Source organism: Amphiprion ocellaris, chromosome 12, assembly GCF_022539595.1.
Source record: "Amphiprion ocellaris isolate individual 3 ecotype Okinawa chromosome 12, ASM2253959v1, whole genome shotgun sequence".
In the NCBI taxonomy this organism is placed as follows: Eukaryota; Metazoa; Chordata; class Actinopteri; family Pomacentridae; genus Amphiprion; species Amphiprion ocellaris.
Genome location: NC_072777.1, coordinates 11,071,742 through 11,215,920, shown reverse-complemented (window position 1 = coordinate 11,215,920; position 144,179 = coordinate 11,071,742). Strand labels below are relative to the sequence as shown.

The 144,179-nt window shown below is 40.1% G+C and overlaps 4 protein-coding genes across 4 annotated transcripts; 1 reads left to right on the top strand and 3 right to left on the bottom strand.

Annotated features, from left to right (window-relative positions):
• Window positions 1-44,295: 44,295 nt before the first annotated feature.
• Window positions 44,296-47,092, bottom strand: insm1a (insulinoma-associated 1a). Its single transcript, XM_023291557.3, has one exon. It carries the CDS (start codon window positions 46,935-46,937, stop codon window positions 45,600-45,602), a length of 1,338 nt encoding a protein of 445 aa, XP_023147325.2. The 5' UTR covers window positions 46,938-47,092; the 3' UTR covers window positions 44,296-45,599.
• Window positions 47,093-49,718: 2,626 nt separating this feature from the next.
• cfap61 (cilia and flagella associated protein 61) lies at window positions 49,719-98,816 on the bottom strand. The gene is made up of 25 exons (XM_023291556.3): window positions 98,673-98,816; window positions 98,381-98,534; window positions 95,757-95,907; window positions 95,474-95,550; window positions 95,113-95,180; window positions 94,900-95,020; window positions 94,165-94,309; window positions 92,718-92,909; window positions 91,538-91,626; window positions 89,895-89,934; window positions 88,896-89,032; window positions 88,137-88,263; window positions 86,360-86,437; window positions 84,427-84,633; window positions 82,640-82,768; window positions 76,106-76,233; window positions 70,624-70,716; window positions 68,626-68,794; window positions 68,036-68,213; window positions 63,975-64,267; window positions 62,869-63,196; window positions 60,265-60,347; window positions 58,094-58,305; window positions 53,158-53,251; window positions 49,719-52,322 (listed from the first exon to the last, which is right to left on the bottom strand). Exons 2-25 carry the CDS (start codon window positions 98,521-98,523, stop codon window positions 52,155-52,157), a joined length of 3,450 nt encoding a protein of 1,149 aa, XP_023147324.2. The 5' UTR covers window positions 98,524-98,534; window positions 98,673-98,816; the 3' UTR covers window positions 49,719-52,154.
• A 49-nt stretch (window positions 98,817-98,865) lies between these two features.
• crnkl1 (crooked neck pre-mRNA splicing factor 1) lies at window positions 98,866-110,488 on the top strand. Its single transcript, XM_023291552.3, has 14 exons — window positions 98,866-99,042; window positions 101,002-101,154; window positions 101,462-101,553; window positions 101,877-102,035; window positions 102,726-102,892; window positions 103,541-103,719; window positions 103,869-104,039; window positions 104,859-105,050; window positions 105,210-105,269; window positions 105,401-105,481; window positions 105,813-106,052; window positions 108,642-108,743; window positions 109,003-109,251; window positions 109,916-110,488. The coding sequence occupies exons 1-14, from the start codon at window positions 98,995-98,997 to the stop codon at window positions 110,279-110,281; spliced, it is 2,259 nt and encodes a 752-aa protein (XP_023147320.2). The 5' UTR covers window positions 98,866-98,994; the 3' UTR covers window positions 110,282-110,488.
• Window positions 110,357-115,081, bottom strand: naa20 (N-alpha-acetyltransferase 20, NatB catalytic subunit). The gene is made up of 6 exons (XM_023291553.3): window positions 114,964-115,081; window positions 114,257-114,281; window positions 113,865-113,955; window positions 113,279-113,414; window positions 112,713-112,858; window positions 110,357-110,742 (listed from the first exon to the last, which is right to left on the bottom strand). Exons 1-6 carry the CDS (start codon window positions 115,014-115,016, stop codon window positions 110,657-110,659), a joined length of 537 nt encoding a protein of 178 aa, XP_023147321.1. The 5' UTR covers window positions 115,017-115,081; the 3' UTR covers window positions 110,357-110,656.
• Between the last annotated feature and the right edge of the window lie 29,098 nt (window positions 115,082-144,179).

Genomic DNA, 144,179 nt, shown 5'->3' with positions numbered 1-144,179 from the left:
GCTGCTCTCTAAATTACAGTCTTACAAAGCAACAGTTTACTGAGATTTCAAGCATGGGGCCATGATGAGTGGCACAGTTTGATTGGAGCACATTGCCAGAGTGTCGGGCCAATCAGAAGGCGGGATAGAGGAAAGCAGGTGGAGCAAAGCCAGGAATCCTGTAAGGGAGATTACACATGCTAATGCCCATACAGAACAAGGACAATGTTAATCACACACACACAAAAGGAACACAATGGCCCAGTGTCAAAACAGTGAGGAAAAATGCTCTTTAAACCTTATTTTGGGGTAAAGTAACCAAACCATTTAAGCAGAATTTTAGTTATGTGACGATCGGCGTTAGTTTGTCTGTTTGTCTGTCTGTTGTTCACAACATAACTCAAAAACGGACTGATGGATTTGGATGAAATTTTTGGGGAAGGTCAGAAATGGCACAAACAACTGATTAAATTTTGGCAGTGATGTGGCTTATAGTCCACGGATTTCTAAAAGATTTCTGTATCATTGCGGGACAGCAGCATGGCGTCACTGTACCTATGACTGCAAGTGAACACTACATCAGCTGCCTGCTGACGATCACATGATTGTGATCCTACTACAAATCAGCCATTGCATTCTTATCGGGACTTATCCATCGTAAATGATACAAGGAAAAATTGATTAAATTGTGGAGGCGTTTCCGAGTCCCATCAATTCCCTCCGCCCGCTACATATTTAGGTGATGCGATTCATTATCCATACATAACGTACACATGCATAACCCACATCTGTGCTCAGCACAAGGTCAGTTTGTTTCTGGGTACGTCTATATTAAATGGCCACATTCTATAGTGTTGTGATTGCTGTCACGAATTTTTTTAAGATTTCAGCCGTCGAAAATGATACAACCACTGAGCAGCCTTGGTGGAGCACTGCGCTCTCTGAGTGCTTTTCTTGTTTCAGATTTAATTGGTAATTTGCAGTTTTTATGTCATGGTGAGCATTGATACTACAGCCACGGCTCTGTCCTCACTGCTTTATAATAACAACCTGGTCTTGCTAACCTGAAATAGATACCTACAGGGGTAAGATTGATAGGCTGGCTAGTATAAGAACTTTGGAAAAAGTAGTCAATAAAGACAGTAGAGAGCTAGACAGCTAGCAGTTGCTAGTTATTTTCACCTAGAAAATGAAAAACATACAGCAAACCTCCACAACAGCCCTGGACAGACTAATTCACAGGGTGTGAGCTTACATTTTAATTGGAGTCGAGGCTTCGATACCATGAACACAGAAAACCATTAGAATGTTACACAATATCATCAACAATAAACTCAACAAAGTGTAAAATCAGAGAAAAAAATCTAAAAAACCGGACAAGTGCTGAACAACACAGCCTTAAGAAAATTCATATGAAAGAAACAATGTATCAAAAATGGTAGACCTTGCTACATTTAAAAGTCATTTTTTAGGGGACAGTGTGCATCCCCATGGCGCTTTGTGGAAAGGAATACAGTAACATATTAATTATAAGGGGGAAAAAATCTCACTGCAGCTCCCTGTGAGAAGTCTTTTGATTTCTTGGAATAAAATCCTGCTCCTGACACTTTTTCAGAGGTTTATTTTTTGTAGTGTGCTCTGGCTCCGAGGCCCAACAGCCTGCCAGCCTATCAGCCTCTCCTGCCCGCTAGCTAGCTTGCTAGCCCGGGCGGCATGTGGCGTGGATCCCCATGGAAAGGAGGCGTTGGAGTTCCACAACGCAACACAATAATGCAGAGTCACTCAGAGCGTCGCTAATCCAGCTTCCCAAACAATGTGAGGGGCCCTGCAGGGTGTGACGGCAGGTAGCGGGAGATTAGTGAAACCTGGAGACAGTTTCTTTGTGTTCGGTGTGGCTAATGAGCAGAAAAGAGTCAATTTTAACAAGTCATTTCATCTGAAGTGGCAGTTTGATGAGATGACGTGATTGGGAGTTTCAGATTTTTTGTTTTATTTCAAAAATCTTATATTTATAGACAGTTGAAAAATGTAGGATATTAACTTCTCTTCACACAGTTTCACAATTTTATAATTTCATATAATACACGGATCTTAATTTATGTGATAAAGCAGATGAGCACATATCTGTTCTCCCAACTTGCTCTTTTGCTGCTCTATTCTCTGTCTGGTAGGTGAATTTACCCGCATTGTCTGAACCTCCCGCTGCTTTCAGGTTTGGTAATCCTCTCAGGAAGATGCTTGAGATCCTGAAATCCGAACATCCTCTCCCAAAGCTGGGTACCGTCCTTTCCAAATAACACACACTGTAAGCAAAAAGCACTTTCTTTGGCAAGCAAGCACTTAGTATTTATTTTTTTTTATCCACATTAAATCTGATTATTTTTTAGCAGCAGTTTGGTTTTTAATAATACCCCGCTGTTACTGGGCACCATAGAGTTTAATAGCAACGTTTTCTTATAAAGTTAGATTTTCAGCTTTGCGCTGCAGAGGATAATCCACTTAGTTCCCCCAGATCACATTTGCTGTTCTAATTTTTTATTTTTTCCTGACTACAGAATAGGCAACAGTATAAATACCTAACTAATCAAACAACAGCAAGCAGTTCTCACACACTGAGGTCATCTTTCAGTATACATGTTTGTTAGTAAAATGATGATAAATAACACCAGTTATTAGGGATTTTTCTTCATGTTATACAGAATTTACCATTAAAATCACATATTTCTACCATCATCTGGTCCGCAAAACAACCCATGACTGTTCGTTGTGACCGATCGTATTCTAAACTTCTGGTAGCTTTGTTTTGAAGCAGCCATACTTTGAAGAAATGAGATTCGTGATCATTCCTTCTATTGCTTGTGTCAATGTGATGAATTCAATTGGACATTCTCTCTGCTTTTTGCTCTGTTTTTGGTCTCCACCACATCCTGAAGGAAATGTCTGGCATTTAAGCTGAAAAATTCTTCCTTGTGCTCGCCAGCTGGTCATAGTTTTATGCACATTTTAAAGTACTGTATTAGAAAGATGATGGAAAAAGTAAAAATTTGAAGAAAAAAATGGCCGAATTTGAAATCTGTCCAATGCCAGCTGACACGAGAGAATAATCACAACTTTCTCAATTGAAAACAAGACTTTCAACATTTTCGTCTTGTATATAGACAAAGTTTTGTTTTGTAGTAGTTAGGAAGTTGTGTTTCTGGCTTCTTCTACTCTGTTTATTACCGCAGTTTTTCCTTTACCGCCACCTTCTGATGACACTGTAAAGCCTTGTTTATTCGCTCCAAAGCAGCTAATGGAAGGTTTGACCTCTTAGTAATAAATAAAACATCCCTAATGCATTTGTAAAACTAACATTATTGCAGTTGTTTTCCTTTATTTTTAATGTTACTTCCTTCTTTTAAAAGCTACAAAAATGCAAGTTATTGTACAGTGCCTTCTAAAAACTGACAAGAGAAACTGTGTCTTTGCAACTTTTGTCTTCTAAATTTGAATTCCAAATGTAGATGGAATTATTAATAGCATAAAATATAATCCAAGGCCAATCACTCCTTTTGTCTTCATGTCATGTTTTGATCTCAAATTTAGTTTCACACCAAACATATGGAGAGCAGTGTACAGCATCTATATGTATATGAAGAGTTCATAAGAGTGCAAAAACAGATAAAGACATGATTAAAATTAATAAACCAACACCAGTTTGATATTTCTTTGACTGCACAAAATAAAACACAAAACTAAGCTTTTGCGAGTGCACATTAAACCTATAGACCTGCAGTAAATATGACTTAAAATACATCCCCAGACTTTATTTAAGCTCTTTTTGAAAGTGGATATTTTTAGTTTTTTCTTTTTCATTCTGAAACTTTCTGCACCAGCGTTTTTAAAAAAAATTGAATACAATCTGTGTTGGCTTTCTTGTGCAGCAGTGATGTCAGCCCTCCTCTGGGTTCAGCTCTAAACCAACACTGATTAATAATTTATGGATCATCCCATTATGCCACTTTACACAGTTCAAAGGCGGCGCATTTGCATCTCAATTTGTTCACTCTGGTATAAAGACACGCTCAGCCTTTTTGCATCAGTATTTCTCTTATAAATGGAATTTGGGATGGTCTGTCCTCACATCAGCGGCTAAAGAAGATTAAAGTGTGGGCATCCTGCGTTTCCCTCCCTCCTCCTCCTCCTCACCCCTCCTCCTCACCCCTCCTCCCTCCTTCCATCTCGGCCTCAGGGCTTTGATGTGTCTCGTGATGCTTCTGAGGAAGGCAGACATGAAACACAGTGGAGTTACATTCAGAAAAGGACTCAGACATGTAGCATCAGGGTTTCTAAAGAGGGTTTTATTCTGTTGATGAAACAGAAGCAAACAAAAGACTCAAACTACAGCAGATATTAACCAACGTTTTTACTAATCATATAATTGTAATGCTGCTATTTTTAGCCTCCATGAATCAAATGGACTTTATTGCTTCTTAGTGCTGTCCAGTTATTTATTTCATAACAGATAAGAAAGGAATAACTGTTTTTTTCAACATATTGGTATGTTTGCTGTTTCATGTTACATTCCAAACACACTGAAGTCTCACTGATTGTCACTTTATTCATTACGACCTGATGCTACTTAGGAAAGCTTTTTTCAAATCTGCAAAACTTTACTTTAAATTCTAGTGGAGACACCAAAGTCTCCATAAAAGCCAGAATTTTGGAGAAACTTGGGTTAAAAAAATGTTATGGACATGTTGAATATTTTCATCTGCTGCACTGGCGTCTTGGGTTTCACATCATGTAACGTTGATATGAAGCCAAATGAGGCAAGATAAGATGATTTTTTCCAATTGTAAAGCTGCTGGGGGGGGCAGTTAAAAATTCCAGGTCTTCTTTTGGTACCCCACTATCATTTTTAATTTTAAACAAATCGACTTGCATAATTGTGAAATAAAGCTAATGGATCAGCTGTAACATCAGTTCTTTGACTAATATAAAAATGTAGCCTGAATCATCACAAATCTTTTCTGGGGTAAAGAAACAAAGACATCCTCTTCAAGAGGGTGAAAAGAATAAAAGTGAAAAGGATAAAACTTTTTCCAAAAATAAGAAAATCGACCACAACAACAAAGCAACAGGGGGTAAGTTAAGAAACGTACCATTAACATCCTGCTGAAAAGGAGGCCGAGCTGCATTAAATGTCACTGCATACATCTGCTTTCTGCGCTTACAAATGACTATTGATTGTGAGCCTGACACACTGGGCCCGAACTCCCTTTATTTACAGGTTTTGGTTTTCAGGCTGTTTTTAGTGTGATAACGCTTCGAGGGACAAACAAAAGCCGCCGCTCGCTGCTGCTGGCTCGTCGCTTGTTTTGTTGAATCCCTCCACATTGCCAGTATCTGGGCAGATATGTACAGTCTCCCTGCCTGTCTCATTTCAATTGGCCTCCATCTGTTTTGTCTATCCATGAAAAGGTCTATTATGATCCTCTGCTCTTTGTACAAATGGACTACTAAGCGGATAGGGACCCCCGCCCCCCTCCGCACCAGCACCTCCTTCCTGAAACGTTGGATTCCAAGGAGCTCGTCCTGCCCCTGCTTTAATTATCCAGCGCCGGTGGAGGGATCTTAATTTTAACGAGTTTTAAAATGCTCCGTCTCTGGATTCACTGTAGAAAAGAAGCGGAGAGGGTGGAGGGAGGGCTAGCGGGCTCTTTATTAACCCTACAGTGACTAGCTAATGTGATTGAAGTGGAACCACCTGGCAGGGGGAACTGTATAGTCAGCTGCCACTGAAGGCCAGCGAATGGGGAGGACCAGGTGCTGCGCTCCAGCCTCTTAATTGTTGCCATGTAATAGCTTGCTTCAGTGCACAGTACGGCTTGGGGCTAGGATTAAAAAAAGCTGTTGCTGCTAGCAAGCGCACAGAAGTCCATTTTCTTTTGCGACCCCCCCCTCCTTTCACCTCCCTCATGCAAGTCACACAGACAGACAGACAGACACTCCTTCAGTTGTAATGAAAGAAAAAGGGAAGGGACTCGGGGAGGAGGGGATGAAAGGAGGCCAGGAGTGCTGTTTTTATTTGGAGATGTGGCTCGAGGAGGCTATCGGAGGCGAACAGCCACAGTGTCTGGGGGTTTGGAGGCATCTCTATCTGCTGCTGGATGACAACAAGGCTTAAAAGCTGCTGGATGGAGCAGAATATCAGCTGAGAGCAAGTCTGACTCCTGAGCCCTGGGAGGCAGCAGTGGTCTGAACCACCAGTCTACGGCCTGGAAAGTAGACCAGTTATTCGATGCGCTTCATCAGATAGACAGAGAGTGGAAACTTTTGGTAACTTTGAACAATCCTCTAAATAGTTTGTAAAAACATTCCCATGACTACACAGAACATTAATCACTTGCTCTTTAAAACATATGACCAAACTATAATGAAGTCACTTTTAAAAAAGATGTTAAATCTCATTTCCATCGAAAGTCCCTGGAACCAAAGTCTGGGAACTTTCCAGGAAAGTTCTCTTAGCTATTTGTTATCTGTGCTTCCACTGTCATCTAAAGCCCAACAAAGATTTGGCAAATCAATCAGCTAACATATCAAAAAGTGCCTTTTTGTACACATTACAGATGTAACAGAATTCTAAAGTATACCTTCTCAATGGGGATTTAAAATTACTACTGGATCTCTTCCTTTGCGTTAAAGAATACCCACCTCCTCTTTTATACTAAAATAGACTAAAAGCTTGGAGGCATTTTGTTTTTTCAACTCTAACAGTGAAATTGCGATTACAAAGTAAGGAACTGCAGTTGCTGTATTGTTGGTGTTGGAAAATGATTTATGCCATTTGATTTTTGAGGCTTTGTGTTTTCAAACCCTGTACAAGTTGCTGATACCATTCAAAGTGAAGCAGCAGAATTTTCATTTTAAGGGCCTGGATTAGTCCGTCGCTCTATCTAGCCCAGGTTTCTTCTGTAGCTCCAGGTCGTCATGTCAAAGTGCAACAAACAGAAGTTTTAAAAAATCCATGCAGTTGCTTTTTTTTTTAATGGCAGCTTTAAAATGTTAGGAAAACATTCAACAACTTGAAGCCTCATCTCAGAAGTTCCTGAGCCTTCAGGAAGCAATACCCACTGACCAGAGACTTTCTGACAAGGCTAAAATAATCTTCATGGAACTTCATGCAGAACTTGGTTCCCCTGGAGGTAGAGGAGAGTTATTGCAAATCAAGGAACTGAGATCCTAAAAAGACTTGAAGCCTGCGGTGGAAACACCGCTGGAACAAACAAACATGACCAGTGTTTCAGAGTTTTGTGGCCTCACAACCAGAAGATCCTGGTCCAGCAGCAGAGGACCACACCGGGTGCCACTCCTGTCAGCTAAGAACAGGAAACTGAGGGTACAATTTGCACAGGTTCACCAAAATTGGTCTACAGGAGATTGGAGAAACGTTGCCTGGCCTGATGAGTCTCAATTTCAGCTGGTAGGGTCAGAATTTGGCGTAGACAACATGAAAGCATGGATCCATCCTGCCTTGTATCAATGATTCAGGCTGGAGGTGGAGTAATGGTGTGGGGGAGATTTTCTTGGCATACTTTGGGCCCCTTAGTACCAAATGAGTATTGTTGAAACGCCACAGCCTTCCTGAGTATTGTTGCTTCCCTGTCCATCCCTTTATGACCACAGTGTACCCATCTTCTAATGGCTACTTCCAGCAGGATAATGCACCATGTCACAAAGCTCAGATCATCTCAAACTGGTTTCTTGAACATGATAATGGACTCCAATGGCCTTCACAGTCACCAGATCTCAATCCAATAGATCTTTGGGTGACTGTATATCAGATCTCTGACATTGTATCATTGTGTATGTACACTTTGCCATCAGGTGTCCATCAGTATCTACACAGGGTGTGTTCAAGCACAGTTCTGAATTCTGGCAGCCTACATTCACTGTAGCTGTGTAGTTCAGACGATGTTTCAACAAATGGAAACACATTTGAAGCAGAACAATCTAAAGTCCCTCGGTAGTTGATACACCAGCTGCTTTTGGATTTTGACTGATTTCCAAGTGCTTTCAGTTCCTCTTACATGTGTCTCTGTTATTTTGTCCACTCCTGCACATCACACTTCCACCCACACTCCTGACACGCTCCTCTTCTGAGTGAAAATAAAAGGATGTACTGTGTTTGTCACTGCTTCTTTCTACAGTACATGTGTCAGTGTGTCTGTGGATGAAACCTAATCTCCCTGAGTGTGACTGTGGCCACAGATGGAGCTGATGCAGCGCAGAGGATCAGTGGGTGGAGGCTGAGTGCTGCTGTGTTCAGGGACCTTCAGCCTCCCCGCTGTGCTGGCTGCCAGGTAACCTGACCGCCTGATCTCCTCGGGGCCCCGGGGCCGGGAGGAGGCAGCAGGAGCCCGGCTGGGACTTGGGCAGCAGCAGGATTATTCTACTTAGAGACAACAGAACAACGGTTCTGGAGGGATGCTAACGTTTTGTTGGTATAAGTGAAAGAGCAAATGGATGTTTGTGCTTCATGTAATCTGTGCTCAATGTTACAAGGAAATAAAACAACATTTACCAGCACAGTTGGCACCGAAAGTGGAAGCAACCATTTAAAATTTCTTCCATTTAAGATTTGATAGATTTTTCTTTTTTTTTGAAGCTTGAACATTTATAATCTTCTCTAATTATTAATTTCTTATTCTCAGCAAAGTCCATGCAATATTCTCAGATCACGTAGATCACATAAATCCAAAAACCCAAAGATATTGAGTTACAAATAATAATAAAAAAAGTATTTGCTAATTAGCAGGAAATATGAAACTAAACATTTCAGTGGAGTTGCAGCAAACTATTGAGGTGGAAAATTGTCAGGTTCATATTAAAGTTATGACAGTTTAAAAAATTATGGAAATATATTTAACTGTTTCTGAGAAATTATACTCATAGTTCACATGGGGCGGCTTTCCTCTGGGACAAAACTTTCTGTTTCTGTTGTGGTGTATGATCCCCTCAGAGTGCACCACAACAATAACAGATAGTATTTACTGGAACTACTTTCAGTTCTATGAGCATGTAGCAAATAGAACAATGTAGATTTGTTATGTTCGCCTATAGGGTGAAAGCTCAGTTGCAGATTTTAAAGAGGAGTAGACTGCTACTGAGCGAGGACATCGAGAGGGCAGGAAAATGTTGTTTGTTGTCCTCTCTGAGTTTGACCAACCAGTATTTGTTGCCTCCGTCTTGAAACAAGTTGGGGATCGCAGAGCAGTGTTTTTCATTGCCAAGACTTTTTTTCCTCTGAAAAACAGCCTTGAAAAAGTTCTTGCTGTTGGACATTTACTAAAGCTCAGGCAGCCTTAAAATGGTCCGTAACTTCCTGCAGTGGAAGATGACCTACAATGGTGTTAGAGGAAAAGTAAGTAATAAGGTCACCACAATAACAGGGGTTCATCCTATGGGGAGCATGAATATGTGTGTCACATTTCATTTCATATACAGTGAACACAGTGATGGAAGGACTGACAGATGTGCAGGTATCCAGCTGTTGTCTGACTGATATGATAACTGATTCTGATCAAAAGGGGTTCTATTTACCATTTTACCAGCAACCATGTGTGTTTCTCCTTGTATAATAGGAACTGGTTGCATGTTAACATAAGATCTTAATGGGTTTCCAAAAGAGACATGAATGTTTCTTTACTTTGATATTTTTTAATATGCATATTTTCTTTCAGAATTGAGGAATACTTCAAGACCCCTTCCAGCGAAAACCAAGTGTTCACTTGTCAGTGTCCATATGATGTTTTTATGTGCTAGCATGTACACTGATCAGCCACAACATTATGACCACCGACAGGTGAAGTGAATAACATCGATCATCTTGTTATAATAAAACGTTCTGATGGGAAACCTTGAATCCTGACATTCATGTGGATGTTTGACATGTATCACCCACCTAAACATTGCAGGTCAAGCAACCCCCCATCTCCCATGACAACAGCAGTCCTGGATGCCAGTTTCCACCCTCAGAAGGACAATGTGCCCCAACACACAGCAAAAACTGCTCAGGAGTGGCCCGGAGAACACAACAGAGCTCTGTAGGATGTCCCATAATATGTCTGATCTAGGTAGGTCCCAGGTGAGCTGGTGTGCTCAAGCTACAGAATGAAAGGACTCAACAGTCAGGAGATAGAGGCAGGGACTTCACAGATTAAAGCATGAAAACATCAGGCAGGCTTGTGCACACTTTCACATATTGTCTCTGAAACTGTGTTTGCGATTTAATGCAGTCATTTTCAGAACAGCTCTCTTTCTAAGAAACATTTGTAGGGCCATAACTCCAATCTGCTGAAATTTTTAGTGCTCTCCAAAGCACTTGTGTCAGGTTGTGCAGAGTATAATAGGGAATTAATTTGCTCGCCTGCTGTATCCTTGTACGACACACATGAAAGCATTTAATCAGAGTGTAGGAGCAAGAAATAAAGAAATAACAACAAGGGGACAATAACAAAAATGAAATTGAACTTCAAATCCCCTCATACAACCTCTGAGCTGTCTGTCAGTCATAGCGTCCATGTTTACAAACGGATGAATGGAATATTTGCAGCTTTAATACTCTCTGAGCCCGCTTCATCCTGCCGGTGCTCAGCTGCCTTTGAGGGGAATGTATCTATAAAATGTCTCAGGGAGCCGTCTCTCCATTTGACAGCCCTTCGGGAGAACAAAGGCTCAGCACTAATGCAGCCCAGATCAACCGCCTGCTTTTCTATTGAGCAAGGTGCCAAGATGCACAGGCTTTTAATGCCGGACCGCACGACGCCGGCCGCAAGGGACCGTCTTCAAAGCCTAATGCAAAGTGAGTCATTCACCACCCGTCTCATAATAAGTCTTCCTTTAATTCAGCTCCCTTTGGTTAATTGTTTGCTATTGTGTTTTACCCATCTGAGCCTGTGTCAACAATCAAAAAATTAGTTGGAAAAAGGCTGGTTTGGTGATCGGGGACGACCTAAAAGCACAGCAGCCTGGAAAAATGTGGGACGGTGTGGGGGTTGTGGAGCCATCTGTGACCCCTGCACCTCGCCAAACACTGACAACTAGCAGGTCCCATATGGCCGAGCGGGTTCCGCCGGGTGTCACCCTCTTGTTGCTATTTTGTTGTTGTTATTTATTTACAGAAGCAGTCAGATGAGATGAGTGAGGGCGAGGGCTTTGCTGCTGGTGCCAGGAGCAGCCAGGGAGTTGTTGGAGGAGAGTGTTTTTTGAGATGATTTGGCAGCGACGAGGCGTCCAGCAGAGCGGCGGTCCAGCCAGCGGACAGAGGGAGAGCGAGGCCGGGCCATCTGTGGGACAGACATGGTAGACGTCCCCCAGCTTGTCGCTTTCTGTCTCAAATGATGCCAGAAAGCCACGGCACTGTGGCTGCCTTTCATCTCAACCGGTTCCATGTTTAGTCACACGTTTGTTCACACCTACTCATCGCGAAAAGTCCATCTTTATATGTCTCAGCACACTTTACACACATAAAAGTTGGATCCACAGATAAGTGTCTGTTAGCTATTAAACCAAAAAAAAGTAAAATTTGGAACTCAAAGCAACACTATGAAACTATTCTACCTGAAACCAACAGCTTCAAAGTCATTTTCATGGTACACTGACTTGTACTAATGAGAATGGCTTTTATTTCTACTTTTCCGGCGGTGCACTGGACTTCTAGAAAACTGAGGATTCTCAAGCAAGAATGAATTTAGGAAATGATGGAAACAAGCTTTTTTTTGCTTTTGTTTCTGCTTTTACAGAAAGATTCTGCAATGTTTCTGCAAAATTATCACACATTTGGAGCATGTTTGTTCCGCATGATGATTTTCCAATACTCGCATTCTCTTTTAGCTCTGGTTATGGTCTCCACCAACTCCTGACTCTAGCTGCTAAATTCCCCACTATATTCAGCAGTACAGTGGGCTTTTAGAGCTTGTTCGAAAAAGAAAAATACTAAATAAAAATTATAAAAACATGTTGATTATAACTTCAAGTTGGAATGAAATAAAATCACTTGTTAAGAGTGTGGCTTTTTGCAGTGAACCAACAGTCACTATCTAGTGACTCACTGATGCGTTTCTTGGTTCCAGAGATGGGAGTCCCTGGTATGTGGAATTCTACAAAAAGTACATCATATGTACATTTTAGCTAGAGTATAGTAATTTCCTGGCAAATCCCATAAATCTTACCTCATACACTTCACATTTACCTTAGGAAAACATCAAATACATAGTCTCTTTGTGTTTTTGTTTATGTACAGGTTAACTTGCATAATTTTACATTATGTTTTAGACTTTCATAGCCGCCTTGTCTCTTCTGGACTTGCCACTCAGGACTGCGATCATAGCTGAGCACATGTGAGATCAATGTGTGGTGTAAACTTTGCATATCACACCCAGGCCCGGGTCCACGGGTCCAGATCAGATGTGCTCAAATGTCTAGCTAATGACAATATGCTCTCAACATTACTAGACTATCACTTTCTGAAACATGACCATCACTGAAAGATCAGTCTTGGTTTGATGAAAGTGAGTTTTTTTAGCATCCAAACTCAGTTAGAAATAATTCATAAAATTTCAAAGCGTGTCTAGTGTCCTCCTTGTTCGTGCATCCAAAACAAAAGCAGCAGCAACACTGAGTAACGCTCCACTGTACAGTTAGCATCTGGTGCGTGTTTTTACTGTGTGTACAAGTATAGCATAGGTGATGATGTAGGTAAGTGTCCGAGATATCAATATTCATCCATTATCTCCACATCACTTAATCCTCATTAGCGTCACGGAGGGCTGGAGTCTATCCCAGCTGACTCAGAGTGAAGGCAGGGGACACCTGGACAGGTCAACAGTCTATCACAGCGCTACATATAGAGACAAACAATCACACTCACATTCACACCTAGAGACAATTTAGAGCCACCAATTAACCTCAGCATGTTTTTGAACTGTGGGAGGAAGCCGAGGCTCCACAGTGGCTTGGTGGTTAGCACTTTTGTTTGTAACTAGAAGGTCCCTGGTTCGCGTTCCAGCCTTCCCAGGATCTTTCTGTATGGAGTCTGCATGTTCTTCCTGTGCATGTGTGGGTTTTCTCCAGGTTCTCCAGCTTCCTCCCACAGTCCAAAAACATGCTGAGGTTAAATGGTAATTCTAAATTGCCCATAGATGTGAATGCGAGTGTGATTGTTTGTATATGTGGCCCCAGTGACCTGTCCAGGGTGTCCCCTGCCTTCGCCCTAAGTCAGCTGTGATAGGCTCCAGCTGCCCACCAATGAGGAGTAAGTGGTGTATAGATAATGGATGGATGGATGGATGGATGGATGGATGGATGGATGGATGGATGAAGCTGGTAAACCTGGTGAATACCCACATGTGCACAACATGCATTTACAACATGCAAATATGCTGTAAATGAGTTGTATTTTAAACTTAACCAAGTGGCTTTGGTGTCTAAATCCAACCAAATGACTGAAAAAAAAAATTAAACTCCAAAATAACGGTCGTACATGGGGCACAAACCTCAGTCTCTTGGGTGAAGGTCCTGTTCCTGACTTGTGTTGCCACCACCCATCAAACCTTCTAACATTGACCTTGAGGCTGTTTGAAAGCGGAATCGTACAATTATCTTTCCAGGAGAAAGTGTTTCTTACAAAACGCAACTGAAAATGAAAGTTAAGTTGTACAGGCATATAACTTTTCAGAGACAGGGATGTCTGGATGCAAGCTAGTTTACCAATGACACTGTTGAGTGTTCATGGTTTTTTTAAGTGCACGATGTGCTACATTAATCATGTATCACATCAGTGAGCATACAAGGTGTGAAATTTTGACTCCTGTGACTGAAGTTCATATCTTGGTTCCCTTTGAAACAAAAGCACAATGACCGTGATTACATTTGCATGATCTCCAAATTGAAGACTTTTTTCTGTACTAAATCAAAACCAAAACCTCAATACTGTAGCCATAGAAAATGTGTATTCTTTTTCAAGCTGTATATAACGAAGACAGTGTTACTGCTTCTGCCTGGGTTTCGTTGGCACAGAAATGTCAACAAAGTGAACTGTCCGCCATTTGTGTCACTGTCACCATTGAGCTCATGACCACAGGCCTGCATGCACTTCACATTCACCCAACAAAATCAGGATGATCCCCTCCCCAAAAAACAGCACAATGCCACATTAAACAGTCCCCGAGCAGCCGCAGCATGTAGCCGAGTGTAACTTCAGGAGAGCAGAATGCTGATGTAGAGTGAGAGAATGTCCCAGAGGTTCAATTACGGAGCCGCCACAGGTCCTCTCAGCCTTCATTAGCTGCCTGCTGGAGCAGACACTCCTTCCACACACTCGGTGTGGTTGTTGTATTGTGGCGAACCTCAGGGAGATGCCTTTCTCTCTTCTCCGCTCTCTAATGATCACACCAAAAGCTTTCTCAGAACTCAGAGGTGCCGCTGTGTGTTGTTATGTGGTTTGTTAATCCAGCGGGGAGGGTCTCGTCAGCCACCTCTGTGTCCTCCTGCCGCCTCGGCACGCACTGTTCCTGCCATTCCCACCTGAGCGGCTAACGAGGTGCTCGGGTGTTGGCATGCCCAGACAGGGTGGAGGCTGATCGGCCCTCAGCACGAGTGAGAGGGGCACATGGAATTTAGCTTCAGGCTTTAGCTTTAGCTTTTGGAAAGAAAGTACAGTGTCACATACACAGCTGAAATCCAGTCTGTCTGACTGGAGGTAATTTTGGAACACCCCCTCATGGCCAGTGGTTCCATTGGCACAAGAGTGATGTACTTTTCTGTTGATTTTTGCATAATCACTGGTCCATCCTCTTCTTGTTACAAGTGTTTGTCCTGAATTCAGTCTTAGCAAAGATAAATGTTGCCATACGAGAAATTATTTTTTGTGAAGTGCATTACATAGTAGATTTTGAAATGCACAGTGTGCAGCTGAAAATTAGCAATGATGTAGCATCATGTCATAATGATGAGGTCTTCTCAGAGGATCACAGAGGACTTTGGTACCTTTCTGCTTGATTTCATGTGTTATTGACTGTCACCTTATCAGGTTAAACCAACACACATTTTGGACTCTTTAAACCTTCTTATGTCTCCAAATTTCCAGATTACACCGACGTCAACATTTGTAAAATTTCAGTTTTTTTAATATCTGTGCAAGGCAACTACAGAATGGTTCAAGTCAAGCAAGTGATTCACTTACTATGAATGCTACTCACGTACATTTGTGCTATTTGCCTTTTTAGTCTTTCTGTTTTATGCTACATTTAGATTTCAGTTGAAATTGTTGCTCTATTTATGTTCCCAGGTTCATTTGACAGCTGCACTTTTTGCAATACTTCAGACAAGGTTTATCTGGATCCTTGAAAAGTCCTATTCACATGGCCTTAGTGGTCATCGTCGTCTGTGATCTTAAACACTTGCAACTTTGCCATGTCTGTAATTTGTAATTTGTTTTTCTGTAACGTTTATGACCTCTTCTGCTTCTTTAGTGCTTGACAATTACAGAGGCTGCTTTGGCAATTATAAAGGAAAGTTGGAGAATTATGGTTGTAAATTCAGGAGGTTCATGTTGCTACACATCATGGAGGTCCAAGCTCAACTCCACCAGAGGAGCGAAATCTCAAAGGATAATTAATAATGAAATAATGAAATGCATGGCTGCATGCAGTAAGGGACATTTTGTTCTTTTTCCAAATGATCAATAATAATTACGAGGCAGACTGTTAATATCATAGTCCGCAATGATGTCAGTAAATTCAAGTAAAACACAGATGACGTGTGGATGAGCAGAATTATTGAAAAATGTCTATTCAACCAAAATCTCACAGCATGGGTGAAACCGGTAATAGGCTCTCTATACACAATCCAGTCTCCCAAAAACTACATTCCTGTACAACTAAACTGCAGTGTGAGTTACATTTTGTGGTGAATGTATTTTATGCTGGAAGAAGAAGCTTGAAACATGTTGTGAAAGACTTGAAAAAAAATCCAAATCATCATATTTACCTAAACTTACCCAAGTTAGTTTAACTTGCATCAGGTTGTAGGAACTCAACTTTACATACAACACAAATAAAATGCAGCAGCTAAAAAACACCTCAGCCAACTACAAGATGCTGCTTTCATATATCAAGAATAAGTCTTAAAGCATTCCTTTATAAATATCTTTGCTCTTTGTAGAACAAACAGCTGACTGACAAAACTGACTGTTTAAAAACTCCTGAAACCCAAAAATCCTATTTTATTTCCTCATTTACAACTCCTAAAAATACTTTCATTTCGCTTTTCACTCATCCATTTTCCTCCAGAACGTAATATGAAGCACTTTGTGGGTGACAAAAAATAAATCCTCATTTTCACCATCACTGAATGTCATCCACGAGAAACGTGGCACTGACAATCACATTTAGCTGCAATCAAGCCTCATCTCTGTTACAGCACCGTCTTAATTTCCTAAACCCTAGATGCAGATGAAAATTTAATCTGCTCGCTTATTTGGGTAATGGAGATGGAAATTAGATTATGCCGTATCTCAGCGCCGAGCCATCTGGGACAAGACTGATGCTCATGACTTTCGGCACCTTGGTTTGCGCACCAAAGACCCAGGAGATGATGAAAGCAAGAGAATTTCTGAGCACGTACAACAGTCATTTTTTGTGTCTTTATGTGAAGCTCGTGTTGGGAAGTCTGTTAAAGACCCAAACTGTTGCCCATATGTCGCAAATTTCATCAATTTAGCCTTGAATTTCTCCAAATCACTGCTTGTTACACAGCGTCTCATGGCTTTGTTAATTCATTATAACGTATATATTCCTCGCTGACAGTGATCATTAGCATCCAGGTGACGACTCAGGCAGGAAGGGAGTGTGACTGTGAGCCTGTACAGCTGCACCACACTGAGCCCCCTGCGACTGACTTCATATTTACAGGCCAATTATCTCTCTGAGGGAGGGTCAGCGTGACCGCAGGCCTCTCGAGCGTGTTACAGGAAGGTCAGCGCCGCTGATGGGGGCTAATTAAGCAACCGTCGCGTAAGAGCCAGTCGAGTGTGAGTCACCCACCACTTTACCCATCAGAGGAATGTCTGGTTTCTTGAATTTGAGGACGTATCTGCTCCTCAAAGCGACATTTTCCTCGAGCGTGCTTGACCTGCTTGGTAACTACTTCAAAATGGCCCTGATGGAATCTTCCTCCTTTTTGACATTACTTCTTTTTACCCCTGTTTACAGCCGTAAGTGTGCTGAAAAAAAGTTGCAGGGCGACTCAAGGTGGAGGAAAGAAGAAGCAAAAGCCCCCTCCATCAAATGATCGTCTCAAACACTAGTTAAAGATAATGACCTGTCAAGAGCTGGGACATCTTGTGTCCCTGCATCATCTTTGAGGTGTGGGACTTCTCGTCATGGTCTGCCATTGCAGTAATCCTCTCGCCTGCAGCTCCATTAGGCAATGAAACAAGTTGTCCAACTGTGGGGTTGGAGGGGGTTAATCCGGCAGCAGCTCCTCTGTAAAAGGCCTCAGCTGCCTCCGTCCAAACCTTTTGAAACCTCTGTCAGTTTATGGGGACTTCAGACGGCCTTTTCTCCCTGACCCTTATTGATTCAGGTCTGCACTGCGCCCTCTTCAACTCCCCAACCACCCACACCCTCACACACATGCTGCCTCCAAAGAGAGCAGGCCCTCCAGCTACAGCACTGGGGTGCCGTAATGTTTCAATTACTGATGCCTGTCATTGTTCAGGGCTGACAGCAGAGCTCCTTTTGAACAGTGTGGCTCCTTTTTGGAAAAGAAATACCATCCATGAAGCCGTAGATTTAAGATATGATTTAAGCTAGACTCATCAATAATTTTGCTGTCAATATTCTATCACAAAGTCGATTGAGAAACTCGGTTACTCCTATCTATTTTTTTGCACATTAAAGCAACAAAAATGCTAGTAAAATAGTGCAAAATATCTACTGTCTGAGGTGTAAATGTCTGTATATTGATTGAAATATGACCAAGAAAAACAGACTTAGTGAATCAACAATGAATAGACAAGATGTGAGATTGGTGTGGCGCGATATGGGAACTGTAACCTTCCTCAAAAATACAAGGTTTTTTTTGTATCGTTTACACACATTTTCTGACTATTTCCTGAACATAAACACAAACTCAAAACTCTACAAATCTCTTGCAAAAGTGAGCACTGCATTCAAAACTGTTTTACCTCTTTCCACAATGTTTTTTTTTTGTATCCAAATGACACTTATGTCACTAGAGATCTTTCTAACCAGCAAAACGGATGTATTCAACACCAAAACTAAAGTCACGTAGCATGAGTAAATGCTGGTGTGGTTCAAATGAGAGAGCGCCATCGTCTACGGTCAGCGGCAGCTCTAGCAGCCTCCACTATTCCAGTTCCTGTGATCTCTTTGATGTCGTCAAGCCAACTCGCTGCAGGTCTACCTCTCTTTCTCATTCCGTTAACCATCCCTTGAAGGATTGTTTTCTCAAGGCAGTGATGTCTGACAACATGACCAAAGTAGCTGAGTTTCCTTGTGATGATGTTAGCCCGCAGTGTTTTTTGACTCCTAGCTCCTTGAGCACAGACGCATTTGTTCTCTTGTCTGTCCATGGTGTCCTCAGGATCCTGCGGCAGCACCACATTTCAAAATAATCCAGTCTCATTTCATCTGCTGACTTCATCGTTCAGGATTCGGAGCCATATGATGCCACTGCAAAGGCTGTTGATCTCAGTACTCTGACCTTGAGGGATGAAGGAAGTTTAGTTTTCCATAGCTTGGTCATGTTTTGTCACTGAGTTTATTTCATCTATGACTTGGTAAACTAAGATAAAGTCATTTATTTTTAATCTGAAATGACATTACTAGTACACTGGCCAATGATGACTGAGCAATGGGCCTATAGTGCAGTAGAATAGTGTAGATAGGAGGTAACTTAATGGTTCTCATTTCTGGATGTACAGATTATGTGTAGATCCGGTTGGGCTGAACTCTCTGATCATCCTCCCTCATCCTCTACCCATAATGTAGCACACAATCAACCATTGTGGTCCTGATCTCATCAGAGGAAACTGTCCTTTCTCCACCTCCTCTTCCTCCCACTCCTTGACCTCCAGCTCTTGCTTTGCTATTGGCCTACATCAATCTATTGAACAGAACAGCTCACCTGCGTCCTCTTTAGGCCAAGCCCACGCTACAGGAGTTTTAAAATCACACGAGGAACCTCACACATTCTTGTCTTTAATCTGTACAAACAACAAGACTGGGATATAATGACACCCTGTGGGATATTATTAAGACTTTCACGGCAGAGGAAGCAGTCAGGGAGCAGAGCGCCACCACATTTCATTTCATGGGGAAGCAGATGGAAACAAAATGGAGACAGCAGTGCAATAACCTGATGTAACCTCAATTGAGTCTGGACGAGAAAATGGAGGGGAAATGAGGACAACATGGGTTGTTCATTCTTCAGTCAGATCTAAGTATCGGCTTTATTGTCTGTGGTTAATGTTAGCCTCGAGGGCTAGGGGGTTTAGCCTTGCTTGGCACCAGTATCCGCTGCTCCGGGGCTGAGTGAGATACCCATCTCTGAGTTAACTGGTAAATGTGAAGCATGTTTGATGTTATCTTGGCAGCTCTAATGAGTCTTTGAGCAGTTCCTGGAGGCTTCACAATGGATCTGCAAACTTCTCACATTACAAGATAATCTGGGCTGAACTTTAATTCAGACCAACATCCCAGATTAGATTTCTCCTCCGATGGTTCTGAGGAGTGAAACAGGAGCAGATCAGTTAAACACTCCTGTAGTGTGAGTCTGGCTTTACTGAACTGAATTCTGATTTCTCAGTGAACAGTTAAGCAGGTAGTGTTTACGCCTGTGAGGATCTGTCGCCAGGAATTGTGATCGAGGACTATTGAGGAGAGGGGATGAATGTTGTCCCTAATGTAGAAAACTGTGTGGACTTTTGCAAAGAGTTTAATATAAGTCTAAGTGTAAAGTGGAAATATTTTTTCCTTTGCTGACTTGTCTTAGGATTTTGGGATAATTTCTGGAAAATGTTTAACTGGAAAACTGGCTACAGAAAATTACCCCTGAAGCTGTATTTGCGCTTTTTGATTTCCTCCATGTATTATTTTTATGGCATATTTTGCTGAAACAGTTTTCAGCAAACAAGCAATAGTGAGCCAACTGTACGTCTTTCCTCTCTGTACCAATCTACACAGAATCAAACAGCAGACACAGTCACAGACAAGCTGGTGAGGAAATTGAACATCGAACATCTAAAACCAGATGAGAAGCACAGTCACATACACTTTATAATATCCTTGTTTTATTCATATTCAGGAAATGAAGTTTTCAACGTTCAGATAAAAGCATCAATGTTTCCATTTTAGCATTTAAACCATTAATAAATGTTTTGTTCTAGTAACTAACCAGCAAGTGAGCATAGAAAGACATTTATAAAACCACATTAGTGGTCGCTGAAAAGAAAAGATCCATATCTAAACGGGCTCAAGTGTTGGAAATTTGGTCATTCAGCCAAATTCACGAGGGTCTGCGAGGTTTGCGTGGACCATCTGTCAGTGTGCAGCCCAAAATATGTGACTGTGTGGACTTTCAGCACTACAAGTGCACCGACTGTGCACATTCAGGTGTTCAGGTAAGACTGTCTGAGGACTCATCCACACCTTTATAATTAATTTAAAGAGTTGTAATTGAAGTAGTCGCTGCTGGACTTTGGATGAGCTTTGATTTGGACATGCTTACAACAGAGCCCAAACACAGCAGAAAGTTCTACCTTCTCCAGAGATCCTTTGCTACGTACACCCACTGTATTTATTGCACCTCAGGATTGAATTGCATTAACACAATGCTACAGTGTAATCTGTAGCTAGCTGCTCTACCTTTGCTTGTTTTTCTGTATTCGACATGAGGAAAAATGTGATCTTCAGTGTAGCAAACTGATGTTTACCTATTGTAGTAGGAACAAAGCTGCATGTCCTAAGTTACCTGTGGTTTTCAGCTGCAGTGCACTTAGATAAAAAATACGTTGAATATTTCACAAAGTCAAGTCATGATGAACTTACATATACAGTAGATATGACATGATGAATATGTACTGATATGGCAAAGTCAAAGACTGCTTGGAGGATATGGGCATCGATCCCATTACCTCTCACATGCTAAGCGAGCGCTCTACCATTTGAGCTAATCCCCCTGTAAGGATGTTTGTATTAGTCAGCAAACTAACCCTGGCCTTTCAGATGAGAATTACACTATAAAAAAGGAATGTATAAAAGCTATTTCACCCTATCAAATCTATTGATGCCATTTATTAACCCTTTTTCGCTCACCTTATACATAATGTACATTTTTCTTTTGTCTTCCAAACTCAACATACTAATTGTAACAGCCAGTGTTTTTTTTTTCCATTTCTGTTTGCAGTTTTAACTGGAAGACACAGAAACTGTGAAATTCAGTCTCTTAAAATGTTGTTTTAATGCGGTTACAAGAAATTCCACATGTTTATATGTGAAAATCCATGTTTTTAGAAATGATGCAAGTCCCCTATGTGACTGTCACTGTAATGAAAGTCATAAATGAGCTTTTCTGCCCACCTATCTGGGACAAACGTCTCTGCAGAGAAGGTCAGAGGTCACGGACAGCCGTCTGAGCAGGTGGAGGTTCAGCGTCTTCTCAAGGTAGCTTCAGGTTTCATGTGTTGGTGCCGACGGTGGGGGGTTTAGATAAAATATAAGCAAACCCTCACAAGGTCATCACTTAAACTGCTCCTCCAGCTGCTCTCTGAACACAGCGAGTTGCCAACAGATGTACGTAACTTGAATGCCTCGGACTCGGATCAATACTCGCCCGAGGGAGTACGGCGGGACTCCACACTCCTCCTGGGTCCACGTTACTGACCGGCTGCTTGTTTGTCAGCGACTCATTTCTGTGAAACCAAATCTGAAAAGCTCCATTCCTATGGAGATCAATGACCCGGGTTCACATTAAAGTGACTTACCGCAATTACATGCAGGCATTTGGGAAAATTGTTCTGCTAATTGAAGTTTATCTGTCGTTATTTTTAAAACCCAGATGTTCAGTTCTGAAAATTGAGCTCTCAGAATGACTCATTACATAAAAAGCAATCCCATAATGTGTTTCAGTTTAATGCCAGCAATCATTTTGTTTGGAGTGGGTGTCAATTTTCTGAAAATGGCAATTTGTAAAGTTGTCATTTAGGCTTTTAATATAATTGCCATAAAATGTTGTGATATTGTATATTGTAAAAAATGTGTAATTTTGTGATGAACTTTTGGTTACTATAGAAGCTGAATTGGTCACATTCTGTTATAATCCCTGAATTCATCCAGAGCGATGAAACGTAAAGTCAGCAAAAAGCATCACATTCACCATAAAAAACAGAAAAATCGAAGACCTTATCTCACTATTATGAGACATTGGGTCATAATTACAATATAAGGTTTCCAATTTTATTCAATACGTGATTTTTATTTTAATGGATTGTTATTGTATTTTCAGTTTGATTTTCACTGTACGCCTCTGCTGTGTATATTAGAACTAGAATTTCGTAAACAATTAAAGTTTATCTGTACAAGCTCCGAAGGAAAGATTCTGGGAAAAGCGTCACTTTTCTGTTTTGTTCCCCACAACTTTGGTTTTACTTTTGTGTTCACTGGGTGGTTCGGCTATAATCCGTTTATACCTGGTGTTAATGTGTGGTCTGGTTAAGGGAAAATGCTTGTTATTGCAGTTTGACTCCATTCAAGCACAAACAATATTATTCAAACCTTTGTATAATATCTACTATAGTGATGATACATTGCATTTTATTGTCTGTTTGACCAATCATTAAATTTCCCACTATGTTTTAAGATATTGTATTCTCTGTACACCTGTGAAGCGCTTCCTGACTTCTGTTGTGTCATTTTTGGAGCATTTTTCTGCATAAACCTGCATATTAAGAAGGGGACACTGTTTTCCGTAGCATTTTGTAACTCATTAACACTTCAAGCTAAGAAGTTTACACTGACAGACCAACATGCTAATTCAAACAAAGAGCACTATATAAACTTAGAATGCAGGCACCCCGTGTGTTGCAGATGATTAGATTTTCGTGTCCCTTGCTGCGTAAATCTGCATATTAATGAGGTAAAACTGATTTTTTTTCTCCTCCTCACCTCTGTTAGCATTCTTGATGACAAACCCCATTGTCGGTGTCTGTGCCATCAGACCGGTTGGACCCCTTCCCTCCACCCCTGACCCCTCCCTCAGCTCGGTGGCTCAGGTGTTCCTCTGCGCGGCCTTGTGGAGGTTTCTTTCAGCGATTCGTCATGCCTCGGCCGGGCTGCTGCGCCGGCGCATGCCAGCTCGTCGAGGAGGGCCAGGCCTGCTCGCCAGACGGCCGCTCGGCCTGACAGGCTGCCGCTGTCAGCCAGGGGCCCTGGAGTCGCCGTCGGCCCTGGCAACCGGTCCTCGGCCCCGCCACGCCCAGAGACAAGAATAGGCAGCAAACCCCCCATTTGCTGCCCGCCTCTTTCCTCTCTGCAGGCTTTTCATTAGCTGCAGTCATCAGCAGGTTCAGACTGACAGCGGAGGGATTTGAACTCACAGACTTAGAGTTTCACTGCACTGACCAGTGATTAAAGTCACTAAATGAGCACATCAGAAAAATCCTTCTGTTGTTTCACACACGAGCTGCTGCATTTAACATCATTCTTTATCAGCTTTATTATCCTTTTAATTAATTGATCCACATCTGATGCAGTTAGATATGACTCTGCTGCTGAACCTTTATTAAATGAAATTAATGCAAATTAAACTAAAGAATTAAGTTCAACCGGGCATATCTTACAATAATGTGGAGTACGGTCAGCCTTAAACACATCTCAGACATCAGTTTTTATGGAAAGCTGCAGGGAGCTGTGGTTTTTGTTCTGTTATACACTGTTCAGTTTGACTCGTTTCTCTGAAAGTGACTACGATCCATTGTGACACAATGGACACATCAATGGGAAATACACCAAACTGCAACTGTCCTTCCAAATCCAGCCTGTGGACTAAATATATTAGAAGATATAATAGAATGTCATCATTTATGAGCTGTTTCTTAGATCTTTTTCAACACGCTGAATACACGCTCCATCAAAGTTTGACATCAGTTACTGACTTTTGCTATTTGTGGCCTTTTTCCTATGCGTCTGCTATTATGTTGAGATGTACATATAGTATCCTGTGAAACTTCCGAGCAACATGTCCTTCCAAATGAACAACAGAACAGAGCGATTGCTCTGATGAGTGTTGGCCAAAAGAGGTAGACATAAAAACAATGACAAAGTCCACATTCAGAAGAGGTGGGTACAAGTCAAACACAGGGCTTTCACCAAGGTGAGTGGGCTTCACGGCCTGTGTTGAATAGTTTTGTTTGTTTTTTTTTTACATGTAGTTGATTTTCTTCTCATTTCTTTCCATAATTATTTTCCTTTCAGTGGCCGTCTGGCTTGGTTTAGCCGCCCAAATTAGGCTCAAGATAAGATCATGAATTGGGTTAAAATTTATCGGTTTACATCTGCAACAAGCTTCTACTCCATTTTCTTGGTTACTAGGGTGATGAGCTCCACCCTATCTAAAAAAAAAAGCAACAGGGATGACACCAAGTCTTTCTGGAAAATTCATAGATTTTACTTGCTCCTATTCACACAACTGCAAGAGATCACCAACCTTATCATCAGTCATTTTAACCCCCTTCAACAATCAGCCAGTATTGTTGTCTGTAGATTCTCAGACATCCAGGTCATGGTAATCCAGGGAGCTTCAGTGAAAAGCAACTGGACTTGTCTTTTAGGTTTTTGAAGATGTTTCGCATCTCATCCAAGAGGCTTCTCTAGTTCTGTCTGCTGTTGCTGTGGTGAGGTCAGACTGACCTGATAAAAAGTACCAGTGACTGGCAATGATGAGGAAATGATGTCATGGTGATAAAGTTCTGGTTTTACTGTAGGAATGTTCATTCTTGTTAGTACAATTTCAATTTGACTTGCCATTTAATGTCTCTTAACACTGAATATTAACCGTAATTATGATAAGTGTTATGTGTTTTTACAGATTTACTGTTTTGTAACTCTTCAGAGGAATGCTGTAATCGGCTTCAGTGTCATTATATTATTTTAGTTACCATTTATCATTGGTAAAATACGAGTAGACAGGTGTGTGTGTGTGTGTGTGTGTGTGTGTGTGTGTGTGTGTGTGTGTGTGTGTGTGTGTGTGTGTGTGTGTGTGTGTGTCCACAGAGGGTATCCAGGCTCATTTACATAATTATGCTTGTGCTTCCTGCAGCCGTCAGGAGATGAGTTTCTGTGACCTCCGATGACCTTTCCTCAGCTCTTCTGGGACTTTAAGACCTTCGCAGCCAAAAATCTCAACCAGGGCTCCCATCAGTGTCCTCAAAACACTTATAAGCTGTTTTGTTTACTGTGAATAACACTCTTACTTCTGTCCAACTGGTGAATCTGAGTCTAATATTCCCTCTCTCTTTGCTTTGTTTTTGGTCTCTATTAACTCAAGAAGGGAATGTCTGTTTAGCGTCCACTGTGTTTACCAGCAAGGTGCTGTATGATATGCTTAAAGGTGAAGCAATTAACATATACTATTCACCTTATTTTTTTTTAAAGTAATTTTTGGATTGTAAACTAACGTCAGTTTTCGTTGCCTGTTATATCCTATAGACTGATTTGTACATAAAATATTTGGATAACGGACAAAATTTGGTGGGAAAATCCAAATGATGTGATGTTTCTGCTCACTCTCATCCTCTTGCCTGAGGTGCAAACCATATGCAACACTAAAATTGTCTTCAAAATGGAGTCCACTAATGTCAACAAATGACTGGCTCCCACCACAAACTCTCCACCTACTTTCTATCGCCATACTTCCATACATTTTAGTGGTGTTTCACTACTGGAGCATCAAACACATTCTATAGTCTTATAGCTCAATCATGATCATTCTCGTAGATCCTAGTCGATGCCCAGAAAGCTAGCTTGTTCCTGCCTGATTGTGAGTGGCAGGATGCTGACTGCAGTTTTCTTAACAGCCACTGGTGTCATAGATACCAAAGGTTTTCTCGGTGTTACACAGAGAATCTTTGACCCTTAAATCCATGCCTCGGGTTGCTTGTTACACCTCCGTGCTGGTGACAGTTCAACAATGAACCGCTTCAATTTTGGTGGTCAAAGGTTATTGTCACTTTAAAAGGCATGTTTTGCACTATAGCTTAAGACTCATAGAACAATTCTAGAAGAATCAGGGGGGAAAAAAACTACAATAGAGTAAAATCTCAAAATGTGAGTATTTTATATCGAGAAGGGCAAAGAGCAAGCCTGGCCAGCCGTGGATGTAAACTGCAATCTATATTAACATACCTACAAGCATAGCGACAATGTTGTACCTTGTGACGGAAGTGTTTTGTCAAGCATTCAATGCCTAAAACCAGACACAGTGATACAGAAGTGTGTCTGTTTTCTTTGATGATGCAGCAGCTGGTTCTTAGACTTGGTGCAAAACCTGGATTTTCTTTGATATTGGAGAGTTTTGACTACAACAACCCTGTAGATTACGATGTACCCGAGGTAGCTGAAGATGAGGAATTAGTTTTTGTACCACTCAAGGCTCAGCTCATTTAAAAGCAGAAGTAGTGCATGAAAATTACACTGAATTAGTGTCCCAAGAGAAATCATCTGCAGCTAGCTACCTCCCATAAACACACAAGTAGCCTTCTTTGGCAAATTTACAGTCAAAGAAGCCAGAAGACAAAAAACATTGGCCTTTGTCTGCTGTGACACAACTTCCAAAAACTGACAGAGGCTGGAAAAGTCTTTCGTGTGTCCAGAATCAGAACAACTGAAGTTGAAAAACTCCCACAGAAACACTGCAGAGACAGACTGTCCATCCATGCTTGGCTGCAGAACAGTGGAGCGGAGAGCAGTGGTGTTTACTGTGCTGACGGATTTGGGCTTGTTAGCATAGCATTATTACTCTGCTCTGAAAAGGATAGAGAATGTAATTTCAATACATGGCTTAATCTACGCTGTATAAGTGGCGGGCAACCTGAGGTATACAACAGTGTCAGAAAAAACAACCCATTTAACTATCTTTTTGCAGCTTTTTTTCAAAAAACAGTTGCTGCTGTGGCCAAAAATAACAATAAGAGATCAGTGACAGTGAACCAGAACAGTAAGGTTGTAGCCAGATAGCTAAACAATGAGCTGAAGCTCACTGCAAAGCTGCCTGTCACACTGTCACATTGATTTCATTGTCATTATGATAAAAATACGGATAAAGCCAATTTAAGGATTACAAATTCAAGATTTAAAATACATATTTAAGCCTGAGTGCTGAAGCTTTGAGTCTGCATATGACATAGTTTCAGTTATCATCGTTAGATCTGTGTGTGTTCGTTCCGCAGATTCCTCTGAGGGCAGACTCTGCATCCTGCCGCCTGTTTCCATCCGACGCTACATGTTTCTGCTCCGATGGCTAACTGTGAAGCACGATATCTGCTGCACCAGAATCAGGTTTCCTACTGGCGAGAGGCTTCAGTGTGCTCATTAGAAATTCATTCTGAACAGCTTGTTATTATCTTTGGCCTCTGGATGTGTGAATAGATTTACAAGCATTAGGGCCGGGGCATTGTGTGGGGCATGTGTGGAGGAGGTCCTGGCCCCTTTGTGTTCGCCAGGGCCCTCATATCAGCTGTCCCCCACCCCTCCAAACGCCAGCACCCCCCGCGGCCCCACCCATTACCTCAGCCCTCTGAACAAAAGCTTACAGAACGCACTGATGTTTGGAAGGATTTTAGGAATTACAGAACAGACTGTGTTTTCAACCGCAGCAGATGCAAAAAGCTGTTCCCCAGTTTCTACTAAAAGCATGTATCTGTGTGATGGACTGTGGACGTCTCCAACACCAAAACCTTGAGACAAATCAGACATAAATTTAAAGCGAGAGGTGGTAATATCTTATTCTAACACAAATTAAAAGCTACATTCTAGACTGGCTTTCGATCAGTATGTTTACTGGCCTTTATTTGCTTTATTTATTCTCATTTTAATGGTTTGAAATGTTCTTTCTTATTGATTTAATTTGACAATTGTTACTTCTCCAGTGAATTAATTTCAGTTTGTTTTACTGTTTACATTTGAACTGCCTTCACTTTCCTATCAGCCTGTCTGTCACTTGAGAGATTTTCTGCAGGTTGTCTTTGGCTATGTGGGTTTTTTCCAGGTATTCCAGCTTTCTCAGTCCAAAGAAAGATGTGGTAATTTAGCTGTTAACTCTGCTGGCTTTAGGTCAAAGTAAAGGTGATGGATGGGTGACAAAAGTAGCTATACAAACACATTTGAACAGGTTGATTGAAACAGTGCTGAAATATAGAATATATTGTGTTGCTTAAAAGTAACTTATACACATGCAGTGAGTGGTTTATGTATAGTATATAACGGTTTATACATCTATGTGCAAACTTGTAAAGTACTGTGCAGAAAGAGATCAGGAGACGTACGACAGCAGAACAATGAACCCAAGCATCCAGCCAGAGTCATGAACGGCTACAGTACCTTTATCCACAAGAACAAAGAGCCCTGCAATGAAGAGGTGGATCCCCACAAGCCACCAGTCAGCCTAAAACCAAGACTAAAACAAAGTCCTAAACCAAATCCAAACCATATTTCAACCAATAAAAAACAAGTGCAAAACTAAGTACAAAGTTCAGTCCAAAACCAGAACCGAAACCAGTAAAAAATCAAGCACAAATCCAATCTAAAAGTAGAGTGAAACTAAGGTCAAAATCAAGTCTAAAACCAGGTCGACAACAAGTCGAAAGCCAATCCACAACCAGTCCAGACCCAAGCTTAAAACCAAGGTCAAAAACAGTCCAGACCCAAGCCTAAAAGTAAGGTCAAATACCAAATCCAGTTTAAACCTAGTGCAAAACCATACCGAGACCAGGTCAAAACCAAACCTGAAACCAATGCAAAACTAGTGTGAAACCAAGTCCAAAATCTGTCTAAAACCAGTCCAAAACCAAGCCTAAAGCTGACCTAAAACTACAGAAAAATCAAATCCAAAACTAAACATAAAATCTTGTATTTCAAAATCAATTAAAAAATTTCAACTCATTGGTATGTTATCCAAGATGTCCTAAAACCACTTCAGTGAGCTGAGAACTGGTGGTGCCGGTGCAGACGTTTCTCACCCTAAATACTGATTTAATTTGGGTTTGTTCGAATTTAATCAACAGCTATAAACTACTTATGGAAGTAATTTTTATAGCCAATCTCCGTTTCATTTTACTGCCTAAACCTTTCCACATTATTGTGTACGTTTGCGTATTTACTAAAAGCCTACATTTCATACACGGCCATGCAGAATCTTTCTCATCAGTCTATTTAAAAAAAACCTTTCTTGAAATTTCAGGATGGTACCTTGATTCTCCCTATAAATTACTGCACCAACACATTTGTGGCAACACAAAGAAAACACTTCCTTCTGCAAGCATTGCATTGACATGAATCAACAGTTTCATACGTATCAGTGTGCACCATCCCAATCTCTTTAAAATTTTGAGAGGAATGAAGTTGTACCACCAGTAATGTTTCTATATTTTTTGTAATTCGTGCAGAACTGTTGCAGTTTACTTAGAAACCACAACTCTACTGTCTCTGAATATTCTGTGTGTGTGCTGTTGGGTAGACTTAATTAGCTTTCCCTCTTTGAGAGCCTTTCAAGTCAACAAGGCGATTAAGATTTTACTTGAGCCCCGCTAATCAGAGGGGAGATGGGTATCACAGCCAGCTGCATCTCTGTAAAGCCGATCAGCAGTCATCTGCAGACCCTGACCTTGGAAATGATGTCACATGTCCCAGTGGATGGATTGTATAGATGCCGTATGACAAAGAAGCAGGTGCTTTATGGAGATGCTGTTTAAGACACTATATTCTACTGTGCACTGTACATGTACATCAGTACATGTTATTAGAGAAAAGAATTGTGATAACTAACTGGATGTATAGTTCATCCACAATAACCTGCATTACATCTGACTGCATTAAAGGCCAGTCCACTTCATGAAATGTGCTTCATTAGTGTTTGTAATGATTATTTCTATGCAAGCCCAGATACAAGCTGCAAATTTCAGATGTCCCTTTTCTGGCACACCAGTTTCAATTGTTATTGTACCATTCAGTACTTGTTGTCACCAAACATCAGTCCGAAACATATGATCAGAAGAGAGCTCCAAGTTCTAATAAGCCCAGTAGGCAAGTTATCACCCCATTTAAAGGTGGTGGACTTCATTCAAGAAGGAAAAGAAGTCCACATCTGCAGAGAAAGTCGATGAATTTTTACTCAGCAGACTTGAGTTCACGTCCCACCTCAGATCATGTGTCTAGTTTTATGGGTTTTCATTTTCACTTGCTGCTTTTTTACTCGGTCTTTCCTTGCGTTTTCAGTCAGTGTTTGGAAGCAACTTTACTATGTCTTTTCTAACAAAGAATCTTAGTTTAGGTTAAAAAAAAACACCAAGTTTACATAGATTACTCAATTTTGTACGTTTGCAGGGTGATGACTCTACCAAAAATTTTACATGTACTTATTCACCCAAGTGCTAGAGCCCACTGACCTCATTGGGGTTACAATGTTTTTATTAATGATCAGAATGGATGATAACACACCCACTGAGCTTACTAGAAGGTGAAGGAGGTCTCTACTAGCTCCTACATATGAGTATGACACCGTCAAAACCGCATGTCTTATGAGAACACTGCAAACATATGAGGAGAGATTTTGAATTAATATTCTCGGAATAAGTTAGAAGCAACTCTTAAAAACAAATTAACAGCCCAAGCTCATTTGCAGTAAGAAAAAGGAAAAATCAATGATGTGCAGGTGAAGCTTCGAAGCTTTAGTTCAGGGCAATTAATGTTTTTCACATCTGCATCCACAAGGGTACGCGTGATGCAGATTTCATGATCCATCCTTGCGCACTGTCAGTACCAGGAAACTGGCCACGTAGCAGACTAGCGTTGCTCTATTGTAGTCTGAACAGAGCCACGTCAACAGTCCACTTATCGGTCTGCATCTGCATATGCATGAATTGACCATTAGACTTCTCTGTTCTGCGTGTGATGAGATTGCTTACATATATTGACTCATAAATTCTTTAATATGTGCATATTCCACGCTTGTTTTATTCTCTGTCTGCATCATGAAGCCTTGTTGAGTTTTGGAACTCCTCTGCAATCTCTGTTAACTACAACGCTGGTCTCTGCAGAGACGTTTATCTGCAACTCTACAGTGAGGTGAGGGCAGCAGGACGTGCAGTAGTGTCGTAGAAATGACTGATGTGTGTAACAGTGAGTCAAAGCATTATGAGCACTATAATATTAAGATGTGGGTTCTTCACAACCCACCAAAACAGCTTCAAGTCAACAACACCAAGACTCAGCAAGAGCTGTGAAGGTCCTTTTGATCTGGCTACAGAACTTTTCAAGTCCTATAACCCTGTTACTGGTTCTTGGTTTGTGCCTCCACCAATTGCTGTTGTTAGATGCTCACCACTGTTGACCTTTAGTATCTTATAAGCCTTGCAGTTTTTGAGGCCCGCCGTCTGGTCAAAGACACTAATGTCTTCACACCTGCACCCAAAATCCGACGTGTTGACTAGAAGAACTAGCTGTTCATGTACCAGACCTTAAGGAGTGTCATTGTCATGAGATAATCAATGTTATTCACTTCGTCTGTGAGAGGTCATAGTGTAAAAATGCTGTTATGAAGCAGGCAGGGGGCAGGTTCTATACAGTTTCTGTATGGAGTCTGTTTCCTGAGCTCAGGTTCACTACATTCATGGAAGACAACAAAGATACCTGCAGAGTGTTTCTTTATTCGCAGAATGCAGAAACAGTGCAGTGATACAGATTAAAGGGTGCAAAGTTAGCACACATGACAAACACAAGGATTTAGCTTTTTAACTTCAGTGCCCACGTGTCTTGACAATAAAAGTCTGTGCAGGCGGCAAACACTCTATGAGCTTAATCTGCACTTAAAACACGCTGTTCCCATGTTTGTGTCCGCCTCTCACTGCCTCTGTTTCTCTCCACTTGTTGACTCTAGACGGCACGCTCGTCTGCCTCTGACACCAACACCTGCCGGCCTGGAAAATGCCCCCGAGGTTTATTTGACTTACCTCGGCCTACACACAGAGGCAGAGAGGCGGTGTTTACTCTGTCTGCTGCTGCTTTTCCCTGCTTTTGTAGCCTTCTTTGTTTGAGTGTGATGTAGATAAGAGGAGGCGCGTGCAGGGCAGCAGCAGCTGAGAGAGGGCAGCACGATGAGGAAGAGGAGGAGGAGGTGGAAAGATACGAAGAGATGTGAGATCGGGCTTAAAAATCTGGGGCAGCTGCTGTGGCATCTATTTAAACAAAAACTGATTTTAAGTGAAAAGCGTTTTAATGTATGTAAAGTCATGAAACAGTCTGTACTGTAATTAGTGAGAGAATCTGTTTTAATGTGTTGTTATGTAGCTGGTATGTGGTTATTTTACTGTCTATGACAGAACCTGACTGGCCAGACTTTAATGTTAGATCATGATGGATGGATGGATGGATGGATGGATGTATGGATGGATGGATGAGTCATGGATGGATGGATGAGTCATGGATGGATGGATGGATAAATGGATGGATGACTCATGGATGGATGGATGGATGGATGGATGGATGGATGGATGGATGAGTCATGGATGGATGATTGAATGTATGAGTCTTGGATAGATAGATAGATAGATGGATGAGTCATGGATCAATGGATGGATGGATGATTAAATGCATAAGTCATGGATGAATGGATGGATGGATGATTGAATGTATGAGTCTTGGATGGATGGATGGATGAGTCTTGGATGGATGGATGGATGTATGAGTCTTGGATGGATGGATGAATGGATGAGTCTTGGATGGATGGACGATTGAATGTATGAGTCTTGGATGGATGGATGGATGGATGGATGGATGGATGGATGATCGAATGTATGAGTCTTGGATGGATGGATGGATGGATGGATGGATGATTGAATGTATAAGTCATGGATAGATGGATGGATGGATGGATGGATGGATGGATGATTGAATGTATAAGTCATGGATAGATGGATGGATGGATGGATGGATGGATGGATGGATGGACTTCTGCTTGATGCACTGATGATTAGATGAATATTATTATGAGTGTAAATGTGATGGACAAGTGAATGGATAGATGAATGGATGATTCAGCTGGAAACAACAACATACCATGATGGGGACTGTAGTCTTAAAGTTGGGACACACAGCGGTTAACAAGCATAAAACTACTTCTCTGAAACAAGAATCCCCTTTCATGGTCTTATTTTTTGTATTTCACTAAAGTAGAACATTTCATGTAACAGCAAAATACACAAGGAAAACCTTCAAAATCTGCATTCATGCTGTTTACCCCACATATGTACATCCACACGCTGCAGGTAAACACAAACCCATTCATTTATCTACACACACACACACACACACACACACACACACACACACACACACACACACACACACACACACACACACACACACACACACACACACACACACACACACACACACAGGGTGTAGCATTACTCTCTGTCCTGGCCTAACAGCATTAGGGAGCAGTGGACGTCTGATTAAACCAGACAAATTCAATCACATCGTGTCGCTTTCATGTCTGATAGCAAGTCGTTTGACGTGAAGAAAACACAGCAGATCTGATGATGAAAAACACATGAACGCTGACTGACAGCATCTGTGACATGAGGAGATGTGGTTAAAGGAAAATTTGTCTCAGTTTTGTGTAAACACATGTCTGGTCTCCTTCTTTGTGTCGTGTTACGTATGGAACCCAAAAAGCAAAAATATTAAAGATTTATCTCACAAGTTCTGTTGCTTGTGCTGCCACCAAAATTGCCTTTCTGATGCTGCACAGTGAGGCGTATGAAGACATGGCTGTCCCAGTTTGATGTGGAAGAAATTAATGGCCTAAAACCATCCAACATCTTTGGGATGAATGAGAATGCCGACTTTGATCCAGATCACAGAACATCAGCATTGGACCTCACTAATGCTCTGGGAGAGAATCACTGTAGCAGGTTGAACATCCGGAGAAAAGACCGAAGTCAGGCCAGTAAAGGCTCATATAGCTTTAGATTAATGTTCATGTTTAATTTGAGACATGGTGCTCACACAAAAACAGCCAAAAACTCAACATATGACCTGGTTGAAGCTTCTAAGTGAGATAATAGAGAAAATTCCTCCTCAGTGGGTAATACAAGACAGATTATAATGCCGATAACTCCTGTAAATGCTTTTGAAGATGTTTACTAAAACATGTTGCTGAATGCAACGTCCAACACTGTCAAGTGCTCTCTGATTAGACACTGCCAAACATGGTACCTACCTATACACTTACACATTTCTAAAGACTTTGCCAGAGACTATTTAGTAGTTCACCAGTTTGAAACTAGCTAGGAAGGACTTTACAAACAAATTTAGTGATTGATACAACCTGATCAGCTTTCAGGATTAAACAAGAGTGAAACAGTTCACAGCATGGATGGATTCAGGAGACCTCAGGCCTGTAGTACGAAGCAGGATTTAGATGATGGTGATTCACTTCTAACATCGGCACAGGAACTTACACTACTGTTCAAAAGTTTGGTATCACCCAGGCAATTCCATGTTTTCCATGAAAACTCACACTTTTATTTATGTGCTAACATAATTGCACAAGGGTTTTCTAATCATCAATTGAACTTTCATCACCATTAGCTAACACAATGTAGCATTAGAACACAGGAGTGATGGTTGCTGGAAATGTTCCTCTGTACCTTTATGTAGATATTCCATTAAAAATCATACGTTTCCAGCTGGAATAGTCATTTACCACATTAACAATGTCTAGACTGCATTTCTGATTCATTTAATGCTTTTCTTTCAAAAATAAGGACATTTCTAAGTAACCCCAAACTTTTGAATGGTAGTGTATGCTGATCACATGATCACATTTTTTAAATGACAAATACTTGAAAAGATGATTTGAGACCACATTTTCAAAAACTTTTGACTAAAAATGGAAAGACTGGAGATGGCCCTTTAATTAGTTAGGGAGTCAGCATCCAAGCCAGGTTTCTTCAACAAGGGTTTAACAATGGTGAATTTTAAACAAGCTGGGAAAACTCCAGTGGAAAACGATATATTCAAGATATATAAAACATAAGGGCCTAATGTGGACCAAAGCTCTTTAATAACCCATGTTGGCAGAGGATCAAGAGAGCAGGTTGTATATCGAGCCGCCATGACAACCTTGGTGAGACTGTCTAAAGAAATAGGCTTAAATTCCAAGAAGCCTACACTACTGTAGATAGGAAAAGTAACTAAACCCTCTACTTTGTCAGTTAAGACTGACGAATGTAGATTCTGATATCCTCTACCTTGTCATTAAAATACAATAGAAAGTCATATGCAGACAGATCAGAGCTGCTCATAACTTGGTGGTGTTGGGTGAGTTTGGAAACTGTGTCAAATAACAGTCCTGAATTTTGCTCGCTATCCATAATTTATCTAGAATAATATGTTGAACTTTCTTTGTAGTAGAGCCCTCTGGATACAGGGTTACTAGAAGGCACCTCCATTTGAATGTCAGCTGCTGAGTGGTGCTTATGGTGAAAAGTTTTCCAGAATTCCCAGTGAGGCACATGGATGTTTTTGCATGTATTTGCAGCACTGGGCCCATAGACAATACGGGGGAATCTCAACAGCTCTGTAGTCTGAGCTGTTGATGAGATATTTCAACAAAGCCTCCATTTTAACCTCATAGTGTTGCCAAAAAACACCAGGGGATTCATCCATTATGAACCCTGAATGTCTTCATAAAACATCAAAACACTCAGTCTGCTATTGTAGCTGTAGAGATCAGAGACGTCCTGCTGGGCCTCTATCAGTTAAAACAAAGCCACTAAGTCTGATCCTTTCTTTACTGGACTCACTGTGTTTTGTCAGTCTGTTGAGCTCTGCTGTTCATGTTTTTGCTACACGTGACAATGAAAATGAAGTGTGAATGTGAAAAATTATTTGTGTGCACTGATTTGGCAGGACAGCTTCTCATCCTTTGCTGGTGGCAACTGATGTGTTCACTTGTAAAAATGACAAACAGCAGAACTAATTTAACTTTCGTTCCACCATTGATGGCAGACCAACAGTAAACTTGTTCGCTGTCGGCTACTAAAGTTCTGCTTTGCTCTTTCTTGAAATTCCACTCTGTAACCAAACTGTCCAACAGTGTGTGCCTTCACTTCAGAATAACAGCAGACATCTGTTTGTGGTCGTCTTAACTATCTGTCATCATTCCGAGTTTTTGTGGCCTCTTTTTTGCCTCATTGTGGTTGTTTTGAGCCTCTTTGTTGTACATTTTGTCTATCTGTGGTTGTTTTGAGTTGTTGTGCTCCTCTTAGGCCTCATTGTAGCTGCTTTGCGTCTGTACTACTTCCTGGACTCCTTGTGGTTTGCTTCCTGTGTCTTTGTGGTCATTTTGAGTCCAAGTGTTCGTTTTGTGTCTCTGTGTGGTAGTTTTGCAATTCTTTGCAGCCCTTTCTGGTCTTGCTTTGGTCGTTGTGAGTATTTCTGGTTGTTTTGTGTCTCTTTGTGATACTTTTTTATCGCTTTGTGCGTGTAGTGTCAAGTTATTATAGACATTCTGAGACTCTCTGTGGTCGTTTTGTGTTTCTTCGCAGCTCCCTTTTTGGCTTCTTTACGGTAATTTCTGTGTCTTTGTGGTTGTTTTGTGTCTTTCATTCACAATTGCCCCATTAATTCTTATCAGATTTATAATTTAAGCTTGTTTGCATTTAGTGGGTTGTGAAAAATTACATTTTGTCACGCTTAGTCGTCACTGCCGCTGTGATTTCATCCCATCAGATGTAATGTGTAATGAACATTTTTTAACTAAAAGTATCAGATCAACAGATGCACCAATATGTATGCCAGATTGAGATTGAGATTTTTGTCTGATAAGACTGATTACTTTGGCCGGCTACATATTGATCATTGATACCTGCCCAATTGCAGCTTGCTGTCTATTATCATTTGCATAATGTCATCTGGAGGGAGGAGCCATGGCCTAACTTCCATAAACAAATATAAATAAACAATTTGCAAGTGTATGATGGTGTTTGTGGAAAAGCGTAGGAAAAGAATGTAAAGCAAATATTGAAGTCAGTGGATCGCACCAAGCGAACAGGATGTGTTTGTACCTTCATGGTCTTTATTCCTATTGGTCAATATCACAAACCCACTGTAGAAGTTGTCACATAATGGAAGAGATGCTGTGAAAGTAAAATCAACCATGAGCTTTGATGTTATTATTTATTATCCATTTGCCCATTTTGTGTACATGTATCTTTGTTGTTGGGGAACAAATTTCTGTTAGTAGAGTAACTTTCATGTAATTAATTATGAAACAGTTACCTGCGGGGTCAGAAAGGTTAAGGTTTGAGGCCAACCAGAGAAGATGTTTACACCACTAAAAGGTGTTTGTCTTTGGAAAGATGGACTCAGTATTTCATGTTGGTATGAAAACCATATCATAAGGTTTAAACTTACAACCTATTTACAATGATCCAATAGGAAAAGAGTTGGTATTTACTACAGGAGTGTTACATTTATACTTCTTCCTTGGGGGAGAGAGGAGTGAGGTCTCTCCTCCTATGTTGAGGAAGTTCTCTTTCTCATTGTAATGACGTAATTTCATTCTCCATATTGTTTATAATAATACATTTACAGACAGCACAGCAGCAGCACTTCTTTTTGTCCAGTTGTGTTTGAGATGCAGCATTTGGTGTCGTCCACTGTGACACATTACATATGATAAAACCATCACCTGCGGTCCTGACCCTCTGCAGCTCAAATCTGAATCAGGGCCAGAACACGTGATCAAAACATCTTTGGTTGAAACAGACGATGCCATCGACAACCTGCATTCCTGATTAACAAGATCACATTCGCTGCAGCAGCTCATGTTCATGTTCACTTTCAGTTTGAGTCCTGCAGCTCTGACAGCTGCTGCTTTCACTTCAGACTCTGTGTTCTCTTTATTTCTCTGGAAACACTGTTGTGGAGCTCCATTATGGAGAGTGTGCGTGTTGCTGTGTGTGTTATCTGCAGCTCTTATCTGCAGTCTGCTCTCCAGCTGGCTTACACCTGTCAGAGCCACACAAGTGGAGACGCACTGATGGCCTGCCTCCGTGTGTGTGTGTGTGTGTGTGTGTGTGTGTGTGTGTGATGAAAGTGTGTGTTAAAAGCTGCAGGCAGCATGTGTGTGATGGAAGGGTTAAGATGAGGTGAGACAAAAGCTTTTCATCCAGATGTTCCAAATTCTCCGCAGCTTTTGACAAAATAATAAAAAATGATTCCTGCTTAAAACACACATAAGCTTCTAGTTGGTCTGTTTTGTCATCAGGCTGTGTGTCTCTTTGTGGTTGTCATTCATTTTTGACATTTGACGTCTCTTGTTTGTCAATATGAGTTTCTTTGTTTGTGTCTTTTCGTAGTTGCTTTGTGACTGCTATTGTTTTTTGTGTCACTGTAGCCATTTTGTGTCTCTTTGTAGTTGTTTTGTCTCTCTGTAGTCGTCTTGAATCTTTGTAGTTGTTTTGTGACTCTTTCCTGTCATTTTTTATCATGTTCTTCCCCTTTTGCATCTCTTTTTGGTCATTTTGAGGTTTGTTGTGTTCATTTTGAGCTTTTGTTGTCGTATGTGTGTCTTTGCTGTTGTTTTCTAGCTCATTGTGGTCATTTTATGTCTTTTTGTGGATATTTTATGTCGTGCATGTTCATTTTGAATCTTTGTAGTTGTTTTGTGACTCTTTCCTGTCATTTTTTATCATGTTCTTCCCCTTTTGTGTCTCTTTGTGGTCATTTTGAGGTTTGTTGTGGTCATTTTGTGTCTTTCTCTGGTCATTTTGAGTTTTTGTTGTCGTATGTGTGTCTGTGCTGTTGTTTGTTGTCTCATCGGGGTCATTTTATGTCTTTTGTGGATATTTTATATCGTACATAGTCATTTTGAGTCTTTGTAGTTGTTTTGTGTGTCGTTGCTGTTATTTTCTGTCTGTGTGTGTGTTGTTTTGCATCTTTATGTGGTCATTTTGTGCTTGTTGTGGTAGTTTGTATCTCGTTGTCATTCTCTTTTTTGCCCTTTTAATGTTCATTTTTGTCTCTTTGTTTTCTCTTTTTAGTCATTTTGTGACTGTTTGTATTTGTCTTTATTTTCCTGTAGTTCTTTTTGGACTCTTTGTGGTCATTTTCAAATGTCTTTGCTGTAATTTTCATTTTAATTTAATTTTAATTCTGTCGAGTTGTAAGGAGTAACGTATCTGCTTAGTCCTGTTCAGCTTTAATGTATGTTTTGTCATTGTCAAGCAGAATTAGTCTTTTTCAGAACTGTTTTCTGTGTGAAAGTTTGGTGGAAAATCGGAAGCCAGTTTATTTCGCTGTCCAAGGATTATGAAAGAATCACCTAGAAAATGTGAAAATTAGCAGTAGTTTCTTCAACATAAGCAGCTCCTTCAGTCGAGTTCCTTTAAATCACTACAGAAGAAGAGGTCACAATGTTATTTAGAGAGCACCAATTAAAGAAACATTAAACAGGGGAAAATAATGTTTCTGGTCGATGCGTTATTGTGAGGAAAGTTAGTTTCCTTTTCCACTCCACACAGTTTTAGATATTTTCATCTGAACTCAGAATTTTAATGTGAGCAAACACAGTGAAGGAGGTCACCAATAAAATACCTGCTGAAGACCGGAATTAAACAAGACAGTGGGGATGAAATTACAAATACAGTTTAGTTACAGTGAATAAGCAAGGCAAAGCGGAGCTAAAGGATACAGAGCTGGGTAGAAAAACTTAAGTAGTTGGAGAAGTGGCAGCTACACGTGATATTATCACTGTAGAAATGAGAGCGTAATGCACTACAGACGGAGAAAACGCAGGGAAATAAAGACAAATTTGACCATAGAGGTTCAGCATTCACAAAGTTGTGAAATGTTTCTGCTTTTTAAATTACAATACGGAGCAGATTCCAGCACTGCAGCAGCTCAAACAGACATGCTGGTGCAGAAAACAACAGTTTCTCTAAAGCAACACTGTGGAAAATTTGTTGTCATGCAACATAAAAAAAACATAAAATAAGGCAACGTACAAGATACAGGCCAGATAATGATCATTTAAATTCCACAGTATGAGTCATGCATACGGACTGATTCATACGATGTAAAATGTGACCATAACTGCTGCTGCTACACAGAAACACGTGACTCTGCAGGTTGGCAGCTGTACATCGGAGTTTTTAAAAAGGAGAAGAAAGCGTTGGAGGAGGAGTGGAACCGCAGGAATGTCTTTCAAATGCAGAGATGTTTTGTTTGTGTCGACCTGCAGCTGACCTCTGACCTCTGCCCTCATATACTGTGCAGTAAGCACACTCCTCATTATAGAAGCGGAGCAGAATACAAAGTGTGTTCGTCACCCTGCTGTCAGGGCTGGATGTACCTCCTGAGGGGCCAAGATTTGCTGTTGGGCCCCTGATGGCCCTCCGCTATGCATGTCAGTTAATTTATTTCCCCAGACACCCTGAAAGCAACCGGTACTGTGCTACAATCATTAATTGGTTGGTAAATTGACAGGAAATCAATTGGCAACAATTGGGATAATTGATTCATTGTTTAACCCTGAATGTGTCGCAAAAAAGACTAAAAGCTACAAAAGGATTTGATTTGATGGAGTCCTACAGCAAAACCAGAGATCAGCACTAAATGATTCAACAAGTCTGTGCTTCTCTAGATGGCAAAACGGTATGAAACTACTATTTTGCTGTGTGTGCTCTTATTGCAGAGCAAGGAACTATTATTACCTTGGTGTTGGTATCATTAAACAGTTTTCACCATTTGAATTGTGAGCTTTTGTGGTTTCAATCCAACTATTATCTGCACTGATGCCATTCCAAATCCTCAGCAGAATGTTCATTCAGCCTACATTCAGGCTGCAGAGTGTTAACAATGACAAATATTTACAACAGGATCTTATTCAGTCCTGAAAAAGATTGATCCTATTGATTAAAACACTGTACAACAAAGCAGCACTATAAATAACAGAATACTGTGGGAGTACAGCAGTGTACAGACTTTGCCTTCTTCTTTCATTAAAGATTTTTCTCTGTTGGTTCAGTTTCAAATTATTTCCATTTTCGTACGTCTCAACATAGAGAAAACCGGAGGAAACATATCAGCTATTATTGCATTAGAGAAGTACTGCAAGGCTGCAACCAACTGTTATGTTCATTATTGATACATCCAATCATCAGCTATCCCCAGATTATCATTTAGAGCAGGGGGTCAAACTCATCTTAGATCAGGCGCCACATTCAGCTCAATTTGATCTCAAGTGGGCCGGACCAATGAAATCACAGCATAATAACCTAAGGATAACGACAACTCCAAATATTTCCCTTTGTTTTTGTGGAAAAAAGTACATTCTGAAGATATTCACATTTAAGGAATTGTTGTTTTTTTTTTTTACAAAACATTATGAACAACCTGAAATTTCTGAAGAAAATTAAATTCAATTTCAACAACATTATGCCTCAGTTTATCATTTACACATTACAACTTACAGATCACAGTGTGTCTACAAAGGTGCAAAATATTTGTCATCTGGAACTGAACATTATTTTACTTCATGATCAAAATGACTAAAGTCACACAAAAAACAAGACAAAATATTACAAAAATGAGACCAAAAATGAGAGACAAAATGACAAAAGTGAGAAACAAAATGACAAAAAAATGAACAAATGATGCAAGCGAGACAAAAAGGAAACACAAAATGACAAAAATGAGAAACAAATTGACAAACAACAAAAGTCAGACAAAATAGACAAAAAACAAAAACAGAACCAAATATTACAAAAATGAGACACAAAATGACAGCAGAACAATGAGCAATCTAGTATTTTACTTTCTGATCAAAACAACTTGTCGAGATCCAGAAATTATTTGAAATTTATGGTTTTACCAATTTACAATTTGCAGTTGATGTCTTCTTTGTAATTTTTACCCTTTACAAAGTCGTCTCGCGGGCCAGATTGGACCTTCTGATGGGCCGGTTTTGGCCCGGGGACTGCATGTTTGACACCTCTGGTTTAGAGGGCTGCAGGGGGCAGGAGTCGGTCCCAGCTGACATCAAGTGAGAGGAGGGCTACATCCTGCACAGGTCCCCAGTCCACAAAGAGACAGAAAACAACATACACTCACACCTACAGCCAACTGAACATTTCCAGTTAATCCACCCTGTGAGTCTTTGGACTGAGACAACCGGCAACATGCAAACTCCACTCACAGAAGCTGCAGCTGAGGTTCAAACCCACAACCTTCCTGCTGTGAGGTGACACAGTCACCCACTGCACCACTTAAGTGAAAATAGCTTGAAAGCACAGTACATAGGATTTGAACAGTGTTCATCATTTAAAAAACACACAGCAATAACACTTTCTTACTGTGTAATAAGTGTGCACCTACTGCAAAATAATAGTTCCTATGTATTGCATTGACTATAGCAGAACATACTTGTTAAACCACTACATGTTGCACACTGTTTTTTTTCTGTAACAGCCTTTACAGACAGAATAGCATCACTTGGTTCAGCACACTACTTACTATGTACATATTAGCCGCCCCGCATCATCCTATAAATGAGTTTTTCCTTTTTGTTTATGCATTTTGAAAGAAAATAGATCTAAGTGTTGACTGAATTATTACAGCGTAGAGAAGAGAAGCCACCAGTTACACTATTTCATTGCACACCACAGTTGCGGCGGACGACCAGTTCGCAAAGCTACATGCTTTGCTTCTGTTGGTCTCACAGGTTTATGAGACCAATAATAATCCCAGGTGTACGTCCACCTGCAGCTGACCCCAGAGAGTGCAGTGCTAACCGTCGCTGGGCGGCACATGCTATTGAAATGAAAGGGGTGAATGGGGGCCCAACCAGAAATGTTTGCCCCAGAGCCCCTCAGGAGGTTTATCCAGCCCTGGCTGCTGTTTTTACTGTTGTAGTAACTTTTTTCTTTCTTTTTCTTTTAATGATTGTGGAGATTCTACATTAAACCTGTAGTGGTGGAGGAAAATCCTTTACTTAAAAGCAGCCGTACCACAATGAAAAAAATATTCAGCTATCTGATAATGTATTTTAATTTCTTGCAAAATGCACTGAAAATTTCAAATGTAACCGTACAGTGTGTGCTATTGAACTAATATTAAGTGCATTATTGTGAGCATTGTCATTATTTATTGAGAGGCACTATTCTATCACTATTTTTGCAAAGTTTTTGGTGGTTAAACCAAAACCAAATGTATCCTATTCTTTGCAGTTCCTTATTGACTATAACTATCAGTAACCCTAGAGCATTTCCCTCCAAAGCATAGTAAGGTGTACTATAAAGAACATAAAATGGAAACATTGCACATTAAATTTGTACTCATAAGTAGTACTAGACTAAATGTGTATATTGTTACCATTCTTAGCAACACATGTTGGTTCTTAAAGGCTTTCCCAGGAATTTTTAGACAAAATATCTTAATTGCAACTGTTTAAGCCCCAAAACACATTAACCGAAAAAAGAACAGCAGAACCAGAGGCTGCAATCATCAATTATCTTCATCTCCAACACATATGATAGTTGTTTTCTTTAGTAACTGACTAAATAAAGTGAAAAATGTCCAATATTTCCTTCAGCCCAGACTAATAATGTCTCAGAAATCTACTGAGTTTATTATCAAGGAAAATTATGTAAGTAGCACATCCTCACATTGGAGAAGCTGTTGCCAGATATTTGCTTTAAAAAAAATGACTCCATTGCTAAATTTAAGTCTCAGAATTGTTGCTAATTAATTTCCTTTCGATCATTTAAATGCTTTTTCAGATATTTTCAGAGAAAGAACCTTCAAATGTGAGTGATTATAGCTCCAAAGTAGCATAAAAATTTAAGATTTGACTATTTTTTAAAGGGTTCAAACAGTTCAAACGCCACAAATCCAGCTGTTAATCTACCTCTGTGAATACATTTTGGTGGTAAAAACTTCCAGAAGACACACAAGACGGCAAAAGAAATCCGTTTCTCAGTTTGGTTTTTATTATTTTTTGGACATTTAGCAAAATACTGCAGAAACATCCAAAGCAGTATAAGAGCTAAGAGTTACAATGAAACCAAAAAAACAAAAACAAATCAAAACAAAAAAAAAGTCAAATAAAAACATGATTGCATTGGTTCTTATTCAAGAGCGGCTGATAGAACTCATTGATTGCTATAATGTCACATGAACACACCGTCCTCACACCTTTTTTCATATAAGTTAAAGGAAAATAAAAACGATTTGGCTACATCATGAAAAAACACAGCAACAGATCACAGGTTTAACCACACAGAGCAATAATTTACACAAATAATTTAATAAATACATAAATAAATAGAAAAAAACAAGATTAGATATACTGTATATTGGTAATACAGAAGGCTTTGTAGAAAATAATCATCATATACCCAGCCAGTGATAAATAAGTGATCAAAAACAATCAGATCAGTGGAGTTTAAGGCAGTTTTACAGCAGGAGTTTCTAATCCAAAGGCATTACCGGCTACACTAGTTTTACTCTTTTTGTTTTCAGGCGACAGCTACTGATCCACAGATCCACAAGCTATGTTAAAGCTAATCAGAGTGATGAGATAAGGTCTGTTCAGGCCTGCGAATTCTGGTTTTTATCGGCTACAGGTCGTCCCCTCTCTTAGGTCTAGGAGCTAATAGCACTTGTGCAGAGATGCTAGAAAAATAAATTAACAGTCTAACGCTTTTTAAGTGTTCAAAACGTCAAAGATCCATTAAGTGGGGTCACAGGTCGGGGGTTCAAACACACACACCCAGAACCGGCTGAAGTGTCCTTGAGCAAGGCACTGAATCCCTGCCAGCTGCATGTGAGCGGGTATGTGAGGACATTTTTTGACTCTTTCGATGTGCTTTAAGAGTTACACTGCAAAAATATCCGTTCATGGCAGCTTTTTAGCCAGAAAATAGAACAATTCCACTTTATTCTTGTGTAATTTGTGCTTTTCCTTGTATTAACATGCAGAATAAGCTTTAAAGAAAGAGCAAGTTATTCTAGAAATGTGTGGGAAAATTTAAGATCAGTATGTTGAAAATTCTTCAAATTGGACAAAAGCTTAGGAGTGATTTTGAACCAAGTAACTGCAACTAAATGACCTGAAGTCAGAGTTGCAGCTTCTCACCAAACGATTGAAAACAAAGGAAAATGTTTTAGATTACAGATATTTTTGCAGTGTCACACTACAATCCTCCCAGAAACAAGGCTGGAATGTGAATCTTGTCATCTGACAGTGAGAAAGCAGCCCAGAGTCCCGGATCAGCAGGCAGGGCGGAGCGGCATCTGCAGCAGGATCACCTGCCGGTTCTCGGACGGGTGGCACTTGTTGATGTGCCTGGTGAGTCCCGGGGAGCTGTAGAAGACGGCGGGGCAGTACTTGCAGGGGTACACCTGTGAGGAGTGCAGCAGGCGGATGTGCCGCTCCTGGCTGCCTCTGCTGGTAAAGTTCTCCCCGCAGACGGGACACAGGTGGCAGGTGGACGAGCTCAGGTTGAGCGGCGCCGCGCTCTGCTCGCATGCCGGTGCGTCCTCCTCCTCCGCCGGCTTTGGGGAGCCGTGCTGTGACGCCAGGTGCTTGCGCAGGTACGCTTGGCGCTTAAACCTTTTCCCACACTGGTTACAATCATACAGTCCATCCTCGGAGCCGGACTCGGACGGCTCAGGGCTGGGTGTGTCCCTGTCACTAGAATCCTTCGCTTCATCCGAAGCCGTCTTCCCGGACGCGGCCACCTTGTCGCACTCTAAATTTTGCGCACCGCTCTGCGGCTTCGGTTTGTGCCACCGCCGGTGAGAGGCGAGGTTGGCCGGGCAGCTGAACACCTTGTCACACTCGGGACACCTGTACTCAACCCGGACTATCCTGGAGCACTTGTGCTGCGCCAGAGAAAACGGGTCTGCGTACGCCTCCCGGCACAGCTGGCACACAAACTCCCCAAGCGGGATGTTCTCTCCTCCGGCCGGCTGGGGTCTGGACGGCTTCTGGTCCACCGGCGCCTCTTTGATCTTCAGCCCGAGGACCGGAGATGTGGTGACATCATCCTCAAAGTGCAGTTTCCGGATAGCTTTGGTTTTCTTGGACGGCGGCTTGCCTTTGCGCTCCGTGTCGCCGGATGGTCGTTTGGACGCTGCAGCGGCAGGGAGCGTCGCGGTGGACGTAGCGCTGGTGTCGGTGCGGCTGCTGTTGCTGGAGCCGATTTTCAGGTCCACCGGGGCGAAGAGGTGGTCCAGAGCGGTGAGCGCTGCTGGTGTGGGGAAAGACTCCGCGGAAACTGGTGATCCGAGGTTGAAGCGCCTCTCGAAGTAGGAGCGGTCGTGATCCTGGCTGACGGGGCGTGTGGGGCTGTAGAGCGCCTGGTACACCGCCTCTGGATTCCCGAACTGCACAGGTTTAGCGTCCGGCTCTGGAGCCGTGGCCGCCACCCCGCAGGTGGGCGTCGGCGTTTGTGCGCGCACCGGGATGGAGGAGAGATGCGCGGAGGACGGAGGCAGCGGCGGCACATCAGCCGCTGTTTGCTCCGCTTCCTCGTCGTCGGAGCGAACCCGGTAGGACACCGGGTTGGTTTTCTTGTTCCTTTTTACCAAAAATCCTCTCGGCATGATCGCGCTGGACGGAAAGCTGAAGGCACTTTGGACGCTGCTGCGGGGAGAAGAAATCCACTTTCAGCCGCTCGTGGATGCAAACATCTGATGCGTCTTTTTGTGCGTGTGTGTGTTTCCTCCTGCTATTGATCCCGTGTTTTCCTCCCGAGGTGCTTTCAACGCAACATAGCTGCACTCTTTTTAAGGCGACATGATGACATTGTTCCCGTCCCCCCCTTGTTGCCTCATCCCCGACCAATCAGAAGAAGCCGAGCTCCCCTGTGGATTTGGGAAGTGGGTGTGGGAGGATGGAGAGGCTGATGGAGGGGAGGAGGGGGGTGATGGAGGGAGGATTTGCAGATTGCAAAGCAGATGTACCTGAGGGTTTTATTGTATTTCAGCCCCTCACACACACAGCCATTCTCCCTCCTCCTCCTCCTTGTCTCGACCCGGGCACACGCCAGGAGCCTCCTGCTTTTACGGTCTGATGAGTTTGTATAGAAATCTACACGTGCCTCGGCTTTATGTGTCTCCTTTGAGTGGTGGGGCTCTGATTTGTCCAAAAAGGAGACATCCGTCGACATAACGGCATAAAATAGCAATAAGGAAAAGTGGAATATGTAAAGCTGGAAAGTAAACAGTGGAGAAAAACAAAGCTGAGCTGATTTTTTTTAATTTGGAACTTTGAGAGGTTTAAAATGCCAGTAAGACGGAAGACCAAATTAAGATGTAAGATAAAAATAAAAATGAAATAATATCCCAATTTGAGAGAGAGAGAGAGAAAAAAAAAAACATCTGCAACAAATGTTCCAAACTAAACTGACTCAAGATTTGGACAGTGCGCAAATAGTTTTCGATGCTTAAACAGTTTTACGCACAAAACGACGAGGTTAAGTTCGGCACTAACATTATACAAATAACTAAACATGAAACACAGAAAAGAGATTTGAAACCACCGGGGCCCAGCAGCATGTGCGCTGGCGTTACAGTTAACTCCGGACATATGAATCCGTCATTTTACGCATACATAATTAATAGCGAGAGGAGGGTTTCCTGCTTTGCATCACAATGGCTGCGCTTGTGCAAGCTGTAGACCCGCCGTGATTGAAAAGGAAATTGCACAGTTGAAAAAAAAAGGAGAAGAAGAAGAAGAAGTGGGGGCCCCAAAAAGCAATCTGGCCCCTCGATACCGTCGGCGACGGCGCGTGCTGTGCGTAATCAGTGCGCTTTTTCTGTGTCTCCAAATGGGGCAAACCGAGATTATCTGCCGGTTAAAACACATCAAACGCAGTTCCTGCGGGTCAAATGTGACCCGGTCAGTCGGATATGAGTCTGTCCAGCACCGTGAGGGATGACGGGACGTGATGTGAGTCAGTGCTGCCTTTGAAATGTGTAAAATGAAGAAGTGAAGGTTTGAGCGCAGGAAGAAATCAGCGTGTAAAGGTGTTTGGGAAACAGCAGGTTTCAGTCAGTCAGATCAGATTTATTGATCTGATCACAGTTTTGACGGTTTGTGTGTCCAAACTGACAACTTAAATACAACCAGTATCCACCAAATGTGAGTCATTATCTCACTGTGACTCTGTCCATTAGTTTACACTCGACAAATCTTCATCTTATCTACCAACCTGTGTATTTATAGTTGATAAACATCACATTTTCTGAAAAGAAATATAAAATTCATCCTGTTTAGACGTGTAGTTTCCACTGGATTGCATTATAAATCAACGTGTTTCAGGTATTCTCTCAAATCAGGTCATTTTACTTGATTGCTACCAGCTTGATTCTGTCTTATATTGCAAGATGCACACATTTTCAGTTTTGAAAATCGACTGAAATAGCAAATTCTTTCCAATGTCTCATGACTTTTGAAAGTCCCAAACACAAAATTTACTTTTAAAGACATGGATTTTGTGCACAAGTGGATGTTTTGTTTTAAATGTCTTTCAGGGTTTGTAATAATTGCTTTAAAGATATACACAAAATATGATATATCAAGGAATGCAGCTGGAGAGCAGTGCAGCTTTAACAGGTGAACACACAAAAGGAAACCCATCATTGTGTACCAACACTGTAAAGGGCCATTAAGTACCATGAAAACACCACAAACTGACACCTTGTTGCAATAAAAGAGCATGCTCTATACATGCAGTAAAGACACCATTAAACTCTGTCCTGACTGATTACATTTTAGACAAAAAGTCTCTCAACATGATCTTATATCTTCTAATATGTGACTTCATACTTGGACACCAGCAGTGCTCTCTCAGCCTGCAGGGCTGTGGTGTGTAAGTGTGGACATATGTTGTTGTTGTGTGTGTGTGTGTGTGTGTGCGGTTATTTTCCCGACAGGCTTCAGCTCAGCCTCATTAACATACAGCTGTAGAGTGACACCCTCCTCCTCCCTCCTTTCTCCCCCTCCTCCAAAAAAGCCACACATCCACTTTCATGTGCAGCTGATTGGTCACGCTGCTGCAGAGTCACGGAGAGCAGAGCTCACACTCACAGTTACAGTTACGGAGGAGGACATGCTGCTGCTGGAAACACAAACACAAATGTATCAGCATGTCAGAAATACTCTTCATTTTGACCAAACTACTGCACATCGTGAGTCAGATCTACTCTAACATCACGAGAGACTTTAGTAATTCAAAAGCTAATAAGTTACATGTGAGTTCTGACAGTGTTGTTAGGAAATAGTGTGGAACAATTAGGTAAAATTAATCAAAGTGGCTTTTTATGATTAATCTAGCTAACCATTTTGCTTCTGTCAATAAAAGAAGTAGGTCTCACTAAGTGTGTGAATACTTAGTGTTTAATCTGTTGCTTCCTGCATGAATATTACACTGTTTTTATATCTGCATCTTTAACCAACAAGGAAGACAATTTTTAAATCACACCATTTTTTTCAGAACGTTTGGCATGTTATGTCAATGCATTTTCAGCTTTCTGCTTGCGGTTTTACTGTGAAAACATAACCTTAGAGCACAAACACTTAGAAGAAGAACATCTCAGCAACTGTGGCTCAGGTGGTAGAGCACTTGTCTTCTAGTCGCGTAAGTTCAACTGGTCTATATTTTTTGTGTCCATGAGAGCATATGGGTCCATGTGGTATACACTTCATCCCTTATCCACAAGTATCCACACAAACATCTTCACACAAATCCACATGCAGCCCAAAATGTGTGTTTGCGTAGTGACTACGCTACAAAGGCAATAGTGTGTATGCTGTGCTGTAGTGTATATTCACACCATGCATCGGTACAATCTACTGCACATATGTGCAACGGAGTCTTCCAAGTGAAATTCCGCGGACTACAAAAGTAGTATAAAAGCAGCAACTATGTGTCAGTTGGTGTCCACAGCTGTCCATGTATGGTTCTGCACCACAGTATAGTCAAGGCTTTAGGGCAAAATCAGGATTTCCTTGTATGCGAGTCTGCAAGAGTGTAAGTTATGTCAATTTTGTCATCTGCCCAAGTCTGTTACCGGTTGAACCCCTCTGCAGATGTCTGCATGCAGCCCAAAATTTGACTGAGTGGACTGTCCGCACTACAAGTGTCCCTGTCTCACTTAGTCAGCTCATTCTGTTGAACATAATGATCTGGCTGCACCTCAGTACCATTCTGCTATAAGAAGAAAACATCTCTTATTTGTATTTCAGTAAATCAATCACTGTCATCTTGAGCCAAGGATGTGGCATCGATGTTCCCTCACTCTGCCAAGGAAGGTGACGGACTTATGTGAGATCGGCATTAGTTTGTCTGTCTGTCTTTTTGTTAGCAACATTATTCAAAAACGGACTAACGGATTTGGTGACATTTTCAGGGAAGGTTAGAAATGACACGAGGACCAGTTGATTAGATTTTGGCAGTGCTGTAGCTTATAGTTTGGTTCCATGGACTTGTTAAAGACTTCTGCATTGCGAGATAGCGGCACAACATCACCGTAGCTATGACTACAAGTGAACACTGCATCAGCCGCCTGCTGACGATCACATGATTGCGAACCTACTACAAATCGACCGCTGCAGACCACAAATTTTTTAAAGATTTCAACTGTCAGAAATCATACAACCACTGAGCAACCTTGGCGGAGTATTGCACTCTGAGTGCTTTTCTTGTTGGATTGGTTTAGTGGAACATTTGCAAGCAGGGAAGAGAGCAACGGATATTCCACTGAAAAAGTACTTCCTTGCTGCAGATCTAGAACCAAAACTTGGAATTTTCAGTGTGGTAGGTTAGCAGAAGGAGAACAGAACGCTGTCTGACATGAGCGGTCAATTGCCGGCATATACCAGCAGCAGCAGTGATCTGGTAAATCAGACACAAGTGTGCCAACTGCACATGTACCAGAAGAACAAATGGCACTGAAAACTAATATTCATTATTCTGAGATGCTGTGTGAGGAGAACAGCTGTAATTGAAGTCGTCACTGCCAGACTTTAGAGGTGCTTTAATTTGCACATACTTTCTTTTGACGATGCCTAAACACAGCAAGCAGTTCTAAATTCTCCAGATATCTTGTGCTCTGTCCACCCACAGTGCTCAACACACATCAGGAACAACCACTAACTGCATCCTGATTCCAGCTCTTTACATGACATGGACGTCATAACATTTTTATTGATTAAACAGCTCCTTCATATCATGTGAATTCAAAAGCTTGAAAATAGAAACAAAACACGACTACCGGCATTTCAAGGTCTTGCTTGGAGAAATTCAATGACTCAAATGTTGAGGCATGTTTAAAGCTCCCAAACTGAGGCAAGTGCTTCTAACTCACAGGATTTCTACATAATAATAAAACTTTCAAGGACTTTTAGGGGTGCACAGAGGTTTTCAGATCTTTCACAGAGCTGATATGACTAATATTCCACAGTGTTCACAGGTGCATGTGAACAACTTCCTCATTTCAGCAACAGCAGATTTTACTGGACATGATTAAACCGTAAGATGCAAATTTCAATGCTCGTTTATTTTTGCTTATCTGAATCACACAACAGCTGGACAACTCATCAAAAATGAGAAAAAAATTCCAATTAAAACTGTTTTTGAACCATTACAGGAAACCACGTCTCCAACTGAAACCCTAAAGTGAAGTCACTTAAAACTAGAATTCACACCCTGACACACACAAAATAAGTAACTTTCTAGTAACATGATTCAGAGTGTGTGAGTCACCTGAGTTCTGCTGTTTAAACCCATGCAGCAGGCTGCTGTAAACTCTGGCATGTCACAGCTGTCCTGGGTGGGCGAACATGGGCAGCAGGTTTCGGTTGTAGGTCAGAAACTTCACAGCGCTGCTCCTCAGAGCCGCTCGACTCTCTTCATGTAGAAAACTATCTGTGTGGAAGGCATCTGAGTCGTCATCCGTCATCACCTGCTGCCTCGACTCATCGCCCTGCAGAGACACACGGGGGAGATTAAAGCCAGGTTAGACAGAACCTCAATGTTTTAGATTAAACTTAATGAGGTTTATGGGCTGCTGGTAGAACAGGTCATCCAGGTCATCTATCTCTGGCTAATCCTGGTCACACCTCGAAGAATCCTCTGCAAATTACTGAGCTCAGATTGTTTGCACTCTATAACTGCAGTAAAGTCTTCATTCTGAACTCCTATCTGCTTCCATTGTGGCAATTTGTATTTTAAGCATTAAGAATGAGAAGGAACAAAATTACGACGTAGAGAATGGCAGAAAAAACGACCATGTGACAAAGAAAGAATGACAGCGATAAAGAAAGAAAAAAACTAAAAAAGACAAAGTGTGTCGAAGATGATAACAAGTTAGTGATAAGTAAATAAACAATTTGAAAAAACATATAAAAGAATGATGGTGAATGCAACAACATAGGGGCAACAAAGAAAGGAAGCACAATAAAAAGTATAACTTTAGAAGGATGGAGGATCAACAAAACACTGAAGTAAATGCAAAAAAATGCCTTAGAATAGAAAATGAGAAGTAAAATAAGAAAAAGAGACAGAAAAAGACAGACAGAAAGAAAGACCAAAAGAAAGAAAGACAGAAAGACAAATAGAAAGAAAGAATAAGTGACAGAAAGAAGGAAAGAAAGGAAGAAAGAAAGGGAAAAAAAATCCCTTCTCAGAAATAAAATAAGAAAAAGAGAGAAAAAAGACAGAAAGAAAGAATGAAAGACAGAAAGAAAGAAAGACAAAGAAAAATAGAAAGAAAGAAAGAAAGAAAGAAAGAAAAATCCCTTCTCAGTGAAAGCACAGACCTCCAGTGTATTTAAGCTGATCTGTCGAAGCTCCTGCTCAAAGTCGGAGAATCTGTCGTGGAAAACGGGCAAACAGCGGCTCTCTCTGAAGAAACTGCAGGAGACACATTGACACAGCATTTAGAACATCTGCACTGTGTTAACTCAGCAAATCATCACACTGCAGGAGAAGCTTCTTCAGACCACCACAGGACAGCAGAGTATTACCGCTGACAGACATCTCAAATTTAAGCTACTGTGTCACAGTGACTTTTAAAAACGAATACAGAACATTCAGATCTGGAGCAACAACTCACCTCTACTCCGTTTAGAAACAATCTATTTAGCCTCTAAAGTGACACGAAAACTACTCCACTGACACCAGACTGGCAAAGTGTGTTTAGTGTGGGCAGATTTTTAAGCTTATTGAGAGCTTGAACAGGACGAAACTGAGCCTCAGCAAACCAAATATCACAAATATCAAAATAAAACCTTTTTGCAGCAGAATCTGTCATTATATCACCAACCATCTGGTACCTTCTATTAAAAGACTGCTTCACCAAGTTACAAGACATGTTCTCGTACGACACAAGACTAAAACTATTGATGACAAATATACAGTGTATTCTCGTTTAGTTCTAGTGGTGTGGAGTGACAGAGAGTTTGGATTTTATTCATCTCACAGTTTTTAAGGGACAATTTGTGCTGGCAGTTTATTTAGTTTGTAATCCAGAGAGATGGTGACATTGTTTCTGGAAAGACATGATGTTTTTTCATTCTTTATAAATCTGCTTTTGCAAAACTGTAAAAATGGAAAAAACAAATTCAGTTAATCTCAACTGTTGTCCTGGAAGTACAGGAGCAGACATTTCAGCATCTGGACAGAACAAAATGCTGCTCATTACTTGTTAAAACAGAGGCTCCACCTTTTTTGTGTGACTCTTAGAAATAAAATCAGAGTAATTGGGGCTCCTGGTCACATTTTAGACATCTATGATTTGTTGGCTGCTTCCCGAAGATACGTCACATAGTTCAATCTACAAAAGTGTTGGAGGTAAAACTCTCCAAAATGTTAAAAGTCAAAATGATAGAACTAATCAAAAATGAAATGTGTGTATAAAAACTTCTTTTTGATGTTTTTCCACTGCCCTTTTCTTGTGGTGTCATAGAGCGGCCTGATTCTCTATTAAGAAGCACTGGACTAAACTGTATAAAAAGGAGAAAGCAAAGCTCACCTGAGGCAGCAAACACATGTAATGATTTATCAACTATTTTTACCTAGAATTCAAGTCAAGCAGCCAGTATGCAGGAATTCAGTATTAGTTGAGATACTGATGCTTTTGAAGAGGTAGAGAGAAGAATTCAGAACCTGATACACACAGTAAAGATACTGCGTTACAAGTAAAACACCTGCAGTCTAAGTCTGATGTCAGTAAAGTTATGCAGTGTATTATGGAAAATGTCTTTGAAGTCTCAAAAGTTGGATGGATTGTGATTAATGATTGTATGTAACAGTCCAAACCTCAAAATTACAAAACATTACACTACTGTTCAAAAGTTTGTTGTCACTTAAAAATGTTAATTTTGAAGGGAATTTTTTTTTTTCAATGAAGGTAACATTAAATGAATCAGAAATACAGTCTAGACATTGTTAATGTGGTAAATGACTATTCTAGCTGGAAACAGCTGATTTTTAATGGAATATCTCCATAGGGTTACAGAGGAACATTTCCAGCAACCATCACTCCTGTGTTCTAATGCTACATTGTGTTAGCTAATGGTGTTGAAAGGCTAACTGATGATTAGAAAACCCTTGTGCAATTATGTTAGCACATGAATAAAAGTGTGAGTTTTCATGTGAAACATAAAACTGCCTGGGTGACCCCAAACTTTTGAATGGTAGTGTATATCTACATTTTTTTAAAATGCATGAAATAGCAGCAAATTCTCCCATTTAAGAAGCAGGAACCCTGAAATGTTTAGCATCTTTGCATGTAAAATGAATTGACACTTAGTAGTTCATGAATTTTCAGCTCTACATAGTTTAATTTCGAACTAAATGTCATTTTTAGAAGCACTTAATGTGCTTCATATGTAAAAGTCAAAAACTATAAACTAGCAGCTGTTGGGCAAATGCAGTGATGTAAAAAGAATTGTATTCAATGAAATGTATTAGAAGTACAAAAGAGGTATGAAAGCCAAACACTTGTATAAAGTACAAGCTCAAATTTGTAATTCACCACAGTACGTGAGTAAATGCACTTTGTTAATTTCCGTTACTGGAAACTTTCACTGTAATTTGTGCGAACTGGCTCTTCATGTGAAAGGATCCGGCATCCAGAAGCTGCACTAACTGTGCTGACTGAATAACCCCCAGCCGACACACGGCCAATCAATTATTTTAACGGCTCCTGATGCTCCGTCAGCCCCCACAATGACTTTATGAGTCAGCTGAGGGAGTGGCGTGACGAGGAATCAGCCTCTACAGCGGGGAGGCTCCGGCTTTGTCTCGTCCTGCACCGGCCACAAAGACAGATTGGGGAGCTGCATAAACAGATTAGGAGGCGGGGGACAATAGGCGTCCGTGTCTGGGGGTCATTTGTGTTGAAACCTCAGAAGCAGGTCACCCGCTGTTTGACAAACACGCACACACCGCAAAGTCACACCAGCAAACACACACTAGAGGACAAAAGACAGCAGATCTGTCTCTCTGTGCGCTCGTCTTATGTGTCATTTTGACCATTGAAATCATCAGTCAGCAGTCATGATGTGAAGTTTCACTACCTGCAGCATTCTGAAAGTGTTTCCTCCTGAAACAGGGAAAGTGGCTCATTTTATACAGAACCTGATTATGAAAGCATCTGTTTTTATGAGCTTGACCACCTGCTGTTTGTCTCATTTTAGCACAGAGACCGAAAAACTGAAAAACAGCAACATGTTTTCTTGCATACATGAAATTATACTACTGCAGGGACTGGACAAAATAGCAGGAACACAGTATAAAAAAAAAAAAAAACAAAAACAACAATGCAGAAACTACCAATACGGTGGAGCTGCTTTGTCATTTTGTTGTCAACAAACTAAAAGCAGACATCATTCAAAGCTAATCATTTTCGCTGGTCTGCTGGAAGTGCAAGTTGTTAGTTTTGATGTTTGTTTACCTCATGCATCACTGATAAAAGACCCCAGGAAAAGATAATATTAAAGAAAAGTGTACACTGTTATTTATTATGGAGGAGCTTTCTGTTCTCTGATGAGGAACTGTAATTCATGTTGATGAGCGAAGTAAACTAAAGCTATGGGTTGATTATGTCTCCAAGAAAAGGTTTTAACAGCAACATAAAAGCATGGGCCTGAAAATCAAACTAGAATTCTGGTTTATTAAGAGACGCTCAATGTTCTGTCCATTACTGCAATTTGTAACAGATTAAAAGTAACACTGATGGAACGCTAAATTCATTTTGGAGGAGGAAATGAAAGTGAAAAGTGACATTTTTAGTGAGTTTTTCAAGAGCACTCACTTTTAGCTTGACCTTTGAATGAAGTGATTTAAAATAATCTGAATCCTAGTTGTCTCGTGGTGGTAGAAGGGGAGTTTCTGGTGCCCCCAGGGAGGTTTTAAACCCCAATGGAAAATCAGTGCAACCAAAATAAAAAGAAATGACAAAAAAATTGTAATTAAATTTTAAACATTTTTATGACTCAGATGCTCAGAAATAACGTGTAGATTCCAGTTGAATAAGAGAGCAAAGACTCACTGTTTTATTGAACGTGGAACAATCATGCTTACTGTCATGCACAGCCTCTAAAGGCCGACTATGAGTCAGGGGAAACCGTGATTGCAAGTTCACAGCATTTGAAGTGGTGACTACATAACTATTATAACTAAACTGGATTTTTTTCTTCAAAGTGGATCTAATTTATATTTATATAATAACAATATTGACACATAACAACTGAAACGTGATGGTGTGAAAGGTGCCTAATAAAAGATCCTAAAGAACCCTCAGAGAAATATCAGGCAAATCTGCAGTTCCCCGCGGCTCTCCAGTGACTTTCAGCTCATTGTTCATCTGTTTACTGTTTCACCATCCTTACAGCATCATTTTCTAGTGCAGCAGGTGCCTTTTTCTGTTCAGAAGCTCTAAAATTTCACAATACAGTATCTGCTAACAAATTAGACACAAGCTTGTGAACACAGTAGAACAGGGGTGTCAAACATAAGGCCTGTGGCCCAAAACTGACCTGCAAGATGACTTTACAAAGTGTAAAAAAGACAACATGAAGTGCAATTTTTCAGTAAAAGTAACTGCTATTTTAAATTTCTCCACAATACTGCCACAACTTTTCTATATATTATCGAATAATTCTTCAGGACAGAGACAGCACCAGACATTAATTTGCCACTGTAAAAATTACAACTGGGGGTCTGTACAGACCAACATGTTCTACACATGGGCACTTGAAGACATGATGGTGACCTCCTGATGGCAAGAGAAAGAGCTCCTTTTGTGCAAACATTTATCAGGGAAGTGGAATACAGTGTATACATCATCATTTATACTGCTAATTTATAACCTATGCAGTCTTTATGCCTTATTGTACTTCTGGGAAGACACCATGTGTATTTTCTTGTGTGTTTGTTCAGTGACAATAAAGCTGAATCTCATCATTTTATATGCACACAAAATACACCAAACAAGGGTCAAGTTTTCTTGTCTTGGCTCAGCTTGCTGTGTGGACAGTCTGTGTGGTCTCAAATTTGGGGATGATGATGGAATTTCTGCAGAACCTTGCAGACACATGCTGAGGGAGAAACTATTAATTTCGTTTTCAGTTCATTATTGACAAATGGAAATACTGACTAACTCTTTTTAGTGCAGAAACGTGATTCATGTGGATTTTCTCCCCTTAAAATATCTACAGATATTGGTCAAACAGTAACTGTCTGTCCCACCTGTACAGGTCGCGGACCAGGCCCTCGTGGTAGCGTCTCAGCAGCTGGCCCAGCAGCTGCTCGTGTTTGCCGTACAGACATAGGTAGTTGGAGACGGGGAGGGGCTTCAGGGACCAGCAGGTGAGTGTCTCCACCTGCTCGTAGCAGTCGAGATGCAAACAGAAGTAGTCGCCTGTCTCCACGTGTCCCGTCACTACCATTCTGTCCTGCAACTTCACACAGACGAACATGCACGTTAGTATTTTATTTTGGTTTCATGTGTGTGGCAGCACGTTGGCATATGTTGGATGGAGGGAAAACAAACTATAGTGTGTGCATTCATGGTTTGAATGAACATGTCAGCTAGTGCAACAGTGCGGCTCAATGATGGGCTTTTATTGGCTGCTGAACAACAATGGAGCTCTGTGGTGCGGAAGAATAAGATGCTTGTTGTTATCAGGTGTTCAGCGCTGATTTTGGTCTTTTTATGGAATTCACTGACTGTACAAAAATAAAAATCACAAGACTTATCTTTCAAACAAATACCTTCCCAGTACTTGTATGAATATGTCAGTGATGCAGCGGGTATCTTTGGGAACTACATTCAGACGAGACGACCCGCTGAATTTAAGCATATTACTAAGCGGAGGAAAAGAATCTAATGTTTGATGATTTTTATGTAAAGCATCTTTGAGTGTTTTGAAAAGTGCTATACAAATAAAATGTATTATTATTATTATTATTATTATTATTATTATTATTATTATTATTATTATTATTATTATTATTATTATTATTATTAATAAAACTGTTTTATTACAGTGTCATATCTTTATTTCTTATGTGAATGTAAAACTAGAAACATGACATTTGCCGTTCAGATTTTGGCTGGTTTGACACAGTATGTTCCAAATTCTGATACATGTATGAATGTTTATGCACGACACTGGTGAGAGAAAGATGGATATTTATTTGAATTAACTGGCACTTGCGTGCGTTGTCAGCTTCGAGGTTGTAAAATTTCCTTTGTTTCATTTTTGTGATATCATACACTATCATTTAAAAGTTTGGGATCACTTAGAAATGTCCTTCTTTTTAAATAAAAGCATTTTTCTCCCAATGAAGATAACATTGAATGAATCGGAAATACAGTCTAGACAGTGTTAATGTGGTAAATGACTATTTTAGCTGGAGACGGCTGATTTTTAATGGAATATCTCCATAGAGGTACAGAGGAACATTTCCAGCAACCATCACTCCTGTGTTCTAATGCTACATTGTGTTAGCTAATGGTGTTGAAAGGCTCATTGATGATTAGAAAACCCTTGTGCAGTTATGTTAGCACATGAATAAAAGTGCAAGTTTTCATGGAAAACAAACCATTTCAAAAAAGTTGACAAGTTCAAACCATGAATAAACCACAAGAGCTGTTTCAGTGCGTGGACCAGAGAAATCATCCATCCATCCATCCATTATCTATACACCGCTTATTCCTCACTAGGGTCGCGGGGGGTGCTGGAGTCTATCCCAGCTGACTCGGGCGAAGGCAGGGGACACCCTAGACAGGTCGCCAGTCTGTCGCAGGGCTACATATATAGACAAACAATCACTCACACATTCACACCTACGGGCAATTTAGAATAATCAATTAACCTCAGCATATTTTTGGACTGCGGGAGGAAGCCGGAGTACCCGGAGAGAACCCACGCATGCACAGGGAGAACATGCAAACTCCATGCAGAAAGATCCCGGGAAAGCCGGGACGCGAACCAGGGATCTTCTCGCTGCAAGGCGAAAGTGCTAACCACTACGCCACTGTGCAGCCCCAGAGAAATCACTGACATAGAATAGAAGAAATAGAAATATTTCATTGATCCCCAAGGGGAAATTCTGTTGTAACTGTAGCAAGAAGAAACAGTAAAATGACCACCACCACAATATAAATAGATAAGAAAATAGAAAAATACACAAAGATTTTACAAATGCATAACAAAATTTAAAATATACTATGATCAAAAATTTGTACTGAAGTGAAAAAGTGTCAAATGCTAGCAACAAAAATATACAGTGGGTAAGGAAATTAAAGTCCTGTAAGCAGCAGTGTAACACATGCAAGTAATGCAATAAGTGCAATTGCAGCAGAAAAACCGATAACTGCAAAAACCATGACATGTTGAATATTAAGAACTTACATGTTTAACAGCATGATCTGTCAGGGTGGAAGCAGTTGGTTTGGTAACATGCAGGTAGTTATAGCCTCCAGGAAGCTTTCCACCTGAAGAAGGAGGTAAAACACACAACACAGGTTAATAAACAAAACAAAACCCATTTTCACTTTTTAAAGGTGTGCTTGTGGGAAGATGTTATGCTTTTGAAAGTAATTTTACTGTGCAAAAACGGGATGAAAAGACAGTGGGTAGACAGGAAAGAAAAATATACAGACAAAAATCATGACTTGTTGCAGTAAATAAGTGTTTTATTAATGGAATTTGCCAATTTTATACTAACTAAATTGTTAAATGACATCTACAGTATACTTTTCTAGGCAAATGTGTATATGGCTCATTAGAAAATGAAATGATTATCCTTCCATGAGGTTTATCACAAAATATTCAGTTGCTCTAAAATGAGTTAAAGTTCCTCTACATTAGTTGAAGTTGCTCTATATTAATTAAAGTTTCTCTACATTGGTTAAAGTTGCTCTATAATAGCTATAGTTGCTCTAAATGAGTGAAAGTTTCTCTACAGTAGTTAAAGTTGCTCTAAAATGAGTTAAAGTTGCTCTATAATAGTTAAAGTTGCTCCATATTAGTTAAAGTTACTCTGTATAGGTTGAAGTTGCTCGAAAGGAGTTAAAGTTGCTCTATATTAGTTAAGGTTGCTCTAAAATAAGCTAAAGTTGCTCTAAAGGAGTTAAAATTGTTCTTTAAAAAGTTAAAGTTGCTCTAAAGGAGTTAAAGTTGCTCTAGAATGAGTTAAAGGTCAGTGTTGTATGCAAAATGTATGTTCATAAATGGCAGTGGCTACTCTGTACTTTGCACATGTTTAAAGTGGGATATGGTTTATATAACTAAAACAAATCATAGAATTAAGGAATTCATCAGTACATGAATAAGATGGAGTGAATGTGAATTTGTGAGGCCTGATTATTGTCATCAAAAAATTCACTTGATTTAAGGGACTTCTAAGTTTTTCTGCTATATAATCAATTTCAAGATTCAAGATTCAAGAGGTTTATTGTCCCATGAACAGAAGCTACACAGTTACACTGTACAATGAAATTCTTATTTTGCTGATCCTCCTTAACCAAATGTACACAATGTAGAAAAAAACTAAAGCAGTGACTAAATAAGTAAGCAGACTTAAAATGAGCAGCAGTGCTCATAAAGTGCACTCTGCATTTGTAACCTTCGGTTTGCATGAAGTGACTATCGCAGTGATAAAGTGAATTACAGTAGTATAAAGTGAATTACAGTAGTACAAAGTGCATACTGCAATGAGGTAAGCAGTTGTACATTATGTGTGTGTATAGAATTCACTGAAATAGTCCAATCCAGTTCAGTGTGAGTGTGTAAAAGAGTCATTCACAAGCCTAACAGCGTGTGGGTAAAAACTGTTTATCAGCCTAGTTGTTCTAGGCGGAAACAACATAACGTACATTTTACTGTCAGCAACTGAAGCTATGAACTCAGATACCAGGCAGTGACATGGCATCTCTGCTCTCTCTGAACACTGAAATCCCTCTGAAAAGTTCACGTCTGGTCCATCCCTGTGAGAAGGGTAAAGTGGAGTGGCTGTTGTGTTTATGTAACCTGTAGAGTGGCCTTGGGTGCTCTGTGAATGCACTGCAGCACAATACGGCATTGTTACGCACTGCTATGGTTTAAGTGTCCCCCACAATAACGTTGGCAGTGGGTGGGTGGGTAAAAGATTGGAAAATGTTTCACAAAAGCATGATGAAAAAATATTGGCAGTGCAAATTCTCTCAGATGAAATCAGACAAAAACATGGATGGATACGAAGAAGGACACAGAGGAGAGTATTGAGCTGACAAACCCCGAAACTATATGTAAGCCTGAGATCTACCAGTGAATGTGACGGAGTTCTTTGTTTATGACAAAACTATTTTTCTTGACTCATTCATAGGTAGTTTCCATCAGTGGAAAACTGGTTCAGTGCTACTTCCCAAGTCTGATTTAGAACCGTTCTGAACATTTCCAGTAAAACCACAAATGTGCATAACTGGAAAGTAGTCATTTATCTGTGTGACAATGAAAAAGGTCTGCGAAAATCAAAGCATTTTACGTATCATTCGATTTCCTCATTGTCTACATCTATGAAGTATCCATAACAAGCTAAAGTAACTCCAGTATTATATTAGAGTTCTGCAAATAATGGGGTGAAATGTGATCAGGTTCTGAAGCCAGAAATTTTTTGGTGGAAAGGCACTACGAGATACTGTTACATGACTTACACTCTTAAAAAGACTTTATGTCTTGTATTGACATGAACCTCCTAGGTGAATCATGAGCAAAATATCTCTTCTTTGAAAAAACTAAAAGTGACCACACTGTGGACATAAAAATTGAGGGACATCAGGCAAACACAAAATCAAAGGATTTTTTTTCTAGAAGAAATCCATTTTCCATTTTTAAACTATCCAGACCGTTAAGGAACACTGAAGATATTTGTAAAATAAATAAATAAATAAATAAATAAAAATCACGCAGAAATGCGCCAGTAGCTTCTCACACTGTATGAATCACACAGAGCAAATCCAAACTTAAGTACAGTACCTTGAATCTTGGCCTGTTTGTACAGTGGTACCAGACAATCCATTTCAGGTGGAGGCTCATCCACAGGCTCCAACGTCGGATCAAAGAGATGCAGCAACATGGCCGCCAGTTCCTGGCCCAGTTCCTTGGAGTTGAAGTTGGCATGGGACCACTCCTCTGTGTAGTAGCGGCGGGAGAATTTAGTGAGAGGCCCGGCGCTGTAAATGAATGGACTGCTGGTGCTGAAAGTGGAGTTTATAACAAGTCTGCTATCAAAGACCAGGAAGGATTTGTTGATACTCTTGAAGGCATCATAGTCAACTCCCTTATTGGAGAGGTTGATAAATACCTGCACAGAGAGAAAGAAATGAATGAAATAAATACTCTTTCTTGTAATTTCCATAAACCAAATGTCCCTGTTGTTTGTGGACAACCAGCTATTAACTGATAGCACACAAGAGACTAACGTGACATAAAATAAGAAATCAATCGGTAACAGTCCAGGAATTAACCAGAGACAGACCAGCAAGTATTTTAAAACAGACCAGGAATTAAACCTGGAGAAACCACCAACTAAAATGAAAAAAGTTTAAATAAATTTGTAAATTATTCGCAAAGTTAAAGTTATTATTAGTGGACACACGAAGACAACATTGAGTGTTTCTCACCAAAATCCTTGAGGCCTTACAAATATGTTGAATGCATTTCTGTCCTCCAAAAACATCTGCAAAGCCACATTTCTGAACATTTTGGAACACTGCGTAAAATATTTACATGAAGAATATAAAAATGGGGCCTCACCTACAGTAAAATGTAAAAAGATAATAACAATACAAAGCAGACAGCAGAATCTTCCTCTGTCTGAGACAATGGAAATGATGGAAATGGAAACATACCAAAATCATTTTGTGCTTGACAAATACAGTTTGCTTCCAGGAGGGAAATTAACATCCAACCAACAGCCACATGCTGGTGAATTCAGCCTGTTGAGCTTTTCCAGATCCACCAGACACCTTGGCGAGGACCCCACCATTGTTTGGATATTGTTTCCTTTTGTAAAAAACTCATAACTGGCTGGGTAAGGAGAAAAATCGTCCAGAGGATTTTGAAAGTCATCAGAAACTTACTCCACAGTGCAGATGGAGAGGCTCGGCATCAGTGGTGAATGACACCGATGTGAGCGGGTCGGGTTGTTCTCCGTGGTTCATCTGAGCCAACACACAGTTATGGTGGATCTGGACCTCAGCACTCTCCATGGCCCTCGTGACGGCTTTATCTATGGCTGAGTCAGTGAAGCAGGACATGCCAGGCTCGGGAGGTGGGAGGACTAGATGGATACGAGATCCAATGATGCCAAGACTGAGCAAAGTCTCTACGGTGGTGTAGACATCAATGCTGTTTCCGTAGACAATAGCGTTATCTGGACAGATGCAAGGAAGAAACAATTAGCATTTCAGAGTGTTTCCAAGTGAGGCCTTAATGTCAAGCAATTGAAACAGCAAATTGTAATACATTCAGATCTGGCAGAAAACGCTCTCTTGTCTAGAAGGATTCTGCTGATAGAACAAATTGCCCCCCAGTAAACTCATACATAAACATTCACTCTTACTAGAAACTCAAAAATCCTAAACGCATGTGAAGGAGATTGGGGAGGTGCAGGGAAATATGGCAGCAAACAGTGTTGGCACAACAGTACATGCTGATGTAACAGCTCTGCTGTACGCATACATAAATATAACCAGATGTCACGAAGCAGCTGATGAATGATACAGTATTAATGACCTTAGAGTATCAAAGTCCACTCTGAAGTCGACCACTCAGTGGAGAAGGACCAGGCAGAGGAAACTCTGCATGAAACAAACAGCTGCCTGTTTTTTTGTAAAGATTTTTTTATTCCTCATGTAGGAAATAGTTTATTATTGCAGACTACCAATTCAGCCCTGGACTATTACGGAATAACTGCAGTTGAACAATCCTCAACCTGAATACAGCACAAGTGAAGTTTCTGATGTTGTACTTTAAATGCCACTGGATCATTCTGAATCAAATCTGAGAAATTCTACATTTATTAAAAGCAAAGCCTCACAACTGAAACAACATAAACCATTTCAAAATACCATTACAACAGCAATAGTTCTTTACAAGGATGTATTTGGACTTCCCTTACTAAGAGTGCATATATGCATATATTTTACATTTTCTGTTTCTTTAGGAGCACAAGCTTGACCTGTTGTGGAAAGAAGATGAAAAGTGAGGAGATCACCAAAGTCAGTAGCATTTATCCTCTAAGGAACATGAATATCTGGACCAAATTACTTTCTATTCAACAGATATTTTAGTTTGGATCAAAGTAGGAGGCCAACAAACTAATGTAGCTTTTGTTAGAGCAGCACTGACAGCAGTAAAGACTACCAAGCAGAAATATTCCTACCATAATTTACACACACATGCACACACACGCACGTGCACACACACACAATTTTTGTTCTCGCTATAGAGGCATGATACAAATTATTCCACAATAGCTCTGTCTGCTCGGGTTTTCCAGGCCCTCAGAGACCCTCAGCTTCTTCAACAATGAACCACAGATGTACGAAGACAAATGCAAAATCAAACAAAGTAAATGTGATGAGCATCTAAATGAGTTTTACCTGAGTGAGTCCATTCTTTGATGCATACTCTTCAGTTCAGAGAAGCCTCTTCATATTTTACAGAACATACACTCTTCATCTTTCACTGATTGTATTCAACTTTATAGGACAATATCTGGACCAGCTGGGCTGCTATTCCGAAGGGCTGAGGCAAAGACAGCCCAAACTGAGTATTAATAGGTGCATGGATTTATTTTGATCCAAGCAAACGCGTGAACAAGGAGAAGAAAAACCTAACTGTCTGGCTATCACGTCTTCTAACTAAATATATTCCGATGAGCCAAAAAACAATTCTTAACCATTTATTCTCATGTTATATAAGAAGACAGATACCACTCAGGTGTGCAGGTGGTTTTTGTGACAGTTGATGATAAGGGACTTGAGATAAACAAGGTTTTGTTTCACCTCAAAAGCAATGTAACAAGTAAAATAACTAAATATTCTACTGTGTGTGATCTGAAGCATTTTTTCAGTCTGCCGTCCATCGCTTTGTAGTGGGAGCCAAAGATGTGATCACATAACTGCATTCAATTAACTTTCATTAAGATTAATTCTTGCCACAGATGGCACTGTTTTTAGTTCAATGTTAAAAAGCAAACAAATAGAAGATGAACAAAAATTTAGGGATCAACTACAAAAGCATAGTTTGACTCACTGAATGTATATTGTGTGGATAAGCCTGCCATTTCCAATGCAGATTTAATGTGGGATACTTCTCCCCTTCTGCTATCTGTGTGCTACCATTTTCAAAATCAATGACCCAAGCAAACTACATGCTGAAAGCAACAGTTTTGTTAGTGAGACAGGCCTGCTTGGTTCTTTCAGTGAATTAGCCAGTGTAGTGACAGTGTTGGCCTCCCTGTGTGGAAATACTTCACCAAAACAGCTGCACTATATTGCAGGGACACTGTCTGGGGCTTAGCACTGGCTGAGACAACTGTGATTGGTTTAAAGAAATACAAACAAGCCGGATCAATTCTCTATGGCAAAAAAACTTGCAGCCAGACATTCTCCAGTGCTGACACAGGACTATGGAGGCAGGTTATGCAAGATGAAGCCTGCTTAACATCAGTGTGTTGGTGAATAGGAGGCTTCGCAGGCTGCAGTTCATGGTCTCTGTCCATGGTGCTGAATGAAAGGAAAGTCAAGCCACGTCAGCGTCATTTATGTAGTTCAATATAATTAGGTTGCTCTGGGGTTTTTACAATCTGTAAACCAGCTCTCCTTAAACAATTGATTTAGATCAGGAAGAATCATTTAGAAAACCCTTTAATGAGGAAAAAAAAGAAAGAAACCACAGGGTCTTGAGAATACAAACAGAAGAAAGCTTTTATCTAATTTTCTTTTTTTACCTTACTGAAACAGTGTGCCTTGACTGATTTTTTTTGTTATGTAATGCTCCTTTGTGGACATGGATGATGTACATATGGAGCACTTGTTCAGTTCAGGTCTAAGAGGCTCTTCATTTCGTTTTCACTGCATCCTTTTTTCTATTTGAATTTTTTTTTAAAAAGCGTCATACACCATTGATTGCTCTCATTGCCACAAAGCTCCATTGTTGTCCAAAAATTACATCAGTGAGCCACACTGCTGCACTGGGTGACATACTCCTTTATCAACATTTGAATAAATATTATAATATATAATATACATTAAAATATAATATTTGAATAAATCTTGCATACACCACTCTGCATCCACAGATATTCACAAGGTCAACAAATGTGGCTGTATCTGAAAGTAGACCCCATCAATTGCTCTGTTTGCGCTTGTTTCCTTGATAAAACTACAGTACTGATCTGGTTTTGCTTCTGTTTGCTGTTTATATGACCTCCACCCATTTGTGTACAGTTCCAATTCACGTCTCATGTTGTCCTGAGTTTCTATTATGTCATTTGGTTTGTTTGCATTCCTTTGTATCGTCTCTACTGCATATATTTTCAAGGATTTACCTACGTGTTTATGAGCTGTTTTTAAAAATGTACATCAGTGTGAATGGTCCTGGAGCTGAGAATCACAAACAGGGTAGGAACTACAGCTGAGACAGAACAGATATGACAGTCCACTAATTTCAACTATGGGCTTAAATTTACATACACTTTTTATTTCCTTTTGCTGTTGTTATTAAAATATGGAAATAAACATGATATCTGCAAAAGTCTGCCACCGCAATTTGCATTTATTAATGGTTTTCCTTTATGACTGGGATCGGCTAATTAGAATGTATAAAAGCCTCACTCTAGATCACTGCACAATTCCTTCAGAGAGCAGATTAATTTTGCTTAATGACACTGTGTATTTTCCCTGCTCTGAAAAGCCTGGCTCTCAGAAAGTGATATGATAATGGAAAATGGATGGAAGAGGCCGACCTGATTCACAGAGATGAAAGATTTCTCTGCAGCTAATTAGCTGCTAATTATACCGGGGCACTTCAGCAATGACTGGCTGAGTAATGACATACTACTACAGATTAATTTTAGGTGCTCCGCGTGTGCGTGTCTGTGTGTGTATGTGTATGGGGGAGGTTTTTCACTTACCCTCCAGCTCCACAAAGTTGGCGTGCAGCCAGCGGCGAGCAGCCATGCAGTCGTGGAGGTCGTTGAGAGTGAAGAGGTTGGAGGGGACAGGCCCAGAGTATCTGCGGTGAGCGGACTGAAGCTGCAGCTGGCTGTTTGTGATGGGCTGGCTCAGATCCACACCAGTGGGACAGGGCATCTACAGCATCACATGGTGCACACAGACCAATCACATCAAATTTCAACTCATATTGTACATTTTAGAAAACATAGGAAATGTAGTGTGGTCTTCAGTCAGAAATTTGGGACGACTAGAGATCTGGTTGTAGGATGAAATCTCTTGGAAAACAGTGACGAAGCGTAAACACCCACAAACAAACTCTCAAACAATCACTGAGCACTTATATTTATACAGTTCCAGTTTTTGTGTAATTGTGAGAAAGGTGATAATTCTCCTCAGTGTTTACTATTGAGGTCACAGTGGATGGTGGTGTTTTAATGGACTGCATAAGATAGAAATGTGCTCCTAATGTATTGTCCACCCTGTTAACATACATGAAGGGGGAAGTGTTGGGAACTCCACACTCAGAAGATGAAAAGCACTGTCTCACCCGGTACTGCAGGCCTGTACACAGAACAAGATGGTCGTAGGGCACCTTCTCACCACCAGACACGCGGACGTATTTGGACTTCCTGTTGATGCCCACCATCTTTCCCGTTACAACACTGACGCAAGAATGCACAGGTATCTGGGCCAAGTCTCTGCTGCTGTATGCATGACTGCAAGAAGAACAGAACAAGAAATACGGATTAAGAAACTAAAAAAATCTCCTGGACACAACTTTGTGCTGTCTACTGACCATGGACTTTTAGGTTTCATTTATTCAGCTAATGCTTTTAACTGTGTTAGCACCTAACGGGTGTAGTGATGAGCACTATATACCCTTATATAAATGTGTATACATTCATACTTACATGATCATACTTTATACAGTGGGTCTCAACAGGTTTTGGTCCCAGTTGTAGTTGTATGATTTAATAAAACAAAAACTGATTCTATTTATTACTCTGTCAAGGAACGGAGGAGTTATGTGACAATCGGCATACGTTTGTCTGTGAATCCGTCTGTCTGTCTGTCTGTGTGAAACATTGCTCAAAAACGGACTAACGGATTTGGATGAAAATTTCATGAAAGGTCAGAAATGACACAAAGACCAAGTGATTAGATTTTGGCACTGATGCTGCTTATAGTCTGGATCCATGGATTTGTTAAGGATTTCCCAATGGGTGATATAGCTGCCGGCATGGCGTCGCTGTAACCATGATGTGAACACTGTGTCAGTTACCTGCTGACGATCACATGATTGCGATCCAACTACAAATTGACCATGATTTATCAGTTGGAAATCATACAAGGAACAAATGTTTAAACTGTGGGGTGTTTCTGAGTCCCATCAATTCCTGCCGCCCGCTACAGATTTAGGCCACACAATGTAGCAAACCCCAGGCAGACAATGGTGAAGCTCCTGGTGTTTCACAAGCCTTTTTTTTTTTACGTTCAGCCGTCAGCCTTATTTTGAACACAAATTCACCTTTCTGTCCTTCACTCACTTCTTCACTGTCAGAACTTGTCTCCACTCCAGCAAGGTGCTTATGTTTATATATATCCTTTGCTAGACAGCAACAGCGTGTAATCGTTTTCTTTCATGTTTTTGTGAATTTTCGGACTTTTCGGCAGCATCTTCGTCATGTCAATAAACCGCTTCTTAGATAAAAACTTCCTGTGCTGCTGAAATGGTGACAAAATAAAAGCCCATAACATTAAAAATATGCCCTCAAAACAAAAGCATGGAGGGAACGGTTATTTTAATTCTAGCAAAACAAAGGCATGCCAAAAGTGATGAATTGATCAGCAGACCTTTATAAGAGTAATTTATACGCAATTCGGTATCCATATATAACATGCACATGCATAACACATGGCTGTGCTCAGTGCAAGGTCATTATTTATTAAAGATTTCATCCGTCAGAAATGATATGTCAATTGAGCAGCCTTGGCGGAGTACTGCGCTCTCTGAGTGCTTTCTAGTTGTAATAGTGGTATTTGCAAAAATGTGTGAAGAGAGGTGAAGCTATATATCAATCTATGTATGTTTATGCGTGTGTGTGTGTGTGTGTGTGTGTGTGTGTGTGTGTGTGTGTATGAGCTCATATTAACAAATCTCAGTGTAGACATACATAATTGTGTACCCATAAATTGCAGCACTTTGCCTGATACCGATGCATTCATAAACCTACAGTTCACACTTAACAGATTCAAATACAACTCTCCATATACATTTGCTAATCATAATGCACGTTATCTTTCCTTCAGTAAAAATGACATCAATATTTCTTAAAAAAAACAACTTTATATCTTGTTGCATGTTACCAAAGTGCATCAATTTAAGAAAATAATTTGGTTACTTCCTAAAAGCTGGAGTAGAAGACATTAGGTGCTTTTATAATTGTCTAATGGTATACTGACATACACCCACCAAATTGGTGAATGTAAGATGCCACACACATCATTTTCTATGTTGAACCCTCATGCTGTTTCACTCACTCACCTTGTGGACAAAAATCCAACATCCTCATGGCTGTAGTCGCCGGGGAAACCATGTGTCGAAATGAGGGTCAGCTTGTTGAACCTCAGGTGAGGGCTGTGAGAGAACAAACAACAGTGAAAAGCATGAGTGCTTTTCCACATAATACAGTAAACACATACACGGTCAGAGGAATGTTCTCTGGGGGAGGACTGCAGTTTCCACAGCAAGTATGTTCTTCATCCAGAGATGTGTTGAAGCATTTAGAAAGTCTGGCTATGTCAGATATGCCAAGAGGGAAAAAAAGCCGCAAACACATACATTAAGACAGAGGTACAGCCACAAAGATGTTCGGCCCTCATTGTAATCAGATACTAACTGCTGCTGCTAGTATAATTCTTGTTGAAAATAAAGGAACAAGAGCTCAAATAAAAACTCACACATGTCTACTAAGATCAAATATCAGAGACATGAAACTATTTGTGGGGGAAATATAGTAACAATATTTGTATCAAATCCTAAGATTAGCCATGTGTGTCCTGTTAAAGTAAAAGTCAGATTGATATATCAGCCTGACAATTGTATCTGCTAATTTAGGCCTATCTTTACATCAGTGTTGGCATATATATTCTATAAAAAATAAACAAAACAAACAAAAAAAGAACAGAATGCAGAAAAAGAGGTTTAATCGCACAGTTTGTCCTGCAGAACAGGTTCCAGCTTCATTTACTGTAATACTGTCTGAGCGAACAATAGCGCAGAGACAAGCTGTATCTTTACGATGTGCTGCTAACTAGTGTTAAACATAAACAGCAATATTATATTTCAGATTGCATTTTGAGAAGCAAGAAAAAAAGATTTCTGATTGGAGTTAAATCTACTGAAACAATGGTTAAGACTTATTCTGTTGCACAAATTTCATAGCTGGCTTGATAGAGTAGCGATTGCCTGGTTTAGTTTAGAGTTAATTGGAACAGTGTGTTATTTTTGACACAATGAAATATAAAGATAGATAGAATGTAGAATAGAACAGAGCATGCAATGCACATATAAAACTGGTCGATATATTGTTTTATATTGTTAAATAGTGATATATCACCCAGTCTTTCAATGCTAGTTAGCTAAAATATTTGAACAAGCAGAAAGATAAGAGGGAAAGTGGATAAAAGATCTATATTTATGGTCAGAAATGCTACCATGTTTGGAAAGATTACACTCACACAGGTAGCTTCGCGTACTCTGGCTAATTACACGTCTTCTCAGGTCCGTGATTCAGTGCACATACTGACTGACAGGTGCATGCAGATTAGCTTTCCCTACTTTTAACCTGAGCACAGGTCTAATCAACAAAATCATGTACCTGAAAACACCTGTCGGGACACGCAGAGCTTTTAGGACTGTGCCCCAATTCTTCTTTCAAGTTCTGTTTTCCTTACTTGGTTTGCTAATATGTTTAACTTTTGACAAAGTTCAATTTCCCATGTGTTGGCATGTTGGCAGTTTCAGCGGCTGAGTGTATTTAAACATTCAAAATTCAACAAGTTTTTGTCATTTCAACATAAGTGACAGACATCAATGCTTTGTGGATCTCACACAAAACAAATACAATATTAGTTTATCTATTGTAAATCTATTTATAAAACCTTAGATGTTGAATCCATGTCTGAAATCTTTTCAGGTAGAAGTTCTCCAGCCTGCTGATGCATTTCTAGCTACTGAGCATGAAAAATCCTCAACAGCCTCCTACAGCTTGTGCGTTTACTGTCGACTGTATAACCCATCTCTTGTGATGCAAATGACCTCTTTTGTTGCGGCCTACAGGACATTGCACAGCTGATAACAGTAGCTCCAGCTCCTACGCTGGCTGAATAGCAGAGTGTGTACCTCGCAGCATCCAGCCTTATCGCACTGACGCTCTGATCACCTCCTGCTCTGTTCTTATCTCAGCTTCCTGCTAAATTAACGCCCAGCGGCACACATCTACAACACCAGATACCAAAATGCAGGGAAATGGATTGTATATATGAGCACTGTTGTTTTATATTACTCTCTGGTTGTACCACTGGTCTATATAGTATGTTGATCAGTGGGGATTTTGTAAAATGTTGTAAAAAAATAAATAAACGCAGTAAAACAACTACTATATGGCAGGATTTTTGTGTTATTGTGATGATGTGATTTGTCAGATATTAGGTCAATGACTAATATCTGACATTCCCATGTGATTGTTTTCTCTGTAAAGCATTTTCATTTTTGTCTGAAAATAAGTAATCAATTAACCCTTTAGCCTACAAAGTGTCAGAAAATAATGATATGCAATTCAATGCCCATTTTTTCCAAAGACTAAGAGTTTACTTTTGTTGTCCAACTATCACTTTGTGAGAGCATAAAATGGAGAAACACAGAAAATCCTCACAGTTTAGAAGCTGAAACCAGCAACATTTTGATACTTTTGCTTGACAAATAACTTAAATGATTACCAAGTTCACTGCTGATCAGCCAGTTGATTTAATTGATGAACTGGTTCTTCAAAAGTTATATTACTCACTTGTACATAGAAGTAAAGTGAGCACACATTAAAATGATAATATTGAGGATTTTTACCCAATACATCTATAGATTTATAGAATAAACATGTTTACAGGTGGATCAAACAAAAATCTTTAGTTGTCATTTCTGTGCTTTGTGTCATCACTAGTCTGATCCTTGATTTTGACGTGAACAGGCATCATAACATAATAATCTCAACCACAATCAGACAATGACTGCAGTCAAACTTTCTTGTTAATCTGTGCCAGAAGATGGATTTATGTCGCAGCACTGAAGCATTAAGGCCCATTATTAGTGTCTGGATGTGACTGAATCAGCAGCTCTGGATTTGCTCTGTTATCAGCCGGTGACAGACGGCCGTGGTGACCCTGCAGCCTGACCGCGGCGAGCTGAGGGCCGAGCCGCCGCAGAGCTCTTTATCTGTCTGACCCCGTCCCAGCCAGTAATGGAGTTGGGGGGGTGCTGGTGCTGCTGGGCTGGATTCAATAAGCACAAGGAAATCTGTGTAGGGGTGGAGGGGGGCTGGACGTTTGGGCAGGGCTGATAAGGGGGGCCCCAGCAGGCCGAAACTGACCCATCTTTCACCCTCTGAATGCGTCGCCACCTCACCATTAGTTCAGCGGACACTAACTGCCTCATTAGTCAACTCATTAGTGACAGCAAACACAGATCGCTGCGGCAGATCCCTGACAGGGGAACAGTGGAGTGGCTAATTAAAGGGGGCCAGCGCTGGCCCTGCTGAATGCCAGGCCTCAGACAGCTGTGTGCGCCCGCCCCGGCACCACCGCCATGCCAGCCTCACCAGCTCTGTGAGATCTCACTCACACAAAACAGCAACCCTGGTTGCCTGGCAGCTATCGGCCGGCTCTGAATCAGCAGACCCTGGCTTCTTATTATTTGCTGGAGCAGTTAATCTCACAAAGCGAGGACGAAGGCAAATACGTAAGATGTCTGACCCGGAGTCAAGTGATATTTGCAGAGGTTGGATTCCTGGAAAAAAAGGTGATAAAGAAATGAAAGAAAGAGCTTTGGTGTGGGGCAGCTGTCTTTGGATTCAGGGATTCTCAGACATATCAGTCTGTGATAAACATGATCACATGAATACTTTTCATCGCAGCGGCTGCCAGATGTCTATTATAGCTTCTGCATCATCCCGGTGCTCTTCATGGGAGGCTCTTTTGTGCTCTTACCACATGTAGTGTGAACCTGCTTGCCTGTGTTCACTGGCATTTAGAGATAACTACAACTGTCCTTCTGTTACCTGCTAGTGTTGCATGCAGACACTGACTGGTTGATCCAGACAATGTTTCCACCACTGAAAGAAGCTGTTGTGTATGTTGATTTGGTGCTAATTTGTGGATATCTGGTGTCATTTACAATGATAAACACGCTTCTGTAAGAAATGTTAGAAACGCCACACCCAGATCATTGTCATGTCCTCTACTGAGCTGCTGAGAAATGGAATAATTGCGGAAAATGCACCATCTAAACACAACATCAGCTGTTAGTTACAGTTGTGACTCTGTTATAGGCAGCTCTCTGTCAAAATCCAGTTTTAAGGCACTGATCATACTTTACATTATGCTTACATGGTTCTTTTTCACAAATAAATGATAATGCTGGTGTTATGCTTTTCTTAAAGTCCACTAATCCCAAGAAAAGACTCAATGTGTCAATAAACCACACCAACTGGTTCCTTCAGTAAATATGTACTGATGAGAATCTAAAAAAGCACAGATTCAGACTTTCGGGGTTTTGTATGTAACAAACTTAAGGAAGGAATCCTGTAAATGTGCAAGGTGGGGACTCTGGATCATTATTCCTAAGAGTCGACTTAAAGATCAAATATTTATGGGTGAATTACTCTAATGTTACATATGGCCACTGTGTAGCAGGTAGCTTCACAGTGTTTGAGATCTGGCGCATTCAAGTTGCAATGAGTCGGGAGGGGTGGAGAGAGACACTGGGACTATTTAGATTCATGCAGTGTAGAAGAGACAATGGTGCAGAGTTATATCTGATTCATTTAAAGACAGGAAGGGATTATTTGCATTAAAAAAAAACTTCTATATATGCTTGATATGAGACATACAGATTAATTTTTAGGGGTTAAATCAACAATTGATTAGGAACTAGGAGAAAAATGACAAGTTTACAGTAAGATTTTTGTTAAAACTCAATAATTTCCTCAATCACCTGAGTGCAGTATTTCATATATATTATTAGATAAGGAGGAGGAAATAGAACATTTATTGGGGACTACTTTCAGAGGCGGATTAATCCACATTTGGTGCTCTAGTCTAGTGAGTATTTGGGGCAGCAGGAGGGTGCATGTGGGACTGAGTCAAAACAAACTGCTGTGTGTTTGTTCAAGGTATGAAGGCACATGTGACCCAGTGCAACAGTGGGGCTTAATGGTGTGTTTTTAATAGTTTCTGGACGACAATGGAGCTGCATGGTTTAGATGAATGAGTTGTCTCATCAATACTTATTATTAGGATACATTAGTCGTTGGCTTTGGTTTTAACAGGATTTGTTGGCAATTAGAAAATGAAAAACATCACCAGATTCATTCTTCTGTGTAATTACCACAAACTAACCAATGCACAGGAAATCGTGGGAATGGCTGGTTTCAATTTGACAGAAAAGTGAGATTCGGGGCAAACAATGAGGCTGTGTAGTCTGCTGTGTGCATGTTTCTTGATAGGAACTTGGAGATGATAAGTTAAATACACAATGCACAGATGGTGGGAGGTTTGTGCGAGGGGCTTAATAGGGGCTTCAACAAATTTTTTCCTCAGGGCCCCTATCAGATAATCCAACCACGGTGACAAAAGAAAACATTGTTTGTCACCACTGATACAAATTTATAAAAGGTCAGTACTGCATATACACGATCTGCTGCACAACCAGGAAAAAAGATTAAACTCAGGTGTTTGTTCAGAAGCAGACTCACCAGAAACAAAGCACCTCAAGGAAAGATAAAGCTGTGTCTGATGCCCCCACCACCACAATCCTGGCGTTAATGGTGACCTTTGGCTCCATGGTTAACTTTCTGCTCATGAGGCTGAGAGCAAATGGCGCCTGAGAGAAACACAGAGAGATGAAAGTCTGTCAGATTCACCGGTTTTATTGCCATCTGGAGGGAATTTCTCACTCCTAAAATGACTGATGCCATTTTTTGAAAATTAAATAATCCAGCAAATTCATGTACCCATTATTATTAACCTACTAAAAGCTTCATATAATCATGTGTCCAGTTTTTCCCATTTAAAATTCACAGGATGAGGCAGGAACCACATTTAGTTTCCCTGTTGAACAGACAGTGCAAGCTCTCAGCCATTATCATTTATAGTCTGGAACATTCAAACACTGCATCTTCCAAATTGTACGTCTCCGAAATCTGTGCTGAGAGAAACTTTAAATGAATGGCACAAATACAGTCAGCCGTTCTTTTACAGGTTTTCGGCAAATTCATATTTTTCAAGACACCTGTAGAAGCCCGAGGAGATTGAGTTCAAGGATAAGATATTTCACAACAGAATTCATCCAACAGAAAGGAACTTTAGCGACATGTATTAAGACGAGCCACTTATCTCGAGTGACTGTGAGGGAAGGGTTCTGCATTGTTACACTTTATAGCTCAATAAATTTGGCATTTGCATAACCCCCCAAGATAGCGTATTTCTATTTTCTGAAGAAATTTTAATGCCTTTATTATATAGAGAGAAGAGATGAAATGAGGAGAGAGCAAAGATCCCTGGCTGAATGCAATTCACGGATAGTGCGGCTTATTGTTGATGTTTTGACCCCTAAAAAACAACGCACACCCGAAACAGTGTTTTCAACCCCACATGAACTACAGTTTGTGATTTTAGGTAATTATTGTTTTTTCTTGGCTTCTGATTGGCCAATACAAATGTTTAAAACTTTGAAATCTGCACTTTTGACTCATTACTACAATGTTTGTTTCAAACCAATTTTTTTTCAAAAAATATGAAACTTGTAGGCCTCACACACTTACTGAAGTATCTCAATACTCTATTCGGATGTCACAGCTTATGATCTTTAGCAGCTAATTGAGGTTATTTGAGGGTGACATGTGGTCCTCATTGGTCCAAGATTTGCAAAGTGATTTTTCCTAAATGTACTTCAATTTCAGTACAAAAGCAGAGTTTTTACTTTTTTCATACTACTTTTCAAACTATCCCGTTTCTCACATCAGGCTATAGAATACACTTTGATCTGCAGTATATTACATATTGATTTGCTCTTAGCACAAAGAAAATTCTGGAAAAATGTAAAGGAAAATTCAAGTTTTTCTTTTTTAACCCCAGTTCTCTTTGGCTTACAAGCAGTATTCTATTTTTCATACAACTTATTTTCCATCTATATTTATTACAGATAAGAAAAATCTCAGTCAATAGCTCTTATATTTCTGGGGCTGAAGCCACATATAGGGATATAAAAGCCTCTATCTTTTACTGGAGAAACTGACCCTTGATCAAAACCATAATTTGGACACAATTTTGAGACTTTGGAAACCTTTACATTATGATCTACAGAGAATTTCTTTATCTATATATCCTTTTTTTAAAGTTCTCAACAAATCTATATATTTTCCTGTCACATCTCATTGTTACAGGTAAGTATGTGCTTTTGCAACCTGTGAAAATCAATAAGAGTAGATATGGTGGTAATGGAGGAGACCCCTTCCTAAATGTATGTATGGGAATGAAGTGAGCCAATAACGGCTATTGAATGGTACGATACCATCCAAAGTGGGTGATGAACTGCAGAAAAGCGGTGTTTGGTTTGGTCTCTGGTTAACAGTTGCAAGCCTCTTTCTGACCACACTGCTGGAATAGTTTCTCCTTCTCAGGAAGGTACCTAACTGAGTGAAATGAATGATCTCAGGAGCAGCTGTGAAAAGAGCTGGTTGAATTCTCCAAATGCTGAGGAAAGGTGCTTCAGTAATTAAAATTTTCAATAAAAAAACTTCAACCTCATAAATTACACCATGCCTGCTCTCAGGTCTACAGTTCTGCTTGAAGGTTACAAGTATAAAATACTTGTAGGTAAAAAAAAAAACTACAAAAAAAACTTCCTTCAAATGTAAAAAGCCAGCCTATTGTCATGTGGATGTGGGTACGATGGCCGATGGTTGTTTTTATGGCTGATGATTGTTCTTATCTCCTTTAATGTAGGCTACACTGGACCGTCCTTTACCAAAGAATAGGTGATAATGCCAATTCACAATTCCTTGGGGCAATTCAAAGTAACGCACCATCCACAGCGGTGCCATGTCAACAACATCAACTGTCACATGATTACATAGCCCAGTGTGACTGTAGTTGAATTCTTTTTGCACTGCAGTTGTCTTTTGATATGGCTTCATGATTTCCCCTTCACGTCTTTCCTTCAGGTCAAGGAAAAATGTTTCAGAAAAGACATAAGATGTAATTATTTTGGCTAGTCGGCCACTGTCTTGGTGCGACTGGGTGGAGTCAACAATGTGCTTTGTTGCACCTACATTGTCTTTAAATATTCAACTTTTAAAGAAATTCTTCTCCCTTTGAACCACTGCAACCTGATTACACTCTATCAGTTGTCCTTGTTCTGCATATTCTGATTTTCTAAAAGACCACTGCAAGAAACTTACATATTTTACGACAGAATTCAGCTAACTGAAGGACTTCAATGTCTACATTTATATAATGCAAGAGCACTTATCTCAAATACAATGACCAAACTTTTTTCGCCTCTTGAAACTTTGCTCAACATTAAATTTAGTATTTGTACACCAGGACCTTCAGGGTTTCTAATGCTGTTGTTAGACAGACAAAGGAAATTATGCTCCATACAAATCATTTCCAATAGCATATAGACTTTATAACATCTGATATTTTGTCAAATCACTGAATAAGATTTTGAATGAACTGACAGATCACATAATGTTCAGCCAGAATGAGTCCTGCCCTTGCCCTCATTTCATTCATTCTTCATCTCCCTTAAAATGTATTTTTTCAAAATTGCAGGGTATAAATCTACTTTCTAACAGACAAAGTTGTAAAACATATTGAATTTTTTTGAACTGGAAGATAATATGGGAACCTTTTTTGATATGGTTGTGAATTTGGGCAGTTGTGTTGATCTTTGAACAAAGGGCTCTGTTTGTATTTGGTCATTTTATACATATATTTGTTTTGATTGGTGTAATTCCATCTCATTGTCTGTTGTAGCTTGTGTACTAATTAGGCATTTGTTCTACATCCATATGCTCTAAAATAAATAAGCGCATTTAGGAGAAGAGGGCTATGAATGTAGTTTTGGGTTTGAAACACAGGGATCAACTGTGTGACCTGACAGTTAAGGAACACTTTACTACAATAATTACAAAAGCGTCCCACAGGAATTAGTGGAACACAGCGTTCTAATTTCCCCAATTCCTCCAATCGTCTCTGGTCCTCTCCCTGTGATCTGAGGCAGCTAATGTCTCCTTCATTTTCTATAATTAGGCAGATTGGCCCCACAATGTACCTTGTTGGATGAAAACAGCAACGAGCAAAAAAGGGGGAAACCCAAGGGTGGAATTAACCTTTGTGTGATATTCAAATAATTTCCATGAGGCCCTGTGTGCCCGACATCTGTCACTTGCGCAGAGATGTTCTGGCTCGGGGTTTGACTATGGAAGGAAAATAAAGGAGGTTAGCGTTGGGCTATTTTATACGATATATATACATTGTGTAGTCTGTATTTACATTTAGATACTTAAAAAAAGCAGCAAAAGCCACATTGTCTGGATGTAAGTAGCTGTACTACGGTGGATAATGAAGATATTTTATGAGAGGGGCCCTGGAAGAATAAATCCTGTTCATTTATTCTATGTGAAACTCCCCTGGTTAAAATATTCAACACCAAACTCCGAGTTAGAATTTTGTTTTGGAAAAATACGGAAGGCTCAAATCTGTGAAAAACATAGAAAGATAATTTAACAACTTTCCAAACTCTCAAAAAGTGCTTTTGATCACAGAAGGGTGAACTGACGCTGCAGATTTTTGTTAATATTCAGCAGTTCTCTTTGAAAATCACCTTTTGTTCACTTACACATAAATAAAATACTATGAAATGTGAGTGTTAAAGCTTGACTGGGTTACTGCTGGTAACAGCAGCCAGGCCGGAGCAAACCCTCTACATATTAAGCTGCTTTTATCAAAACAATATTTCTAAAATGGATCAGATAAACAATGATTTTCAAGCTGATGTGACATGTAGGCATTGAATTGTGACATTAACTGAAATTGAGTATTACTTTATATGTAAAAACCCTTCATTTTTTATTGGACACAAGCAAAATTAAATGCCTACATGCATCTATCTGAATACTGCAGGAATTAACCAGATGAGGTAATCAGATGAACAAAGCTCCTGTCTCATCTGCATGTGAGGTGGAGCAGGTGCAGCAGCTCTTATCACACTGGAGGTGCCTCACCTTTCTTGCACACAATGACCACGGCGCTGCGTAATACAATCCTGTATTGACAGAGAGGGAACAGGTGCTTTAAATTTGATTAATCATCCCGAGGCCAGCATCAGGACGAGGCTGAGACAAAGCTCGGAGGCGAAGCTCTTATCTGCACGGTAGCTTTGAAATCATTACTGGCGTGTTACCGAGGCGAAGGGTGGGAGAGTGGGTTTTATGGAGTGAAATGAACATGTGAGCCTACACTGTGACACCGCTGGTCCAAAGAGCACTCCTAGATGTGGTAAATATTTAAAGTACAGGATCATTAAAATGAATCACAGCCACATTCATATCAGCCTGGACTGTAAATTAAACACCAGAACATGATTTATGGTAGAATTTAAACACAAGAGGGAAAAAAAACATGCAGAGTTTGCTAATTATTACTTGTGTCTCGTTCACTCTTACCTAACATGCTGTCAAAGTGGCCCTATAAACAGGTGGAATTAGAAATACTCAGGTAGCCCTGAAAGAAGGTGACATGCTGACATATCAAAAACACTGAGATACTCAGGGCTGAAGTAAAAACATTTGTCTTTACGGCTCAAAACGAACTAGTTCAGGCCAAAGTTTTTAAAGCTGTTCCACCAACCACACTTCAAGTTTCACCTGTTATTTCTACATTAACTGTTTTGAGCATTTTAAATTTTAAATATTTCTACTTTTGTTTTCAGCAAAAATGAGCACACGTGTTGTAACTAACACACTTTTTTTTAAATTGTAGTTTTCACTGATAACAGATTCAAGCAGCTCAGTTGTCAGCATGTATTTCTAAATAATGAGTTGACCAACAAGAAAATATCTTTCTTTAAATCTGTAGTTGTGGAATAATGAATGCATTTCAAACAAAACAAGCCATCTGAACAATTTTATACACATACAGTGCTGTGCAAACGGTTTGGCCATTTTGGATGTTTTGACTCTTATCCATCACACAATACCATCTAATTAGTTCTGCAGCAGGAGAATGAGCCCAAAAATCTAGCCGGAGTCAGACAGAACTGTGTTCATCTACAATAGGGCTGAGTGATTTGGGGAAAATAGTTAATTGCAAATTTTATGATGCATATTGTGACTTTATTTGTAATATGATGTTCCTGAAGTCACGCCTTAGTTAATATTTACTGTGTAATAGATTTACAATGTGACAGATTTGGCGAAACCTCTGACACCCCAGTTTTAACCCTAGGTCAGACATTATGCAAAATGAGACTATTAAATAATGGGACTGGACTTAGGTCAGTGAAACCACAGCCTGCATGCCTGAACTATACAGCACACCTTGATCAATGGGTAAGCATAACCAACTTAAGAAAGTTTCAGTCTGCTCAAAATAAAGACATGTATTTACATTAGTTTATTTATGTGATAGCCTACATTGTAGCATTTTTGGATTTAAAATCCATTATTTCTTCAACCCTAAACCATGGCAGCTAGTCTCAGCATCATAAAACCAGTCTGGAGTACACAAAGAGACAGAAGATGTATTTGATTCAGATTTCAGAAGTTACTGTATGAAATTACTGTAACTAGTAAATAAAAACTATTCAAGCCGTTACTTCAATTCATCCCTACCTTATTTCTAGAGCCTGAAGCTTTTACACATAACTGTGTTACTTTAGTTTACTGTTTAACACATAATTTTGATGTATAATGTCTGTATATTAGTGGTTGTGAAACAAGCTGTTCAAAGACTGCCTGAAATGATGTTTGTTGGTGTAAAATGTACTAAATAAACTTTTAGCATTCATTCATTCCATCATACTGTGCTTTCTATCATCCCTCAGTAGTGGCGTTTCCCCTCCATACCTTTGTGTGGACACAGTGTCATGACATTCTGTTCTCTTTTGAAACAGCACCGTCTAGTGGACACATGCACACCCTGCTGTGCTCCCTCAGCAGCCTTCAGCTCATCAACATTCCCTGGCAGGCTGCTTCCTGTCAACCAGCTGCTGCTGTGCCCACCTGGTCCTCTGTGAGCTGCCTGGATGGGGCATTCATGCCAAGCTCCTCCAGCGGGTAGATGATCTGGCGTCGCGGGCGGACTGGGACCGCACAGTTGAGGACAAAATCCAGATGGTGGACACAGGAATTCTGAGTGCAGAAGAAGAGGGCACAGAACAGTGTCGTGAGCTCAGAGAAGGGGGAAAAAAATCCCCTTGGACGTTAAACAGCATCAGCTTGGATGCTCAGGGGGCAACTGGAAGGCTGCACAGTGATAATGAGCTCAGGTGAAGAGGTTAGATGATGCAAGGTCTCTGCCACCAATACAGGCTGATTATGACTGGAAAACATCACCCAGTGCTTCATCCACAGAGCTAATTCTCTGGTTATCTTCTGCCATTATTCTATTTGCACATCATCATCTCCCAATCTGGTGCTTGTTTGTGGAAGGTAATTAGCAGAGGAAGTGGAGGCCTCTACATGTTGAGGAAATGTCTTATTATGGTGTGGAGAGGTGGAGCTGGCAGCGCTGCCGACACCTGCTGCCCCGACCCCTGGGACAGCAGCCTGCTGAGGGCGGCACTCTGCAAAAAATGACCTGCTGAGAGCTACAACACTTCAACATGAGCTATCCCGTTTCTCAGATCAGGCTATAGAACACACTTTGATCTGCAATATATGACATACTGATTTGCTCTTAGCACAAAGAAAAATCAGGAAAAATGTAAAGGAAAATTCAAGTTTTTCTTTTTTTAAACCCAGTTCTCATTGGCTTACATGCAATATTCCATAGGAATGAAGGAGGACAAGTTGAGACATATTTTGAGCTTTACATTAACTGATGACAAAAGTCATGAATCTGAGTTAGTTTTAAAGTTTTTAATTTGTCTATTAAAAACTAAGTAATGTGCTGCTCTCTTTCGCATCCTCTCCCCATAAATAGTAACATTTTTAAGTAACCCAGATAGCAAACAAAAGTAAGATATCACTAATCAGCAAGGTTTAGCCATCCCTTTTTACCATCATTTATGATCGTGCACATGTCCACAGCAGCCTACAATCTGACAAGATCATCATTCAGGCCTCCAAACCAAAACCAATTCATTTTTCAGATTACAGGAACTCAAGAATACATTCAGAAATACCCCTAAAATTTATAAACAAGTTTTCTAGCAGGTTTTATTTATTTCTTTTGCTCACCTTTGGTCTGTGATTTTTATTGATGAAACATTTAAGACAGATGAATTGTCTGACAGTGTGAGTTTTTACAGGCTGTAACAAATCAGTTAGAAAAGCTCAAGCAGAAGAATAGACATTGTTTTAATAAAGCCAGAGCTGAAAAACAGAAGCTATTCAATATGTCAGTGAACTTACTAGTATTTTACTTTGAAAGGCACAAATGCAATTTGACCAGTTATAGAAGTGACACATGTCGCAGAAATTATTCTGAGCCACCATGAATTTCTCAGGGAGACAGTTACAGCTGAATGTGAAAGTCAGGTCGAATACGATTGTGCAATCTCTGCATCTCTGGAAACTAAATATCAATTTTCCTGAATGAAATGGTATTCTCTTGGAGTCTATTTAGCGTGATTTGTTTCTGTCTCAGGACAAAAACTCCTAAAAGTAAAAGTGTCACATTGAAATCAACTCACCACGATCAACTTTGACTTAGGATATTTTTTGCAGTGTGTGAATTGGGGCTCATTACACTAATGACAACATGAATCTGACTGTGCGTGCACACGGGCTGGAAGGGGCCCGGCGATGAGGGGCCAGTGAGGGCCTGAAGGTCCCTGTGCACTCACCTCCTGGCTGTGGCAGCGGGGATAGAGTCGGTGGTACAGGCAAGATTGGTGAGCCAGCCGGAGGACCTCCTTAAACAAGTGCCTGGTGAAGTGCTGGAAGAAGGGTTTGAGGACGAAGTGGCGTATCTGAGCGTGCTCTTCATAGCGATGATGGCTGAAATAGATGAAGTCCTCAATGTTGTAGTGGGCACGAATGTACTCGATGTCCTGACAAAGACAGTTTTAAATGAGTACTCTGTGACAGAGAAACATTTCCAAGATAAATATTTGTATTTGATGTTCAGTGTATCTCTGTATTTATTTTCTTTTGTTTAAAAAAGTTATTCCATCATTGCCCCCTTTAAATAAAATGAAAATTAAAAGCTGTTTCTCATTGAAGCATAAACATGAATATTTTCAATTCATTTAAATTCCTGTACATATTTTACCTGCTTAAGGGCTCAATTATTCATAAATCTAGCAATGAATGACACAACAAATATAGAACTCAACAGCAGACTTATCTTTATTTAAAAGTGTTAAGCAAATACATTTCATTTCAGCCCTTTAATTAATATTGTATTTTTTTAATAATCCATTTTTGCCTGTCCTGTTCTAACAGTTTTAGAAAAGATCAGTCTGAATTTACTAAATGAGCAGTGTGTAGAAAATGATGTCGTGTTTTCTTTTTGTGGTGAAATATCAGTCATAACTAAATGCATTTTTCCATCTTACTTAATGTATAGTAGGTGTACATTAAGTAAAAAAGACAAAACACAGACAAATTAAGGGGAAAAAATGTGGGAAAATTCTGTAAATACACTCTAAATAGCACTGACTTTCCATTTTCATATCTGTGCTATTCGCAGCTCATTTCTATAATTGCTTGCTTTCTGTATTTGCAGCAATTTATTCTAAATACTGCCTCTGTTTTGTCAAACTGGTGTTTTTTGTGTGTTTGCACGGTGTATTCTCAAGTTGTGTTTAGCTATCAAGGACACCTAATTTTTTTTTAATTACTCCAGCATTTTGAATTTGAATTAGTGACAGACACAATGCTGTTCCAATACAGAAGCTGATGTGAGTTCATAGCTATTGCTACTTTTTTCTTGTTTCTATTGCTCCTACATACACAGTACAACTAAAATATAAGGCTTTCACTCTCATAAAACACAATACAGACGTGGGTGCAAACTAATACTTAAAACAAAACACATTAATTGTGTTGCATACATGAAAATTTTGTAGAGTTGACAACCTTTTCTGGAGAAAGCTGATGGTCCAAATTTAGATCTACAAAGTGTTATTTTACAGTTGTTTTTTAACATGCTCCTGTTACTGTCTCGGCTTTGGAAATATGTGGAAAGAAGCTTTGGAGGATCTGAAGTTTAAAATGAAAAAAAAAGGTAAAGGTCCCAAAAGTAAGTAGAGTGTATCTTTCCAGAGTGTGACAGTGATTTCAGAGCTGACTGTGTTGGGATGAGCCTGAGCCCGTACTGTCAAACAATACAAAAACTGGACAAAATCGTAAAGCACATAAATCTGTGGGCTGCCTGAATGGATGCAATTTTAGTATTGCAGCTTTAGAAGTCATATTAGACAGATTTAAAAAGAAATCGCAGAAACCAAAACTGGTACCGCAAAGCCGAGATATAATTTGGATCCTTTATTTCCCTTAATGCAACTCATTGGTATCTTTGTCTTTTATTAGAACTGTTTTCAAAGGCTTCCTGTTAACTAAACTTACAGTTAAATGTAAAAGTGGTGTATTGGTGACCTTTAAAAAAGAGGTTTGTGAATATGACGGCTTAATGGATAAACACTGAACATGTGGGGGGAAAAAAGCATTTCAGTTGTGCAGTGAAGACATTTTGTGGTGTTGTTGCCCTTTATTGATTCTCAGAGACAGGTGCAGAACTTCAGGTTGATCTTAAATCTAATAAACTGCACTCACCTGCTCGTCTCTGATGATGAGTATCCCGACGACCTCACCGTCCGCCTCTGAGACGAAGGCCTGCAGCGGCACTGCGTTCTGAGAAACAAGAGAACAAAAGAAAATATGGAAATTTACATGTGTGGACTGAGCTAAACATGAGCTGAACTCACTTTTTCTTGCACTAGCTGAGTCCAGTGCCATGAATACACATGAAGTGGCTGCATTCTCATTTGAGAAGTAATTATCAGTTTTGGAGCTGCAGCAGTGACAGCTGGGGTGTCAGTCAGAGAGGAAAATCCGTTCAACTGAATTCTCACCAATCTGTTCCCTGGCATACGTGCGATATTCCTCGTTATTCCAAGACAATCATCGTACCGGCTCCAGTCACACTTGATGGACCAAAATAATCATCATCTCATTTTTAAAGTTAAGGGGAGCAAAAAGCAATGCAACCTTAACAATTTACATATTAATTGTTAAAAACTTTTTTATGGGTTAATTTTTGGCCAAAGAAAATGTCTAATGTTGTACACAGCTACTGCATGAATCAATGCTATATTCTGACTTTATTATTAATTTATCAAAAAAAGAAAAATTGCAAACCAGTAAACTTTAAAAAGTAAATATATTTGTATGTTTAAAAAATATCAGGATGAAATCAGGATGAACTATGGCACAGGTTTTGGGGAACGCAGTGACGTTATGCATTCTTGAACCCCTCACTAATTATGGGTTGATAGTCACAATTTTCAGACTTTTTGCATATTTTTTCCCTTCATTCTTATTAAAATAAATAAATGCTAAAATGTGCTACTTTTGCAGTCACCTCTCTCTATCTGTAGTTTTCATTCTGCGGTCTTGAACAATATCAACAACTCTGAAATCTGATTGGTTATAGGTCATAATAATAGTCTATCAACACTGAAGGACACACGTTGAGAAGCTCTTTTTTAATTAAATATGCAGAAAACATGAATAAACAAAAGCATTTTTACTGCAAATGTGTATCAGTCTCCTTGATTCCCTATCGCTGGTATCAATGTCAGCTGTAAAAAAAACAGTCGATCACTGGCGCGTAACAGAAAATGTTTGTCCTTTACTGTCTCTTACAGCTTTAGCATCTTTTAAGGAGAATATTGACCACAAATCAAAATGTACGTACATTCAGGAAAATGTTGTTTTTTTGGAGAATCACACAGAGAAGGTGGAAGTTTTTAAACCCTGTGTAAGGCCTTAATCTCCATAAAAACACAGCATATAGCCTGTGAATAAAGGATTTCCTGAAAGTAATGCAATAAAGTCAGGAGGAATGTTCAGTTATGCCCGACACATGGTTACATTTCAAATATGATGCAGTCAATCATTGATCTGTAAGAGAAAGCTTTTCTATTGCTACAATCACAGAAAAAAGTGCAGAGTGACTGAATGTTGTAAATAAAATGTCAGAAAAATAAAATTGACGTATTTGCAGTCAATCATTCATCATTCAAGCAAACTCTGAACTCTGACCTCTGTGTAATTGGCATGAATTGAGAAAAATGCATTGTGTTACACATTTCGCAATAAAAAAAACCTTATAACTGTTAGTTTCTTTAAGAAAGCAAAAGCTTTCTTCTGAAGTGAAGGGAGAGTGTTTCTTAATTTGGAAAAAGTCTTAATTTACCCAACATTCAAGGAAATAAGAGGTACAGTTAAATTTTGATGTCTAGGACTATTTGCTGGACCTAAACCACAGTTGAGGTGTGGGTTTTGAAGCCAGCTCCAGGTGTGTTAGCATCACTGTATGTTGACTGACTGTATCACGGCGGCTCTCGTAGAAGCGGTCCAGGTCCTGCAGCAGAAACTCGCTCAGATTCAGATCCTTTACCAGACCAGAGACAGCAGGTCGGTCTGCAGGCACAGCCGGCCTCACCTCCACACTCCTGCAAGAACAACAACATTAAATCCACAAAGTTGTAACATGTACACATGAGTTTTTACCATAAAAAATGACCCAGCAGTTTATACTTTGTATTTTATGCTTGTATAAAACATTACTTCTAACACAGGGATTTGTGGACCCCTTGTGGATTTTGTCTGTATAGCAGGAGTCCGTTAATGATTTTTCAAATAATGAAATGAATGCATAGTTATTTGCCATTGAAATAAGGTGTATAAATAGTTTTCTTATTAAGATGATCATTTTTAGATTTGGAACTTAATTTCTCAGACAAGACAACAAGACAACAAACCGGATACTTTGTTTTCTGTGGGACGCAGTATCGTAACACAGACTACTCTCAAATATCTCCTGTCTCTGTTATCATATTATCCTGTTACTGAAGTCAGCCTCTTTTTCATCTTGTAAAAATGTACAAGTTTTGAAAGAAAAACATTCTCTTAATACTTCCATTGTTGTACAGTATAAATAAAGAACTGCAACACCAGCCTTCTTACTTGCGTTGAAGAAAGATCCAGCAGGCGAAATGACTTGAATGTGGTTTTGTACGTTTCATGTATGACCACTATCAAAATGGAGACATTAATATCTTTGTAATCATACAAAATGAGACACCTGAGTCCAGCACGGTGACAGATGTACAGTTCACGGGACAGTAAGTTGGTGGGGCCCGAGGGCACCCTGACAAAGTTCTGTAACAAGGGGAACACAGGGGCCCCAGAAGGAACTGTGATGATGCAGAAGTTCAGGTCCTGAAAGACACAAGGTCAGCATTAACCAACAATTACACCACGCGAAGTAGATCTACTGAATATGAATCATACAAGAGGTTATTTAGAAAAAATCTCAGGCATGTTTGACATTTAACTTCCCTTCAATTTGATTCTATCTTGAATGAGTAAATCTGTCTCAGTGTCTTCTGTCTCTTCATGTAACTCAGACTGACTCCATGATGTTGAGATCCTGTAGGGTGGAGACCATCTGTTGCGGGACTCCTTTTGGGCTGAATATAGTTTGTTTTTTTGATTCTGATTGAGTATCTGGGTTTGTTGAATTTTGGGCGTGATCAGATGCCTCCCTGACAGTATTGTGTGACAGATAGGAATCTCAAGATGTGGTGGCCTAATGGTTAAACCAGATACCAACATGCTGTAATATCTATGGTGCATTTACTGACAAGGGACCCTTGTTGCTTGTCATACCTCCTCTCTCCCTGCCCCTTTCACTTGTCACTTTACACTATCAACTAACAAATAAAGGTCAAAAATTAACAGCAAAAACAATCTAAACATTTGTGTTGTCTAAACTTTTACACAGTACTGGAAGTCAAGTGTTTCAGTATTAACACAGATCCCTGTGCACTTTAAAAACAACATTATCATACCATGAACTGTCTCCATACTGTCTTGTCTGTTTAATTACTAGAAAACTGCTCATGTGTGTCAAGAAATTTGTTTGTGTACAGTTAAATACTGAAACTGATTTCTTTACCTGGCCTAATTCTGGGACATTTTTATTATTTCAGGGACACAGAAACGTTTCCTTTACATACAGTCATCATTCACTTATTTACAGTCAGAACATCAGCCAGTGCTTTAACCGTAACATACTCACAGGGAAAAGCTTGAATATATGTGGAATAAAGTCCACTGATCTGGAAGAGAAGAAGAGTAAATGAAAGTTAAGTAAAAATACGTGTCTGTGCCAGGTTGGTGAGCATTGTGGTGGAACAACTGGCCCACCAATCTGGCTGCAGCCTCCAGCCCAACTTCTCGCCTTCAAGTCTCTGTCACTTTAAGCGCAGCTCTCATTAATAACGTGCTCACTCTCAGCAGGAAGCGACTCGGCTCCATATTCAGTAACAGCTGGGAGGTAAGGCGGTGGTGAGAGGAGCACAGCAGGAGCCAACTAACAGTCACTCTCTCTGCTTTAACTCAGCATATGACTGATGTAGCTCTGGACGGCTGCCACCACTGCTGCCGAGTTACCGCCTCAGAAATGTACAAAACTGAGAAAAACATGTGAACTTCAAATGAAACACTTCTGACTAAAAGTTGTTTGTAAACAGTGACATCTGTGAATTACAGAGCATAAATTCTAAAAAAGCATTCTGTGTTCTGTCACTTCTTCGTACCTTTTTTTTATGTCTTATTTAATCTACAGGTACCTGCAAAAAATATCATATTTCACTTTTATGTTTTAACATTTAAACTACACTAAACAGGCTTTTCTGTCCTAGCCTACAAATCCTATTTCATGCCAAAAATGTGTACTAAACTTTTAATTATAAATTATTTGTAATTAAAAGCACTGCTTTTAAGTCTTATACAACTGGAATCATTATGGATTTCTATTGCTGTCAACAGGATGCATCAGGCAGCAATCAGGACTTTCTGAATTCTCATCCTGGTCGGTGTCTTAATTTCTGTAGTTTCTGCAGAGGACATCTTTAAAAATGGCTCAATAAAATATATTTTAAGTGAAGTTTCCCTCTAACAATAGGCTTAGTAATATCTAAAAACAGCTAGTCACAGAGGAAGCTGGGCATATGTTAGGGACAGTTTTTAGCTGCGAACTAACCCACACTATGGGGCGGCTGTGGCTCAGGTGATAGAGCGGGTCATCCAATGATTGAGGGGTCGGCGGTTTGATTCCAGCTCTGTGCTGTTGTGGTCCTTGGGCAAGACACTTTACCCACCTTGCCTCCAGTGCAGCTACTCACACTGGTGTATGAATGTTGGTGGTGGTCGGAGGGGCCGTAAGTGTGGATTGGCAGCCACGCTTCCGTCAGTCTGCCCCAGGGCAGCTGTGGCTACAGATGTAGTTTACCACCACCAGAGTGAGAATGTGTGAGTGAGTGAATGAATAATGGATTCATTGGAAAGCGCTTTGAGTGCCTTGAAAAGCGCTATATAAATCTAATCCATTATTATTATTATTTGGTCCTCTAGTAAGTATTTGGGGCAGCAGAATGGTGTCTCTTGGACTGAATAAAAAGAAACTACAATGTGTTTGTTCATATTACTAAATGACCGTGTCAGTCAGTGCAACAGTGGGGCTCACTGATTTGTTTTAATAGTTTTTGGACAACAATGGGGCTCTATGGCACAGATGTATGAGACGCATCAGGCTTTGCATAAAGATAATACCTGCAGTAGGACACATTCATTGATGGTTTTAGTCTTTTCATTGAATTTGATGACAGTAAGTAAATACACATAACTGACAGCTTTATTCTTTAATTATAAAAACCTTACCTTGTCTCATATTTCTTGTCAATAACGAAGAGCTGAATGCAGAAAGCATTGGATTTCCCTGAAAACGTTCCAGTGGACTGTGCCTCCTCCTGTTGACATGAGAGTGATAGTGACAGTAGACACAAGGTGAAGACTAGAAGCTTTATAATTGGCTCGATCTGTCCTTAACCTTCTGAAGCCCAAGGAGTTTCTAGGTGTTTTCTCTTACTGTCACATTTTTACTCAGTATGGCTCATTTTTAATGTAAAATAAAATCCTGCTCTACGGAAACAACACAACCATGGCAAGAAGCAGAGAGGACTCTTTTGTGAAGTATAACAAAGTCACAATGTTAGAAATCATTAAAAAAAGAAGAGACAAAAATTTTACTTCTTTGGTTATATATTTCACAAAATTTTTAATCAGCATGCATAACATTTTTGCCCACAGGTGGTCCCAACACTGGCAAACAGGGGGTTCTACTACTATACATATTTTAATATTTACATTTTTCACAACCTCCACAAATTGGGATTTTTTCACTCTACTTTGCACATTAACTCCACAGAACTACGTCACTATGATAAATGTATCGTTCAACAATTTGCTGACAACCTGCTTCACTGTATACAGTTTTTGGCCACGCTGCATTTATTTTATTTATACGCATGGTTTACTTTTAGCCACTTTTTAAATTAGACATGTGGAATAAAGTTATTTTGTTTTATTTTTTAAAGAAAATATCAGTTTTAGGTTTAGATTTGGATATTTTTACTGACAGAACTACACATCCTACTTGATTAGTTCAAGAATTGTTTGAAAGTTCTTTCGGTTTGCACAGTAGTGTTTCTGACTGATAAGTGGTGTTATTTTGGCGATTTAAAAAAAAAAAAAAAAAACATAGATGCCTCTCAAACCTGTCAGTGGATTTTGGGGTTCAGACGGTTTCATCACATAATCAATAAATGTGAAGAAGGAAGCAAAAGAATAGACAGCGATGGTTGTTTCATTTCAAATCAAATTTTCTGTAGTACAGAACCAACACAATACGCAATATACTGATGAGTTTGTTTCTTTTTAACTTTCTTAGCAGGGGTAACATTTGACAGAATGGACCTGTGTTATCTGTGAGAGTGTAAATTGTATTATTTCATAATTTCTCTGATATGAGCTTAGTGGGTGTTTACATCAGTTCAGTTACCTGTTGTAAAGTGGATGCTTGGGTTTGTTCTTTTTCATCCTCACTTGGGTCACACTGTGCAGCAGGGTCATCAGGCTTCGGTTGCTGCATGTTGCACAAACCATCAGACTCACTCAGCTCAAAGCTGGCATGGAGCTCCGTGAGATCAACATCAGCAGTAACACTGATGAAACCAACAACAGCTCCATCGATCTGTGGAGGAAACACACTCCTATTAAAACTGTATGTTCACAACCCAGAAATCTCTGACCAGGTCTTTCTGTTTTAAAAACACTGTGTGTGAGAGCTTCTTAAGTAATTAGCAGTTACACTTTTGCTTTGTTAAGAACAACCAACAGAAAAAGAGTTAAGTAAAACAAGCAGCCACTGGCAGAGAAAAATCAACATCAACAGACTCAAACTGCATCGGCAGAAAGTCATCAGAATACAATATCACAGACTGCCTGGCTATGTAGACTGGCAGATGATCTCTATCAAATGCACTGCAGCAACACCAGTGGTGTAACCAGTGGCTAACTCAAAATGACCTAAACAAATATAGCTTGTGTTTAGTTTTAGCAAAAGTACTGAGGTCCAAATTTTACTTTTGACTTAAGAAACAGTAACTACTTCACTGGTTCTGAAGCTTTCAGTCACATCACATGCTTTTCCTCAGCAGGTGGACTTGTTGTAATGGAACTGAAGAGAATCAGTTTGCTTTTTTTTTTTTTTTTTTTTTTTAGAACTTTGAGGATGAGGACTCGAAATGGATCTTTCTCTTCTAGTTAGTGATTATCCACAAATCTTCATTATTTGGAACTGAGCTTACAAACACCAATTAATTCTCATGACACATAAAACACAAGTAGACGTGCTGTGTCTCTAACCGACCATCTAACAGGATCATAAAATAACTCAAAAAACATCTACACAACACATTTTATTGATTCACAAATAGTTTCTGGCTCGGAGTGGCCTGAATAGCCAAACCCTCTGGGATATTGTTGGATTGTTTGTTCTCTGAGTGCTGAACATAATCAGACAAAAAGCCCAAATGCTTCAGATGTCTGGACACAATATGTTCAGTGAGAGCATGTCTTGGCCAAGTATCAGCTCGTATCTGCCATATGCTGCCATGAACACATGTCAGCTCGACTGGTGGGGAAGAGAGAGGAGATCTGTCGTCTCCCAGGTCCTGAGGGAATTAACCCCACCAGGGCTCCTGACAATCAGTCAAAGCCTCACCAGTGAGCTGCTATTTCATTATTTTTAGACTGGAACAGTTAAACAAATGACTGAATCACATACAGTAACTCACATAAGACCCCACAGCCAGGAAGGATGAACTTAATGCATTTTAATAGCCGCTGTGGGTAACTTTTCAGGGACACGGTAACAGCAAAGATTCGCCTAAAATTAAGTTTGAATTAGGTTTAAACGAGAGAAGCAGCTCGAGGATAGAACAAACCTCACAAACAGCACTGCGATAGTCCTTGGACTTGGCCTCAAGGAGCTCTGCCATTAAGTACGGCTGGTCAAAGACAGCTGACCAGCTGACTGGTTGCTTTCTTTGCTTTTCAAATAACTGCATAATGTCGTCATAGTCTTCAACCCTGTAAAATACAAAAAGCTAACATTTCAAAGCAACACAAATCCTTTTTTTTAATTTTTATTTTTGTATTATAATGAATGAAATACGGCTCTACACGATGGAAAGTGCTCAACTCATTGAGAATCATCATCACATATAGCTGTACAAAGATTTTAGCCACTATTCTATGTAGCATTATCGCTCAATGATCTCATTTGTTTCATTGCTAGCAACAGCAGTGAGCTGGAGATCGGAATAAGCTGATGAAAAAAGGAATGTCTGGAAAATGAGTCAGATAGTTTCTCAGGAGCTGGTGAAGATCAAATCTGAGAAGAATGGAGAGTGAAGATTGGGTGTACACTGATGAAGTGATAAAAAATGAGTTAAATAGGATGCTAACCTCACTCTATGCCCTCTGCATGTGCGATTAGGACATTTTTTGATAACACCTTAGCAAAGTGATAATATGTCAGGACTGTGGAAAAAGTCAATTAGTGCATCTTTAACATGTCTACCCACTACCTTGATTTTCATGACCTTTTCACTGGACTGTACAGATTTATTATTTCCTAGCAAGACATGTGTAAGAGGGGAGGAATTAGCTGAAATCACCTGGCTGGGCGGACATGAAGGCATGGAAAGTGTTCTTGTCTGTGGGTTATTAATGCTAAACACTGATGCCCTGGGTCAGTCAAACGCTTCAGCGGTTCAAAAATCTCTTCCAGTGCCGGCTCTGGAAACACAGAAATCATGAGGCTAAGTCTCTTCACAATTATTTCACTTGTGCATTTTGACCTTAACACTAAATTTGAGGACATTCTTTACCTAAACCACCAAGGTTTGGACTAACCAGGCAGATGTATTCAAGCTCAGTAACAGCATTAAAGACAGCCCTGTAAAAAGAATAACAATAAAGAGACTAGAATTAGACAAATGTTGTATTAACCTTTTAGGACCTAACATAGGCTGCTTCTAACTAAAGCATCTTGTAGCACCTCTCATTTTTAATACTGATGATGTTCAAGCTGAACCCTAATAGTGTCATATTAGTCGTTCACGTAATTCCAAAACTATATACAGCACATGCATTAACAAATAGGGCTGTACAATCTTATGGCATAATACTAGAGCTCAGACAAAGTCACATTCAAAAGTTAAACTCTGGCAGATTTTACATCTTCAGTACCTCATTATCTCCTTTGCACTTGCTTTGGAGAAATTTGTCTCAGCCACGAAAAGGTGGAGGAAAAGCGTGTTGAGAGGCTGTAGAAAGAAGACAAAGAAACTAGTTTCCTCCAGTGCTTATGTCAGCTCACTTCATTACACCTGCTCTAGGAAATAGCTTTACTTCAAAATTTAAATACTGATTAAGTCTTAGCATTTGGTCAGGTTAGTTCTGTTGATATCATGTATACTTAAAAACTAGCCATCCATTTGCAGTAGAATCTGAATTAAAGAAAGATACAGACTGTGCACTTTTCAGCACTGAAGTGTTTCTGCAGGAAAGGTTCCCACTGAGCCTGATCCACCAAGTCTCCAATAGGGTGATCCAAGAAAGAAGCATGAGCCAGGATGTCGTCCTTTTCATTGGTCAGAGTCACGGCCAGATTGGCTTTCTCTCTGAAAAATTTAGGAAAGCAGAGGTGAAACAAGACACTAAATTCAGGGAGGTTTCACATTACACATTGTCATAATTGCTGGTTGTCTTCTCCTACAAACTGCCTGAACACCTGAATTCTGCTCAAACTGTCGGCTTTTTAAAATCAAGGCTGAAAACCGTATTATTTACTGAAGCTTTATCTTAGACGCTCAATCTATTTTTTTGACTTTTAATGCACTTTTATTGCTTAACTATGTATTATTTCTATGGTTTTAATGCATGATCTTAATGTCTACTTTTAAATCATCTTAAAATTAATTTTACAGTTCTGTGCTGAAAGCATTTTTTTTCCATTGTAAAGCACCTTATATCGCCTTGTGTATGAATTGTGCTATACAAATAAACTTGCCTTGCCTTGCATGACATAGTTCTGTGATTTCATTTCGGGGGGGTGGGGGGGGATCAAAATGTCAAGAAAATTATTTCAAACCATACTTAGCATGAATAATCTAAATCTCTGTTGGTCATATATGAGTTATTATTTTTGCTTTCATAAATATTTAAAATGAATTAAGCAACAGTGGGTGCAGAAGTAATGGGCATTTTTTTTGTGTTTTTTCACCACCAAAACTTCCACTGTTAGAAACTACTTGAAGACATCAATTCAAGCTAATCACAGCTGCTGTTTTTTTGATGGCAAAACTTTCCAATATTAATTATATGACATTAGATTAGATTAAACTGAGACCTATTATTATCATCAAAGCAGTAGCTAAGTGCATATAGATATGTATAAATGTTAGTACATCAGAATGAGAAATGTACACAGTACAAATAAGAATAAAGTAAACATAGCTATGGCATGTACAATAAACTGCAGTATGTAGTATGTGCAGTTTTCATATTTTGTCATAGGTATTTATCATTACTGTGGATTTTTTTTTATAGCCTAAATGATAATGAACAAAACTAGCTGTTAGCTTTATACACAGTTTAAATAATAATGTTCCTGGTGTTACTTTGGCAGGTATATTAAACAACAAATGTACATCAATGCAATTAAAGTCAGTATGCCTGTCATTGCTGAGGTTTTTTCAATACTTTGTATGTCCACCTGTGACAGACTTAATCCTCATCAGCAAGGAGGATACCAGAATTGGACAAATTTCTAGAGAGATGTTCTGTCATTCTTCTATTTTTACATCTGTTCTTTCTTGGAGGGGCTGTGTCGCTCTACCTTTCTCTTTAACATACCACAAAGGTGTTCTGTTGGTTTAAAGTCAGACAGCATATGTGGGTCAGGTCATAGTTTTCACTTTTTTCTTGGCAGTGTGCTTGCATTATTTGCTGGAATAGCTACTGCTCTTCAGCCAGTCTTCCGCAGACTGGGAGTCACCCTGTCAGGTGGTACCTTGGTATATTCACAGACATTCACCATCTATATATATATATATCATCTTCTCAACACCTTTTGCACTTATGAAGCCTCATATCATCACATTCCTGCCGCTAGTTTCACTGTCAGGACTATGCATTCACTGTGGTAGTCCTGGTCAGATTCATGTCAGACATGCTAGTCCCCATCTGAGTCAAATTAATTTATCTTTGTCTCATCTGACCAAAGAATGTGCTCCCAGTATTCATCTGGCTTCTGTCCATGTTTTTGGCATGGTTAACTCTGGCAGTTTTGTAGCGAATAGCAAGCACGAGTGACTTTTTCAGATGTACTTCACACTGTTTGAGTTTCACAGAAACTCTAATTTTTACTGATGACTTCTGTGCCAAGTATGAAACACTTGCCTGTCTGTTTATCAGAGCTAGATTGTACATTGTAATGCCCTGTGTGTGGTGTCATTTGGGGAGAACAGTAACTGCAGCTCTGCTTAGTGGTACTATGGCTCCCTCTATACCTCCTGGTTACTACTGCAGCTGTGTTTCAACTCATTTCTAGTTGGTTAGTGGTCTTCTTCTATACTTTTCCAAACTTGTGAAGTCTCACAATCAGATTTTTCAGTTCCTCTCACAATTCCTTTCTATGTGGAGCCATGATGTAGACATTGCAGGTAGACACTGCTTAAAGGTCAAAAAGTGAGAAACTTCTGGTGCTCACTGATCATTTCAAGAACATGTTCATGCAGTTAGGTAAGTGGAAATCACAGGTGGATTCAATTTAGTCTCAGTGATTAGAGGTTTTCTAACTTGTCAGTGATCACAGGTGTATTCACAATTGTTACACAGAACTTCTATTTCAAGGTCTATATTTTCAATACAGTTTTTCTAAACACTTTTGTCTGATTGACAATAAGAGAAAATACTCAATTTGTCATCTTTGAAAGAAGGCAGAGGTGATACAATTTTGAATCACTTGATATGTAAGTTACACTGCAGGGTGACATTGTACTCACTTCTGTTGTACACTGTATGTAACATGTTAGTCTATTCCTTACTGTCTGAAGTCTACAGTTAAAATGTTAAAAAAAAAAAAATTCTTACAGAAGATGAATCACACTGACTCTTCCAAACACCGCCTGAGCTGAGGGGCCAATGAGGCTGCCAATCTCCCGAGCATCCGCCGATTCGCTTCTTCTCACGAGAATTGTTTCCTTCTGGCCACTGGCTGAAGTTACAGTCCTCATCTTCACTTGGACTGATTTTAATGCAGACACACGAGATCATGTCAGCCACAACAGTATAGCAACAGCAACGACGGTAATGTAGCTAACGTTAGCGTAAATAATAATACTACAACAGACATAATTTTGTAGCTAGAATAAGTATTATTTACCTTAATTAGATTAATTCCAAATAAAACATATAGTTACACCTGTAGGCTTTACTTTCCGTTGCTTAAAAAAAGTTATATGTCCGTCTTCTTATAGCTAGTTTTCGTCGCAGTCTGCTCTAAACGACCGCAAACTCTGTTGCCATAGCAATAGGACGTCGCTGCACTTTAGGGGTTAATGGGAAGTCGCACGGCATTGTGGGTACTGTCATGGTGGCTCGCGCTGGATGAACCCACAACGTTTAGTTACATTTCAGCTTTGGTTGGTGTCGTAACAGTTTAAGTAAGTTTGGTAAAGTAGCATTTCATCAAAACTGCCAGCAAAATGGCATCTACCGCGGCAGGCAAACAGCGGATACCGAAGGTGGCGAAGGTAAGCAGGCAAAGCACAATATCAGAGCCATGAGCTGACTGCGGCTAAGCTAATGCTAACAAATAGCGCTAAAGTTTAATGGAGCAGACTTCGGAGAAAGCGCCAGACAGCGCTCATGTTTGTTTTTACCCATGTGCAGACTTCACAGCTGTTACTATAAACTACAAACAAATATTAAATAAACTACTGTTTTAAAAGTGCAAGTTTAGCCAGACAAAAACAAATTAGCTGTACAGTGAATTTCCTTGGCGAACCTAACTGAAGGTTATGTTAGCTGTTACATTGTCACTGTCTTCTGCTTTGTTTTGGCTCCGCTGTGTTTTAAAGTTTCAAACAGCGTTCCGTGAGTCCTGTGAAACCCTTTTGAATTTTTTTTTAATGTTCCTAGTATTTCAGAAGTCTCAAGCATGTTCATATTGGGAAGTAAAACGGGCTGGTTGCTTATTAGATTGTGTAGTATTCTGGGTAGGAAGAGTAGTAGTTGTTAACTGATGTAACACGCATAATAGCCAAGTCCACATGAATTTCTAACTCACTGGGACTGCTGCTAACGACCGGTTAGTCTAGTTATATTTTTGATTATTTAGTCTTTCTGCGAAAGCCAAGAAAACAGTGAAACATTCCCGTTCACTTGGACCATCCTTGAAAATTCTCTGAGTATGGGTGCCAAGAAAAGCATCAACTATTCATATTTTAAGAGGTTCGGTAACGACACTTAGTTTAATTTTTTGCTTTAAAAAGATACCCAAATTATTCTGTGGTTAATAAAGTAGTTGCAAATTCATATTCTGTTCACCAGCTTATTGAATAGATGAGTAACTTTAGCAGCCGTACAAGGCACCTACGTAATACAACACATTTAAGAAGAACCTCCTAAGTATTGTGTTGCCAGCAAAGTTATTTATTTCACCTCCATAGCACTATTAGCTAAATCTGGCTTACATTATCATCTAAACAGGATATACTAGCAAAGATGCACACTTTACTGGAAAGTCATACTTTTAAATAATCATAAAATGAACAATAAAACATGAAGTTGGAATTATCTACAGTTTTACATGTATTGTTTACAATAAAAGCCTTTCCTCTAAAGGAAAACTATTAAACGTAAAATTCTACTTCACATTAGGCTCTTTAATTTATCTAGGTGTTTCTTGCAGTGCCCTCTTAGAAACATTCAGTCTAGACACGATATGACACCAAGAAAGTCCTTCTTTGCTCAGAATATCATTCTTACTAATGAAACTGTCACATAATTATGAAACCATGTTTCCCATTAGGCTACATAGTGGATAATGTTATGCTGGAAACTTGAGGCACAGACATATTTCTGAGAGGTGAACAATGGTTGCAGGTGGATTCGGTTAAGCCGGCCTCTTATGAGTTGATGAAATACATCTAAGTGTTATCAGCTATTGTACAATGCTGCTTCAATTGCAAGACACAATCTGAAGAAATCTGACCGTTGTCCAAATTAGTTCACATGGTGTCACATGCCACTGATCTGCTTCAACTTTCCTGACCCAGAGATAAAGCAGAATCTGAAATTGTTATATTTCATGTTATTATTAGAGATTTTTGACATGCTTTCAGACTTTTGGACACCTCTATGTATTCTTTACACAGAATGTCATCCACTCCTATAATTGAAACATTCATATGTTCATATGTATATACATAGGATGAGTCATACACAGTCATCGTCAGTCATATACCCACATATATCTTTGATTTGGGGTCTGTTTTGACTCAAAATTACAGTCTTAAAGCCCATCACAAATATCTAAATAAATTGAGTGAAACTTCTTGTTGTTGTTTTAATGACATTTAAAATTTATCCAAAGGACCACAGTTGGGTATAGCTGATGTTGATTAATCTGCATTGTCACTAAAAAATTAAAACATAATGCTTATGATTGGAGCAACCCTCATTATAAAGGACTTTCTGCTGCATTTTAGGTGAAGAATAAAGCCCCCGCAGAGGTTCAGATCACTGCTGAGCAGCTGCTGAGAGAAGCCAAAGAGAGGGAGCTCGAACTTCTGCCACCACCTCCAAAACAGAAGATCACCGATGAAGAAGAGCTGAACGATTACAAACTGAAGAAGAGGAAGGTAAGTGTTGACCTCGTATTTTCTTCACTGGAAGCATGTTTAAATTTAAAAGTGTAGAAGTGTGTTGAGACTGGTCTTACTTGATTTAAAGGGGAGGTTTTCCTATATATGTTTAAACAACCAGCGTATAACCCTAAATATATAAAGATGCTTTGGTTGTACTTGCATTCTAATTCTCATGCTCACTCAGATGTAGGTCTTTCTAACTTACATCAGACAGCAAAAAAAGACACCGTTTTCAGCAAATAAACAAGTAACTTGTAGAGTTCTTTGGCATCAGGTCACACCGTTGTGTCTTTTCTTTCAGGGCTTTGAGGACAACATCAGGAAAAATCGTACTGTCATCAGTAACTGGATCAAATACGCACAATGGGAGGAAAGCCTAAAGGAGATCCAGAGGTACCGTGCCTGTAGTCAGGATATTTATTCTACAGAAACCAGCTCTAATTCAGGCTTATTGTATTGTCAGGTTTAAAAATTCACAGCTGTCTGGTGACAAACCTGTGTCCTTAATCTCTAAAGTTGAATCACAGCTCCATATTGTGATTAGTCTTCATATTAATCATGCTGTCATTATTGAAATATATGGAATAAATCTTCTCATTTCGGCATTTCAGCAAAATTTAACCCAGTTTACCTTGAGTTTGTGCTGGACAAAACAGCTAGTTGCTTTCTCTTCTTGTTGTCCAATTTTTCCTCATCGCTGGTTCTTCTGGTTTCAGGGCTCGTTCTATTTACGAGCGAGCGCTGGACGTCGATCACCGCAACATCACTCTGTGGCTGAAGTATGCCGAGATGGAGATGAAGAGCCGCCAGGTGAACCACGCCCGCAACATCTGGGACAGAGCCATCACCATCCTCCCACGAGTCAATCAGTTCTGGTATGACTGATTGTAATGACTTCCTGATACATGCTTCCAATCTGAGACAAGTAAAAAACAACAGAAGTATGACTAAATGCTCCTTTTTGATTCAGAAAGTGAAGTGTAAACATGGGTTAAAGAATTCTTATGCACCAAATAGTGTAACAAAAAATTATCAGAAAAACGTGTAGATTTGTAAACTCAATTTTGTCTACCATATGTTTTGAAATAGGGATGTTAATCAGTTAATTGACACTAATAATGTAACTGTTAAAAAACATGTTTGTAAAGCATACTTGCAAGCACTTTGTAAACTCAGTTTTCAGCTATTTAATAATTTCCACAATAGTTGCTGATTAGTTTTCTTGTTTGTTCCTTTTGTCCACGGTTGGAGATATTGTAAGTTACAATCTAACTTTAAACCAGACCTCTGTGAAATGAAACCATTTGTGTTTCATCTCCAATGAACAGACAAAGTAGGAGGAATAGATTCCTAAATTAAAGCTCTAGTTATTTATTAATTGAGTGTAGTTGATTGCAATTGTTTAGAATGAGTGTTTGAAAATGTTAAAAGCCTGATACATGTGCGTGACTGTATAGCATAGATGGAGAATCTTTTGTGTGTGTTTGCAGCCTCATTTATTCTGTTCTTGATTCCTCAACAGTTCACAATAGAGTTTGAAGTTTTACTCTTTGTCCTTTTAACAGGTACAAATACACATACATGGAGGAGATGCTGGGGAATGTTGCCGGCTGCAGGCAGGCATTTGAGCGTTGGATGGAGTGGGAGCCCGAAGAACAGGCCTGGCATTCCTACATCAACTTTGAGCTGCGCTACAAGGAAGTGGACAAAGCCCGCACTATTTATGAGCGATATATCCTTCTGTTATTATTTTGTTTATCCACAGAGAGGACCAATATTTACTGCTACACTAAATATGCAGTAGAGCTGTTCATTGTGGTGTAAGGTCAAATTCAAACTCCATGACTTCATGTGTATCACAGGCTATAGGTCAGCAGCAACGAAATTCAAACAAGCATAATATACAAGGTGGATAACTGATAATGAACGTGAGCAGTAATGTCACTCACACGGAAGCATAAACAGAAAAAAAGCTCAAGTTTATCATCATCAGTTCCGTAACTAACTGTCATCATTGATTAAGATACAGATTATTTTCTGCAACTTGCTTGGTCCAAAAAGCTGTGATTGGAGCCCACGAAGATATTTATGTTTTGTGTGACCAGCAATGCCAAAATGCACAGAAATATAAGTCACAATGATACAAAATGAAAATATAGCCAATCCCTTCATTACAAACTGTCACCAGACAATTTCTTTGCTTAAAAATGATTCCAAAAGATTCAAATATTAATCAAAATGTTGCTGTTTATTGGTCAAAAGATTTATCAGCGTCAGGGAAGAGCAGACCTACGAGTGGCTAACTTGTTGAGAGCAGCTTTTGTGTTTTGCAGCATTGTGCTAATATTTGTCACATAAAAGCTCCTTGACTCCTCTGCACTTGTCATCGTCCACCCTGAAGTGAAGAACTGGATTAAATATGCTCGCTTTGAAGAGAAGCACGGTTACATCGCTCACAGCAGGAAGGTGTATGAGAGGTCAGTGGAGTTCTTCGGAGAGGAACATGTGGATGAAAACCTCTTTGTGGCCTTTGCCAGGTTTGAGGAGACACAGAAGGAGGTGAGACTTAAAAACAACATTTTCTTGTGTAATTTTAAATTAGTAGCCAGAGGGCTATTACACCTATTGCTATTTTTATTCCTAGACTAAACTGAATTAAATCTGCTGGACTATCTTTTGGCTGGTACTTACTCTTCCTTCCTTTACAGTTTGAGCGTGTTCGAGTGATCTATAAGTACGCTTTGGACAGAATCCCTAAACATCAGGCGCAGGAGCTCTTCAAGAACTACACAATGTTTGAGAAGAAGTTTGGAGACCGGAGAGGAATTGAGGACGTCATCGTCAGCAAACGAAGGTTCCAGTATGAAGAGGAAGTGAAGGTATCTGCTGTGGAATAATTGAGCCTTGAAATGTGTGGAAAGTTAGAATGAACAGTTCCTTTTCTCAGATTCAAAATAATTTACAATGACAGTAACAAGTACGCAAACATGACTGAAAGTTAATCATTTTATCATAATAACTTTAAATTCAAAGACACAGAATCAAACTAAGCATGAGCCGAGAGCGGTTTATGTTAAGTTACACTGAAATGCTGTGAGTACAACTGTAATCATCACAGTTTTATGATAATTACTTTTATATATCTGCCAGTGTACCTACTGACTCTGATAAGTCTGTCAGAACTAGATTTCCACTTAGACTTAAAGAAATTTTCATCCACTGACCGGCACAAGCCTGTTTTTATTCTTCTTGTCTCACCTTTACATTGGAAAGAATATCTTCACTGGTTGTTAATGTTCCAAATCAAAACTAGGTCAAAGGGGGAAATGTTTAGAGAAATGAGTGTCTTGGCACTAGCATGTCGTACACAGATAAAATTACATCGCTTGGGGCTGCGCAGTTATGGCCAAAATGATAATCATGTTAATTCTGATCTATGCTAAGAGGACCACAGTTATTCACCAAAAAATCATAAGACTACTCAACACAGCAAAATCACTTTACCTCTACTGAAGAGAACTCAGTGTAGTTAATATTTTGCACAATTTTCTGGGTGTCATAAGAACCAACAAAAAGGTATAATTGCAATGATGTAGAGTATACTGGGGATTAGAGGGGGATGTTTAAGTGGTGGCAAACACCAACCAGAATCTCCAAATCTAATTAATTCAAGTTTTATCTTTCTCGTATTCATCCAGGCAAACCCACACAACTACGATGCCTGGTTTGATTACCTTCGCCTGGTGGAGAGCGACGCTGACCCCGACACTGTGAGAGAAGTTTACGAGAGAGCCATCGCCAACGTCCCCCCCATCCAGGAGAAGAGACACTGGAGGCGGTACATTTACCTGTGGATCAACTACGCTCTGTACGAGGAGCTGGAGGTCAAGGTTAGTTCGTCATCCATCTTCATTTTACCACATGTGTAATGTTGCTGAGATAGAACAATTCAAACTAAAAAGGGAAATGCACTAAAAAAGTTTAAAGATCATTTAGCTGACCAAACAAACTCTGCAGTAACATTTCTCTCCCTTTTTTTTAATTTTAAGGATCCAGAGAGAACGAGGCAGGTTTACCAAGCCTGCCTGGATCTCACCCCACACAAGAAGGTAATTTACATGTTCACTCTTCAAAGACAATATCACTTAAATTCAGAATAAAGATCATGTGGTTAACATTACGGTAAAACTCTCGTTGCTATTGTTACCTGATTGTGGCAGTCCATCTTATTTTGTTTCAGTTCACATTTGCAAAGATTTGGCTGCTCTACGCTCAGTTTGAGATCCGCCAGAAGAACCTGCAGGGAGCCAGGAAAGTTATGGTGAGATTTAATAATGGTACTGTATATACCTGTCATTTAGATCAACATAGAGCCAGAAATATAGGTGGAAGATAAATAGACAAATTGATGATACATTCATTGATTGACTGAAGACTGTAATTCAACCAATAATCTGCAGATTTAATAGTTTAACCAGGCCAAAGGGCTAAGGGCTTTTTCAAGGGAGTCCTGGAGGACAGCAGAGAAACACTGTAAATAATATCCAGTTAAGATGCATCAACAGATGGGTTTCCAAAGCTAAATTAAGTAAAGCAGATGGATTTCGACTGGATGCGTACATCCTCTCACTCACCAGCATTTCTCCTCTCAGGGCACAGCGATCGGTAAATGCCCAAAGAACAAACTGCTGAAGGGCTACATCGAGCTGGAGCTTCAGCTACGAGAATTTGACCGCTGTAGGAAGCTGTACGAGAAATATCTCGAATTTAGTCCAGAAAACTGCACCACCTGGATTAAGTTTGCAGAACTGGAGACGATCCTGGGAGATGTCGAAAGAGCTCGCGCCATCTTTGAACTTGCCATCGGACAGCCACGTCTGGACATGCCAGAGGTACAGTGGTCCCTCGTCTATCGCAGGGGTTACGTTCCAGACCCTCCCGCGATAGATGAAAATCTGCCAAGTAGTGACCATATTGTAACCCGTAAATACCGGTAGACTCACCCGTCTCCAGGGCTGTAGGTCAGGCCAGTTAGAATTATTTTGCGTTTTTATGCTCATGTCTTTTGCTATCTTCCATGCTAAACATCCCTGGCATGACAGGACAGTTTTCTGCAGGTTTTATTCACTGCTCAGCACAACAAACACGGACCGCGCTCTTACCAAGTCTCCCACTGTACCACAATTAAATCAGCTGTACCAAAAACAATAGGAATGCAGAACCAACATCTGGGACACCGAGCAGGACAATAAGCAAAAACAAAACAATAAAATATCTGATCAAATAGTCAACGATGTAAGATCCAAGGCACAACATAAATAAACACCAAAAGATTAAACAAAATAAAGTAAATGCAAATGAACACAATCATACACAAATCCGATGCTACAATATTTATTTTATTGTTACTCTGCCAAGGAACGCGGTGGAGTTATGTGATGATCAGCTACGTTTCTCTGTGAATCTGTCTGTCCTGTGCAACATTACTCACAAATGGACCAACGGATTTGGATGGAATTTTCAGGGAAGGTCAGAAATGACACAAGGAGCAAGTGGTTAGAGTTTGGCAGTTATGCGGCTTATAGTCTGAATCCACCAATTTGTTAAGGATTTCCCATTGCAAGATATAGCGGCCGACACGGCATCACTAACCATGACAATTGAACGTCGCGTCAGTTCCCTGCCGACGATCATGTGATCCTACTACAAATCCACCTTTGCCGAGATATCTGAAATGATACAAGGAACAATTGATTGATTGATTAAATTGTGGGGTGTTTCTGAGTCCCATCAATTCCCGCCGCCTGCTACATATTTAGGTCAGGAGATTCATGCACACATGCATAACACGCCTGTGTTCAGCACAAGGTCAGAGAATGAACAGTCTTGGCGGAGTATTGCGCTCTCTGAGTACTTTTCTTGTTGATATATATTTTAAGGCTTTATAAACCCTTCCCACACACTACACATCACCGCAGAGCAACACTATGCAGCGATCAGACGTCTGTCTGTGTGAAACGGACAAGGCCAGATACTGAATGCTGCTATACCATACGTGCTACACACATACATGCACATACAGGGGAGACAGAGGAGACTGATTATGTGGTCGCTGAGCCAATCAGAGCCCAGCACTGTACGCTACACACTTTATTTACATTAAATATTCTTTTAATATGTTTTAATTTATTTTTTTTTTTACATATTTTTTATATTGTCTTCAATTTTTTAGGCTAGAAAATGCTTATTTTACCACAAAAAATATTAAAATAATGTCGCGATGGCAGAGCCGGTCTATGGCTAAACTGTTGTGCTGCAATGCACCATGGGAGTTCTGGATGTTGGGGGTTTAAATGTCATTATTGTGGTTTATGTTAGTGTTCCAGTGTTAGTAGTATTGTGTTTTGTGGTTTAGTCAGCCTAGTTAGTTTGGCTAAGTGTTATGTTGTCACAACCGTGAGTGTGAAGTGTAGTGCGTTTGACTTCCTGCCACATTTATATCGCAGTCTGTGTCAAAATAAAAGCATCTGGCGGTTATATAGTGCATGGAAAGCAGATGTTATTCAGTATTACTTTTGAATGCAGCATACCACAAAAACAATTACAGTAAAAACATCTGTATCACGAAAGTTCCGCGATATAGCCAAACATCTGCGGAACCAAACCCAATTCAAAAATCCGCAATACAGTGAGACCACGAGAACTGAACCACAATATAGTGAGGGACCACTGTATAGAGAACAATATTGATCATATAACTACTTGTTTAGAGCTGCAGAATATAGATTAACTCACAAAAACTTCAATGTTTGTAAACATTTTCCCACTGCTGTGGCAGTTTGTCAGATATGTGTATATTGAGACTTCATTCCTGGACGAAGGGTTCAATATTAAGTGAGAAATAATTCTGAGCAGTAGATATTTTTACAGAGCAGTCAAATCATTTTGTTGCTCCCTGTAGTCCAAAAGGCACTTATCTAACAAATGTAGGGAGAGTTTATCAGTTTGCTTTAGTCTAGTTATGATTCCTCACAGAGTCTTTCTACATTTTTATTTTATCACTGCAGCATCACTATGTCAGAATATTACAAATAAATGCAATATTTGCCAGACAGTTTATCAGGCATTAGCTATTTTTTATTTTCTCACTACAATCTTATGTTTTTAACTTTCATCATGTGTAGTGCGTCACATTATCAGAACACCATCAAACAAAAATTGTAATTGTTCCTGGACTTCTTTATAGCCTTAGACTTACATTAATATTTAAGAAGTTGTTTCAAATGTTTCTACAGTCTTATTCCAGCTTATGGGTCATTGTGAACAACCAGTGTCTGTGAAGCTCAGTAAAGTAGAAATGAAAAACATTTAAACAGAAAAAAAAAGATGTTTGTTCTTGTTCTAGGAATATCTCTTTCTCCTGTCACCATTCTTACCTTTCAGGTGCATAATTTTTGTATATTTGTCTGTTATCTTCAAAGGTTCTGTGGAAGTCCTACATCGACTTTGAGATAGAACAAGAAGAGTTTGGAAACACCAGAAACCTTTACAAAAGACTGCTGCAGCGCACTCAACACGTCAAGGTGAGAACTGCTCTCCAGCTTTTCTGATTGCAATCTTTGTGAATCTGATCTATTCTGCTATTAATGCGAGATTTAATTAATAATTTCCTTCTTTCTTATTAATCCATTCATTTTAGGTAAATGCAAAGCATTTAGACCAGGAATTATTGCTGTAATAATTGTTTTTTAAAAAACGCAAAGTTTTCTGTCTTTCACACAAGTCAAGAACACAGAGGATAAGCAAAAAGCAGCCTGAGCTTACCTTCGTCTGTTCATGTAGGTTTGGATCAGCTACGCCAAGTTTGAGCTGTCGATCGACGGCCCCGACCGGCTGCAGAAGTGTCGACAGATCTACGAAGAGGCCAACAAAAGCATGAGGAACTGCGAGGAGAAGGAGGAGCGGCTGATGCTGCTTGAGTCCTGGAGGGACTTTGAGAAGGAGTTTGGCTCCGACTCCACCAGAGAACGAGTCAGGAAGCTGCTGCCGGAGAAGGTGAAGAAGAGGAGGAAGCTGACAGCTGAGGATGGGGTAAGAACTGAGTGTCAACCAGTAAACTGGAATAAAATATGCTGCCTGTTTTTTTTTTTTTTAATCGCCAAATGTTTTATTTTCTGTTGTCACTTTATTACTCAATTAGTTTAAATAATTGCCAGCTATTTGTTAATTTTTTTTTGATATTTTTTCCAAAAATTTCTATATATTTGATGGATTCAAGACTATTTCAGTTTTCTGAATTTCTTATATCTTGACATTTTTGAATTTGGAGTGTGAACAAGCATTTAGCTACATTATTTTAAATTTCTATGTTGTGTTGTCTTTTGATTAAAGTAACTAGAAAACAACAGAAATATAAATAATAATCTTGAAGAGGACAGCAGCATTTTGACATGCAGAGAATCCACAAAGCACCAATGAATTCATGTAGAAGATCAAAATAAAAGATAATGAAAGTATAAAGTCTTAGTCTAGGATTGATCTGATGGGGAATAAGTTGAGATTTTTTTTAGCAATTCTTTCTCTAATTAAGTTATAACTTAATTAATTTTTAAAAAGTATCAGTTGGACAAAACCAGAAGAACATTTGAATATATCAGCTTGTGCTTTGGGAAATTTTGATGGGCACTGACATTGGGGCAACAAACATAATCCTTGTGCATCAGGTGTTAATCCCAGTCTCTCCCTTTGATTTCAGTCGGATGCAGGCTGGGAGGAGTACTATGACTACATCTTTCCAGAAGATGCTGCTAACCAACCCAACCTCAAACTGCTTGCCATGGCCAAGATGTGGAAGAGGCAGCAGATGACTGACGAGAGTGAGAATCTCCCAGAAAAAGATACAACGGCTGAAGAGACATCGCCGTCCTCTGAAGAACCTGCAGCTGCTCCTGAGAAGCAGCCAGAGAACGAGTCCGGCAGAAACAATGTGACTGAGACGGAACAGGAAGGACCATACGACGACCGAGATGATGATGGCGGCAGCAGCAGTGAGAGCGACAGTGATGATGATAATGATGGAGAGAAGAAGGAGAGTAGGAGCAGTGGGGAAGATAAAGATTAGACTCCTCATTCAGGGACATGAGGGAACTGGACAGTCTCTCTGATTTTTCTACTGTTTGTCTATTTTGAACAACAATCCAGCTCATGAGCAGTCTTTATTGTATGTTTTCTTTGTGCCATTATACATACATCAACTCAGACTCACTTGTGTTTTCTTAAGCAAATGTTCATTTAGAATTTACAGGAAATTAAACTTTTCAATTCATCATTTTGTGCAATCAGTGGATCTCTGACTAATAAGCACTGAGAATGGGGGTAAGCAGCCTGTTTGATAGTTTAACTATGTACAAAGTCACTGAGCAGGACCTGAAATCACAACATTACAGCTGATTATCAGGATAAAGGGAGCAGGGAGTCAGAGAGCCACAGTCTACTGTTATTCGATGTCTTCTGGTCTGACAGGATGTGGCAGCGGGATGATCGACTTCTTTTCTGTGTCTCTGGACAGAGCTTTCCTCATATCTGTCAGAAGACACAAAAAAAACCTTTTTAGTTTTCCTAGTCTTGTTTCTGCTTCATCAGCTGTCCTGGATGAACAGCTCCCTTCTGTGGTTGTGTTTAATATAAAACTCCAACCTGTCGACTCAAAAAAGAAAAAGCGCAGAGCAGGGGCTTTGTATATACTGTTCTTCTACAGTTACTGTAGCTTCAGTATAATGCTCAGTCAGAAAGATGAGACCATCACTGCCTCCACTGCATGTAGTCTACCATTAAAAACAAATATTTCACAGTTACAATAATGTAATAGAGCTGGTTTAGCTGTTGTCTCACTGGATGCTGTCAGCGGTTGGTGTTTTACAATGAATAATGAGAAATCAATGCATCAAGTATCACAACATTTCTCCTTTCTGCAGTGTTGCGAGGTAATGCCAATCAAAAAATCTCACCGCTGTCTGCACAGCACTCGATAGAATACTGCCCAACAATACAGGGGGTCCTCAACTTGCGTTGAAGTTCTGTTCCTATGGATCGACGTAAGTCAGAACTCCGGCAAAAATGTAAACAAAGCCGTTACATGCATCACAATATCGTACAGGTCTTCGGAAAAGTCATGAATACCAATGACTTTCATTCATCCATGAGTCATTTTATAAGAAAATATTGTAATGGACTGATGTTGTTGATGTTCAAGATTTACCTAATGTCAGTGAACATACCATGTATAGTTAGCTCACCTCTGATTGGCTCATAGTCAACAGTAGTGTGTGTGTCCAGCGAGAGAGAGCTGGGAACGGTGGCTAATTCTGGACCTAAGTTTTAGGGTTTTCGTAGTTATTTTAACGTAGGGAACGACCCACAGTAGCCTGTGTGAAGGTTCAATAAATGACCAGAGAACGAGATAAAGTCTCACTCATTCATCACAGAGGGTCGCAACAATATGTTGACCTGTTTGTACAACTTGACCAATGTTCGTCGGTGTTTCGCCCTGTTCCGAGCGTTTTATTATATCTAATTTCACGTCCATGGAAGATAGCTTTACTTTTCTTTGGAGCACTGCCATCGGAAGAGTCTGACTTACGCTTGGGAGCCATAATAAAGGGCAAAAAGTTAGCGAATGCAGCACAATCCAAAGTGGTGTACAAACAGCAAATGTAAACAAAGCCGTCTTATGGTACAGCGTGACGACGTATTCATCCACTCCGCTCATCAACTAATTCTACGTAACCAGTTCCACCGCAATGATGAAACACCGCAGGTCGATGACATCATAAACTGAGGACCCCCTGTACTGGCAAACTAACTACAAGACTGAGCTAAAATAACAAAACACGTACTGTAGTTTGTGTAGTTACAGTACATTGTGTCTTGGTACTGCACTCTGGCATGGTTATCTGTGTGCTGCAATACTCATCTGCATATTTGTTGCACTCTGTTATTCAAAGACCGCTAACTTTGTGGGTAAAATCAAAACGCTGACACAATAGGTCAAGTCGGAGGTCTTACCAAATAAAAGCAACCTAATCAGACAGGCACAACTCACCTTATCTGAAACTATGTTTAGGTATTAAAACTGAACTGACATTTTGCTTCTTGTGTTTCTTATTCCACATAAATAAGGCAGTAGAAATTAGTTAATGATGGCGAAAAGAAAAAAATCCAAGCTCCTGCTAAAGGTAGCCTGCTTAGTAGAGCTCCATAGATGCCTTTTTATTGTGTCACGCCACTGAATTTAAATAATCAGAGCACTAAATGACTGATTCATAATTGATAATTGTCTCTAGATCCAGTGGTACAGAACAAATAGAAACTGCTAATGATGTACCTAAAACAAGACTGAAGAACAGGGCTCACTTCACATGTTTAATATAGGAGACAACCTTTAACATTTGTTGCGTTTATGTAAACTAACAGGCCCTAGAAAAACACCCGCTGCTACTTGTAAAACAATTAAGTGGGTTCTGGGCTCTGATTTGTTCTAAAATTCATCTTACCATAAGCGTCTTCGTCAGGTTCTCCATTGCTAGCTGAGTAGTACTCTATCACCGTCCTGTAGACGCTGTAGCCCAGACGTTTGTACATGTTCACCGCCACTTGGTTGGATACTCGTACGAACAGATCCACAAAGAATCCCCCCTTCCTACGAGAAAATGAAAGCCATACTATTTATTCTATGATTAAGAAATACCTCCAGTCATCAGCTCATCATCTGTTGCTTCTTCAGAAAGAAAACACGGAGCTGAGAGAGTTCTACGTTTCACACAACCTTCAAAAACACTGTAGGTTACAGATCTTTGTATGGAGGAACTGGACTGTGAATATTGCTGGAAATATGAGTCAGAAAAGCGAAATGATTTGAATCAAGACCTGATATACCAATCTAGAAATCTAAATGTAAAAGAAAGAAGACACAAAAATGTACTTTACAACAAAAGATTTCCTTTGTGAAGAGTCAGGTGTCTGTCAGTCCTGTGACATTATCACATTTACCAAACTTCTGTGATTTAAAATCTACGGTGACACGTAACACTCTGGATACAGATTGTACAGAGATACAAACCTCTCTGAGATTTCCTCCAGCATCTCCATGAGTTTGGCAGCCAGGCCGAGCCTTCTGAACTCTGGAGCGACGGACAGAGCAGTGACGTGACCGTGCCACTCCTCACGAGCCACAGATCCCTCCGCCTTCCCCATTACTATACGAAAGTCAACCACAAGCTTAAAGTCACACAAGAGTGACAGTGTTTATTGCAACAAAACACAACAGGGAGACGTGTGGTGATAAAGTTTAACCTGTATCCTTTTTTTAAGATTACTAAGCACATCTTATCCAGTGCAGGCTGTAAGCACACGGACAGACAGACATTTTTCATTCCTCAGGTTCTGTGCTGCGTGTTACATTTTAAATAACATAATGGAGTCTATATTAAAATGCTCAATATTGGGCGAAAAGTGTAAGGAATATAGGCCTTTAACATATGTTGCTTGTAAGTCTGACCAAGTGGATTTTTGTAGTGTGAACAACTGCAACAGTGTTAAATTTAAGAAAGTGTGTATATTTGGGAAAGCACAAGAATTAAAGTATGAATAAAAAGTAGAACTGTCTTTGAGAGGATAATCTCATCTGACAAAGCAGAAGGACTTACTGTAGCCCATCAGTTCACCACCAGGGGCCTCAGCAACAATGAAGTACTCTGGCCAGTGAGCAAGGTACTGAAGGTAAAACGGAATCCCATACTGGAGGTCAAAGGTTAAAGAAAACTACACATTTTATTACAAAGAATAATACACACACACACACACACACACACATATATATATATATATATATATGTATATACAACATCACCTCTTAACATTAAGAGGTTTAAGAAGGAAATATTTATTGCAGGACTTTGACTATATTACTCTAATAAACTGGTAATTTACATGCTAGGTCCAGAGAAGTAACGGGTGACATTTGTTGATTTAAACTGTGACATGACAATAAAGTACACATGAAACAACATTAAAAATACTAACAGAAAATCAAGGATACAGTTTCTGTCAGAGGATCCAAGTTTCTGTTGGATAAAACACAAACATGAGTTAGCTGTTAAATTTAACAATACTTGTGTGTATCAGACTAGGTCAATAACAGTTTTTAAAAGGCTGTTAGTCTTTCAAATTTGTCATATGAAAAAAAAAATCACCAATAATGCAAAATGTCCTTGTTTAACGTTATCTATGACCATCCATGCAAGAAAAACATCTGAATATAAATAAATATTATGAACATCTTCCTTTGGTTCTGCTGGCAAATTCTGCACACCTGTGTCCGATTTACATCACTAGATTTAGTTTCAGATTACATATTACAGCTGTTGCTTTTCCTGCTGTGCACTCGTTGTAGCTAGCTACCTAGCTAGTTAGCAAGAAAGCTTGCTTACTAAAGCATGTTTTTTAAAGAATATATTTAACTATGCCGATTTTTTCAGGAGATACTACTGTTCATATCATGTTTGAATCGAGTGCAAAAAATCACGGCTTGTTACAGTACCACGAAACGATCTAACTGTTGAATTGAGTTTGGCACAACACTCTTTCCATCAGCAGTAACCGGGTGGAAGTCTACTCGTTAGCAAGCTAACGCTGCTGCACAGTGAAAAACAGACTGAACATATTCCTTTAACAAATAAATACCGGACACCTGGTACACAAAATTAAATGAGGCTTATATTATCACACTGACAGGATTGTACTCACATATTGTTGAATTTAAACAAATCATCGCAGGTGAACGGTCGTAGTGTTGTCATCTTGCCGTGCTGCTGTGTGTCCTTTGACCTCACACCGGAAAAGCGGCTTATTTTAAAAGGCAGAAGGAAAACGAGGCGCGCCCCCCGGTGACAAGATCAGGTATTACTATTTACATTTACAAAATAAGAGGGATTTTATGATGAATGCAGAGCTGGACTGAACTAATGGAAGATAGAGCAGTTCACAGGTGGGCTCACTCTAGAGTCTGTTTTGTCTCACAGGTCCATGAAGCTGGTAGATGGTGCACTTGTTTCGTCTAAATGGGAGCTGGATGGAGCAAAGCATCGAAACCACAAGTACACGGACACAAAAGGACTATTTGGGTGGAACAAACCAGGCACGTGCAGAGTGGGGGTACGGAGGGGGCTGAAGCACCTGCCCCTTTGCCCTTTGATGCCCAAAGTGCCCTTTTGTCAAAGTTGTTTTTTAAATTTTATTTAATTTTATTTAATTTAGTTTTTTTTTATTTGTAGGTGTGTGTGTGTGTGTATGTTTATAAAAGTCTTTGAGGCCCAAAATAATAAATAAAACAAAAATGAAAATAATAATAATTCAGCTCTACCCTCGGTCGGTCACATGATCTATGTAGACATCCCTCACTGTCCCGATGTGTCCAGATGTTCCCTGTAGCTCAGTGCTAGCGCCGCTAGTCTAGAAACCAGAGACCCGAGGGAGGACTTCAACAACTGATGGTCCGATGAGGAGGTTTTGCAGCGGGATTCGTTTGTGCACGGTGTATTTTTGCAAGATGACTGACAAAGTGAAGCAGGGCCATGCAGAGACCTTTGGAGGGGCAGGTGCTCAAAGTTAAAAGGGGCCATATGGAGTAAGAATTTGAAACACCATACAGAAACATACCTCACAATACAAGGTGCAGCAGTGGTGCAGTGGTTAAGTCTCAGGACTGCTGATCAGAAGGTCACTAGACAAAACCCCAATCTGTGATTTAATGTATTTGTGACAAATTATTAATTTGAATTTGAATTTAGATCACCATTAGACACTGGACTGTTTAACTGTGGCTGCTCTTCCTGGAGTCCTTGCTTTTGAACTTCATACCTTTTCATGACATATACTGTATAGCCACGGACTTGCTCCATGGTGCTGATTCATAATCTGCCCTTTATTATTCGTAGTGCCAATAATAAAGTTTAAAAAAATAATTAAATGCTATAGAAATCATGTATTTAAATGTATTTGTGTATTTGTACTTTTATTCAGTTTGACTATCCACTTTGCGTAAGACAGCAAGGTTAAAAAATTATATATTTATGCATATTATATTTAATTTGTCTATATATACAAATGTTATAAACAAGTACTGATATCTTTAAATGAGAGGTTGAGAAAATCACAATTCAAATTCTTCTAATTATTATTGTATTTATACTGCAATTGTCCAAAATTATGTGAAAATGCATGTACATAATTTCAGTGAAATAACATAACCTCTGTCTCATTGCCTCTAGAAACAGGAAACACACTGCAACTCACTGACGGTAAAATAATACATCTCTCTGATGCGCTTTGCCCATGACAACAGAAACATACAGAAACAAAAAGAAGCCTGGCAGACTTTATCCCCTCAGCACGTTGTGTGGTTAACTAGCGGCTATAACTGATGAAAGGTGTGTTAGAGTCAGACACAGAATGCTCACTTCACTTCATCAGTCATCAAAAATACACCATGCTCAAACGAATCCCGCTGCAAAACGTTGTTCCATCAGGACCATCAGTTGTTGAAGTCCTTCCTCGGGTCTCCGGTTACTAGACTAGCGGCGCTAGCGCTGAGCTACAGTTAGATAGATTAAACCTTTATTCACTTTTGCTGCCTTCAGCAGTCCACTCGTGATTATCATAAACTGAGTCCGACCAACAGGTAATAAATATTCACTGGAACAAAAGTAAATCCCTCGTCTTTGGAAATGTGAATCGCATGAGAAACAGACTGACGTCATCGCTTGTACATACACTTTCTGCCTTTCATAGAGCCATCTTTCCTTGGTGGTTGAGTGGTTAAAGCTGCGCGCTTGAAGCACGAAGGTCGACGGATCGAATCCTGCTACGTTCATCTCTATATAAACAACTGCAGTCTGTGATTTGCTTCGCGATTCGTCTTTACTGAGATGACTTCTGTTGCGGTGCGATACAGCGACAGTAGAGAGCAAATCTTCCACAACCCGCACTTCAGACTTACTGTCTTTTTACTCCAAGCAGCACAGTGAGAATTTGAACAAGTCCTGATTTGGAAACTCGGCTGGAGTCTCTTTGTGTGGAGTTTGCATCTGGGAGGGTCTGTTGGATTATCACAAGGTGCATCCTTCCACAGCTGTCCTCACTGAACTTAACAGCAGGTTCAGCAGTGACCCAAACAGCGCAACTATGAGCCCCTTCAAGAAGGTTTTGCTGCAGAAACTTTTCCAACACATACAACAATAACTGCTATATGAGCCTGATAAGACACAACCAGCTGCAGATTCCACCTTGTGGAAAGTGCTGATTTAAAATACGAACTGAAGGCGCAGGTTTAAGCCTCTCTCCATAATGAAACAGCATTATCCACCCAAAACAGCTTCCTGCACCTTGATGTAAGCCACATTTAAATAAGATTTCATGGCTATTGCACATATTGATCCATTTAGAAGTGTTCGTTGAAATGCACGGGTACAATTTTTTTTGGTTAAAATACGTACATTTGATCAGTTGAAAGTCTGTTCAAACTATTGTTTGACAGTAATTTAATGGGAACTATTAAATGTATGCAGTCAATAAATCTTATTGACACTTGGCCTTTAATGGCTCCTCCCCCTTAAGTTTCTCCGAAGCAGCGCTAGCTTGGCGCACAGAGCAGGGACAAACAGAGAGAGGCGAGGAAAGTACGAGCCAAATACATGAATAAACAGTTGACTTAGTTCGTGGAGATTATTCTCCACTTGGCTGGTGACTTATGAAGATAATGCCTAAATGAACTGCAATGGTTTTGGTGAGTTTCAGCCCGTTGTGTTGAGCTGTGCATGTGGTGTTTGCATTTTCTGCTGCTAGATCCTGGCGGCCTGGTGATGTTATTGTACAGAGAAAACCGTAAATACAAACTGTTTAATGGATGATAATGTTCTGTTATTGAGAGAATGAAAACGTGAATGTTCACTGTGTTAGAGGGGAAAATAGATAGATTAAACCTTTATTGATCCCACAGCGGGGAAATTTACAATGTAACAGCAGCAGCAAATAGAACAGAATAAAAAGGAGAGTAGCACACAGTGCATAGATATAAGTATTTTCTCCTTCTAGAAGAAAAACATACAATATTTACAGCAACGTTCTTATGAAATTGCACAGCATCATTATGTACATTTTTATTGCACAGACTGTAGGTGGGTGAACTGAGCTACTGGGAGCAGGCTTGATTGTAAAGTCTGACAGGTGAAAAGATGAATGAGAGTCTGGAGGAAATGTATTCCTTGAACCAAAAACAACAAAAAAGGTAAGTAAGAAACTTTACCCGGAAGCTTTATGTTCCCTGGCCCCTTGGTAATAAGAAATTCATTTGGTGAGTAATTGTTTAGATGTAGAAACAGCGCCATTCGACCCTTGACTGAGTGATGTGGCTGAAAGTGGTACTGCAGGACGTTTAATCTTGATTCTGGACTCCGAAGGTTCCATCCACCTGGACACTCATATCAAAACAAAACAACTGAGGAAACGATTACCCACAATTCCATGGGGCAGCTTCAGATGAAACTAATCCAACAGCTGACGCGAAAACTAAAGCAAAGAAAAAGTCAAACACTATGGGGCAATCAGGTTTTCCTGGGACATTATGTCAGACATGAAAATGTCCAGAAAAGTTGGTTGGACACCATGAGTGAGACCATCTTCCGGTCAGATGACTATAAATACAGGTCGCACTAGTAGCTAATTTTGTAGCAGATTCGGCTCTGCCGGATCTGTGAGGTATGAATAAAACTTGCTTTAAACATCAAATTCAATGCGTCGGCTCTTATATTTTTATTTTTTTTTTCTATCATTATTTATGTGGAAACATTTAGTGTTTCTGAAATGGAGCTGGCTCAAAGTACAAATCAGTCAGGACTTTTTTAAAACGCAGCACTGCATTAAAACACGATTGCAGCTCTACACTTGATCATCACTGATATAACATCAGCTTCTCCTTCTCCGCTTTTATGGCTCTCCTCTCGTCACTTATCAGTCACGTAAACTTCAGACACTGGCGGTGGATAACAGACTGACAATTCCGCTCCGCCACGTCGGAGACAAAGCTCCGTCCTGCTGCTGAAGACCAGCGTCCTGCATCTTCCATAGTCTTTTTCGCTTTTGCTGCCTTCAACAGTCCACTCGTGATTATCATAAACTGAGTCCGACCAACAGCTAATAAATATTCACTGGAACAAAAGTAAATCCCTCGTCTTTGGAAACGTCAATCGCATGAGAAGCAGACTGACGTCTGACTGACCCAAAACAGCTTCCTCCACCTTGATGTAAGCCACATTTAAATAAGATTTCATGGCTATTGCACATATTGATCCATTTAGAAGTGTTCATTGAAATGCACTGGTACAATTTTTTGGTAAAAATACGTACATTTGATCAATTGAAGGTCTGTTCAAACTTTTGTTTGACAGTAATTTAATCGGAACTATTAAATGTATGCATTCAATAAATCTTATTGACACTTGGCCTTTAATGGCTCCTCCCCCTTAAGTTTCTCCGAAGCAGCGCTAGCTTGGCGCACAGAGCAGGGACAAACAGAGAGAGAGGCGAGGAAAGTACGAGCCAAATACATGAATAAACAGTTGACTTAGTTCGTGGAGATTATTCTCCACTTGGCTGGTGATTTATGAAGATAATGCCTAAATGAACTGCAATGGTTTTGGTGAGTTTCAGCCCGTTGTGTTGAGCTGTGCATGTGGTGTTTGCATTTTCTGCTGCTAGATCCTGGCGGCCTGGTGATGTTATTGTACAGAGAAAACCGTAAATACAAACTGTTTAATGGATGATAATGTTCTGTTATTGAGAGAATGAAACGTCTTTGGAAACGTGAATCGCATGAGAAACAGACTGACGTCATCGCTTGTACATACACTTTCTGCCTTTCATAGAGCCATCTTTCCTTGGTGGTTGAGTGGTTAAAGCTGCGCGCTTGAAGCACGAAGGTCGACGGATCGAATCCTGCTACGTTCATCTCTATATAAACAACTGCAGTCTGTGATTTGCTTTGCGATTCGTCTTTACTGAGATGACTTCTGTTGCGGTGCGATACAGCGACAGTTGAGAGCAAATCTTCCACAACCCGCACTTCAGACTTACTGTCTTTTTACTCCAAGCAGCACAGTGAGAATTTGAACAAGTCCTGATTTGGAAACTCGGCTGGAGTCTCTTTGTGTGGAGTTTGCATCTGGGAGGGTCTGTTGGATTATCACAAGGTGCATCCTTCCACAGCTGTCCTCACTGAACTTAACAGCAGGTTCAGCAGTGACCCAAACAGCGCAACTATGAGCCCCTTCAAGAAGGTTTTGCTGCAGAAACTTTTCCAACACATACAACAATAACTGCTATATGAGCCTGATAAGACACAACCAGCTGCAGATTCCACCTTGTGGAAAGTGCTGATTTAAAATACGAACTGAAGGCGCAGGTTTAAGCCTCTCTCCATAATGAAACAGCATTATCCACCCAAAACAGCTTCCTGCACCTTGATGTAAGCCACATTTAAATAAGATTTCATGGCTATTGCACATATTGATCCATTTAGAAGTGTTCATTGAAATGCACTGGTACAATTTTTTGGTAAAAATACGTACATTTGATCAATTGAAGGTCTGTTCAAACTTTTGTTTGACAGTAATTTAATCGGAACTATTAAATGTATGCATTCAATAAATCTTATTGACACTTGGCCTTTAATGGCTCCTCCCCCTTAAGTTTCTCCGAAGCAGCGCTAGCTTGGGCGCACAGAGCAGGGACAAACAGAGAGAGAGGCGAGGAAAGTACGAGCCAAATACATGAATAAACAGTTGACTTAGTTCGTGGAGATTATTCTCCACTTGGCTGGTGATTTATGAAGATAATGCCTAAATGAACTGCAATGGTTTTGGTGAGTTTCAGCCCGTTGTGTTGAGCTGTGCATGTGGTGTTTGCATTTTCTGCTGCTAGATCCTGGCGGCCTGGTGATGTTATTGTACAGAGAAAACCGTAAATACAAACTGTTTAATGGATGATAATGTTCTGTTATTGAGAGAATGAAACGTCTTTGGAAACGTGAATCGCATGAGAAACAGGACTGACGTCATCGCTTGTACATACACTTTCTGCCTTTCATAGAGCCATCTTTCCTTGGTGGTTGAGTGGTTAAAGCTGCGCGCTTGAAGCACGAAGGTCGACGGATCGAATCCTGCTACGTTCATCTCTATATAAACAACTGCAGTCTGTGATTTGCTTTGCGATTCGTCTTTACTGAGATGACTTCTGTTGCGGTGCGATACAGCGACAGTTGAGAGCAAAATCTTCCACAACCCGCACTTCAGACTTACTGTCTTTTTACTCCAAGCAGCACAGTGAGAATTTGAACAAGTCCTGATTTGGAAACTCGGCTGGAGTCTCTTTGTGTGGAGTTTGCATCTGGAGGGTCTGTTGGATTATCACAAGGTGCATCCTTCCACAGCTGTCCTCACTGAACTTAACAGCAGGTTCAGCAGTGACCCAAACAGCGCAACTATGAGCCCCTTCAAGAAGGTTTTGCTGCAGAAACTTTCCAACACATACAACAATAACTGCTATATGAGCCTGATAAGACACAACCAGCTGCAGATTCCACCTTGTGGAAAGTGCTGATTTAAAATACGAACTGAAGGCGCAGGTTTAAGCCTCTCTCCATAATGAAACAGCATTATCCACCCAAAACAGCTTCCTGCACCTTGATGTAAGCCACATTTAAATAAGATTTCATGGCTATTGCACATATTGATCCATTTAGAAGTGTTCGTTGAAATGCACGGTACAATTTTTTTGGTTAAAATACGTACATTTGATCAGTTGAAAGTCTGTTCAAACTATTGTTTGACAGTAATTTAATCGGAACTATTAAATGTATGCAGTCAATAAATCTTATTGACACTTGGCCTTTAATGGCTCCTCCCCCTTAAGTTTCTCCGAAGCAGCGCTAGCTTGGCGCACAGAGCAGGGACAAACAGAGAGAGAGGCGAGGAAAAGTACGAGCCAAATACATGAATAAACAGTTGACTTAGTTCGTGGGAGATTATTCTCCACTTGGCTGTGATTTATGAAGATAATGCCTAAATGAACTGCAATGGTTTTGGTGAGTTTCAGCCCGTTGTGTTTGAGCTGTGCATGTGTGTTTGCATTTTCTGCTGCTAGATCCTGGCGGCCTGGTGATGTTATTGTACAGAGAAAAACGTAAATACAAACTGTTTAATGGATGATAATGTTCTGTTATTGAGAGAATGAAACGTCTTTGGAAACGTGAATCGCATGAGAAACAGACTGACGTCATCGCTTGTACATACACTTTCTGCCTTTCATAGAGCCATCTTTCCTTGGTGGTTGAGTGGTTAAAGCTGCGCGCTTGAAGCACGAAGGTCGACGGATCGAGTCCTGCTACGTTCATCTCTATATAAACAACTGCAGTCTGTGATTTGCTTCGCGATTCGTCTTTACTGAGATGACTTCTGTTGCGGTGCGATACAGCGACAGTAGAGAGCAAATCTTCCACAACCCGCACTTCAGACTTACTGTCTTTTTACTCCAAGCAGCACAGTGAGAATTTGAACAAGTCCTGATTTGGAAACTCGGCTGGAGTCTCTTTGTGTGGAGTTTGCATCTGGGAGGGTCTGTTGGATTATCACAAGGTGCATCCTTCCACAGCTGTCCTCACTGAACTTAACAGCAGGTTCAGCAGTGACCCAAACAGCGCAACTATGAGCCCCTTCAAGAAGGTTTTGCTGCAGAAACTTTTCCAACACATACAACAATAACTGCTATATGAGCCTGATAAGACACAACCAGCTGCAGATTCCACCTTGTGGAAAGTGCTGATTTAAAATACGAACTGAAGGCGCAGGTTTAAGCCTCTCTCCATAATGAAACAGCATTATCCACCCAAAACAGCTTCCTGCACCTTGATGTAAGCCACATTTAAATAAGATTTCATGGCTATTGCACATATTGATCCATTTAGAAGTGTTCGTTGAAATGCACGGGTACAGTTTTTTTTGGTTAAAATACGTACATTTGATCAGTTGAAAGTCTGTTCAAACTATTGTTTGACAGTAATTTAATCGGAACTATTAAATGTATGCAGTCAATAAATCTTACTGACACTTGGCCTTTAATGGCTCCTCCCCCTTAAGTTTCTACGAAGCAGCGCTAGCTTGGCGCACAGAGCAGGGACAAACAGAGAGAGGCGAGGAAAGTACGAGCCAAATACATGAATAAACAGTTGACTTAGTTCGTGGAGATTATTCTCCACTTGGCTGGTGACTTATGAAGATAATGCCTAAATGAACTGCAATGGTTTTGGTGAGTTTCAGCCCGTTGTGTTGAGCTGTGCATGTGGTGTTTGCATTTTCTGCTGCTAGATCCTGGCGGCCTGGTGATGTTATTGTACAGAGAAAACCGTAAATACAAACTGTTTAATGGATGATAATGTTCTGTTATTGAGAGAATGAAAACGTGAATGTTCACTGTGTTAGAGGGGAAAATAGATAGATTAAACCTTTATTGATCCCACAGCGGGGAAATTTACAATGTAACAGCAGCAGCAAATAGAACAGAATAAAAAGGAGAGTAGCACACAGTGCATAGATATAAGTATTTTCTCCTTCTAGAAGAAAAACATACAATATTTACAGCAACGTTCTTATGAAATTGCACAGCATCATTATGTACAATTTTTATTGCACAGACTGTAGGTGGGTGAACTGAGCTACTGGGAGCAGGCTTGATTGTAAAGTCTGACAGGTGAAAAGATGAATGAGAGTCTGGAGGAAATGTATTCCTTGAACCAAAAACAACAAAAAAGGTAAGTAAGAAACTTTACCCGGAAGCTTTATGTTCCCTGGCCCCTTGGTAATAAGAAATTCATTTGGTGAGTAATTGTTTAGATGTAGAAACAGCGCCATTCGACCCTTGACTGAGTGATGTGGCTGAAAGTGGTACTGCAGGACGTTTAATCTTGATTCTGGACTCCGAAGGTTCCATCCACCTGGACACTCATATCAAAACAAAACAACTGAGGAAACGATTACCCACAATTCCATGGGGCAGCTTCAGATGAAACTAATCCAACAGCTGACGCGAAAACTAAAGCAAAGAAAAAGTCAAAACACTATGGGGCAATCAGGTTTTCCTGGGACATTATGTCAGACATGAAAATGTCCAGAAAAGTTGGTTGGACACCATGAGTGAGACCAACTTCCGGTCAGATGACTATAAATACAGGTCGCACTAGTAGCTAATTTTGTAGCAGATTCGGCTCTGCCGGATCTGTGAGGTATGAATAAAACTTGCTTTAAACATCAAATTCAATGCGTCGGCTCTTATTTTTTTATTTTTTTTTTCTATCATTATTTATGTGGAAACATTTAGTGTTTTTGAAATGGAGCTGGCTCAAAGTACAAATCAGTCAGGACTTTTTTAAAACGCAGCACTGCATTAAAACACGATTGCAGCTCTACACTTGATCATCACTGATATAACATCAGCTTCTCCTTCTCCGCTTTTATGGCTCTCCTCTCGTCACTTATCAGTCACGTAAACTTCAGACACTGGCGGTGGATAACAGACTGACAATTCCGCTCCGCCACGTCGGAGACAAAGCTCCGTCCTGCTGCTGAAGACCAGCGTCCTGCATCTTCCACAGTCTTTTTCGCTTTTGCTGCCTTCAACAGTCCACTCGTGATTATCATAAACTGAGTCCGACCAACAGCTAATAAATATTCACTGGAACAAAAGTAAATCCCTCGTCTTTGGAAACGTCAATCGCATGAGAAGCAGACTGACGTCTGACTGACCCAAAACAGCTTCCTCCACCTTGATGTAAGCCACATTTAAATAAGATTTCATGGCTATTGCACATATTGATCCATTTAGAAGTGTTCATTGAAATGCACTGGTACAATTTTTTGGTAAAAATACGTACATTTGATCAATTGAAAGTCTGTTCAAACTTTTGTTTGACAGTAATTTAATCGGAACTATTAAATGTATGCATTCAATAAATCTTACTGACACTTGGCCTTTAATGGCTCCTCCCCCTTAAGTTTCTCCGAAGCAGCGCTAGCTTGGCGCACAGAGCAGGGACAAACAGAGAGAGAGCGAGGAAAGTACGAGCCAAATACATGAATAAACAGTGACTTAGTTCGTGGAGATTATTCTCCACTTGGCTGGTGATTTATGAAGATAATGCCTAAATGAACTGCAATGGTTTTGGTGAGTTTCAGCCCGTTGTGTTGAGCTGTGCATGTGGTGTTTGCATTTTCTGCTGCTAGATCCTGGCGGCCTGGTGATGTTATTGTACAGAGAAAACCGTAAATACAAACTGTTTAATGGATGATAATGTTCTGTTATTGAGAGAATGAAACGTCTTTGGAAACGTGAATCGCATGAGAAACAGACTGACGTCATCGCTTGTACATACACTTTCTGCCTTTCATAGAGCCATCTTTCCTTGGTGGTTGAGTGGTTAAAGCTGCGCGCTTGAAGCACGAAGGTCGACGATCGAGTCCTGCTACGTTCATCTCTATATAAACAACTGCAGTCTGTGATTTGCTTCGCGATTCGTCTTTACTGAGATGACTTCTGTTGCGGTGCGATACAGCGACAGTAGAGAGCAAATCTTCCACAACCCGCACTTCAGACTTACTGTCTTTTTACTCCAAGCAGCACAGTGAGAATTTGAACAAGTCCTGATTTGGAAACTCGGCTGGAGTCTCTTTGTGTGGAGTTTGCATCTGGGAGGGTCTGTTGGATTATCACAAGGTGCATCCTTCCACAGCTGTCCTCACTGAACTTAACAGCAGGTTCAGCAGTGACCCAAACAGCGAACTATGAGCCCCTTCAAGAAGGTTTTGCTGCAGAAACTTTTCCAACACATACAACAATAACTGCTATATGAGCCTGATAAGACACAACCAGCTGCAGATTCCACCTTGTGGAAAGTGCTGATTTAAAATACGAACTGAAGGCGCAGGTTTAAGCCTCTCTCCATAATGAAACAGCATTATCCACCCAAAACAGCTTCCTGCACCTTGATGTAAGCCACATTTAAATAAGATTTCATGGCTATTGCACATATTGATCCATTTAGAAGTGTTCGTTGAAATGCCGGGTACAGTTTTTTTTGGTTAAAATACGTACATTTGATCAGTTGAAAGTCTGTTCAAACTATTGTTTGACAGTAATTTAATCGGAACTATTAAATGTATGCAGTCAATAAATCTTACTGACACTTGGCCTTTAATGGCTCCTCCCCCTTAAGTTTCTACGAAGCAGCGCTAGCTTGGCGCACAGAGCAGGGACAAACAGAGAGAGAGGCGAGGAAAGTACGAGCCAAATACATGAATAAACAGTTGACTTAGTTCGTGGAGATTATTCTCCACTTGGTGGTGACTTATGAAGATAATGCCTAAATGAACTGCAATGGTTTTGGTGAGTTTCAGCCCGTTGTGTTGAGCTGTGCATGTGGTGTTTGCATTTTCTGCTGCTAGATCCTGGCGGCCTGGTGATGTTATTGTACAGAGAAAACCGTAAATACAAACTGTTTAATGGATGATAATGTTCTGTTATTGAGAGAATGAAAACGTGAATGTTCACTGTGTTAGAGGGGAAAATAGATAGATTAAACCTTTATTGATCCCACAGGGGGAAATTTACAATGTAACAGCAGCAGCAAATAGAACAGAATAAAAAGGAGAGTAGCACACAGTGCATAGATATAAGTATTTTCTCCTTCTAGAAGAAAAACATACAATATTTACAGCAACGTTCTTATGAAATTGCACAGCATCATTATGTAATTTTTATTGCACAGACTGTAGGTGGGTGAACTGAGCTACTGGGAGCAGGCTTGATTGTAAAGTCTGACAGGTGAAAAGATGAATGAGAGTCTGGAGGAAATGTATTCCTTGAACCAAAAACAACAAAAAAGGTAAGTAAGAAACTTTACCCGGAAGCTTTATGTTCCCTGGCCCCTTGGTAATAAGAAATTCATTTGGTGAGTAATTGTTTAGATGTAGAAACAGCGCCATTCGACCCTTGACTGAGTGATGTGGCTGAAAGTGGTACTGCAGGACGTTTAATCTTGATTCTGGACTCCGAAGGTTCCATCCACCTGGACACTCATATCAAAACAAAACAACTGAGGAAACGATTACCCACAATTCCATGGGGCAGCTTCAGATGAAACTAATCCAACAGCTGACGCGAAAACTAAAGCAAAGAAAAAGTCAAAACACTATGGGGCAATCAGGTTTTCCTGGGACATTATGTCAGACATGAAAATGTCCAGAAAAGTTGGTTGGACACCATGAGTGAGACCAACTTCCGGTCAGATGACTATAAATACAGGTCGCACTAGCAGCTTATTTTGTAGCAGATTCGGCTCTGCCGGATCTGTGAGGTATGAATAAAGCTTGCTTTAAACATCAAATTCAATGCGTCGGCTCTTATTTTTTTATTTTTTTTTTCTATCATTATTTATGTGGAAACATTTAGTGTTTTTGAAATGGAGCTGGCTCAAAGTACAAATCAGTCAGGACTTTTTTAAAACGCAGCACTGCATTAAAACACGATTGCAGCTCTACACTTGATCATCACTGATATAACATCAGCTTCTCCTTCTCCGCTTTTATGGCTCTCCTCTCGTCACTTATCAGTCACGTAAACTTCAGACACTGGCGGTGGATAACAGACTGACAATTCCGCTCCGCCACGTCGGAGACAAAGCTCCGTCCTGCTGCTGAAGACCAGCGTCCTGCATCTTCCACAGTCTTTTTCGCTTTTGCTGCCTTCAACAGTCCACTCGTGATTATCATAAACTGAGTCCGACCAACAGCTAATAAATATTCACTGGAACAAAAGTACTTGGCCTTTAATGGCTCCTCCCCCTTAAGTTTCTCCGAAGCAGCGCTAGCTTGGCGCACAGAGCAGGGACAAACAGAGAGAGAGGCGAGGAAAGTACGAGCCAAATACATGAATAAACAGTTGACTTAGTTCGTGGAGATTATTCTCCACTTGGCTGGTGATTTATGAAGATAATGCCTAAATGAACTGCAATGGTTTTGGTGAGTTTCAGCCCGTTGTGTTGAGCTGTGCATGTGGTGTTTTGCATTTTCTGCTGCTAGATCCTGGCGGCCTGGTGATGTTATTGTACAGAGAAAACCGTAAATACAAACTGTTTAATGGATGATAATGTTCTGTTATTGAGAGAATGAAAACGTGAATGTTCACTGTGTTAGAGGGGAAAATAGATAGATTAAACCTTTATTGATCCCACAGCGGGGAAATTTACAATGTAACAGCAGCAGCAAATAGAACAGAATAAAAAGGAGAGTAGCACACAGTGCATAGATATAAGTATTTTCTCCTTCTAGAAGAAAAACATACAATATTTACAGCAACGTTCTTATGAAATTGCACAGCATCATTATGTAAATTTTTATTGCACAGACTGTAGGTGGGTGAACTGAGCTACTGGGAGCAGGCTTGATTGTAAAGTCTGACAGGTGAAAAGATGAATGAGAGTCTGGAGGAAATGTATTCCTTGAACCAAAAACAACAAAAAAGGTAAGTAAGAAACTTTACCCGGAAGCTTTATGTTCCCTGGCCCCTTGGTAATAAGAAATTCATTTGGTGAGTAATTGTTTAGATGTAGAAACAGCGCCATTCGACCCTTGACTGAGTGATGTGGCTGAAAGTGGTACTGCAGGACGTTTAATCTTGATTCTGGACTCCGAAGGTTCCATCCACCTGGACACTCATATCAAAACAAAACAACTGAGGAAACGATTACCCACAATTCCATGGGGCAGCTTCAGATGAAACTAATCCAACAGCTGACGCGAAAACTAAAGCAAAGAAAAAGTCAAAACACTATGGGGCAATCAGGTTTTCCTGGGACATTATGTCAGACATGAAAATGTCCAGAAAAGTTGGTTGGACACCATGAGTGAGACCAACTTCCGGTCAGATGACTATAAATACAGGTCGCACTAGCAGCTTATTTTGTAGCAGATTCGGCTCTGCCGGATCTGTGAGGTATGAATAAAACTTGCTTTAAACATCAAATTCAATGCGTCGGCTCTTATTTTTTTATTTTTTTTTTCTATCATTATTTATGTGGAAACATTTAGTGTTTCTGAAATGGAGCTGGCTCAAAGTACAAATCAGTCAGGACTTTTTTAAAACGCAGCACTGCATTAAAACACGATTGCAGCTCTACACTTGATCATCACTGATATAACATCAGCTTCTCCTTCTCCGCTTTTATGGCTCTCCTCTCGTCACTTATCAGTCACGTAAACTTCAGACACTGGCGGTGGATAACAGACTGACAATTCCGCTCCGCCACGTCGGAGACAAAGCTCCGTCCTGCTGCTGAAGACCAGCGTCCTGCATCTTCCATAGTCTTTTTCGCTTTTGCTGCCTTCAACAGTCCACTCGTGATTATCATAAACTGAGTCCGACCAACAGCTAATAAATATTCACTGGAACAAAAGTAAATCCCTCGTCTTTGGAAACGTCAATCGCATGAGAAGCAGACTGACGTCTGACTGACCCAAAACAGCTTCCTCCACCTTGATGTAAGCCACATTTAAATAAGATTTCATGGCTATTGCACATATTGATCCATTTAGAAGTGTTCATTGAAATGCACTGGTACAATTTTTTGGTAAAAATACGTACATTTGATCAATTGAAGGTCTGTTCAAACTTTTGTTTGACAGTAATTTAATCGGAACTATTAAATGTATGCATTCAATAAATCTTATTGACACTTGGCCTTTAATGGCTCCTCCCCCTTAAGTTTCTCCGAAGCAGCGCTAGCTTGGCGCACAGAGCAGGGACAAACAGAGAGAGAGGCGAGGAAAGTACGAGCCAAATACATGAATAAACAGTTGACTTAGTTCGTGGAGATTATTCTCCACTTGGCTGGTGATTTATGAAGATAATGCCTAAATGAACTGCAATGGTTTTGGTGAGTTTCAGCCCGTTGTGTTGAGCTGTGCATGTGGTGTTTGCATTTTCTGCTGCTAGATCCTGGCGGCCTGGTGATGTTATTGTACAGAGAAAACCGTAAATACAAACTGTTTAATGGATGATAATGTTCTGTTATTGAGAGAATGAAACGTCTTTGGAAACGTGAATCGCATGAGAAACAGACTGACGTCATCGCTTGTACATACACTTTCTGCCTTTCATAGAGCCATCTTTCCTTGGTGGTTGAGTGGTTAAAGCTGCGCGCTTGAAGCACGAAGGTCGACGGATCGAATCCTGCTACGTTCATCTCTATATAAACAACTGCAGTCTGTGATTTGCTTTGCGATTCGTCTTTACTGAGATGACTTCTGTTGCGGTGCGATACAGCGACAGTTGAGAGCAAATCTTCCACAACCCGCACTTCAGACTTACTGTCTTTTTACTCCAAGCAGCACAGTGAGAATTTGAACAAGTCCTGATTTGGAAACTCGGCTGGAGTCTCTTTGTGTGGAGTTTGCATCTGGGAGGGTCTGTTGGATTATCACAAGGTGCATCCTTCCACAGCTGTCCTCACTGAACTTAACAGCAGGTTCAGCAGTGACCCAAACAGCGCAACTATGAGCCCCCTTCAAGAAGGTTTTGCTGCAGAAACTTTTCCAACACATACAACAATAACTGCTATATGAGCCTGATAAGACACAACCAGCTGCAGATTCCACCTTGTGGAAAGTGCTGATTTAAAATACGAACTGAAGGCGCAGGTTTAAGCCTCTCTCCATAATGAAACAGCATTATCCACCCAAAACAGCTTCCTGCACCTTGATGTAAGCCACATTTAAATAAGATTTCATGGCTATTGCACATATTGATCCATTTAGAAGTGTTCGTTGAAATGCACGGGTACAATTTTTTTTGGTTAAAATACGTACATTTGATCAGTTGAAAGTCTGTTCAAACTATTGTTTGACAGTAATTTAATCGGAACTATTAAATGTATGCATTCAATAAATCTTATTGACACTTGGCCTTTAATGGCTCCTCCCCCTTAAGTTTCTCCGAAGCAGCGCTAGCTTGGCGCACAGAGCAGGGACAAACAGAGAGAGAGGCGAGGAAAGTACGAGCCAAATACATGAATAAACAGTTGACTTAGTTCGTGGAGATTATTCTCCACTTGGCTGGTGATTTATGAAGATAATGCCTAAATGAACTGCAATGGTTTTGGTGAGTTTCAGCCCGTTGTGTTGAGCTGTGCATGTGGTGTTTGCATTTTCTGCTGCTAGATCCTGGCGGCCTGGTGATGTTATTGTACAGAGAAAACCGTAAATACAAACTGTTTAATGGATGATAATGTTCTGTTATTGAGAGAATGAAACGTCTTTGGAAACGTGAATCGCATGAGAAACAGACTGACGTCATCGCTTGTACATACACTTTCTGCCTTTCATAGAGCCATCTTTCCTTGGTGGTTGAGTGGTTAAAGCTGCGCGCTTGAAACACGAAGGTCGACGGATCGAGTCCTGCTACGTTCATCTCTATATAAACAACTGCAGTCTGTGATTTGCTTCGCGATTCGTCTTTACTGAGATGACTTCTGTTGCGGTGCGATACAGCGACAGTAGAGAGCAAATCTTCCACAACCCGCACTTCAGACTTACTGTCTTTTTACTCCAAGCAGCACAGTGAGAATTTGAACAAGTCCTGATTTGGAAACTCGGCTGGAGTCTCTTTGTGTGGAGTTTGCATCTGGGAGGGTCTGTTGGATTATCACAAGGTGCATCCTTCCTCAGCTGTCCTCACTGAACTTAACAGCAGGTTCAGCAGTGACCCAAACAGCGCAACTATGAGCCCCTTCAAGAAGGTTTTGCTGCAGAAACTTTTCCAACACATACAACAATAACTGCTATATGAGCCTGATAAGACACAACCAGCTGCAGATTCCACCTTGTGGAAAGTGCTGATTTAAAATACGAACTGAAGGCGCAGGTTTAAGCCTCTCTCCATAATGAAACAGCATTATCCACCCAAAACAGCTTCCTGCACCTTGATGTAAGCCACATTTAAATAAGATTTCATGGCTATTGCACATATTGATCCATTTAGAAGTGTTCGTTGAAATGCACGGGTACAATTTTTTTTGGTTAAAATACGTACATTTGATCAGTTGAAAGTCTGTTCAAACTATTGTTTGACAGTAATTTAATCGGAACTATTAAATGTATGCAGTCAATAAATCTTATTGACACTTGGCCTTTAATGGCTCCTCCCCCTTAAGTTTCTCCGAAGCAGCGCTAGCTTGGCGCACAGAGCAGGGACAAACAGAGAGAGAGGCGAGGAAAGTACGAGCCAAATACATGAATAAACAGTTGACTTAGTTCGTGGAGATTATTCTCCACTTGGCTGGTGACTTATGAAGATAATGCCTAAATGAACTGCAATGGTTTTGGTGAGTTTCAGCCCGTTGTGTTGAGCTGTGCATGTGGTGTTTGCATTTTCTGCTGCTAGATCCTGGCGGCCTGGTGATGTTATTGTACAGAGAAAACCGTAAATACAAACTGTTTAATGGATGATAATGTTCTGTTATTGAGAGAATGAAAACGTGAATGTTCACTGTGTTAGAGGGGAAAATAGATAGATTAAACCTTTATTGATCCCACAGCGGGGAAATTTACAATGTAACAGCAGCAGCAAATAGAACAGAATAAAAAGGAGAGTAGCACACAGTGCATAGATATAAGTATTTTCTCCTTCTAGAAGAAAAACATACAATATTTACAGCAACGTTCTTATGAAATTGCACAGCATCATTATGTAAATTTTTATTGCACAGACTGTAGGTGGGTGAACTGAGCTACTGGGAGCAGGCTTGATTGTAAAGTCTGACAGGTGAAAAGATGAATGAGAGTCTGGAGGAAATGTATTCCTTGAACCAAAAACAACAAAAAAGGTAAGTAAGAAACTTTACCCGGAAGCTTTATGTTCCCTGGCCCCTTGGTAATAAGAAATTCATTTGGTGAGTAATTGTTTAGATGTAGAAACAGCGCCATTCGACCCTTGACTGAGTGATGTGGCTGAAAGTGGTACTGCAGGACGTTTAATCTTGATTCTGGACTCCGAAGGTTCCATCCACCTGGACACTCATATCAAAACAAAACAACTGAGGAAACGATTACCCACAATTCCATGGGGCAGCTTCAGATGAAACTAATCCAACAGCTGACGCGAAAACTAAAGCAAAGAAAAAGTCAAAACACTATGGGGCAATCAGGTTTTCCTGGGACATTATGTCAGACATGAAAATGTCCAGAAAAGTTGGTTGGACACCATGAGTGAGACCATCTTCCGGTCAGATGACTATAAATACAGGTCGCACTAGTAGCTAATTTTGTAGCAGATTCGGCTCTGCCGGATCTGTGAGGTATGAATAAAACTTGCTTTAAACATCAAATTCAATGCGTCGGCTCTTATTTTTTTATTTTTTTTTTCTATCATTATTTATGTGGAAACATTTAGTGTTTCTGAAATGGAGCTGGCTCAAAGTACAAATCAGTCAGGACTTTTTTAAAACGCAGCACTGCATTAAAACACGATTGCAGCTCTACACTTGATCATCACTGATATAACATCAGCTTCTCCTTCTCCGCTTTTATGGCTCTCCTCTCGTCACTTATCAGTCACGTAAACTTCAGACACTGGCGGTGGATAACAGACTGACAATTCCGCTCCGCCACGTCGGAGACAAAGCTCCGTCCTGCTGCTGAAGACCAGCGTCCTGCATCTTCCACAGTCTTTTTCGCTTTTGCTGCCTTCAACAGTCCACTCGTGATTATCATAAACTGAGTCCGACCAACAGCTAATAAATATTCACTGGAACAAAAGTAAATCCCTCGTCTTTGGAAACGTCAATCGCATGAGAAGCAGACTGACGTCTGACTGACCCAAAACAGCTTCCTCCACCTTGATGTAAGCCACATTTAAATAAGATTTCATGGCTATTGCACATATTGATCCATTTAGAAGTGTTCATTGAAATGCACTGGTACAATTTTTTGGTAAAAATACGTACATTTGATCAATTGAAAGTCTGTTCAAACTTTTGTTTGACAGTAATTTAATCGGAACTATTAAATGTATGCATTCAATAAATCTTATTGACACTTGGCCTTTAATGGCTCCTCCCCCTTAAGTTTCTCCGAAGCAGCGCTAGCTTGGCGCACAGAGCAGGGACAAACAGAGAGAGAGGCGAGGAAAGTACGAGCCAAATACATGAATAAACAGTTGACTTAGTTCGTGGAGATTATTCTCCACTTGGCTGGTGATTTATGAAGATAATGCCTAAATGAACTGCAATGGTTTTGGTGAGTTTCAGCCCGTTGTGTTGAGCTGTGCATGTGGTGTTTGCATTTTCTGCTGCTAGATCCTGGCGGCCTGGTGATGTTATTGTACAGAGAAAACCGTAAATACAAACTGTTTAATGGATGATAATGTTCTGTTATTGAGAGAATGAAACGTCTTTGGAAACGTGAATCGCATGAGAAACAGACTGACGTCATCGCTTGTACATACACTTTCTGCCTTTCATAGAGCCATCTTTCCTTGGTGGTTGAGTGGTTAAAGCTGCGCGCTTGAAGCACGAAGGTCGACGGATCGAGTCCTGCTACGTTCATCTCTATATAAACAACTGCAGTCTGTGATTTGCTTCGCGATTCGTCTTTACTGAGATGACTTCTGTTGCGGTGCGATACAGCGACAGTAGAGAGCAAATCTTCCACAACCCGCACTTCAGACTTACTGTCTTTTTACTCCAAGCAGCACAGTGAGAATTTGAACAAGTCCTGATTTGGAAACTCGGCTGGAGTCTCTTTGTGTGGAGTTTGCATCTGGGAGGGTCTGTTGGATTATCACAAGGTGCATCCTTCCACAGCTGTCCTCACTGAACTTAACAGCAGGTTCAGCAGTGACCCAAACAGCGCAACTATGAGCCCCCTTCAAGAAGGTTTTGCTGCAGAAACTTTTCCAACACATACAACAATAACTGCTATATGAGCCTGATAAGACACAACCAGCTGCAGATTCCACCTTGTGGAAAGTGCTGATTTAAAATACGAACTGAAGGCGCAGGTTTAAGCCTCTCTCCATAATGAAACAGCATTATCCACCCAAAACAGCTTCCTGCACCTTGATGTAAGCCACATTTAAATAAGATTTCATGGCTATTGCACATATTGATCCATTTAGAAGTGTTCGTTGAAATGCACGGGTACAATTTTTTTTGGTTAAAATACGTACATTTGATCAGTTGAAAGTCTGTTCAAACTATTGTTTGACAGTAATTTAATCGGAACTATTAAATGTATGCATTCAATAAATCTTATTGACACTTGGCCTTTAATGGCTCCTCCCCCTTAAGTTTCTCCGAAGCAGCGCTAGCTTGGCGCACAGAGCAGGGACAAACAGAGAGAGAGGCGAGGAAAGTACGAGCCAAATACATGAATAAACAGTTGACTTAGTTCGTGGAGATTATTCTCCACTTGGCTGGTGATTTATGAAGATAATGCCTAAATGAACTGCAATGGTTTTGGTGAGTTTCAGCCCGTTGTGTTGAGCTGTGCATGTGGTGTTTGCATTTTCTGCTGCTAGATCCTGGCGGCCTGGTGATGTTATTGTACAGAGAAAACCGTAAATACAAACTGTTTAATGGATGATAATGTTCTGTTATTGAGAGAATGAAACGTCTTTGGAAACGTGAATCGCATGAGAAACAGACTGACGTCATCGCTTGTACATACACTTTCTGCCTTTCATAGAGCCATCTTTCCTTGGTGGTTGAGTGGTTAAAGCTGCGCGCTTGAAGCACGAAGGTCGACGGATCGAGTCCTGCTACGTTCATCTCTATATAAACAACTGCAGTCTGTGATTTGCTTCGCGATTCGTCTTTACTGAGATGACTTCTGTTGCGGTGCGATACAGCGACAGTAGAGAGCAAATCTTCCACAACCCGCACTTCAGACTTACTGTCTTTTTACTCCAAGCAGCACAGTGAGAATTTGAACAAGTCCTGATTTGGAAACTCGGCTGGAGTCTCTTTGTGTGGAGTTTGCATCTGGGAGGGTCTGTTGGATTATCACAAGGTGCATCCTTCCACAGCTGTCCTCACTGAACTTAACAGCAGGTTCAGCAGTGACCCAAACAGCGCAACTATGAGCCCCTTCAAGAAGGTTTTGCTGCAGAAACTTTTCCAACACATACAACAATAACTGCTATATGAGCCTGATAAGACACAACCAGCTGCAGATTCCACCTTGTGGAAAGTGCTGATTTAAAATACGAACTGAAGGCGCAGGTTTAAGCCTCTCTCCATAATGAAACAGCATTATCCACCCAAAACAGCTTCCTGCACCTTGATGTAAGCCACATTTAAATAAGATTTCATGGCTATTGCACATATTGATCCATTTAGAAGTGTTCGTTGAAATGCACGGGTACAGTTTTTTTTGGTTAAAATACGTACATTTGATCAGTTGAAAGTCTGTTCAAACTATTGTTTGACAGTAATTTAATCGGAACTATTAAATGTATGCAGTCAATAAATCTTACTGACACTTGGCCTTTAATGGCTCCTCCCCCTTAAGTTTCTACGAAGCAGCGCTAGCTTGGCGCACAGAGCAGGGACAAACAGAGAGAGAGGCGAGGAAAGTACGAGCCAAATACATGAATAAACAGTTGACTTAGTTCGTGGAGATTATTCTCCACTTGGCTGGTGACTTATGAAGATAATGCCTAAATGAACTGCAATGGTTTTGGTGAGTTTCAGCCCGTTGTGTTGAGCTGTGCATGTGGTGTTTGCATTTTCTGCTGCTAGATCCTGGCGGCCTGGTGATGTTATTGTACAGAGAAAACCGTAAATACAAACTGTTTAATGGATGATAATGTTCTGTTATTGAGAGAATGAAAACGTGAATGTTCACTGTGTTAGAGGGGAAAATAGATAGATTAAACCTTTATTGATCCCACAGCGGGGAAATTTACAATGTAACAGCAGCAGCAAATAGAACAGAATAAAAAGGAGAGTAGCACACAGTGCATAGATATAAGTATTTTCTCCTTCTAGAAGAAAAACATACAATATTTACAGCAACGTTCTTATGAAATTGCACAGCATCATTATGTACATTTTTATTGCACAGACTGTAGGTGGGTGAACTGAGCTACTGGGAGCAGGCTTGATTGTAAAGTCTGACAGGTGAAAAGATGAATGAGAGTCTGGAGGAAATGTATTCCTTGAACCAAAAACAACAAAAAAGGTAAGTAAGAAACTTTACCCGGAAGCTTTATGTTCCCTGGCCCCTTGGTAATAAGAAATTCATTTGGTGAGTAATTGTTTAGATGTAGAAACAGCGCCATTCGACCCTTGACTGAGTGATGTGGCTGAAAGTGGTACTGCAGGACGTTTAATCTTGATTCTGGACTCCGAAGGTTCCATCCACCTGGACACTCATATCAAAACAAAACAACTGAGGAAACGATTACCCACAATTCCATGGGGCAGCTTCAGATGAAACTAATCCAACAGCTGACGCGAAAACTAAAGCAAAGAAAAAGTCAAAACACTATGGGGCAATCAGGTTTTCCTGGGACATTATGTCAGACATGAAAATGTCCAGAAAAGTTGGTTGGACACCATGAGTGAGACCAACTTCCGGTCAGATGACTATAAATACAGGTCGCACTAGTAGCTAATTTTGTAGCAGATTCGGCTCTGCCGGATCTGTGAGGTATGAATAAAACTTGCTCTAAACATCAAATTCAATGCGTCGGCTCTTATTTTTTTATTTTTTTTTTCTATCATTATTTATGTGGAAACATTTAGTGTTTTTGAAATGGAGCTGGCTCAAAGTACAAATCAGTCAGGACTTTTTTAAAACGCAGCACTGCATTAAAACACGATTGCAGCTCTACACTTGATCATCACTGATATAACATCAGCTTCTCCTTCTCCGCTTTTATGGCTCTCCTCTCGTCACTTATCAGTCACGTAAACTTCAGACACTGGCGGTGGATAACAGACTGACAATTCCGCTCCGCCACGTCGGAGACAAAGCTCCGTCCTGCTGCTGAAGACCAGCGTCCTGCATCTTCCACAGTCTTTTTCGCTTTTGCTGCCTTCAACAGTCCACTCGTGATTATCATAAACTGAGTCCGACCAACAGCTAATAAATATTCACTGGAACAAAAGTAAATCCCTCGTCTTTGGAAACGTCAATCGCATGAGAAGCAGACTGACGTCTGACTGACCCAAAACAGCTTCCTCCACCTTGATGTAAGCCACATTTAAATAAGATTTCATGGCTATTGCACATATTGATCCATTTAGAAGTGTTCATTGAAATGCACTGGTACAATTTTTTGGTAAAAATACGTACATTTGATCAATTGAAAGTCTGTTCAAACTTTTGTTTGACAGTAATTTAATCGGAACTATTAAATGTATGCATTCAATAAATCTTACTGACACTTGGCCTTTAATGGCTCCTCCCCCTTAAGTTTCTCCGAAGCAGCGCTAGCTTGGCGCACAGAGCAGGGACAAACAGAGAGAGAGGCGAGGAAAGTACGAGCCAAATACATGAATAAACAGTTGACTTAGTTCGTGGAGATTATTCTCCACTTGGCTGGTGATTTATGAAGATAATGCCTAAATGAACTGCAATGGTTTTGGTGAGTTTCAGCCCGTTGTGTTGAGCTGTGCATGTGGTGTTTGCATTTTCTGCTGCTAGATCCTGGCGGCCTGGTGATGTTATTGTACAGAGAAAACCGTAAATACAAACTGTTTAATGGATGATAATGTTCTGTTATTGAGAGAATGAAACGTCTTTGGAAACGTGAATCGCATGAGAAACAGACTGACGTCATCGCTTGTACATACACTTTCTGCCTTTCATAGAGCCATCTTTCCTTGGTGGTTGAGTGGTTAAAGCTGCGCGCTTGAAGCACGAAGGTCGACGGATCGAGTCCTGCTACGTTCATCTCTATATAAACAACTGCAGTCTGTGATTTGCTTCGCGATTCGTCTTTACTGAGATGACTTCTGTTGCGGTGCGATACAGCGACAGTAGAGAGCAAATCTTCCACAACCCGCACTTCAGACTTACTGTCTTTTTACTCCAAGCAGCACAGTGAGAATTTGAACAAGTCCTGATTTGGAAACTCGGCTGGAGTCTCTTTGTGTGGAGTTTGCATCTGGGAGGGTCTGTTGGATTATCACAAGGTGCATCCTTCCACAGCTGTCCTCACTGAACTTAACAGCAGGTTCAGCAGTGACCCAAACAGCGCAACTATGAGCCCCTTCAAGAAGGTTTTGCTGCAGAAACTTTTCCAACACATACAACAATAACTGCTATATGAGCCTGATAAGACACAACCAGCTGCAGATTCCACCTTGTGGAAAGTGCTGATTTAAAATACGAACTGAAGGCGCAGGTTTAAGCCTCTCTCCATAATGAAACAGCATTATCCACCCAAAACAGCTTCCTGCACCTTGATGTAAGCCACATTTAAATAAGATTTCATGGCTATTGCACATATTGATCCATTTAGAAGTGTTCGTTGAAATGCACGGGTACAGTTTTTTTTGGTTAAAATACGTACATTTGATCAGTTGAAAGTCTGTTCAAACTATTGTTTGACAGTAATTTAATCGGAACTATTAAATGTATGCAGTCAATAAATCTTACTGACACTTGGCCTTTAATGGCTCCTCCCCCTTAAGTTTCTCCGAAGCAGCGCTAGCTTGGCGCACAGAGCAGGGACAAACAGAGAGAGAGGCGAGGAAAGTACGAGCCAAATACATGAATAAACAGTTGACTTAGTTCGTGGAGATTATTCTCCACTTGGCTGGTGACTTATGAAGATAATGCCTAAATGAACTGCAATGGTTTTGGTGAGTTTCAGCCCGTTGTGTTGAGCTGTGCATGTGGTGTTTGCATTTTCTGCTGCTAGATCCTGGCGGCCTGGTGATGTTATTGTACAGAGAAAACCGTAAATACAAACTGTTTAATGGATGATAATGTTCTGTTATTGAGAGAATGAAACGTCTTTGGAAACGTGAATCGCATGAGAAACAGACTGACGTCATCGCTTGTACATACACTTTCTGCCTTTCATAGAGCCATCTTTCCTTGGTGGTTGAGTGGTTAAAGCTGCGCGCTTGAAGCACGAAGGTCGACGGATCGAGTCCTGCTACGTTCATCTCTATATAAACAACTGCAGTCTGTGATTTGCTTCGCGATTCGTCTTTACTGAGATGACTTCTGTTGCGGTGCGATACAGCGACAGTAGAGAGCAAATCTTCCACAACCCGCACTTCAGACTTACTGTCTTTTTACTCCAAGCAGCACAGTGAGAATTTGAACAAGTCCTGATTTGGAAACTCGGCTGGAGTCTCTTTGTGTGGAGTTTGCATCTGGGAGGGTCTGTTGGATTATCACAAGGTGCATCCTTCCACAGCTGTCCTCACTGAACTTAACAGCAGGTTCAGCAGTGACCCAAACAGCGCAACTATGAGCCCCTTCAAGAAGGTTTTGCTGCAGAAACTTTTCCAACACATACAACAATAACTGCTATATGAGCCTGATAAGACACAACCAGCTGCAGATTCCACCTTGTGGAAAGTGCTGATTTAAAATACGAACTGAAGGCGCAGGTTTAAGCCTCTCTCCATAATGAAACAGCATTATCCACCCAAAACAGCTTCCTGCACCTTGATGTAAGCCACATTTAAATAAGATTTCATGGCTATTGCACATATTGATCCATTTAGAAGTGTTCGTTGAAATGCACGGGTACAGTTTTTTTTGGTTAAAATACGTACATTTGATCAGTTGAAAGTCTGTTCAAACTATTGTTTGACAGTAATTTAATCGGAACTATTAAATGTATGCAGTCAATAAATCTTACTGACACTTGGCCTTTAATGGCTCCTCCCCCTTAAGTTTCTCCGAAGCAGCGCTAGCTTGGCGCACAGAGCAGGGACAAACAGAGAGAGAGGCGAGGAAAGTACGAGCCAAATACATGAATAAACAGTTGACTTAGTTCGTGGAGATTATTCTCCACTTGGCTGGTGATTTATGAAGATAATGCCTAAATGAACTGCAATGGTTTTGGTGAGTTTCAGCCCGTTGTGTTGAGCTGTGCATGTGGTGTTTGCATTTTCTGCTGCTAGATCCTGGCGGCCTGGTGATGTTATTGTACAGAGAAAACCGTAAATACAAACTGTTTAATGGATGATAATGTTCTGTTATTGAGAGAATGAAACGTCTTTGGAAACGTGAATCGCATGAGAAACAGACTGACGTCATCGCTTGTACATACACTTTCTGCCTTTCATAGAGCCATCTTTCCTTGGTGGTTGAGTGGTTAAAGCTGCGCGCTTGAAGCACGAAGGTCGACGGATCGAGTCCTGCTACGTTCATCTCTATATAAACAACTGCAGTCTGTGATTTGCTTCGCGATTCGTCTTTACTGAGATGACTTCTTTTGCGGTGCGATACAGCGACAGTAGAGAGCAAATCTTCCACAACCCGCACTTCAGACTTACTGTCTTTTTACTCCAAGCAGCACAGTGAGAATTTGAACAAGTCCTGATTTGGAAACTCGGCTGGAGTCTCTTTGTGTGGAGTTTGCATCTGGGAGGGTCTGTTGGATTATCACAAGGTGCATCCTTCCACAGCTGTCCTCACTGAACTTAACAGCAGGTTCAGCAGTGACCCAAACAGCGCAACTATGAGCCCCTTCAAGAAGGTTTTGCTGCAGAAACTTTTCCAACACATACAACAATAACTGCTATATGAGCCTGATAAGACACAACCAGCTGCAGATTCCACCTTGTGGAAAGTGCTGATTTAAAATACGAACTGAAGGCGCAGGTTTAAGCCTCTCTCCATAATGAAACAGCATTATCCACCCAAAACAGCTTCCTGCACCTTGATGTAAGCCACATTTAAATAAGATTTCATGGCTATTGCACATATTGATCCATTTAGAAGTGTTCGTTGAAATGCACGGGTACAGTTTTTTTTGGTTAAAATACGTACATTTGATCAGTTGAAAGTCTGTTCAAACTATTGTTTGACAGTAATTTAATCGGAACTATTAAATGTATGCATTCAATAAATCTTATTGACACTTGGCCTTTAATGGCTCCTCCCCCTTAAGTTTCTCCGAAGCAGCGCTAGCTTGGCGCACAGAGCAGGGACAAACAGAGAGAGGCGAGGAAAGTACGAGCCAAATACATGAATAAACAGTTGACTTAGTTCGTGGAGATTATTCTCCACTTGGCTGGTGATTTATGAAGATAATGCCTAAATGAACTGCAATGGTTTTGGTGAGTTTCAGCCCGTTGTGTTGAGCTGTGCATGTGGTGTTTGCATTTTCTGCTGCTAGATCCTGGCGGCCTGGTGATGTTATTGTACAGAGAAAACCGTAAATACAAACTGTTTAATGGATGATAATGTTCTGTTATTGAGAGAATGAAACGTCTTTGGAAACGTGAATCGCATGAGAAACAGACTGACGTCATCGCTTGTACATACACTTTCTGCCTTTCATAGAGTCATCTTTCCTTGGTGGTTGAGTGGTTAAGTCTGCGCGCTTTAAACACGAAGATCGATAGATCGAATCCCATTACGTTAATTGTTACATAGACAACTGCAGTCTGTGATTTGCTTCAACGTTAATTTTTACTGAAATGCAGGACCGTGCAGAGACCTTTGGAGGGGCAGGTGCTCAAAGATAAAAGGGGCCACATGGAGCAAGAATTTGAAACACCATACAGAAACATACCTCACAATACAAGGTGCAGGAGTGGTGCAGTGGTTAAGTCTCAGGACTGCTGATCAGAAGGTCGCTGGACCAAACCCCAATCTGTGATGTAGTGTATTTGTGACAAATTATTATTTTGAAGTTGAATTTAGATCACCATTAGACACTGGACTGTTTAACTGTGGCTGCTCTTCCTGGAGTTCTTGCTTTTGAACATCATACCTTTTCAAGACATACTGTATAGCCACGGATTTGGTCCATGGTGCTGAGTCATAATCTGCCCTTTATTATTCGTAGTGCTAATAATAAAGTTTTAAAAAATAATTAAATGATATAGAAATGTATTTAAATGCATTTGTGTATTTGTACTTTTATTCAGTTTGACTATCCACTTTGCGTAAGACAGCAAGGTTATAAAAGTTATATATTTTATATTTATGCATATTATATTTAATTTGTCTATATATACAAATGTTATAAACAAGTACTGATATCATTAAATGAGAGGTTGAGAAAATCACAATTCAAATTCTTCTAATTATTATTGTTATTGTATTTATACTGCAATTGTCCAAAATTATGTGAAAATGCATGTACATAATTTCAGTGAAATAACATAACCTATGCCTCATTGCCTCTAGAAAGACAGGAAACACACTGCAACTCACTGACAGAAAAATCATACATCACTCTGATGCGCTTTGCCCATGACAACAGAAACATACAGAAACAAAAAGACGCCTGGCAGACTTTATCCTCTCAGCACGTTGTGTGGTTAACTAGCGGCTATAACTGATGAGAGGTGTGTGGGCAGATTATGAATCAGCACCATGGAGCAAATCCGTGGCTATACAGTAAATGTCTTGAAAAGGTATTAAGTTTAAAAGCAAGGACTCCAGGAAGAGTAGCCACAGTTAAACAGTCCAGTGTTTAATGGTGATCTAAATTCAACTTCAAAATAACAATATGTCAGCATTGCCCAAGGGCCCCCATGGTGGCCACATCAGGGTTTGAACCACTGACCTTCTGATCAGTGGTCCAGAGACTTAGCTATTGCACCACTCCTTCCATGCTACATTCTTCATGAATATGGGTTCCTACAATTCAGCCAGTTA

Coding starts and splice junctions, on each gene's coding strand:
- naa20 (XM_023291553.3), bottom strand. CDS start 115,016: ATGACAACACTACGACCGTTCACCTGCGATGATTTGTTTAAATTCAAC. Junction 113,415..113,864: donor TGGTGAACTGATGGGCTACA/GTAAGTCCTTCT, acceptor ACTTTCGTATAG/TAATGGGGAAGGCGGAGGGA. Junction 110,743..112,712: donor ACCTGACGAAGACGCTTATG/GTAAGATGAATT, acceptor GTCTTCTGACAG/ATATGAGGAAAGCTCTGTCC.
- insm1a (XM_023291557.3), bottom strand. CDS start 46,937: ATGCCGAGAGGATTTTTGGTAAAAAGGAACAAGAAAACCAACCCGGTG.
- cfap61 (XM_023291556.3), bottom strand. CDS start 98,523: ATGAGGACTGTAACTTCAGCCAGTGGCCAGAAGGAAACAATTCTCGTG. Junction 91,627..92,717: donor AAGCATCCACTTTACAACAG/GTAACTGAACTG, acceptor TCATGTCAACAG/GAGGAGGCACAGTCCACTGG. Junction 76,234..82,639: donor GGCAGCTCACAGAGGACCAG/GTGGGCACAGCA, acceptor TGTTTCTCTCAG/GCGCCATTTGCTCTCAGCCT.
- crnkl1 (XM_023291552.3), top strand. CDS start 98,995: ATGGCATCTACCGCGGCAGGCAAACAGCGGATACCGAAGGTGGCGAAG. Junction 105,051..105,209: donor ACGAGGAGCTGGAGGTCAAG/GTTAGTTCGTCA, acceptor TTTAATTTTAAG/GATCCAGAGAGAACGAGGCA. Junction 105,482..105,812: donor AGGGAGCCAGGAAAGTTATG/GTGAGATTTAAT, acceptor TTCTCCTCTCAG/GGCACAGCGATCGGTAAATG.